The following is a 121,882-nucleotide window of genomic DNA, read 5'->3' as shown; positions in this document are numbered from 1 at the left end:
AATAGAAAGAGACAACAGTGAGCTTCAGGTGTAGCTGTTTCCAGTCTGAGCTAAGCACACCAGCTGCTGGCAGTAGCTTCATATTAAATGCACAGACATGAGAGTGGTACCAATCTTCTCATCTAACTTTGAGCAAGAAGGCAAATACGTGTATATCTCAAAATGTCAAAGCATCACTGGTGGTGGGTTCATGTGACAATAACAGTTAACAACACTTTAAATATCTTAAAAATATCTGCCCAAGCACTCCTCCACTGTCTGTCTGCCTCATCCATCCCTCTCTCTTTTAAAATCCTTTTCTCTCTCTGTTTTCCTCTTTCTGCAGCTGCACCGAGTGTAAGTTAATATGTGCTAACATGAACTAAATGACTCTAAACGTGACACATCTGCTACAAAATCATACAGACCCACCAAAACGCACACACAAACACGTACTTCTGTCCTTGTGACAACACTCACTGACATAATGCATCCCCCAGACCATCACAACTAAAACACAGCCAACCCCAACCCGACGCTAAACCTGAACCTGATTCTAAACTAACCCCTAAAACCAAGTCTTAACCCTCAAACAGCCATTTGAAGTTGTGACGACCAGCGAAAATGTCCTTGCTTTCCAAAAATGTCCTCACTGTTGGTTAGCTCACTGTGTAGCAAGTACAAATACACGTGCATGCACACACACACACACACACACACACACACACACACACACACACGCACACAAACACATGCATGTACTCTGGGAATGTGTGACTACAGTCTCCAGCTGACAGAGGTGTTTATTTAAACTGTGCAGCCTCAGTGACACTCTGGGTGAAGTTCAGCCTTTAGTCCAGGGCATTTTCTACGCTGTGCTAAACTTATGAGCCATGTCGCCTAAATGGCTAAAACAGTATTTACATGACGAATCTCAAAAATGTTTTTGTTTTTTTTTTTGCGTTCAGGTAATGCATCATTTGTTGGATTCTTAATATGTTTTATTCATTGCAGTATTAGTTTTCATTACGATACAATACAATGGTTCATACATCTGAGGCTTCAGTGAGAATAAACGCTCTTCTGCCGTATTATGAATGGAGTCAGGGTTGTGGGAATTCAAAGGCACCATGTTAACCATTATCCCTGTGTCTGTGAAACTCAATTAAACATTAAAACATTAACTCTACGAGGGGCACCAGCGGGGCGGAGGGGCGCTTTAGACACACACATACACTATTTATGTATGCTTGTTTCTAGAACTGTTTTATATCTCTGGCTTCACACAAAGACAAGCATATCTGTCCTCCCACATAAAAATCTAAACACACACACACACACACACACACACACACACACACACACTGCATCTTCCTATGCCTTCAGAGAAACATTTTGCAAGTAGGAAACACACACACTCTTCAAGGCAGCCACCCAGCCTGCCTGCTGCTTCCTTTCAGATGATGAGCAGCTAAGCGTATGTATCTGTGTCATTGTCAGCTCCCTGCACCCGCTTCCCTCTACAACAACGTCATCTCGTCCTCACACCGTTCCTCTGAAAGTCACTCTGGAGCGAGCCCAAGCTCGACCAAAGGACGGCACAAAGCGGAGCACTTGGGAGACCGGTATCTCTCCTGCCAAGCCACTGACGGCCATGGAAATCTGCCCATTGCCAGGATACCACATCAGGAATTCTTATTGGTCAAAGCCAGGCTGCTGGGACCAAAACAACAAAAACAACCATAAATACAAAGCAGAGATTTATCTGTCACGCACAGACAGAATCTCACGCACACGCACGTCTATTATCCTTGTTGTGTGGAGCAACAATCAGAGCTATTTCTGTGCAGGGTTGAGGTACAGTATGTGTGGGTTGGAGGGGCATCAGTTACCAATTAGCCGCAGCATGTTTCCTACATATACTGATTATCTACTCTTAAACATTATGACACGAAAGTTATAACCTCAGTTGCTTGTTTATTAAGTACAGATCATTTTGGAGGCTGCAGTTTGTGCTGCTGCCGCATCATATATTCCCCAACCGATCAGTAAAGGGGGAAAAATATGCATTTAGTCGGAAAAGTAGAAATTCAGAGAGAAAAAAAGAAGATAAAGAAGCAGGGGGAGCGCGGTGGAGAGGATGAAGACACATCAGGAGAGGAGGAGGTGTGAGGGTTGGACACACACACTCAGAGTGAAAGACAGCGAGCAACAGAGGAACAGACAGAGACAGAGCAGCAGAGAGAGAGAAAGCCAGAGGTGGATAATGTTTCAGTGTCCTGAATTCCCTGTGTAACCTGCAGACAGCTCGCATACTGAGCCTCCATTATTCTACCTGAATGCCTCACCAACACACTCTCTCTCACACACATACATACACCTTTGCACATACTGTGTAATATATATATGTATACACATGCCTTCCTCTCTCTCCTCACTGGTTTATTTACTGTATCCCCTTCCTGCTCTCACTATGTCACAGCCCGCCTGACTGACTGAGCGCAATGTGTGTGTGTGTGTGTGTGTGTGTGTGTGTGTGTGTGTGTGTGTGTGTGTGTGTGTGTGCGCGCATGTGTGTAAAAGCAAAGGAAAAAATGGGCCTGAGGAATTTCAGTTCTTAAACAATCAGCTAGTTACTATTAATCACCCAGCTACGGCTCAGCAAGCTCAGGAATGCAGCCTCTTAACACACACACACACACACACACACACACACACACACACACAGTTGCGGTACCTAGTAATCAGCTGTTTTTTTGTGGTGCACACTTTAAATGCTTCACATTTAACTGAGCGGTATATCCCCGAGCTGCACTTTTCACGTCCCTCTTGTTGGCATGTTGTCAGCCACACGTCTGCACAGACTCTGACAGCCTGCATTCTTGCGGTGGAATTCAGCTGAATGTAAAGCTCTGGCAGGCACCCACATGTTGCAGGAGAGCTGCGAGGGGGCCACTGGGTGAGGGGTGACAGGGGGTGCGTGCTGGGGGAGGCCGATGAGAGGGTTAGGGGCTACATGAGGACAATGTGACCGAAGGGCCTCCACCACCGCCACTGCTGTCTTCACTCAGCACTGAGAGGGAGAAAACACTGGCTCTTTTGTATGACCTATAGGACAGACCACCCCTCCCTCCCTCCCCTGTCTCCCTCTCTCTCTCTCTGCTCAGTCGGCCCTATCCTTCTGTGTAAGGTGCACCTGCTTGGCCTGTAAGACATCTCACACACACACACATTCACACACAAATACTTCAGAAAGGAGCTGGGTGAAAGGGAGAGGCAGAAGGGGACAACAGGACAAAAAAAGTCCTGCATTCCACTGTTTCCTCTACATTACTGCCTCATATCTCTGAGTATGAGCTAAGAAACAGAACGAGGAAGAAATTTTTCTCCCATCTAATCCTTCTTTCTGCCCGTCTGTCTGTCTGTCACACTTCACAGAGGTTCCCTAGTTGATTTCTTTCACTCTTTCTTTGTTTATTATGCACATAATTATTATTTGAGAGTGGGGGAGAGTGGGTGGGATGGAGTAGAGGCAGCCTGAACCCTGTTGGAAAGCTGCTTTTCAAAGAAAAAAAAACTGTTTGAAGTTCCTCGTCTAACACCATTAAGATAAAGATAAATATGGCAACTGGCCGTCATTCTGCAGACTGGAACCCTTTGAAAAGACATCCTCTGGACTTTCACTGATTATGTTTGCTCGAACTGAGGCTACAGGCTTTGGTGTTTCGCTCTTTTGTCACTGTGACTATACTTAACTTTGTAATAGTAAATCGGTGCTTGTTTTTGTTCGTTTCTACTATTCAGACAAGAAGCATGTGTTTATAAGCGGCACTAAAATAAACTTTCTTCTTAAGAGTAGTGCAGAATAATGAATCAATGCCGCATAACCACATGCTTGAGAGTGTGTTAGCTCAGCATTTGTGGCATTTGGCTCTGGGGTGTCAGGAAAGCTGGTGGGTATCCTGAGAAATGAGGCCTGTTTAGTTCATTAAACTTCATTACGTTTGATCTGTTCTAGGGCTGCAACTGACGATTATTTTCATTATCGAGTAATCTGACAATAATTGTCTATACAACAGATATAACCCGATTCCCGATTCTGTTTTTATTTACGTTTTAAACAGTGTCCAAACATTTTTGGAACAGCCAATATCCAAAATGGGGTCGTATAAAAGCAGTGATAACCAGGAAATGTTAACACCGGAGACGCTCGAACCAGAGAATATTTGTTATTTTGGCTTGAAAAATGACTTAAACGATTACTTGATTGTCAAAAGTGTTGCAGGTTATCGTTCTGTCGATCGACTACTCTAACTCTTTCAGTTCTAATCAGCCAGAATACACCACACTGTAATATCTCATGTTTTGGTCATGCAATATCATGCTGAGCAGAAACCCATCGTCCATATTAATGGTGTGATTAAAGGCTGGTTACATTGGTAGTTATTCCCTATAACTGGGCCAATCAGTTATATAACTCATGCCATGAATTTCATGAATAAGTAAGACGAATAAGTCACAAAGAAGAGACTCCCTGAAGACCTCTTTGGAAATAGGTTCACGCTGCGGCAGAGAACTCAGTTAAGTCTTCTTGAAAGATAGACCCCCGAGGTTTAGCTTAGGAACATACTGTAGGAGTGCACTGTATTATATGTGTGTGTGTGTATGTGGGAGAAAGTTCTCCATTATTTATACCCTGCAGTTATGCAGCTGTGGAGCAACGATTGGGAATTACAGTATGACAGGAGCCGGAGAAAACAGCTACTGTAAAACACACTGAAGACGCCAAGAGATAAAAACAGACAGAATGGGAAATATGGAGAGGCGGAGAGTGACTGAGCATGAGGGGGAAGCCTATACCTCGCTCTCTCTCTGGAGAGCGGTCACTGTGGACCTGATAAGAGAAACCAGAAGCAGGCCACAGGAACATTTAATGTGGCACTTATGGATGTCACACTGCCTAATGCAGACAGAGCAGATGTGTTATGAATAGCAAAGAGATAAGACTGTTAAGACACACACGGACTGATGTCTGTTGTGCACGCCTGGCCTTTAATCCTCTTTGATGGACTGATGGATTCATTGTTTTGGCTCTATTGCTATAAGCAGCGCTATTACTGACAGGCTGCAGGCATAATGTATATTGGATAAAAGTTACCTGCCTCACTGTGTAACACCAAAAGTTGTTTCTTTAAAAACTCTCAGCTTTAACCCAGATTGGTCACACAGAAATATCTTTTGGGACTCACCGCGCTGGATTCAAAGGTGAAACTAATTTGAATCCGAGACAGAAAAAAAAAAAGACGGTCTCTATAGGCTGATTCTGAACTGACTCCACTGTGCGTTTGTGTTCATAGGTGTGGATGTAAGTGTGTGTGTGTGTGTGTGTGTGTGTGAGTCTCTGCAGGCGTAACTGTGTCAAATGCCAGCGAATCCAACATAAAGCGTGGAAGGAGGGGTTCCGCTTTGCTCTCAAGTTTGGCTCTGCTGTGCTGTGAGACTCGGAGCTGCTGAGAGGATTTCCACAGCAGAGAGAGGAGAAGCGCCGGCTGGTGTAGTGCATTACCGCCACACTCCGCCAGCTAACATTCACACACATTTTCTCAACCATTCATTATTCATTACTCCCCTCTGCCTTCCGCAGCCCAAACTCAAGAGTCTCGCCCTGAGTGCTGAACGGAAGCATGTTCTGGTTTCAGCGTACGGGTCTGACTCAGGAGTGCAGCCTTGAAGGCAGAAATTCAGCGCACTAAATGTTAAGACCTGATTCTTAATAGTGAGCTGCTTTCAAACATCCTCAATACATGTTTAATATGTTTCTAAGTTTAGAAATCTTTTCATATCTCGCATCCACCACATTATCTGGGTTTCCTGCTCCCTGAGTGAGTGAGTGGGCTGGAAAGGTGATTCAGCCGATGATGAATTACTGCTTTCAAGGTGCACCTCATGGAAAAATGGTGTCCTAATGCATCCTGTTGTTTCTTAATGATATACCCAACTTCCTTTTCTTAATAGCTGAAAATCATATCATCAGAGCAAGGAATGCAAAGACGGCAAAAGACAACTCCACATAAGCTCAGTTTAGCCGTCCTTTTCTAGAAACACACACATTTTGTAAAATCAAATCACATGATAAACCACATTAAAGACAAGCGATCCAGTGTCAATGCATAAACGGTTTGCAGGCTGCCATTTGAAGGAGGTTAACACTAGTTTAACATCAAATTCGTTACATACAACGAGCATTTAATAGCCATTTTATAGAAATAAAGCGTAAAAATTAAGTTCGGGTTCGGGACAATCCTTCTTATGCCCCTCCTTCCTGGGACATCCACATCTGTCGATCTCAGAAGTCTGTGACCTTGAGGAGTCCCCCCCCCCCCCCCATGTATCCACACACTCACAGGTGGAGCAACAGTAGATTTAAGATTTAAGAGAAGAGATGCACAGAATGCACGCGAGTAATGCCACTGAACTTGCCTTTCAAGCTCTCAGAGCGCATTCCACTGTATTTATACCGAAACACGGAGGGAGAGACGGGGAGGGGAGGACAGACATGGAAGTAAAGCAGGTGTAAAATAAGTAGTCTGGCAGCCAAACCTAAAATTATTTCCTGGAATGTGTCATGTGTGCATGTGCCGCACTTTCAACCTTACCGCTCGTTTATTTTCATAAGGGTATTATGTGTTGCCCGCAATTAGCCTACATTGTCAGCATATGCAATGACTAACAAGAATTTAACCCTATATTACATCCAGTGCTTGTGGTAACAACCCACAAAACAGCTCTCAGTCCACCTGCGCGCTCCCCTGTGTATTCCTATTTACATTTCCGAACTAAACGGCATCTGATGAGCGGTTAGGACAGACTGAGACACATCGGTGCGTTGGCCGCCGATTTCACCTCATCCAGTCAACTTTCCAGACATCAAGGAATGCGGGTGGCATTCATGCATTTGAGCCGTGCAACGCGTGACAAACTGCCATGCAACAAGAAAAACACAAACCCGATTCAATCCCAAACACCTACAGCGTCGGACAGCTTACCTGCGCCGTGCAGGACGAGGACGCACGGACGGACACTGGATGTGGAGCTCCGTTCAGCGCCTCCAGCCCTCGGTCAAAAAGCGGCACATAGCAACACCAATTGCCCCTGCACAGCTTCAAGTTCCCTGGCAGAGGAAGCCTTACATTCATCGTCGGCCACCATTGGAAAGCGCGCCATCGTGCGGCGGGTCGATGAGAGCGCGCGGCGCAACAGGTGGAAGGAGGGAGGGACAGGTAAGGATGCTACCTTCAAGTAAAATCGGGAAATGTGGGCAGTAACATGCCATTTGTAACCAATCGAGTACCAATTCGTCAGGTGTCACTGCAAATTAGATCATGTAGCTCACGTCAAGGTTAAGACGTAGACTTAATGTAATGGTTTAGGTTAAGTGGAAGCCATACAACTCATCATACATCAGTGTTTTTATATGTTTTGATCTGGTAGTAATGTTGTTTCTTTGTGAAATAATTAGCTGACACCAAATCTGATCTGTGCCAAATGAATCCAAGCATCATTCACAGTTTGTGTAACTCTGCTGTGGCTGCAATTCTAGGCCTGTGTTGACTGACCTTTTGTTACAGGGTAAATTTTGGTCTTGTTTCTGCTCACTAATATTTGAAATTGCAATCTAATCATTGTGTGTTTACAAGGAGCTCGTAAAGGCAACACAGAGGGAACACTGAGAGAGAGGAGCTGGCCCAATGACTTCATGGCCGCATGCCAAACCACAGCTATCCGTAATCCCTTTTGCCAGCTCGGACAGACCGTTCAATGTTTGCTTGAGTGCCATAATGAGACTACTGGAAGCAGCTATTTATAGGGGGTAAGGAGGAAAAGGCGAAGGCTACAGTACTTTCATCATCTATTGGTCCAGAGTCCAGACAACAATTTACTGTAAGCTTTAAACATATTATTATCATAAGTAGTACCAGGCTAGTAGTAGTAGTGGTTGTTGTTGTTGTAGTAGCAGTGATCGTAGTAAAAGTAGCACCTGCGGCAGACCATTTGCTCAAATAGATAATTATGATAATACAAAAAATAATGAAGGAAAAAATATGAGGGCCATATCAGAAAAGAGCTATGTAGTCAAAGCGCTTATTGGCCTTATTTTATGTTGTTTATCTATGTATTTATTTATTTTTGCTCCATTAAGATTGCATAGATAAGGCGTCCATGTGATCAGTAGGTAGCGGTATTTCCCCAGCCATCATCCAACGGAAGTGAAGCTGGAAAACATGTGCGCGGTTTCCGGCGCGTCAAATTCATAGAGATTGTGAGGTAATTTGCCTTCAAAATAAAAGCACATGATTTGACACTTGTAAGTGGCTGCTGGTGTGTGTTTGGGCCAAACTAAATTGCATTTGTATAATAATAATAATAATAATTATACATTTTATTTGGAGGCACCTTTCAAGTCACCAAAGGTCACCTTACAGAAAATAAAAGCATAAAAGATCACAAACATCATTAAAACATACATAACATAAAACAAGTGAAGTGCACAGTGTCCAGAGGGAATATGCCAGTTTGAACAGGTGAGTTTTGAGTTGGGATTTGGATGATGTGATGGAGTCTGACTGTCTTATGTGAAATGGGTTCCATAAAGCATATTCTATACTGGCTCCACGCGGTTTTTAATGAAAAATGAAATGCTCTGTATTCTCGTGGGCTACCACCCATTGCAATACCTAAACACTATACAGTCTACTTTAAATGATATCATCTGCTTTCCAAATCTCTGTTTTGCATTATATATGAAGCAAAACTGTTCGTGGTGCTACTGCATGGATTTACGTCATCTTGGCACAGTCTATATGCTAAGTGTATCTAGGCCAGTGTGTCTTTTGGCGAAATCATAAGATATGTTCCTTATCACTGTAATGGGAATTTGTATTATTCATCTTCTCTGTTAATCTTCGTCAGCATTCACGGTTTTAAAGCCAAATGGATATCTATGTCATATGATTAGGTGTGTGTGTGTGTGTGTGTGTGTGTGTGTGTGTGTGTGTGTCATAATCTGCTGACCATGACACCATGTATGTTATGTACTGATTAAGTGAACCTTTTGTCCTGATTGTACAACACAGTATGACGTGCCCATTGTGCTGACATTGTTCTGATGGTAGAACAAAGTCATCCTGTTTACAAGATAATGTATTGTATATAATCTAACAACATTCCCTGCTCTGAGTTTTGAAACATTATGCTTTAAATATTTTTCAAGCGTATTTGTCTGTAAGGGCATTATTTTGAAAATTCTCACAGGATGTTCTGATGGCACTCAGGACATCTTGACACTGGGAAAATCTGCGAGGAATGATAAACGTGAGGAGCTAATCTGAAATGTTTATTAAAGGCCATACACTCTGTTTAGTGAAACGTGCGAGGATGTGGGGAAATGTTACGGAGAGCCACCAACACCCAGCGTGCACCGCGTCTGTTTTGTCAGGTGAGCGGTTACTGGAAGCTATTTTAGCCATCTTTGTTAGCATCATCCATCTATGCAAATATGCTTAAACAATGACAAATCACAAGCAAACACAGATTAAGACAAATCAGCTGGTATTCATTTCTGAGTCCCCCAGTTAAGGAAACATCACAACTCTGGAAAGCTACCCCAAATATCCTCGTGATTACTCTTCTGGGATTCAATCTAAAGCAGTTGTAACCCTTCTTACAGATTTGGTTGATGATTTCCACATGACAGCAGCAGTAACTGCTACAATTTTCCTCTTGCAGACTCAGCAAATGACAGAACCAGTCTCCATACGTCTATGTGATGAGGTAGGTGGGTGTGTCAGACTGGCTTATATGAGGTTTGGGTGTTGGTGCCAAAATAAACACGCCTGCACTTACAATTTGGAAGCAACGCTAGCGGCAGGAGGTCGGACCCTGCAGCCGGTGAACAGAGCCCGTGTCTCGCCATGACCACCGTGCGCTTCCCCGGGAAGAGTGCGGACGTGGCCGCCGCCAACTGGACGGCTCCGGCGCTGGGCCGGCCAGTGTGCGTCAACGGGACGCCGTGGATCCTTTACCTGCTGGAGGAGTGTGTGGATAATGTGTGGGAGTACTGCAGCGTGGTGATAGGACTCATATCCATGTTTTGTTTTCTGCTGTCCACTTTGCCGTAAGTTGTACAACAAGTGGTACACCCTGATGAAACTATTCCGAGTCATCAGACTAGAAGTGTTTGTGATTTGTGGTTCTGCAGTTCTGTCCATGCATCCCTCTGTTCATCTGTCTGTCTGTCTTTCTGTCCAGGCAGCTCTATGAAGCCTATCGGAATGGTAAAGTGGAGGAGGCCATGTCTTTTGGCTTTCTTTTCTTCCTCCTCAGTGGAGACCTGACCAGCTTTGTCGGCTGCTACCTCACCAGCCAGCTGCCCATTCAGGTGGACACACACACACACACACACACACGCACACGCACACACAGACACAGACACACACACACACTCACACACACACACACACACACACACACACAGACACACTCTTTCACTCAGATACATTACCAGTAATAGACAGGTGGACACACACATAGTCACTCAGATACATTACTGCTTTTTTTTTTTTTTAGCTGTTGAGACCTCAGTGTGTGTGTGTGTGTGTGTGTGTGTGTGTGTGTGTGTGTGTGTGTGTGGACTGTGAACTCAGAACTCATTCATTTCCTTTCTTGTCCCTGAAATTGGTGAGTTATTACATTTCAGACAGGCTGCGCTCAGGCCTTCTCTTTGCAGCAGGCTTTTCCACATAATGTGTGTTTGTATTTTGCCAGCATCTTTAGAGAGAAGAACATTTCAGCTGCCCAGATCTCCTGTCTGTGGTTTTGAATTTCAAAAGTTATTTACCTGAATTGGTTGGATTGAAAAAAATGAGTCCAATCTCAGCAGTATTACCAGCCCCAATCATCTGAGTCTTGATCTCACTGTGAACCTTTTCCCTGGCCGTTCTGCTTATTTTCATAAGCAGTATGAACTCATCATAACCACCAAATGTCTTTTTTAACTAAATTGTGAATTTCTTTTTTCCATGTCCCCCTCTCAGGTAGTCACAGTGGTGTTCTACATCTTCACAGACCTGATTCTCATCTCCCAGTTTCTCTACTATAAGATCAAGAACAGCTCCGGCAGAAGTAAGCACTAACACTGTCTCCGCTTCTGAGTCCGGGAGGGATGCCCTTGCTGTTGTAGTCGACCATATCATGACCGTCCAGATGAATGAAAAACATAATGATGAAGGAGGAACTGTACCAGAACTATACGACATAACAAAGTGAAAATTAGGCCTTCTTGGCACTGAGACGCGCTTTAAAGACAACACCTGATTGCAATCCCATCTGCATGTACAAATGCAGATATATAGACTAGACACAAGATATCTATAAATGAAAACCTGCACGCCAGGGATCACCACTAATACATCACGAATACTCAGGAGGACATAAGGCGTGAGTATGAGTGTATTGTGTTTCATTTTCTCAGCTGGATCAAGTTATGAAACATACTGTGTAAGCATTCCCACTGGACAAGGCTATATCATAGAAATACTCAACTTCATGGACCATACCTCCAAAAAGCTGATTTTTATACATTATGATATAGAAATTAGTTCCATGGTTGAGATAAATCCAACAGGATTGGGAAAATGGGTGCTGTTGTGAAGTGAAAAGCCACCTGACTGACTTCAGAGGTGACAGGGACAGTTCGAGCTGTTACGTATCAATGAGTGGTGTTCCCACCAAAGCCAAAAGGGTTTAACTGCCTAATGACACATAATCATACTGAGACCTATCTTTGCTACTTGCCAGTCGTAATGTCAACCATGCCGCGAAATAGAATCATGACTGTTGGATTTTCTAGTGTAAAACAGTAAGTACAGAAGCGATTCAGAGGAGTTTCAGCTGAATATGAGATAATGCAAAAAGAAATGGATTTTGGCTGGTGGATTATTTGCTTGTTCGTGTTTTCACTATCACTCCTCTGTTTTGTGTTTTTCTTTTGTGTGAGTGCTCTAGAAAGCCCTGTGTTGAAGTGGCTGTGCTTCATGTGGTGTGGTGCTGTTTCATTAGTTCTCCTGGCTTTACCCAAACTCATCATAGACAATAGTACAACTTTGGACACCCAGGTAGGTGCACACACTGCACTGCATCTGTAATGTACTGCATGTATTTGCATATATGGTAGCACTATGTGCATGTGTGCAGGTGTTAGATTTGATATTTCTTGATTTATTAGCTGCACATTACTTCACTTTTGAGTGGAGATTGTTGTTGTACTGTTTCTTGCATAGCTGCAGTGTTTTGTCCCTTTCACCTCTCTCTCTGTGTGTCCTTTGTCAGAGTCCAGCTGCCTCCAAATCAGTGGAAATCACTGGCTATGTATGCGGATACTTGGCATCTATCCTCTACCTCTGCTCTCGTTTCCCCCAGCTCTATAAAAATGTAAGTGGCGATCTGTTGGCGGGATTCATTTGAGATGTGGAGTTTGTTTCCCTTTTTCACCGTAACGTGGTTTGGATGTGAGCGGTGCAACGATCCTGATGGGAGATCTTGGACCGCGTCCTCAGAGTCTGATCCCAGGGGGGTCAGTGGAAAGCTAACATATTATATGTCCGTTCATAAACAGGGACTGTGTGTTTGAAGAGGGATGCAGGATTTGTGTGTTTGTATATGTAGTGTGTCAGAATGAGAAGCAGACGTTGAAGACAATGGTGCTGTTGTGCTGGAGAAACATCCTGGCTCTACTGAGGCTATTAATCACCAGAAGGGGCATCGCCTCAGCGTACTGCCAGTGCCAGAGAAAAGTCTGGGCACACAAACACACAAATACATGCTCCCCGACCATTGTAAATCATTTAAGACGGATTTGCCTCATAGAAATTCCTGCATGTTCGAATGTGCTTGTTTTTTTTTATTCACCCATCAGTCCCAGTGGCAGGTCAGTCGTCCAGTTTAACAAAACAATAAAAATAGCTAAAAACTATTGCTATTATTGATGATTACCTTCAGTATTATTACTGTGGCCAGTGCTCGATGCTTCCCTCGTGTTGTTTGGGTTCAGCCCATGTAGTGTTGCAGACACAACAGATTATAAAACAGCATTATTCAGTCAAGGTTAAAATGTGTCACATGGTTTCTGGATGCTTTCATTCCTGGTCATGTTGTGGAAGTGAGGAACTCAGTAAGCCTGTGTCTTTCAGCTGCATTGACAGAACACACATCCTTCCTGCTGTTTGTCCTGAATTGCACTCTTGTCAGTTTCTGAGTTGAGAATAAACTAACTGTGGGGTATTTTTTCACCGTCCAGTGCCATGCCTCAGACAATACAGTACTTGTTAGCAGAATGAATTCATTGTTGGTGATCATCCCTTCAGGGGGTTTGTTAATAGAGCACAAGTGCACAGAAAGCAAATCAATTGTTGTGAGTGAAATAGAAACCTGGCTTGTGTTTAATGTAGTGTACCTAATATTTGACTTTTTGCTGACTGTGAGTTTTCACGTACATAATATATGGTGAGACAGTCCTTTATGAGTCCCATAGTGGGGAAATTTGCATCATTACCGCAGCAAATATTAGGATTAGACATGGGCTGAATGGTATTGAAGGTGCCGGAGAAATCAAGGCACACTAAGAGGAAGAAGTGATAACATTTACAAGATGAACAATAGTTAGAAGTCCAGTGTTGTCCTGCCTTGCTGTTTGATCCATTAATTACTGTAAACTCTATCCATTCTAGTTCCAGCGGCAGTCTACACAGGGCACCTCCTACCTGTTGTTTGCTCTGGCCATGATGGGCAATGGCACATATGGGTTGAGCGTCATCGTGGTCCTGCCTTCACTGAAGGGCTCCAAACAGACCTTCATCATCAAACATCTGGCCTGGCTCATTGGCAGCCTGGGAGTCCTCGTACTGGATTTACTTGTATCCTTCAACAGTGTAGCTGTGTTGAATACTCACATCCCAGCTTTCACTTGAATCCATATCGAGGCAGACAGTAAATGTTGCTTATAATATCCTTGCCCACAGGTGTATTTAGATTTCACTTTGTTAATGGCGGTGCCTGTTGTCTGTTCTTGCGATAGATGTTAAGTTACTGTACATATCACATGACCCATCATGAATCGTATTGGCACAGCCTAATGAAGAGGCAGGCAGACACTTGAGGCAAACTACTCTATGTTGTGTTTACAGTAGGGTGTGTCTTTCTTTGGAAAGCTTTGTAAGAGCTTTCATTTAAATATTGACTGATGTGTTTGAATGACATGCCTCCAACATGCACTGAAAGTAATAGTTTGATACATACAGTTGTAATTTTTACACTTTTGTTTATGTACAAATTGAACAAACTAGCTAATTAGCAGCCTTTAAAGGTGCTGGTAGGTGGACGTTTGTACCTTTGGACAGAGCTAGGCTAGCTGTTTGGCCCTGCTTCCTGTCTTTATGCTAAGCTAAGGTAACCGGCTGCTCATTGTAGCCCAACATATGTTTCCCAAAATGTCACAAGCTATTGCTTTAACAGAAGACGAAATCTGTGATCTGTCTGAGATACATTAGTGCTATTGTTGATAAAAAGTATCAGTCAAACCTTTATGTCAAGGAGCATTTCTGAAAAGAAATCAGTAGTTGTCTTAAGAAGAGATCATGTAATCTCTGTATGTTTCTGTATGAGCCTTAACCAAGTCAGGTGACTTCCCAGTTCATCATGTACAGGAATAACTACCCTGCCAAAAGCAGCGCGCTGCTCGACGTCCCAGAGGTGGAACCTCTTCTGTGTGACGAAGTGGAACTGTCGGTGTTATAGGACCCAGAGTGGACGCCAACCTCGACCACTTAGCCAAGAACGGACTGGTCAGTTCCCAGTTTGTTTTTGATCACTCTGTGGGTTGTCGGCGGTCTTTGATTTACTCATAACTTAAGAGAACAGAGACATTGCAGAAGCACCGTAGAAGGTAGCAGCCATTTTGTGCTCAAACACCATGACAAGCTTTTTCTGTGGTTCAGTGTGGTAATAAGGCAGGAAGACTACAGAAAAGATCTCATTTATTTCGATTAAACAACCACTTTCGAAACATTTCTGCCTGTTCCTCTCTGTGGGCAGGCGACTTAGCATGACTGAAATCTATTTACTTGTTATGAGTGCTGTCATTTTTAATAAATTCCTCCCTTGAGATTTCTTTATTTTGTTTTGGATATAATAACTGTATTTTTATTTGCCATTGGGAGCCACACACTCCCAGAGGAGGAGGCTTAATCCAAGATGTGTTTCCACAAATGTGAGCATTATGGAAGAATGAAGTGCCTGTTATATTTACACATTTCCAGCAGGGTAAATACTGCCATAGAGGATTGCAGTATTATAGTAGGATGCATGGTATGGGACTGAAGTTGTTTTTCTTACCTGGTTTGGTATTTGAGTGCCATAAAAACACAGAGTTTGTTTGAGCGCAGTAATAGAGGAACCGACGGTGATGTCTGCCTGTGAAGGTGGCTCAACAGGAAATTGTCAAACGTTAGTACACTAAACTCATAGTTTTTATGACATTAAATAGACCGGATGCGGATGTCTGCAGGCATATAATGGCCCAATCTCTATTTCCAAAGGATGTTGCATTTTCAGTCCAAGCTCACTGCTCTGCTGGAGAAACAAGTTGTTTGTGCCTTTTTAAACTAAACAGTCGTAATATAAATGCACTATATGTAAACTTCATGATTTTTTAATTAACTTCAGTTACCTTGTTAAATTATTGACAGTGATTTATTTAGGTCACTGTTTCTTAGAAAATGTGGTGGGACATTTTCTCTTTTTTAGCCTTTGATATCTGCCTCTTTAAGGGTTGTGCACAGCATTAACAGCAGTCTTGGAACCCGCTGGCTACTGACTGAGACGTTTCAGCTGCTGGGGATGACGGCCAATGTTTTGTGGCTTCCAATGTAGACGGCTAACTCGGCTAATCTCTGCAAACATGTGGCTGCATATGAATGCAGATGAATTAAAAAAGGGTAAGAAAAATCTAAGTTCCATCAGATGGTAACCATTTGGTCCCCAGGTTGCATTTCGGTGAAGGCTTTCTGCCCCTTTTGTTCTCCACGCAGACTGTTCACCTGCATGCAACCAAAGCCAACTCAAATGTGATTGGTCAATATAGCCAGAATGCTTCCGATGCCAAAATCTTGCCCTTTGCCTTTCTGTGCTCACGTGCATAAATCCGTTTATAGACACTGCATTAACAATAATTGCATCTTCTTTCGTGACAACTCCATGACGTCAGAGACGTTCATCAGAGAAAACAGGATGTGTTGATCATTTATTTCCAGATGGATCTGAGAATAGGAACAATAATGGGATGTTATTGAAGACTTTGGTAAAGCAATGAGCTAAAATTAGTTTGCACACTTAAAATGTGTTTCTGTTCTCTCGTCAGGTTTAAAGCAGAGAAGATACTCTTGTCAGGTCAAGTTTATTTCTGAAACACTTAGAACTTACTGGCTTCGTTATGGTTATTCACATGAGTGAAAACAAAACCTTACAAATATTTGTCTGACTGAAGGGATAGAAGAGCACTTCAGGCTCACTTAGATCATTAGCAAAACTAACCGCACATCACTGTCGTTCCACATACTGTTGAACAGTGTATGTGTGGTACTGTCAGTGTGTAACCTGCTCATCTACATAACTGGAGTACAGTACCTGGAGAGATCTGCAGATTCCTCTACCTCATTATAGTGTGGACGCGATTAATTTCTCCCAGCGCGCGTGAAGAGATCGCTCGTAGTTGGAGCGCGAGGCGTCAGGTGTGGAAGCATCTGTCTCAAAATGTGAAATTTCATGTTGTAACTGTTTCAGAACATCACAGTTATTAAGTACACGTTGGTCAGTATTAGAAGAATAACATGAACACGACTGGCTGTTTCTTCTCATCTTTGGCTGTCAGGTGATGCAGGAATGTGGGAATTTGTTCGGACTTTAGCTACTGAGAAGGAAATTTATTTGCAAATAAATTCAATTCGAGTAAAACATCTTCACCGATGAATGAAGTTTTTGCTAATTATTTTTTTATTGCACAAATCATACTTTGATCACTTCTCAATTATTTCCTAATAGTGTTTTTTCAATCTAGACAAAAAAAAGAACATATTAATTGTATATATATTGATACTGTATACTGTAGAACATGTAGTATTTATAAAACTGTAGTGTAGTTTTTTACTTTAATGGTGCCACTGTATTGCTAAGATGTATTTATTTTCCTTAAACAACATTCATGTTTTTCAGGTGCATTTCACTGTACATTATTGTAATTCTAAGCTCAGCCAGTCTATGATGTCTGAGAAAGTCTTCAGATATTACACGTATGGAAAACCATCGTATGTATGATAATAGCTGTATGTATATTGTAAAAACTTGAATAAAGTGCGCTGTACAGGATATCATCGGTGGAGATATGTGTGTTGTCTTGATGAGAAAGAAAAGAAGCTGACACATTTCTTTAAATCTGACATTAACGAGCAAAAGACAACATGCATACAAACCACTGCTGCAGCATCTCCTGCATTTTTGACATGAAGTCATTTCTAATACTGTTTCTACACTTTCCACAAGCACGAAATTGTACTGAACACATTAGTACATTTAATTAACTGTGATAGCAGAGATTTTGCATTTGTTTTGCACTTTTATGGATCCAAAGTTAGTATGAAAACAACATTGTTTTGGGAATCATGACTTGCATATTAACTAAATGCCTTGTGCTGTGCTATTTTTCTATACATTATCAATTAAATTTACACAGTAATAATTCCAACGATTTACAGTTAGTTTTATTTTTACATTTGTAAGCAGGGTCTTGACTGCAATCACTGCAGTAAGTGACTGTGCGGTGACACAGCGTATGTCAGGAAACCTGCAGGTATTCGCAGTGTTTGCACAGTGTCTTCAGATGCTATCACAGGATTACAACAGGTCTTTGTACAGGGGAAACTACAAGTCTCCAAACCCTCCACCCTCACGCGCCTCGCTCCGTTTTGATCGAGCTCTCTGGCGACCAATTGATAAAATGTACCCCCGTGAGGGCGGGAATAGGGAAATTTATGATTTTTCGGAGGAGGGACTTCCTTCGGAGTAGCAGTCGGACTGCAGGCAGCTGCTGGGCTGACACGTAACTAAAGTTAAAGGTGCTATGGAGGCCTCGTCGGGGACTTGAGGTCTTTCACTTTTCCCAGAAGCGTCTTTGCGTTGCGTCGGAGAAGTTTAAAAGTCTGCAAGAGGAAGCGAAGCCGCGCGCGGGAGCCGTCAGCCTCGGTTTGACCTGGTTTCAGCAGCGGAGACGGACTTTAACGTGAAGTCAAGCGAAAATCTGAGCGGCTGCTTTGAAGTCACAGGCGAGATGTGGCTATGCTAAAATAATGTACACATCGGCCGATATTAGCGCTTAACTTGTGTTTTCTGCTCGGGTATGCTCGGGGAGTGAGGGGAGGGGGGGCTCCTTCAGTCTTCACCGGGAGGTAAAAAGTTGAGCAGTAAGTTTCCAGCGGCAGAGACGGGGTTTTGTCGCGCAGACAGCGGGGAGGGGCGCGGGTCCGACATGGGAAACGGGGTGTGCTCCCGGAGGCAGCGGAGGATCTTCCAGTGTCTCCTGCTGGTCACCGTGGTCTGCGGGATGATGTACGGGGGGATGATATCGTATGAGATGCACAGACAGCTCAAGAGGACTGAGGCGATGGCGCTGAAGTACCAGCAACACCAAGAGTCCCTGTCGGCTCAGCTCCAAGGTAAACACAGTGACGGCGATGTGATTGAAGGCAGATCTGTCTCCACACCCCTGACAGAAGTGAGAGCTCGTCCTGCTCTGCATGTAAAGCTGCAGACTGCACTAATGAAACAGCACAAAAAACAGCGCACTACTCAGTGGGTGGTGTTGAAAACGCATAAATATAAGCGCTTGTTTGTGTGTGTGTGTGTGTGTGTCCAGTGCAAGAATGACTCCACGGTGCGCACTGAAACTCTGACTTAACTGGACTGTAACTACACTTAATAACTAAACAGTGATTTACAGCCTGTCTTTGACCTTTGACCTTAGCTGGCCTTATAATCTTGTGATAAACCAGGTTGTGGTCTGAGCAGATTGGGCTTTAAAGCTCAGCAGAGAGGTCATTCTGCTTCTTCCTTCAGCGTCGGCCCACTGTACGCCTGAAACTAGACTCCACACTACCTGCTTTACTGCTGACTGGAGGCTGTGACACGCACGCAGACACGCACAAACACACAGCTGGTTGGAGTCTCCGCGTCCCCAGGCTCACCTCAACAGTTTACAGATGAGTGTAACGTGAAGTCACGGGGTCAGCGGGAACATCTGCTTGTGTCAGCCACGGCTGGAGGAGCAGACGAGGGAAAGAGGGCACAGTCACCTTGGTGTGAAACACGGGTTTGTGAGGCGCCCTGTTACATACAGTATTAAGTTGTTTTTAAAACCATTATAAGGGTTAACCAGCTGAGCGCTGCACCACCCTGATGTTGTGTGTCGTGCCGCATACCACCATGACCATATTGTAGTCTTTTCTAGTCTTCCTGTTCACAGTGAAGGCCTTACCATGTAAATGCCAGGTAGTATATTCGTGAAGATAAATGTATTTACAAAGCACATTTAAAGACAACCCACCCAGAGCAGGTAGTTCAAATCAGCATCGTTGAATGGCTTGAGATTTAAGAAAGATAAGCATGTTGTGTGTTTTGCCAAATTTTCCAGTTTTACTGGTATGAACAAACTATAATAACAGCATAAATCACTGATAACTGATAGCAGGTCCGAGTTATTGTCGTTATCATTTAACGTACTGATCAGTGGCCGCGTCGTCCGCCCGTCGTGGCTGATATGATCAATGGTAAAACTCAGTGAGGATGAATTTTCTGTTGACCTACTTATCAATGAATTGACTAATAGTTTCTGCTCTAGTTTCAGTCCAGTGTTTATATTATGATGCAGGGGCGACCGGTTTGTTCAGATCTGATCGGAGATTTATCTTTTAGTGACAAGATAACCTGCTTTGCATGGGCCTGATTGCGATGAGTCACAAGGCATTTATTCACAGTCAGGAAACAAGATGACCACCAGCCAAAAACTGCACCACTGACAATGAGCTGATATGTGCTAAACTGTTTGATTTATTGTTTGGAAAATAGTGACACGCACTCAGATTAGCAGACCTACATCATGTCTCCTCGCAAAGTGTTATTATATTAAGAATCTGACTTCAGGAAGTGCCCCACCTCTGCCAAAGATTAAACAGTTTTGCCCCACAGTGACCTCACTGATGTGCTCCCTCTGTTTAAACACACACTGCTGTGCTGACAGGATGTGAGGTTTTGTGCCATGCCATCATGAGTTTAAAATTAACAGCTGGGTGGAGAACCCGCTCCTTCATCTGCTCACAACAAGGTTTGTCTCCACATCAGGGAGTCGAGCAGTGTGTCAGGGTTTTGACTCTGGAGCTGTTCATTTAATGCAGCCTTTGATCCGGCTAACCGGCAGTCATCTCGCCCTGTCGCCACAGCTCGGCCCAGCGGACCCACCATGGAGTCGTCCTTAAGCTTTTGTTGTCATGTGACACACTCTGTGACAAATTACAACGTTGAATAGAACATGTGACTCGATGGGGGCAGCCTTAGAAGAGAAATGTGTCATTTTTTATCTCCATTGCATGGAGTTTGCTTTTTTTGTGTGTGTGCATTTCTAAGACAAAGGGAGTTGGATCAGGGTGGACAGCTGTCCCACATTCAGCAAGATAAAAGAACAAAGTGCTTCAAATCCCACCTCGATTGAATGTGTTTTCCTCGAGCTAAGCTGCTTCTTTGAGTCAGTTTCAGGTTGCCGTTACACAAATGGCTCCTATTTCACTTTTCTCAGAGTTGACGTATCCAGAAACACAGTCTGACAGTATAATGTGACAGTTTGAATGAAGTGGGGATTGCTTAACTCCATGAGCATCCCTCGACTTGGGCACCACACCCTCCGTTTTTTTGTGAAGCAGTGCATCAGTCAGCCAATCACAAGGCCCGGGCCACTTGATATCCATTACTGTTGATTTGTGTTTTTTTGTTTTTTTTTGTGTCCTATATTTAGAGGTGGGCCATAGCTTTGGGGCTGTCAGCCAATCGTATTGATTCACTGTTGCCCGCTTTACCCACAGGCTGGCAGCTTGTCAGTCATTTAAAGGGACGAACTGGCACTTCGTGGTTATGCATGCTCTCCGACAAACGTGTCCCTGTGAATTAACGCCCATTCACTCCCTCTCACACTCGCAGACACGTCATTGTTTGTCATTTTCCGAACATTAATCAAATGGAATAATTGCAGCCGTCTCTGAATGAGTGTTGTAATATCTTTTACATCGCTGACGCTGTTGTCGCCTGCTGTTTATTAGAATGACTGCTGTCGTCTCAGCAGATGGGTTGGTTTGTTTTTATCCCTCAGACAAAAAGAAATAAAGACTTGTGTGCTTTTGAGTTAGAGATTTACTTTTTCCCCTGGATTTAACAGACCCAATGTGGGTTTGTTTTTTCATTTATTGTATTTATTCATGTATTTTCACCGTAATGAATGAAAAGTTCAAATTTTACTTTCCAAACAGCATTTTGGGATGAAATGATTGAAACATAAATAAACCAATAAACGCAGCAGAACAGTGCTGTCAGCAGGCCGTGTGAATATTAAAATATGCCTAAAAGCAAAATCACTCCTTTGATTTTAGAATTTTTTCTGTCCAAATCTCTCTCTGCTCTTCAACCTTCATCTTGAAGTCCATTATTTGGTCACTGAGGAAGTGATTTTCTTGCTGCCTTCCCACCTTTTACTGTTTATTCTTCCCTTGAATCCCCATTACCTTCCTTAAAGTGGCTGCTGCTCTCACTGGGCTCCATGCAAAAACAACACCAACAACAATCAATAAGAGCAGAAAATGCAATATTCAGCACATGTAACAACAAGTAGCTTTCCATATTCGAGGCAGAAAGACCTCTTCAAAGAACAGTGCTCTCCAGCCAATTTGCTCATAAACTTTGTCCTTCCAGATGAACAGGATCCACCTGATGTGTCACATACCAACGACTAAAACCAGTGCTCACAAGTCTGCCGCAAAAGAAGTGTGGTGTTTCTTTCCATAAAACAGTTCGCATGAATCATGGCAGATTACATTTTACACAGTTGTTTAATGTACATCTCACTCACATTAGTCTGGAAAGAGCAATGTAGAACCAATCTAGCCGCTCTTTTTCTGTCCAGCTTGCAGTTTTTTCTGATGTTTTTCAGCAGCATGTGGAGCGTATGACTGGGCAGTACTCAAGTGTGACACAACAAATATCTTAACCGCATCAATCATAACAGAGGGTGGAACATATGCAGAACAGTTCCTTGAAATAGCATCACCATTCCCGATTTAATCAGTCTGATTAGACCAAGGCACTTCAGTTATTTGAATTAAGACCCAGTAACTTGGTTTTAGTGACCTCCGGGCTAAAGCTAAGGGTGAAAAATCCTGACCTTTTTCCTTGGCAGTGAGGATACTGTAGTCAATGACATCAGAGGCTGCAGCAGACCAAGAGTGCTCACACCACCCCGCCTGCGTCAGTTAAATAAAAGAAAAATCTAATTTTTGTCTAGTTTGATCGGCAGTTTGTGTATGCTGGGTGCAAAGGCTGCTGTGTGGGTTATGTTTACCAGTGGGAGGTAAAAAGAAAGCCACAGGAATTACAATGAGAGGCACAAGTTTGACAGCCACAATAGAGCTTCGGTGGCAGCTTTGTCACAAGTTTGCCTGGCCTGCTCCCATCGAGAGGAGGCTGAAAAGAAGCGTAGCTAGACTGAACTCGTGCAGAACTGAGACTGTGATATACTCTAAATACTGTGTGTTGCAGTTAATGTTTGAGATGAAATCTGTGGGGTAAACTTAAAGTAACTGCAAGGAAGTTTAACTCTGTGTTGATGTTGGCTGCTCCTGTGGACAAAAGCGGTCGTGTTTGCACAGCTCATGTCGTACGGGTATTGATCTGCCTCGCATGTGCATTTGTTTTGTTTTTGAATCCTTTAAAATTCAGCAATTCTCTCCTTTTGTTGAATGAATAACTAAAGTTGACTCGTGCTTTCAGCCTCAGGGACAAAAGCACACTGGTGGTCTTGAGCCCCGTCTTCGAGACATCAGTATTAACTTGAGGCCATAACCAGTTAAAAACTCTATAAATATCTATCTGAGGACTCAGCTTTGCTTATGTGACCTGATGACTGGTTCTGGATCGGCTCGTGTGTGAGTTCTGGCCCTTTACTGGACTTGACTTCAGTGTAGAGATGATGGACTTGTGTGAGTGGGATTACCAAGCTCAGGTGTCCTGTGAGCCCCCCGACAAGATACACAGATACAGCAAACACAAACCATTTATACAACACCGTGTGCATTATAAGAATAAGTTAAAATCTGTGTTGAATTTCACTCACTTCTTAATTGAACTGGTCTCGTGTGTGTGTGTGTGTCCAACTCTAACCAATCCAGTTTTCTCCACATCTAAACCAGTAGGCCAGTAAAGGTCACCACCATAGAGAGCTCCCTTGTTCTCGCTCTGCTGATGCACTTTAACCACACAGTGAGGGAAATGTTTCAGGGGTCTTTGGGGAAACCCTCAAACAATAAATGTTCGTTCCCATGCTCGCTGAGGTTCGAACGAGATAAGGGTCGGCGTGGAATGAATGGTGTGTGTTTGCAAGCACTCTGGAACATTTTTGCCTGTTTTTAGGAGTAGTCTGTACTGCAGTGCACAGCGGGGACATTGATTAATAACCGGCGGACTCTAAAACACCTGCAGGTGGTGGTGCAGATGTTTGCAGCTGAGGATTTGTAGAGATATTTGTAGCAATGAAGAAGAGTTTGATTCGACTCCAAGGTCATTTTTAAAGTTATTGTTTGTGATGTCGTATTAAAATGATTTGAAATGACATTTTTTTTTAAAATTTTGACTGGTTTTGTGTTCATCCTCCTCTCTTTACCCTTTCCTGTTCGAAACAGGTGTTTATGTGAAGCACATTGAGTTTCTGTCTAAGTAATGACTTTGCCTTGTGGTGCTGTGAGTGGATTTTAATAATTCAAATGCAAATTCAAACGACTTTCTCAGACTGTAGCGTCTTTGTAGCCGTTTCCCTGCTTGTTCATGGTGTCCCCTAGAGAGAGGGTGTGTGTGTGTGTGTGTGTGTGTGTGTGTGTGTGTGTGTGTGTGTGTGTGTGTGTGTGTGGAGTGGTGTGGCATGAACTGAGCTGAGCGGAGAGCAACATGGCCTCATCTTTGGCACTCACACTGCAGTCACTGCTCAGAGGATAGAGAGCCTCCCGCAAGCAGAATAAAACCTCCCTAATCTCATGGAGCTCGATATCCATCTGATCAGATCAAGAAAGAATTTTCAAAGACGCTTATTTGAGGTTTGTTGATCAGGTGTTTGTAGGTATTTAATCTGAAGGTCACATGTTACGATCTTACACACTGAAACTAGTCAGGGCAGCATCCATTAATGTTTCACTATCGACTGTCAAATAGGTGACAGGCCCCTTTATTTGGAGCACAAAGCCAGAGTTCATAGTGCTTCACGCAAAACAACAATACAAACAAACATCCAGGAGTAAAATCAGTGAGATGGAAACTAGGGATCTAGACATGATAAAAATCTAAAAAATGATTAAATACAGGATAAGCTTACTGATATGATGTTCAAAAGTGAGGCTGGAATAGAAAGGGGTTGGATGTTGTTCACCGAGATATTGTTTAATCCGCACGTTTTCTGCTCCAAGAATCTCACTTTTCACTGAATTTGATTGTAAAATCCGGTCCTTCACGACTGTGAGACATTTGTGTCCATTTCACACATTCAGAACATGAGTAGTCTGCCATGATTATAGGCTGGCTTTAAAAACACGTATTAAGAACAACTATTTAACCTCCCCCATGCGTAAAATCATGTGAAGGAGGGCAAAGCTGACGTGAAGCAGCCATCTGAAACCGTGTCCCTGTGATGAACATTACACATGATGACTACACAGCACAATCCACATTCACAGTCAGCAGTAATCCTGTGGGGGGGGCGACACAGACTTCAAACACAGCAGTCCTTACGGAGCAGCCAGGTTTCATGGGAAAACTGGTACAACTGTAATTACGCCAATTTCGTTTTGTTAAGTAAAGGTGTGGCTATGGAAACACACCTGACATTGAACTCATTATACACTTCTGTCCAAATTGAAATTCTGATAGTTTTGGAAGTATACCCAGACATGTTTAACGGTCGTGTCTGCAGATTAGCATATCATGGAGGCGTGGACTGTTGGCCTCAACAAAGGTCTGCACAGAATGTGTCTTTTTATTTTTGCCCTCCCTGTTTGTGCCTGTTTCATCTGTGCAAGCTGTCCTCTGTTTCACTGACCGCCCAGCCCCCAACCTGAGGCCAGAGAGTCAGAGAGAGCATGGAAGAAACTGGACGAAGAGGTGACTTACTGCTCACAGACCAGTTTTTTTTTTATTTGTTGTTTTTTTTTTTTTTTTTTTTGGGGGGGGGGCGGAGTCAGAGGCCAGCCCAAGACCACGACATGGGATTAGTGTCAGAGTGCATTGTATGTGAACTGTGACTTTAGATTTGGTCCATATCTTCATGTTTAAGTGCTGAGGTCATGCATGTCTTGAACATGAAGTGAGGTGAGGGCCACAGAGTGATTAAATAGTTCTGATGGGAGTTACTGTTAGATACCAGAAACAGGAAACAGGAAACAATAAAAGAACAGAAGAGTTGAATGACACAAAGCATGTACATGAGTCAGTCTAAACAGTCTAACACGTTTCTGTTTGATTGTGTGATTTTCCAGTTTTGAATGTGTAAAGTCTAACTAGCAGCTGTACATTTCCAACAACACATGATATCCTGTTACCACTGGAAGGCATTTGTACATCCAAAATGTTGATACCTCACCTGTAAAACCGTAAATCAAATGGAGAAAGCTCTTGAGATAGTGTACCAGTATCTATTAAACACATTTATTCTCGTATCTGAGTGTGCATATGTCCCTGAACTGAAGTCTTTTGCAGTCTGTGACACCTTTGCGTGTAAAGTACATGCATATGTGCAACAAAAGTGGGCTTATAACAACACAGTCACAGCACAGGTGCTTGTGCAGGACAGAGCTGCGACCATAAGCCTTTGCAGATGAGAGTGAGTGTGGAGTATAGATGTGTGCTGAAATGTTTGGAGAGACTAAATCAGAGTCACAATCACGGAAAATGCATTTGAATGAAAGTTCGTATTTGAATTGAGTAAAACGAACTTTCACGAGATGCTGCGTTCAGGTTCATCCTTATGAATCTGTTCATCCAATACTCTTTTTGACTGTGTTCCTCTGGTATGAGCAGTCTTTGCATAGACTGTTGAGGCTCACAGGAGTCTCACTTCGCTCAGATTGCTCATTAGTGACAAAAGCATGGATGGGCTGAGCAGGTGAATGGAGCAGCACGCAAACCTGCCATCGCTTCTTCATCTGTTGTGTTGTTTACGTGTGGAACTATCTGTAGTTTCAGCTTCAGAGCTCTGTATTCGGCTCTATTGTCTCTGCTGCCACAATGACCCCAATTCCCCACAGGGATTATTTCCACTTTGGATTTCAACTTGAATCTGATGAAGGTTAAAAAAAAACAAAAGAAAAAAGAAGTATGTGTGTGTGAGAGCGTGGGGAGTGAAGAAGAGGACAGCTGGAGAGATTAGAAGTGAATGCAAGCTAAAGCAGGAGCTCACTTCAAATAAAGAGATGCACGAGCTTTCATGTCATGAAGGAGCTTTGGGGACTTTTTTTTGGAGTAATGTACAAATTATTTACCGTTCAATCAGCTTGTGGAAAACGTGCTCGGACTGCTTTCAAACCACCTGTCTTTCCTCATGGTTTTACTGTTGTTCGTGGCAGGCAGACACCACCCACCAGGCACAGAAGCAGCCTGAACCAAACTGCAGTCGTAGTATTTGTAAACAGCTTTGGGATGACGGTCCTGTGAGGAATACCACATCCTCCTGCTGATGGAGGAGCTGTCATGTACTGAGAATCCCAGTCTGGATGAATAAATATCACACCTCTCTCTCGTATCAAGCATGAAACACACATCCGCTTTCTGTCTGCCCCTCCGCAATGACTGTTTAAGCGTTTGTGGGTGCATATGTTTTGTGCAGTGTACATATTTGTGTTACAGCTCTCTCTTTGTTTAGTTTACCATCCACCTGGCCCAAACAAAGTTCTCTAAACCTCAGTGTTTTCTCCCCCTCTCTCTCTCCTCCCTCCATGTCTGCTTTTATATGTGCAGTGGTGTACGAGCATCGCTCCAGGTTAGAGAAGTCTCTTCAGAAGGAGAGGTTGGAGCACAAAAAGGCCAAAGAAGGTGAGAGAAATAGCATCTACGCTCAATTCATGACTCTTGAGGTATGTGCCCGTTCAAAGGAGCTGCAGGAAATTCATATCTCATTCTGAGATGACATGTGGTAACACTACCATTAAAGTACACTTTAGTTCTTACAAGCTTTGATTGTAAGTGACTTTGAACAAAGGCACCTGTGAAATAAATGTATAAATATTTTTACAACTGGAAGTACAACAGTGTGGGTAAGGTCGTGATGCGTGTGAAGACTCTGAGCTTGGGCACCGTACGTTGTTTCTGCGAATGCACCGAGGTGTCGATGAAAAGATTGACCTTCGCTGTTTCTCTTTTCTAGATTATCTGTCTTATAAGCTGGAAGCACAGCAGTCACTCAATAAAGAGAAGGTATGTTTGCACACAGTTACCCCTCATCTATGACTAAGTATCATCATTTCAAAGTTTCTTGTATAAACCTTTTAACCCGTCTCTTATCAGCTGTCCTCTGCTGTCTGTTTGCATTGCTTTGTTAAATTTAAAGTGCTTTCATTGTGTTTTGAAACCGCTGCTTCAGCCCCTGCCACCGCCAGATGTAATTAATGTCCTCACAGTTATCTGTTGTAACAGTGTCATTAAGCCTGGACTTTTTTTTTTTTTCTTCTGCTCAAACAGCAAGACTCCAGCAGCAGATTAAATTCTCTACAAGTGCAACATCAGATGCTAAAGGTACAGATCGTTAGAATCTCCTCACACACAAACAAACAAACTGTGCAGGTTCTCATCATGAACACAGATGCAGATGTTCTCATAGCTGTCACGAGTATCTGCTTTTATGTCATGAAATAACAAAACACAGACTGTGTGATGACAGCAGGTTTTTTTTTCTCGGTCAGAACCAGCATGAAGAACTGAAGAAGCAGTATTACGAGCTGCAGGACCAGCACCAAGTCCAGGGCGAGGACCACAGCCGGCTGCTGGATGAACACAGGGAGCGCTATGACAAACTGCAGCAGGTCAAAGAGGTGGAAATCTCCCAGCTCAAAGGTACTGATGGTCTCTCACACACACACACACACACACTCGTGTACATGTACTGCAGTTACACACTCAGACTTAGTCCAAGTGCTTTCTGTCGTGGTGTCATCATTAAACATTCTTTGACTCCATCTTCTGACTTAATGCCACACTGCATGTCTGAAGTGTAAGTGCTTTATGTGCAGACCATTCAGCAAGCAGTGAGAACTGTCCTCAGCTCCGGGTCTTATTACTTGAAATGACTCATTTATAGACATAAGTGTGTGGCCAGTGCTCGGAGCAGGGACACAAACTCACAAGCAGAACCAGAGTTTGTAACATGAGTCATAAGGATCAAAAAATGGTTCTGAGTATTAGATTATTAGTGGAATATTGTTCCCCTTTTTTATGCCTTTTCTGCTCAGATGCATGCCCTCTGTTAATGTGTTCCCTGTTTGTGATGGCAGATAGTGTATATAATCTGAGGGAGGAAAATAAACAGCTGAGGAAAGCTCACCATGACATTCACACACAGCTGCAGGATGCACAGGTGAGACTTAATCTGCATGCATGAGTTGTGCCAGTGAAGATTTCGGCCTGCAAAATTGAAAACACGGATAAAAATAAACGCTTTCTCCTCCTGTGTGTTCAGGTTCGCCATCAGGACCTGAAGGCAGCCCATGACCAGCTTGCAATGACACTGGAAGACCACAAGAGTGCGCTGGTTGCAGCTCAGGTAGCACAGCAGCACGGAGATGCAGTCTCATTGTTTACTCCAGTCAGCTGATTGATGCTGAACTGCTGCATCACAACTATTTTGGTCACATATTTTTTTTCCCCCCCGTCAAGTGTTCAAATTTTATTTCTGGGATTTATTAAAAGCTCAAGGGAAGATTTTGATGTGTTGTGAATAGAAATCCTGGAGACTTACATTTTAATTTGTCATGAGAATAGGTTTGTCTTTTTAGCGTGTTAGCAGCGAAGCTAAGGAGACTGGGACAGTTTTAATGGAGCCTTAATGGAGCCTTAGCATTACTGTAACTTTCACCTCCTTAATAAAGCATAAAATACAAGTGCTGCAGTGGCCTGTATAATCCCTTGTAGAGAAAAACATCCGAGGTGTTGCTTGGTTTTGGGGTAATTCAATCAGATGTTGCTCTTCTCCCTGAGACTGACCTTAGAAATGCCTGAATGGTTTATTGAACACACAGCACTCTGCTGATTTGCTTGAAATGCTTTTCCCTCCTGTCTGTCTGCATTGATGGATATTCACTCAATCTCCTCTCTCTTCCTCTCTCTCTCTTTCTGTCTGTCTGCATTTGCTAATTTATTTTAAAGCCTGTCCTGGTTTCCATAAGTGCTTCTGGTTGGACGGACACACACACGCACACACAGGCACAGAACTCTTTCCTTCACTCCAGGGGGTTTGGTTTAGTCGAGGCTGTCAGAGCAGTGCATCTAAAACACGTTCCAGCCAATCGGCCAGAAAGATATAATGGAGGAACAAGGGGGGGGGGGGGGGATTTAGCAAGAATTTTCAGAATTGAACCCCCCCCAGGCCTGCTTAGACAGAATTTGAGTATGTACAACAAAAAGTTTGGACGCTGTGTGACACGGAAATAAAAACAGAAAGCAGTCATCGATCTGTGTTCACAGCCAGCGGTTTTACCATTGTGTTCCTGAGCCCATGCAGTAACATCCTTCATGCCATCATGTGTTCACAAAGTGGTGAACCTCACTCCATCCTTCCTTGTGAACGAATGTACAAAGAAAGAATGTCAGTAAGCAAGTAACCAGGTTGACACTTGGAATAATAAAATAAAATTTCGAAGGGAATAATAAAATATTATTCCCTTCGACAGCTTGAAGGAGCAGCTCAGTGACAAGGTTTAGTCTCATCAGCCAGCTTGTGTTAAGAGAACATTGACCATTTTACAACTTAGGCTTCTTTTTGAAATGGGAAACTTTAGGAAAGTATGTTTAAGGTTTGCAAAGTGCTTCCCCCAGGATTTTCTCTCTAAGCCCTCCTGACACCATGTATGTTGCTCCCTTTAGGCACAGGTGGAAAATTACAATCAGCTGAAGGAGTCTCTGAACAGAGCGTCCAGTCAGAGACAGCTCGAACAAAACCCCGCTCCTCAGCAGCCACACGCAGCTGCCACAGAACCAGAGTCCCATGTTCATGAAGCCCAGGAGGAACGAGTAGTGGAACAGAGACAGGAGGAGGCTCACCAGCACACTGAGTCCAGGGTACCGTGGGATTCTTTTGGATCACGTTATTATCGAGACAAAAGGCATGCTGTAAATGTGAAAACGCACAAATCAAATTATTCCTCGTGTTGCTTTGTTCTCAGTTGGACCATCAGGAGGCGGAGGAGGAGGAGCAGGTGCATGCCAGGTCTCAGCACACCTTGTCAGACAAGGAGGAGGATGGAGAGGGAGAGGCCGAGAGGAGGAGGGAGCTGGCGGAGGAGGAGATGGCTCAAGCAGGACAGCCTCAGAAGCTGGAGGAGGACCCTGACCAACCACAGGATGACCAGCAGGAGGAAGAGGAGGAGCCAGAGCCGGAACAGCCGGACGAGAACGCCTTGGACCGACAGAAACGCCAGCCGCAGCCGGTCAGAACAGGCTTTGAACTGGCTTCAGTTTCTTGTATCTATTTGCTCAAAATTGTCTCTACAAATTGTCCCTTTTTGCATCCGTTTGTGTTCTCAAAAGGGTCCCCATCCAGAGCCGCATCCGGAGGCCCAGCTGCAGCACGAGGCGCACGCCCAGGTGGAGCACGTGAAGTCGGCCTACGAGCAGCAGCAGGAGCAGCAGCGCCTGGAGGCTCGACGGGCCGAGGAGCGCAGGCAGATCCAGATGCATCAGGATGCCCTGCAGGCCCAGAGAGACAGGGTGATGAAGGAGAGGGAGCAGAGGCTGAAGGAGGAGCAGGAGAGAGAGCAGCAGCAGCACAGGGAGGCCGACAGACGGGAGCAGCTGCTGCGAGAGGAGCACCAAAGGTCAGATTTCAATTCAGAGCCGGATTCACTTAAAATCAGGTGCACACGGAGTAGTTCCGCTTTGGCGTGGCCTGCGCTCTTCTGACTGCCCTCTACTGTCATTGCTTTTATCAGGAAGAGAACCGAGTACGAGAACATGGACAATGATATTGTTCAAGGAGACGAGGACCGACACACTAACAATGAAGATGGTGAGATGACCAGTACAACAGCCTGGATCCATCATTACATCCTGTTAGCACTGTAGCCTCAAACATGCTTTGTGTGTTTCCAGAGAGAGATGTTCACATGTTACACGAGGAGGAGGAGAAGCAAGAAGTGGATCACAGAGTGCCGCCACATCAGCAGGTGACAGTCCGACCATCTGTTAGCACGTGTGTCATCATCTGCGTGTCCTCTCAGCTCGTTCAGTCACTTAACATTCACAGCAGAGTGTCACCCGTCCAGAAATCGCTTCTTTCATCCTCCCTGCCCACTGTCCTACGCTGCCACACTCATCTTCCACTTGTCAGTCAAGCCCAGTCATCTGTTAAGTCTCCTGAATACCAACAAGGCGATTAATACGAGATTATAGGACACTAACTACTACAATCACTTTTATTCTGCCAGAAACGTTCAGTTATTCATCCCCCTCACTACACTTTTATTGTGTCCATTCTATCACGTCTTGCTCTCGTTCTGATGCTAATGCACCATTTATGTTCATCTTATGCAAACACTCTTCCTCATTCTCATTTGACTGTGATCTCTTCTTCTGCAGGGTGGAGTGGATGGCGAGCTGGACCCAGAGGACGACCCCAACAACCAGGGGGAGGACGAGTTTGAGGAGGCGGCGGAGGATGAGCGGCCGCAGCACAGGCTCACGGAGGAGGAAGAGGAGGTGGTAGAGGAGGAAGAGGAGCCGGCAGCGCCGGCCCAGCACGTGGACGCACACCCGCACCCTGGACAGCCCGCTGTGGAGGAGGAACTGGTGGTGAGTAAGGAGTAAAAAAAAAAATGCCCAGAATGTAAGAAAATAAATGGTGTGTGTGTGTTTTTGAATTGTGTTTTTGTGACTTGTGTGCGTTCAGATGGCTGGAAACCCAGATCAACAGGAAGACACGCTGGATGACCAATACCAGGAGGAAGTAGAGGACGAGGTGTGTGACACACTGACGAATGCTTTAGAAACAAATACATACCGTGTGTCTCACACTGAGCCAAACCACCAGGACAAAGTTCACATTTTTAATGTATTTTTATGCTAATTTGTCTCATGTTGTTGATGTCCTGAAGGCCCAGGAGGACATCGCTGGTGGGCAGAACAGAGAAGAGGAGGTGGAGGAGGAAGGAGAGGATCCATATAACGAGGAGAACATAGAACAAGTGGGTTCTTGTGTGAGGGGAACTGAAATTTTTCAGTACCCCATTTTATTCCCACAGCCCAAACTGGGAGTGTTTTGGGCTTTTGTTTGTGTTTGTTGTGTTGATGTGGTGATGTGTGCACATCATGCCGTTCCAGTGAAACTCCTCGTTTGTGAGTTGGCTTGGATGTGCATCACAGCAAATACAGACATCAGTAGAAGTCAAATACCTATTTAAACATTACAGTGCATAACGCTAAAATCATAATTACTTCATATTTCTACAGGGATCATCCCAGTCACTTCACTGCAGTCAGTTTTGTTGGATCCAGCATCCACTGGTCATTAGGAGGCTGCATTTACAGGCATTTTCACAGTTTCAAAATTCAGCCGTTGTGGTTGTAACAGCGGAGAGAATAATTAACACAGCACGACAGGGAAATCCATTTTTATTCCTTGCAGCCTTTAATCTGTTCCTGTCCCAGCTCCTGAGTCACAGCACACTCTGAAACCGTTACAGCACAAAGCACCTGGCCTACACCGCACAACATGTGTGCAGATCACATCCGAAAAGCAATAATCACAGCACTGACACATTGGCTGTATTGGCTACTGGGATGCAGTTGTGTTAGCATCTGTCCGTCCGTCCGTCCGTCCGTCTGTCTGTGTGTGCACGCGTACACATGTGTGTTGGCCCTGTAACTTGAACCTTGCCTGTGTGTGTTCTGGTATAAGAGGGAGATCAGGTGTGGAGTCTGCCGGGTGTCAGGTTACCACATGGGCTCCGTTTATTTAATTTGTCCTCAGAGGAAATCTGGTTGAAAATAGAAGCTCACACACATTTTAGAATTTGAAGATCTATTAAAGTTCATATATTTACCACTCCTGTGTATTCAGTGCTGTGATGTGGGTACGTCTCACAGTGTGCTGGGTCGGCCTTGATAAGAGGTCATCAGTTACTCTCTGTTCTGTAACTGACCCTGACCTCCTGGGAGAGTGACATTCATTTATTCAGAATCCCTTGTTGTTGTTGTTGTTGTTGTGCTTTTGTAGTTCATTATTAGTTACTTCATCTCGTTGTCCCAGTTTGTGGTTATTATCAAAGATATGAGAGAGAAATTACAACAAAGAACTCACGTGCACCAAGTGCTTTACATTCAAAAAAACACGGAATGAACAGAAGAACAGGGAGAAAAAATGAATACGATGGAGAATAAAACCCACTTGATGAGAATAAAAATAAAACTGAGGATGGAAATAGAAGCGTAACCAAACTCTCTTATTCCTTCAATACAATTACAGTCAGCTCCTTGAGATTTAATAAACGAGAACCCAGAAAGTATTGGGCGTTGTGTGCACACTCTACCAGAGGGCGCCTCAGATGCAAACAAGCATAACTGAGTCTCCCGAATTCCCGATGGACACAGATTCACCACCAGTCTTGATTAAGTGAAATAAGCCTATTTCAGCCCATCGTAGAACGTCTTCCCACGGGTTTAACCTCACTGTGGGTATTATCTGCGGTGCTGTGGGGGTTAAAAAACACACACTACAGTCTGTTATAAGGTGAATGGATAACATAAGATAGTAGTTAAAAGGCTAAAGTGAGGAGGTTTCTTTAAAGAATATGTATTTAGCTGCTTCCCTGATGTCTCTTGGTAGTGTGCTCCAGAGCTTTGGGGCATAACTGACAAAGGCAGCATATAACTTGATATGATGGTGTATCTGTAAGGTCCTTTGTCCCCCCACTTCTTTTACTGACTTGTGTTTCATAGTCAGGCTCAGACCCAGTCACCTAATGAGTGGACACACTTATGTTTCTCTGTAATTTGAGCTCAGCGGAGCTTTCACTCCATTCAGCTTCATTCATCCACTGCTGTGCAGTTATTCTGGCAGAGGTGTCTCAGCTGAACCTTTCACACAAGTGTCTCTGCTTTCATTTATGAACAGTGGACTTAGAGTCCTGTGTGTTACAGTCCCACACACAGGTAAGCAGGATGTGAACACCCTCTCCCCCGTCACAGTCGCAAAGCACAAATACCCAAAATTTGCACGTAAAGGCCATGAAACATTCTTGTTGTGTGCTTGTGATTTGCTCCAGGATGAAGTAAAAACCCAGGAGGGACCAAGAAAGGAGGGGGATCACAGAAGAGAGGCCGAGAACAACGAGGAGGAGAATTACGAAGAGGAAGAAGAGGAGGCGGAGGAGGATACGGCTGGTCGAGACAAAGGAACCAATCGGAGGGCAGAGATGTAAGACGGACTTGACAGACTTTGACCGGCTGCAGTGCCTTTTTTTCCGCTGGTCTCTCTTTCCCTTGTGCCCCAAAGGAATTAAACCAGCCATCCATTCAGAATTCCAAGTAGGAAAATTGGGATTTGATGCCTGGAAGATGGAATGTTATTCCAAATACTGTGGGACGGAACTGAGCAGCTCACACTGTGGAAGTGGACAGAATTTGTTGGACGGAAATGGGACGTATGCTGTTTTTTTTTTGTTTGTTTGTTTTTAAGTCATTCGCCTCTCTGTCTACTCGCACGTCTGCCTGGTTGCCTGATCTGACGGGCAGAGAATGTATTTTCCTCATGTGCTGTCTATGTGTAAAGAAAGCAAAGATAAATTATGTTATTCTGACGTGTTCAGGCCTTTAAACGTACGTTTTATGCAAACCGTTGTATTCTTTGTAGAGCTCAGATTTTTACATTTTCCATCTTGTCATTCCAATCAATCAAGTCATTTTCTGTTATTTATTGTTGATTGTAACAACTCTGACAATCGTAAAGAAAGGTGCAGCAGATCTTTTTATTTCCCAGCTAGTTTGTGTCACGATGGCTTTTACCAGCGTCTTGAAGCTGACGCACAGGAGCGTTTTCGCCGAATATTCCTGCAAACGCCCGTCAAAAGAGACATTTCTGGTGAAGCCGGCTCTGTGCTGACATGTGCCTTTCCTTTCCATTCTTGGAAACCTCTTCTCGGTTTTAGTCATTCAGTAGGACGTGAGAGATAAGAGCGTGCCAGTTAGCGCTGTGCCTCTTGCATATTGCTTCAGCATAGCCTTAAATTAAGGGCTGTTTCATGTCAACTGCTGGTGTGAATTCAGTTCACAAAAATAACGCAGTTTACTGCAAAACCTTTAGTCTACTGTACAATGTATAGTAAAAATAAATGCTGACAATTTGTACATTTTTCCACCAGTTATATTTGATACAAAAAAAAGTGGGAGTTTTATTGTATTGAACCAAGTTTGTCGCCTGAATGGTGTGTGTGGAATAAAGCGGTGGAAGGATTTCAGGTCATTGACATTGTGTTGGCTGAGTCTGTGCTTTCACCTTTTTGAAGACAATTCAACTAAAGTGGAAAAGTCCAAACTGTCTACAAGCTGTTCCGAGTCTTTCCTTTAATAGACTTTATCAAAAATCAAGGAAAAGTAGTTAAAAGAGGGAAAGGATGGAAGTCATGTTAGATAAGGAGCAGGCAGGCAGGGGGAGTGGGTCAGCAGGTTCTTTGGGTGGTGGACTGCAGCTGGGCAGAGGTAGCTGATTCAACACAGGAGGAGATGATCCAGAGACACAAGAAAAACTCCGAACGAAGCTGCGGTAAAGCACAAAGGCGAGCAAAGTGGCTGAGACGTGTTACCAGACCAGTGAGAACAACAATCCGCCAAAGACTGTGTGGCACCTGTGGCTGGTGAGTGTGGATTGGCTGCAGCTGTGATGGCTGATTGGCACGGGGATGCAGGTGTAGGTGAGCCAGGTAGGAAGCTGCAGGGAACAGTCCAGACAGACACATGCACAAGGAGAGACATGACACAGAGAGACAGGGACACACAAGGAAAGACAAGGAAGGAGAGAAGGAAGGAGGGACTAATCAATCCTGCTGCTGCAGAGGAGTGAAAGTATCCTGTGGGTGTTTTTTGAAATTAAGTCAATTCATTGATTTGTGGATCAACAGAAAATTGTTAACTTTTTTTTTTTTTTTTTTAAATAATCTGTTCATTGTTTCAGTCCTTTTCAAAGGATTTTTTTAAACTCTTAGTGAACTGAATATCTTCAGGTTTTGGACCGCTGGGTTCAAGAACAACACTTCATCTTTCAGTCTAAATTGGAGCTTTTCATCTGCATGTTTGTCTTTGAAAGTGACAAAACCTTAAGTCTCCATGTACCAACACAGTCTGCAACAAAGGAGACACGTGAGGCCCATCAGGCCACAGTGCTACAACATTCGTCCATATAGATGTATTGGACCAAGCTGTTGATAGGAACACTGAATCTGCATTTTGCTGGAGAGCAGCTGGAGGTGCCGTGAAGCGTCCAGAGGAAGTTATTGGGATGCTTCGCTGCCGGTGTTGTCCTGTTGCCTGACACGACTGATAAAACGGAGAGACGCGCGCATTGTTCACTTGCAGCGCGCTCACATTCCTCTGTCAAAATCTATTTCCAAACACAGACAGAACGGTCATAAATATGTATCAAGCAGGAGGGAAGAAAACCATAAATATTCATGTCTGAGTTTACAAATCATGGGCGCTCAGCTGATCACGCCTGCACTGCAAGCCACAAATGCTCCTCAGTATACCCCCCCCCCCCCCCTTTCTTTTTTTTTCTGGCTGGGAACCGAGAGGTGAGAAGATTGTGTGTGAAGTCGCTCACTCGGGAAATGAACCAACAAATCAGGATGAAATGAAAATCAAACGAGAGGAGGCTGACTGAGAAAGGCAATTACCTCTAATGAACATTTGTCCCCAGCACCGTCTCAATCAAATCATCCCTCCTCCTCTGTCTCCGTCTCTCCCTCTCACTTCCTGACACTGTCCCCGCGCTATTTCTCTCCATTTCCTCTCTCCTCCACCCCTCTTTTTTTCCCTGCCATCATCCCTCTGCTGTTGTGGGATTGTTGATCTCCCCAGAGGGACTGTGGGATGCTGCAGGAGTACGAGAGTAACAGGTGTCTCATTACTGTGCTAATACCAGGCCACAGGGAGACACACACACACACACACTGACACACACAGACTTTTACAGTGACAAGCAATGGCAGAGATGATAACTCCTCCACATTCCTCGCATTCTTGCGCCCTCTCACTCATCATTTCATGGGTGAATTACCAGGCATGAATAATTCTAACGTGTCGACGCCTAGAGCCGGAGTCTATCTTGAGATGCATGCCCACACGACTGCCACCAATTCTCAAATCTTCCATTTAACGCCAGTGCAAGATTTACTTGAAAGCTGAAGCTCCAAGCTATGAAAAGATGGGAAGAGGGGGGGGGGGGTGTCCGCCCACGATTTTTTTTTTTTTTTTTTTAAATCAACTCAAACTCCTCTCCTTTTTGGCTTGCCATATTGGAGGAGATCACAGTGTGGGAATGGGCTGCAGAGATAATTGATAGCATCTTGAAACCATCACTCGAAGAGCTTCTCTTCTCGACCTGGATCCTGTCTGCAGCGCACGAGCATCCAGCGGGCTCATTACAGCGTCTCTGCAGCAGTAACGATCTGCGCGCTTCTGTCTGCGTCTCCGCACGCGCGCGCGCGCGCGCGCGCGCGCGCACACACACACACACACACACACGCACACAAAACACGCAAGTGCACAAACAATCTTCCACACTTAAACGAATCTCAATGAGGCATGTAACTGGTAGTTTGTGCCCGGCTGCATGCTTGTTAGAGAGATATCGGCTGCTTCAACTGTGTTTCTCCGCATTACTGTGAGGGAAGAGAAGGGAGCGCTGTTTGTGTGTCCCCTGTATGTGGGGCAGTGTTCATGCTTGTGTTCTGCAGTATCACCTAACAAAGTGTGTTTATGTTTCAGGTGAATGCTGAAAATGAAACCGCTATTAAAGAATACACCGCCGCAGTGATGAATAAATGAACTCCTGTGTGTTTCCCCTGCAACTCCACTTTATGCATGACAATATTTGCTTTATTCTTTCATCCAAAGTGCTTTGCTGTACAAAGGGTACACACACATTTAGTGGGAATTAAATCCTCCCAATGTGAGTGCCTTGCAAGCTACCAAGGATTACTCTTTGTGTACAGGTTTGGTGTGTGTGTGTCTGTGTGTGTGTGTGTGTGTGACCTGCAGCATGAGGCTCACGGGTCATTACCCAGTCAGTCAGAGGACACAAGAGGCCATTATCCTGGGGAGTCTGGACTCTAAATGTTTGATAAGCCTTGAAAGCGGATGTCCTGTTTCTCTTCTCACATATTACAGATGTGCACTACAGAGACAAACACCCATTAAAAACCCACGAATCCATACGCTGACTGTGACTGTGTTTCTGTAGCTGCGTCTCGAGAAGCCTTCTCCTCTCTGTTTGTTTGGTGCAGCCTGTAGCAGAGGAGAGCGAGTGTGTTGGCTCAGCCTCGGTCCTGAGAGACGTCGAGCTGCGAGAGATGAGTCATGTAGCAATCTGATTAGCCCTCTCCCTCCATCAAAGCCAAAGTTCATCTTAACAACTCGATACATATCTGCACCACATGCAGTGAAAACCTGAAGACCAATGGATGCAAAAGACAGCTAAGAAATTTTTGGTATTTTCTATTTATTATCAAAATAAGTCTATATGATACATAAAAAAATCCCACAAGATGTCAGTCTATATAATACCAATGTAAATATATTATACATACTGTATAAAAAGTGTTTGCATGGCCTTGGAGCACATTACAACATCTAAAAAGTGTTTTCCGGCAACAGCTGTGACACGATTTGTTTAAGTGACTCGACAGCAGAGGTCTTCCTCGACGCGGCTCCGTCAGACAGGTTGCTGCTGAGTACTTAGCTGTCACCGCTTCAAGTGCTGCAGGATTGGGCGAACTGGCTCTGTACACATCCATCCATGGAAGAATGTTATAGAATGTTGCACATCCTGGTGGTTTCTGGGAACTGTAGTCTGGTGGGCAGAGAATCTTCTGGCAGCTTGGGGATTCCATCCAGGATCTCCAGCTTTGGCAAAGAGAGGAAAACACTGCACAGAGATGAAAGCACAGAGAGAGAGAACGAGAAAAGATGAGAGAAAAGGCTAAATCAACCTGACATCACCTCTTATCACTGATGCACTTGTGATGCATTCTTTGTCTCCTCACCGTGAGCGGTAGTCCTGAGTGAAGGTCACTGGGTTGCGGGTCAGGTCGAGGGAGCGGAGCGGGCTGTTCCCCAGAGCTCCCAGTCCTCCCAGGGAGCCGATGGCGTTCTCGGACAAACAAAGGTGCTCCACCGCTGGGAGCTTTGGCAGCTGACGGAGACACACCAGGTGGTTACGCTGCAGGTTTAGCATTCTGCACCTGCCCAACGGAAGCACAAATAAGTCTTAGCTTTCTTTTTGTGGTTTTTGTCACCCAAAATAACTGTCTTGGATGAAAGGGGCATAAATGGAAGAAAAAAGCCAGCTGTATGCTGGGAAAAAAAACTTATTTATGGTAGCATATAAGGAGGAACACAAGTTAGCACACAAATGAGTGATAAGCTGAATATCAGCCAGTGTATCAGCTTGAATTGATCACCAGAGACTCTACTTCTTCAAAGATTTATTTATACTCAGAATGGGAGTTCTGCCCTCGTGCCGTTAAGACTGTTGCACAGGGGAGGGAGCTGTGGTGCAGTCTGGGTAATGTGGTTCACACCTTGGCAGACGTACAGAACTCAGGTTGGTGAGAGAGTTGTCAACAAGTTGTAGTTTTTCCACGCGGATCAATCGACGGAGGATCCGGAGGAAATTCTCTTGCTGGAAGGGGTCACCCAAGTCCTGGTAGGACAGATTTAACTCCTGACAAGAGACAGGTGGTAGAATGGTCAGGGTCCTCCTCTTCCTCTTTATATTACTCCTTCACTCCCTCCCTCATTATATCTCCATCTTTATTCTACTTCTGTGCAGTAAATGTTTAACATTACACACACACACACACACACACACACACACACACACACAATGTCGGCTGACTTACCACACAGTTTTCCCAATTCTCTTGCAGTCTCTCCCCCCATCTCTGGCCTTCCTCCTCTCTCCTCCTTCTCCTCCCTCTCTCCAAACAGATGCCATCGCCCTCCCTTTCAAACAGCTCCTCTTCTGACGGCCCTTTTTGACGACATTGTCAAAACAAAACAGAGCCTGAAACAATGTTCACATCATAACCATCCATCAAGTGAAAGAAACGACTCCTAATCTGGATTCTTTGTCACAGTACGCGTGTCTTCATCTGCTAAATTAAATGAGACGTAAAATGCAACTTTCCGATGACTGGCTGCTAGATTCTCTGTTTGTTTTCACTCCTTCAAGAGCTAAACTGGATTTCCTTAAGGAGTTCTCTCAAACAGAGGCAAGAAAACCGTCCAGAAGAATCTCTCCTGCTTTACTACCAAAGGTTCTTATATCACATTTCCCATCCTGTACTTCTACTGTGGCTGCATATATGTTATATATGTCACACTGGTGGTCCACACCTTCTCTGACCCTGGGGCAGGTCAGCTGGTCCCCTGTGACATCACACAGCTCCAGGCGATGCCACGACACAAACCGGAAGCGGCTCGATGGAAGCTGTCCGAAAAAGAGGAAGAGAACAGGATGAAGGACGCTGGGCTACGATCTGTCCATCTAAGGCTTATGGAGTGAAGGGGTGAGATTCATCAATCGGCCCAGTTTCATTCAAATCTAGTCATCAGAGGACACAATGAGACATGAACACATATGTTTATACAGAGCATTGAGCATACTGCTGCAGACGCCAGTGATGAGTCACACCCTCCCCTGAACTTTAATCAAAATTCACTCCTTGATGGATTCATTTCAGCTGAATTTCCCCACAGTCAGAACACCTTCCATAATGGTGGACCAAAACGCGAGTAGACACACGGGAGAACACGAGGCATACTAAAGCTTAATCTACCGCAGCTTCCCATTAGCGCAATATAAACTCCATTCCCTCAGTGTGCAGTGAGTATGTAGCCAAAATCAATGGGTCATTTTTAAGACCATTAACCAATACTGCCATATGTGCTAACAAGGTGAAAGCGTTCAACCAGAGCCGCTCGTGTTTTATCACCTGTATTTCCTCCTTTATCTCTCTCTCCTTTATTGCCTTCGTAAATACTTTTGCTGATACAGATCTGTCCACAAACTGCAGTATTTCAGGCGTCGCAGTGCACTGCAGACGATCAAACGGCGGATCCACCTGCTGCTGCTATTAAATAAATTGAGCAAGAGTATTCTGCGCTTGTTATGTTGAAGATTCACATTTTCTTTTCCCATTGCTGTTTCTGATGTTGCAGCAGTTCTCTCTGTTAGTGACTTCAAAGCTTATTAAAAAAGCTGCTGATGGAATATGCAGTGCAAAATGACCATTTTCTGTTCACTGTCTCTGTTCCTCCAGTGAGATGCAGTACAGGACTAAACTCTTCTCCCTGCATGACCTTTTCAACCCCCTTACACTCATCTTGTTCACCCTTACTTTGTCTGTGCAACCTAACACCTTCCTCTGTCACTCTAGAGCCCACTCTGCTTGACCCCCTCCTCAATGACTGGACACTCACTGTGAAGAATAAAATACAACTTGACAGAGCGATGCACCTGCTCCGCTCCACATGTTGGGAGGAAGGTGATTCAACAAGTCAAATGTGCAGATGAAGGCACGAGTTCAGTTCTAAAGCTGAAGCATTCATGGTAAAAAGAACCCGAAATCAGTCGTTCTTCAGAAATGCTGCAGGAGTACACAGAGTACCCTGCACGGAACACTGGGAGGATCAGGTGAGAAGCCATTTTTCACCTTTCCTCATTCAAATAGTCGAGAGGGTGAAAAATCATTCTGCACAGCAATCTGGGAGAGAGGCCAAGAGGCCCGAGGGGAAAACAGAGAGCAGAGAACAGACTGAGAATATCAGGTTCAGTTCAGAGAGGGTGGACGGCTGGAATGGAGGGACTGGAAGACGAAGGACAGCGACAATGAGCGATTACAGGCTTATTGTGTGTGTGTGTGTGCGAGTGGATGTGCTGTTGATCTGTTCTGGGGAAGTAATTCTGTTTACACAGTCACTGAGGGGACTCACCGCAGGTCTAAATCATTTCAGGGTGAAGACGTTAGGGCTAGGTTAGGGTAAGTGTCCAGGAAATGAATCTAAGTCATCGTAATGTCCACTCAAGTGATGGAAACCCGACTGTGTGTGTGTGTGTGTGTGTGTGTGTGTGTGTGTGTGTGTGTGTGCCACTTACAGGTGTAGATACAAGTCCAGAATCAGGACTCTGGTCCACACAGAGAGGCGTGCGTGCGACCCCGAGGTCAGAGTACTGGGACGAGTGGGATTTGGGAAAGCTGCCACTGAGAGTGTTCACACCTGAAGAACTGCGAGAGACGGAGACGGAGGTGGGACAGACAGAAGACACACAGGCTCATCCAGCACATTATCACATCTTTGGTCCCTGACCCTGAAGGGGAGCTGTCTTCTTCGTAATGTAAGCCCTGGTGTGCGCTGAAACCCTGACCACCGGCCGAGTGGGTAGAGTTACGGTGAACTGGGCCTGACAATGCAGATTAGGACCCGTTGCCTTAGCAACAGCGGACACCTGAGCAGGTGCTTCTGGCTTATAATAGTCACTGTATGCAGGGGACTGCTGGACACTGGCGCCTCTATTATTGATACTGCATGTCCACTATTGATTTGCTATGCTGCCATACAGGAAAGGCCTAACGGTTAAATGAATAATTAAGTCATTTTAAAAAGCATTTTAAAGGTTATTAGCAGGTTCTGAAGCTAAGTTCAGCCACAGCCAACATTTTTACCTGGATTTAGGTGGCAGGTGCCAACCTCACTCCCTGGTCATGTTTAGCTTAATTTAAGTTAGCTAGCTTACAGTTTGGACAGGGTGAAAATGGCGCCTGGCGTCTCCTGAGCCTGATCGTTAAACATCACAGAACAGCATATCGGCGCTGGAGTTCCGCTCACCTTTCTGACATGTCCCAATCGTCTCGTGAGAAAGTCTCCTGGCCTTTAACACCTTGTGTACGGCTCGGTTTGGCCCTGTCCAGCGGCGGCTGTTACCCATGGAGCCCGGTGGGTTTGTTCGCGTTTGCTGGTGGAGGGGGTTCACCGTCCTGTCTGTCCGCTGGCTCGCGCACACTGACGCCGGTGTGGGCCGCTGCTGCTGCTGGTGACACACCGACCCGCTCTGAGCTGCCGGTTGCCTGGATACAGTTCTCAGGTGTGACACGCAAATGTATAGACGCAGCCACCTGTCGGCTTCCGTAGACTGAGTGAAATGACTAAACATAAACAGAGCAGGGACTTGTGCTTCGTGTTAGTACAACTGGAGTGCTTCATCTGTGCTTTTGTCTTCATGTGTGGGCGTCGCTTTACAGCAAATCTGGCCAAATGAAATGAAAATAATGAAATACAATGTTATGTCACTGTCTCACACAATCTCCTTCTCCATCATCTCCTGCATCCAGGTGTAGTCCCACCTCCCATCACCTGTCATCACAACTACCCTTATACTGGAAAACACCACATCTGGTCTGGAAATACTGAAAATAGAGTTGTTAAATGTAGCATTTGTGGAGTAAAAGTGTTTTTTGTGGGCATTATAAAGAGAAAAACGGACAAAATGATAATATTGCCGAAGTAAACATTGACTGTAAATGACAATAACTGAGCGGAGTGGCCATCACTGAAACTCAGTAAATAAATGCATTTAAGTACCCAAAGGGAGAAATGGTTAATTTCACAGTAAATGTCTGATACATTGATGCATAAGTATTTAATGCCTCTGCTGGTCCGAGTAGTACTAATTACTACTTTATTATGACGTGTTTATACCATGCATCGTCTTTTATGAGCTATGACACGCTTTGCATGTGAATATTAATTTTCTGAGTAACCAGAAACATGTCAGACTAATGAGATGCAGTAAAACCGTACCATCTTACAAACCTGGAATCCTTCAAGTTCTCAGTTGTAGCTGATCAGTGAGATGGAGGAGGACCAGGTGGAGGGATAAGGTTGATTTTTCAGTGGCTCACCATGAAGACACGAAGCACAGCCATCATAGCAGCTGGTGAAAGTCATTTAGATGATAACTTCTTCCACCCTCGGGCTCAACAGTGCAGCTTGTTGTATTTAAGACATTGCAGCGCTGAAACACACTGTGCACACCGAAGAGATGAAAAAGCTATTAGATATTTCAGAGGGGTAAATGAAAACTGCTGCTACTGCAGGGGACTGACTTCGCACTGACTTGTGTTCAGCACATCTATTGCCTTTGCTGATTATTTGGACACAGCTGTGTTTGCAGCAGTGAAAGTATATCTGCTTCTGTTATTCACCATTTCAGTGATTTCACCTGCGACCTGTTTCACCTTGAGTCACACTCATGTAATATACATACATATACAAACATAATGCCATGCAGACAAGGACAGGCACGTTATTTGTGGTAGAAATGTTCATTTTGGGGTGACAATTATTTCCTTCATGAGATCACTCATGTTGAATATTGAGTAACTGCTTCAAACAGTTATTAATTGATTGCTTAGTATGTTGTGTAAGTCAGGTTTAACCATGCAAATTGTAAAATTGACATGAATAAATCTTACCACTATATGTGTACCAATCATATTTGGGCCCCTAAATAATATTTTTGGATCCTAAAGTTTAGTCTAATTTACTGCTTGCTAATAGGCACATTAAACCCACCAACTGGAGCAATCTGCTCTCAAATGAGTCTTTTAATTACCTACAGATGCACCACAGCACAATATTTCCTCAGTAGAGAGAGTTGAAATAAATGTTCATACATCATGACCTGCTCTTATTTTCTTAAAAACAGCATCATCAGAATCATCATGCAGATCTCATTTGTCCTTGGTCACAGTATATCCTTCCCTTTCCTAGCAATATGATCTGTGTGTGTGTGTGTGTGTGTGTGTGTGTGTGTGTGTGTGTGTGTGTGTGTGGTAGCTAGGTGATGCCACAGGCCTGAATCCACTCCAAGATGCCTTGGCAGGACATTGTCTGCCCTGGGAAGCTGAGTTACGGTTGAACGGCCAACTTCTGCCCTAAGATTGGCTGTTGAACCATAACAGCCAACCTTCGGCCATTATATAAAGTCCATTATATATTCAGGCACTGAACAGGTAATTGTTCTCCTAACAGGTTTCATAAACTCCTGAAGCATCGCATGTTTTCCAGCCTCACTAAATGCTTCATTTGAAGAAAATGAAAGCTGTACGACATCCTAAATGCCATAGATGGCCAATACACTCAACCAGATTAAAAACAGCCTCTACACATAAAGAAGTACACTTTTTCAATGGGAACACATTCATGTTTTTATTGAGTAAAAGACTGAATACAGCTGGTGTTACTGTTTCTCCCTGTATGTACATCCAAAATGGTGCAGCAGATCTTTTTCAGTGCGCCTGCATGCTCCAGTCCGTCTCTATAGCAACCCGCCTTAGTTACACAGTCTCCTCTGCTCACCTGTGAGATGCCCAACTGGGGCTTAATCAACCACTCAGATGTGATAAGGCATATTAGTTCATCAGCATATTAGCCATGTGCCTACAGTGTAAAAAATGACTAGAATACTGTCTGGAGCAGATATATTACTAAGATTCATTGTGTTTAAGGACGAAATGTTTGTACGTTTATTCTGCAATAAATACTGAGCATATAGAGAGAGAGAGAGAGGGAGAGAGAGAGAATGTCAAATGTACAGGGATATAATTAAAATTTACAGTGTGCAGATTCTGTATTTGGAGTAAGAAAGTGAGAGTAAATGATTTTTGAAGGATTAGAGAGAAAACTGTTTTTGTGCATCGTGTGTGTGGCCGCAAGGGAGTGAGAAGCTGCTCAACTTAAAGGGGTTGTGCGTGGATTACATGTCGTGTTCTTCCCTCTCATATACAAACCATCCTTTACTAGAGAATATTTACAACTTCCTCTTTCTGCATGTCTGTGCCCAAGAGTTTAAAGCTTCCAGTATCAAAACACAGTCACATTATATGTCATGTCATATTTCAATATAGAATATATTGTATAATATTCAGTTTATCTCTTTTTTTTCCTGCAAGAGTATAAAACACAGCTGAAGATGACGATAGAAGACAAGGAGCGTTTATGACGTCAGGATCTGATTTGCTGAGACTGAGCGACCTCGCGACCCCGTGGTTACATGGAGTCAAAGTCGTGGTCGTTGGGCTCGATGACTTCAGGGGTCATGACCCTGCCCATGAAGAGGATGGACCCTAGAGAAGGAACGGACAGATAGAAAGTCAGGTCAGAACACACATACTGCATGTTATATCAGAGGCACATTTACATGCACAGAGACACACTCACCTGTCCTCCGGTTTCTAATGACAAAGAAGAACGGATGATCGGCCATGACCTGCGGGTACAGCACCAGAGTCCTGGTCAGGGCAATCATCCCTAAGAGAGAGAGGAGAGGGCAGAGAGCAGTTATTTTCTGACAGAGGGGGGCAGTGTTTAGCAAACCCGAAGTAGAGTTTGCTGCAGAGAATGACGAGAATGATCAGGAAGATTAGAATGAAGAATAAAAAGATGTCTACCTGACCCAACGGCTCCCTCTGCCCCCTCCTCAGTCACCTCTAGGTAAGCCTTCTGCACCGCCTTCCCAATGTACAGGTCCTTACCATCTGTTACACACACACACACACACACACACACACACACACACACACACACACACACACCAGCTTGTCTGTAGAATACTTATCAGTCCTCTGACATGTGAGGATGGTGTGATGTTGAGTCTAATTTGAGGATGACCGTGTGTGCATCAGCAAACTATTCAAGCTTCGGGCACAGTGTGTGCTGCTATATTGACATAACAGTGAAATCAACATTACAAACCACAGCATGTGGACACATCCCGGAAACGTGATGACGGATAATCCTGATGATTTGACTAAAACATTTGAAACACCCTCTCTTATCCATCTACTTGCTAGAACAGACCATAAAGCACAGGCAGAACTGAGGGTGTTTGAGCTAGTACAGGATGTGCTGAGCAGCCAGAAGTCCAATACAGCCTGCAGACTGTGTTTCACAACAGAACACCCGCTCCACCTGACCAGTAAGAACAAGCTGTTTTGGACCGTGTCATCAATGAGCACGGTGGGTCTTTTTAAGGACCTTCTGTTTTTGTCTCTTAATGTGTACTTTGGTTTGCTTCAGTTCTCTTTAAGGTTGCAGCATTTGACGTCACTTATACAGAGACGTTTATATGTCTCTCTACTTCTCTGTCTCTATGTACAGTATACATGTGTCTCTCTCCCTGGATCTATTTTTACCAGATGATGTGACAGCTCTGACCTGCCCACTCGGTGCCAGTTACCTTGGTTACCTTAGAAAGTACCGGAGGCTACTTCACTGCAGCCAAGAAACAGAAATATTGAATCAACTTCTCATGCTGAAGCCTTCTCCGAGTTGAATTCTCTTACAATTTCTGTCTATATATATGTGTGTTTTACATAATCACATAGGGGCATGTGTCACATATTTCAGTGTTTTGCACCGTCTGTGTGTGTCTCTGGTTTTCCATGCAGCTGAGTGCTACCTGTCATGGCAGAGAGATCAGCATCGTTGGTGAAGATGTTCTTTATTCCTAGTTCCTGCAGAGTGCTCCTCAGGTCGATCTTTTGCTCCACTTTGAACCTGAAAGGTGCAGTCAGAATTGAAGTAAGTCACATGTTAATGGTCAGAAATTTGTGGGACGCAGGAATTTAATGATAGGAAGAATTCATTGCTGTCGTTATGGCTCTTTCCACCTGCTAAACTGGAAACAGTAATTACTCCAGGGACATTCTCCATGGGCTCTGAATTCTGGGAAATGTAAGTATTAACCATAACCCTAAAACATCTAGGTATTGGAGGTAATCATTCATTGATGTATTGTACAAGTAGCCAAGGCATGTGGAAGTAAATCAACTCCTGAAGCGCAATGGTGTCACAAACTGAAATTATTGTATGTGGAATAGAGCATCATCAGACCACTCCTCCCATGAGTGGGAGTGCATGGATGTATATGTGTTTCCTCTCTCACCTCGGTAGGTAGACTTCCACCTTCTGCCGTTTGACGTTGTTAGCCCACTCCTCCAGCAGCGGTGCCTTGATGATGGGCTCCAGGGAGGCCAGTGGCACCTCCTGTCGAGGCAGAACGATCATCATGGACATGTCCTCCCCCTCGTAGGGCATCTCCAACACTTGGTACACGCCGCCAGCTTCCTGTGAGCCATCGCTGAACTCACCTGGTTAGGAGGGAACGTATGGAGACTTAGACACTGAAAGATATGCGCACCATGTGCAAGCAGGGAGACACACATGCACCAATCGACTGTGTTGATTACAGCATGTGTGGTCATTTCCCTGATGCGCTAATTCAAAATCAGTGAGGCTCCACTTAAAGGCTTTGGTTACTCGTGGTGTTAAAATTTCCATGCATACATACTGTATACAGTCATGGAGTACTGAGAGTGCTTTGCTGAAATCCAAAAGTAATTCAGTTAGGCAGGAAACAATGCTGTTTGTGTATGTTTGTCAATGCAGTGCCATTTTCACGCCAACATGTACTTCACTGTCTTCAGGCAGGACATAAAACCCAGTAAACCAATGTAGGATCAAAGAAAAAAAACACATCCCTGCATGTGTACGTACACACAGGCAAATACAGCCGCCCACACACATTCAGAGACAAACGCACATGCGATTACACACACAAATGTCTGTACGAGCTTTTTAGAGATCGACTAAAGAGACTAAGAAGAGATATCTTCATAGCCTTGAGGTGGATCTTTAACAGTCTTGTCCCTTTTATCTAATTAAACAAAATCCACAGATAAAAACTCTTATCAAGACAAGCCATTTACTTGAATTAAGAGAGACAGTATTTCTTGCCCAAGATGAGATAATCCTTTTATACTCGAAACAAGTCCAACTAGATTTTAAATCTAAACATAAGATTACTTCACTCAGGGTTTCTGCAGTGTTAGATGAAGATTATAGAGAATTTAACACTGCCAGACTTTATCCCAATCTTTGCACATGATTTTTCTTTTGAAGCTGCTTAAAAGGGGAAATTACAACAAAAGAGACTCATCATCCTTCATTAACTTACATGTGGCATTCTGCGTAGCGGCTGCTGATGCAGAGTGAGGCAACACTGCAGCAGAGAGCGGGGTGTGGCTTCCCAAAACATTTTACTTAACCAATATGATTGTGTTTCAAAATGAGCAGGCAAACGCAGCCTTCTCCCCAAGGACCTGTCCCTGTTCTGTAGTTCTTAAGAACACACATCCACACTCACCGCGCGCACACACACACACACACGCACACACATTTCCTTGATCTTGAGTCTGCGTGGATGACTGTGTGCGCCCTGTGAACGTAGGTGTGTGCAAGCGTGCAATCTCCTTACACACATGCAGATGGCACCAAAATAACTCAAATGCGTCAATTTTAGTAGCAGCGTGGTGAGAATCTGTTGTAACTGTGTTTGGCAGTACGTCAGGCAAAAAAAATGACTAGATGCACAAATTACAGACTGGAATCATTCAGATGGAACAGCATTACAGCCAACCTGCAGGACTCCGGACAGACAGTCTTGCACCTCACAGTGCTGGCAAAACACAGAATAACACCAAAACCTGACAAGTATATTATTCCCATGTCAGAACTGCCAGATTATGACTTTGATAAAATAGCCTTGAAAACATATAAGGTATACAAACTTCATCAAGAACCTCAGACGGTGAACCCAGACAAGTGTTTTTTAATGCATGTGCTGGACAGTAGATAAAGCTACATGGTGTCAAAACACAACAATGAGCAGTACCGGACATAAAAAAGCAGAAAATCTTTAAACTGAGAACATTCACAATTAGTGCCAGCAACAATTTAGATAGTTCATTAATCACTGAAATAATTCAAAACTGTCCAGCTTCTCAAGTATCAGGGTTTCTTGCTTTACATTGATGTAAACTGAAAATCCTTCATAAGGATGTAGGGATGTCACCTTGAGCTGTACGATGTACTTTCCTCTATTTTGTGACATCATATAGACTGAACAATTCATTAGTTAGCTGCAGCCCTCAAAGTATTAGAGAGAGGTGAAAGGCCTTTTCAGTGAGATCTGGGAATTCATGGTGGCTTAACTTCTCTAAAATTGCTCCAAATTATTAAAAATAAAAACATGACATCCTGTAATATAATTAGAAGCAGACATTAATAAAACATCCCCCAGAGCCCAACAGACAGGTGTGTGAAGGGGCAAAAATGAAAAGAAGCGCAACATCAGTGGAAAGAAAAGTGTTGTTTGTTCTACCGACTGTCAGCAAAAATTTAGCAAAACCTAATATAGTCCTACGTGACTTAACACAGGCTGTCATAGTGCCGCTAATATTTAATGACATTAACAGAATTGCTTTCAAAATATAATACTTAATCAAACAGACGTACAGAGGAGTTTGTGCAAGTAAGGGAAATATTAGCAGCAGAGCTCACTGAGCAGAGAAGAGGAACCTTTCCTGGGAATAACACTCCAAATATGAATATTTTACACCCAAAATTAACATTTTAAATAACCTCAGGCAATATGAGCAGAAATTCAAGGGCTCCAGAAAAAGAGCCACAAATATCCACACACAGACACACACGTAGCTCAACCCTACCATAGTAGAAATCCCCCTGTTGGTACATCATGAGTGTCTGGACTTCGGAGCCATCGTCTTTGCTAAAGGAGAAGGTTCTGGTGTTCTCTGGCCGGAACTGGTTTTTCCAGGAGCCTCTGAAGTAGATGGCGTTCACCAGAGTGAGGCGGGTCACGCTGCTGAAGTCCTCGGCTGACAGCAGCTCCCGGATCTTACCTGGAGGGACAGATTAGTCCCATGTATTAGGATCTACATTAGCTTTCATTAGCCTGAGGACAGCGCCTGCTGTGACGCAGCTTTTGAAGTCGCACACAAGGATGAGGATTTTGTGCAACGGAGGGTTGGAATTGTATTTAGTAAATTTTGTTTTTGTACAAGGTGATGAGATCAAATATGATGTAACTGCTTTGACAATTTTGCTTTACAGTATGCTGGGACTGCAGGTGTGATTATGTATTCGTACTATCGCTCTCCCCTCATCTGTCTCCTTCTCACTCTCACTCACTCTCAGTATGATTTTCCACCCAGCTGTTGATCTGCTCGGCCACGGCTGCTGATTCACTGAAGTCTACCGTTTCCACGTCAGCCCTGAAGTACTTCCTCATCAGATGCAGAAACTCTGGGTTAAAGGTGACGCCCTCCTGCAGGAAGAGGCTGTTGGCCAATCGGACCACGTAGTGGGTGTCATCGTCTGACAGAGCCGCTGTCAGGTTCTGCAGCAGAGAGAACTCCACGCCTGGAGAACAGAGGGAGACACGCACATTCGTACTGTAGGTGTCCAGAGGACGACAAGGTGGTTTTAAAATGGAATTACTTTCAGATCCACAGAGGGGATTCTGTTGTTAAACAACGGTACAGCAAGAAATTCCAAATTTCCTGAATATAAAATACAAATAAAAGAGAAACAGTCACAGTGGAAGTGAAATCTCATGCACTTTTTTAATTCACATTTCATAAAGTGAATTTCTCGTAATGTTCATCTTTCTGTTTTCAGGGTCAAGGAAGCTCATGGTCAGTAAAACCAGTGTATTAAGTTTTGAATATCCAACAAATGCATTTACCTTGGAAAATGATAATTGGCAGCATCAAACAAAAAAAATACATGACTACACCTTTAAGATGGAAATGATAACTAGCTTTTGACTGCTTGCTTATGTGCGGGGACATAAACATGTACAGTAAGTGCACGTTTGTGCGTGTGTCATATTCTATTCCATCAGAGGGATATTTTAGCAATTTAATGCTGCACGTCCTTAAATTTGGGAGACTAACAAGAGAAATATTAAAAACAGAATGGTTGAAACTGAAGCAGCAGAGGCTGAGATAATGGGGCAAGCTTCAAAAAGCACTGGATCCTACATTTCCCGAAAAATCAACTGGATAGCATCTTTCATTGGACCCCCCTTCCTATCCTAAATGCCAATGTCTTTCGAACTCCACGTCTCGAGTTTGTGATGTAGGCTTTCTTCTCAAAAACTAAATGTGTAAGTAGGCGGCGTGCCCCTTTGGATCCGACTCCTCTTCCTTCACCCACCGCTGACCCTGATGCTGGTGAATCTTTGTCAGTGAATCAGCCCGTCCTCACTAGAAAAACGGCCACATGGGTCGACTGTGCAAGTTTATGTTGTCCATGCTTATGTTTATCAATAGGCAGCAACCTCTAGCGGCTTTAGTAATTATGATGCGAGCAAAAGAGGATTTATTTAAAGCCATGATCTTTTGCTACACCTGATCAGGTAGTTTTGTTGCCCAAACTTAAGCAAAGTGCAACTGTTTCACAATGTTGACGACGTGAGTCAGTCGTTCAGGTATAAGGATGTGTTGGTATGAATGTGTGTCTCACCTGGCAGCAAGTGGCTGAATCCTACTGCCTGTCGAATCTCCTCCAGTGAAGCCCCCCTGGCTCCCAGCTCCACCATGCCCAGGGCCACAGCCACACTCAGTGGGGAGAAAATGATGTTGTCCTGATCCCCCGCCGCCTGCAGCCTGTGGTACAGTCTGACCGAGAACTCTGATGTCGTGTCCTCCGGAATGTCCGCCGCCCGGCAACCGTAGCTCGGCAACAGGATGGAGAGGAGGAGGAGCTGGGACAAAACATCCAGGATCGACATCGCAGCTCAGACCCCGGATAGCTGAGTGAGGAGGAGGGGTTGGATGGAAAGAAATAGAGAAATTGAATGTGATGATGGAGAGAGGGGAAAAAGAGATGGGAAGTGAATGAGGCATAGAGGGAGGAAAAATATGTTTGGAGGAAAGATGGATGGATGGGGGGTTAAGGAACAGGAAATGAGTGATTGGAGAGATGGGAGGGGGATGGGCAGTGAAGGAGGTGGAAGGAAGGAAAACAGATGAGGATGGAGGGAAGACAAGATGAAACAGAGGAAATGATTTGGGGGGGAACAGAGCCAAAAGTAGAGAGAAGAGGATTGCAGAAAGGATAGAGAGGTGAAGGCAGAGAGAAGAGGATTGCCGAGGGGAGGGAGTGAGGGAGAGAGATAAAGGTAGTGAAAGATTATTGCATAAGGGAGAAAAAGAGATGAAGGACAAGAGGATTTTGGAAGGGAGGGAGAGGGGGATGAAAGTAGAGAGAGGAGGGATGCGTGATGACGAAAGGAGAGCAGAGGAGAGAGACAGAAAACAACCATCAGTCAGTCATTCTGCCAATTTCAATTATGAAGGCAAAAAAAGGAACGCGTTGATAAAAAACAGCCGGTAACCATTTCTACTTGGTAGCAGAAGTGAAAAGAGGACTCTGTTTGTCATAGAGATGCTGGAGAAGTGCTCAAACAGTGCTGTAAAACTAAAGACTGGAATAGAAGGAGATGGTTAGATGAGACTCAAATGAATTCAGATGAAAGGGCAGTGGGTCAGGGAAGACACACACGACCTAAGAGTTAAAGCCAGTTGTGCACAGTTCCAGCAATAACAGACAGAAAGAGACGGAGAGAGAGAGAATGAGAGGCAGTGAGGTAGTATATAAATAACACGAGTGTGTGGTAACTACAGCTGTACTGCTGACTGCAGTCAGTATTGATGTTCAGAGCACATCTGCTAAATGAGCTCATACATATTTTATGGCTGTTCTTATCATATTGAGTTAAATCAGCGTCTTTTCTTAAAATTCTGCTCTTTGCGAGCGTGTATTTTAGTCCTTGCACGTGAGTGGACGAGTGTGTACCGTCTGTGCAGAATGACTGATTAGGAAGAGGCCTTTACCTCCCCCTCCATCCCCTCCCTCACGCTTCCATGCCATGACACTCCTCGCCCTCTTCTTCATCTCCCCCTCGTCCACGTTATCCATCTTCACCAAACTGCTCCTCCCTTGCTACCTTTTCTTTCTCTTTAACCCTCCCCCCTTTATACCTTTTAAAATGACAAGCAACGTGCACACGCTGTGCCACCTCCCTGCTGCTGCTGTTGCTGCCCAAACAAAGACAATGACAGATAGCATAAAGAGAGAGAGAGAGAGAGAGAGAGAGAGAGAGAGAGAGAGAGAGAGAGAGAGAGAAAGATATCAAGAGATGGTGATAAAGTGTGAAATAACACACGGACATTTGTTTTGCTGTTTGTCTCTCTGCTGTGCTGTTGCCATTATACACTTTGTATAGAGGACTCTATTAGCAGTCCCATGCAGGGCTGGAATCTGCTGGCTGCTACTGTATGTGTGGCCCGACAGGTGACCATGCAAACAATGTACCTGAGTGTCAACAACAATGGGCAGCAGCCAGAAAATTAGTGCTGTTGTGTGCTGTGCTTTCCTCTGCTGTGCTCTGGCATGTGACAAACAATTTTCCCTCCAAAATAAATGAGTCCAACCTGGGGGATGCGTTCACGTCACATCCATTAAAGGATTAGCCTGGCGGAGCTATATTTTCTCTTATTGTCGACAAATCCTAGTCTTTTGTGTTTGTAGTCTCTAGATCACTGTTTTTGTCCATGAAATATTAAAAACACATGAAAGAGCCTCACTGTGGCATTGGGGTGTTTCTTCATTCCCATCAACATTGAACAATGTCATCTATTTTTACTCAGTTCCACATGCACTGTCCTGCTCTTGTAAACACTCACCACAGCACCCAGTTTGCAGCTGAAAATAGTTCCCAAGAAATGCGCAATTTTTTTCCTGTTTGAGTAACAAGTTCAACAAGTGCTTTTGTGGGAAATTATGTAGCTTTTGTTAAAAATGAAGCTATTTATTTCTGAGTCATTTTTAAAGATCTTCAAAAGGAACAAAGGGGCTTTGAATCAATTGTCGTCATCATTGGCTCTGGTCTTTTTAGAGTTTGCCAGTGATAAGAAAAACACAGACTGTCACCAGGTTTTCAATGACCTGCATCTCGGTTAGAGGACTTGCAGCATCATTCCTCATTCTCCTGTATAACACACATTGCCACACGTCACCTCCACTTTATGTAAACTGACAGTCAAGATCTCATCTTGTTTGTTCTCCATCTAGAAGTATTCTGACAAACTGCTTTTGACAGGCATGGCACCGGCCACACTGCCAGCAGGACCTGAATCCACTTGAGTCTGCTAATGGAAATTCATTGGAGTTTACGGAGTTTGGACTGGAGTCACATGGCACTTTCACTTTGTTGTGAACAGTTTGTGGAGTTTTGCACAGCACTGTATAAATGAAAAATGGTGACCTGGGTGACGAGGCTGGTTATCTTGAGAAAAATAATTAAAATGAAAAACAAAAAACAATGAATTGATCTTTCTAGCGCATAGTGTCTGTGTAGCTTAAGCCTTTAAACTACATATTCATAAGCTGTTCCTGATTTTACAGCTTCAGTTGGAACAAATGGACTTGGGGCTGTCAGAAAGTACTGAGAGACAGACTGATGCATTGTTGTTTGGGTTCTTTTCATGGAGCTTGTTGACAGTAACAGAAATATCGAATAACACCAGCCTTATTCTTCAGTGCTTTCACTCAGATTTGACTCATTAGCAGGACAGTCGATCAGGTTGGCAGGCACAGAAGTTGTGGTTAAAACCCTTCAAACGGCCTTGTTGCGTTAACGATGCACGACTTGAAACAGAAAAATCAAATGACGCCCGAAGGCACAAAACTGATGTATTGCAGTGACTATACGGTTTAGTCACGTGTGTTCATTTGCTCTCACATGTCGCACTGGGCCTCAGACACTGCAGAGAGAGCGAGGGAGATCCAGGGAGAGGAAGAAAAGCCGAGGGAAGGAGGAGGAGGGGGGGAGGCTGGCAGAGATGTAAATGGAGGTAATGTTCCTGACCTTCTGAGCTGTGGGAGCTGAACTTTTCTAAGACAGACAGCCCTGCTCTCTGTAAGGAAAGACCCAGCCATGCAGTTAAGCCAGAGAAAGTAGTGTGGAGCGTCGCAGTGTGTGCACCTGTGTGTGTCTGTGTGCAAGTGTGCGTGTGTGAGTGGATAATAACACCATGGGTGGCTGGCTATTACTTGTAATGGTGACACCATTCTGACCTTTTGAGTTGTGGCACGATGTCTGCAAGGGGATCCCACACTTTGCCAGTTTGGCCATTGATGACGAGCCCGACTTTGGCTCCAATCTACTCAGGTGGGGTTCCCAGCATGCCTCCCAGGTAAGCGGGGGAAACCCAACACTCGGCTATGAAATGTTCTCTCGTGACTAAAAGAACTGAATATGTCAGAAGATCTCTCGTGGTTTAAGTTGTAAGAGTTTAATCCTGACAACTTGATTAATTCCGTGCAATTAAACTCAGTGGCCTTTAAAAGCAGCCTCTAATCTCTCCGTGTAATCCTAATTCTCACAGAGAATAGATCGGCGGTTGACATTTCCACAATTAAAATGTGACGTCACCCAAATCCACAGCACGTACGTTAATCCTCCCTGCCATTTAAACCCAACACCTTGAGACGGCATGCTTGGGAGGCCAGGGGAATTTATTAAAACATGGACATCCGCATTCGTGGTTCAGATCCACAGGTACACACGTGCTTTCAAGTACACATTTCCACATACGCTTCCAAGCCAAGGTTACCAAGGCAACTGCGAGTGACAGACATTTTTCGTTTTTTCCAGGCTGACAGAGAGAATTTTTGCCCTTAAAAGATATCTTCCTCCTTCCATGTAGAGAGATAAACTCTTTCCTTTTTTCACACACGACTCAGCGTTTTCTGTCTCACGTAACCCATCTCTTTTTGCGAGAACTCTTCACACCAGCTCCAGTTCTGTCACTCAGTGCACTCTCTGACATTGTCTAGTACGAAAACGCACACACACACACACACACACACACACACACACACACACACACACACACTCCCCAGACACACATGCAGTAACAGTGACTGCACTCAGTAATTTTGCAGAAACAGGCAGGCTCCAGCTCTTCTTCTTCCCTCTGGAAGTGATCACCACGGAGTCCCCCAACAGCATCTCCCTCTTAAGTTCACTGCTCTGCTTCAGCTCAAATCACAGCACGCCGGTTCACTTAGGCTCCAAGTACACTTACAAACTGCTTTGACAAATTCTGTGAAAATGCTAACATCCCATTTTATCAAGGCCTATCCCTTAAGGAATTAAGAGCGGAGAATGATGTCTATGATTATCTCTGGCCCCGAACAACCTTGAGTTTCTGCGATGGACCCTCTGTTGAAAACAGCACAGTAATCTGGCACCATTTCACCATGAATATGTCAAACTTATAAAAGGCTTTGAAGCACAGAGATAATGCAGCCTGATTATCATTCATGAGTTTCTAGTTTTCCTTGGAGGCGCCATAGCGGCTGCTTTCTACTTATTGTTCTGGTCTTGAACTGAGTAAAATGCAGGAAGACACAAGCATCCTCGCACTAAAAATGATTAAACTTACACTCACTCATGTCTCTGTGAGTGTCACACTTTCCCAGTTTGATTAGACACCCATCTCTCACCTATTACTCACCCGCTGATGTGGAGACTCCCAAGGCAGAGCATAAAATTTACACAGGGAGTCCGTAATAAAGCCCTCCACCGGGTAGAGCCTTAAACTCCGTTGCAGTCGAGGAGAAAGGAAGTACTAAACTCCGATGGCGGGTGTGGACTTCCATTACCGGGCCCATAAAGTGGGTACAATTCATCAATCAAGTTCTGCACCTACTCATTTGCACCATCTGCTGCAACCTGGCAACAGCAGCTAAATGGCTAAGTGGCATCTAGAAGCAAATTTTGCTAAAAATATACGTTTTTTTATACTTTAACAGTATTACAGTGTGCAGTTGTAAACTGTGGCGGATAAGACTGTAATCCATTACGGCATACATTTCTGTGATGGAGGAATCTCAAAATCCAGAGGGATTATGGGAAATTTGGTCAGAATGATAAGTAAATGATAATTATTAATTTGTCTGATAGAAAATCCACCCCTGCGCCCTTCAAAGGGAAGCTAACTGCCACTTCAACGTGATTTCATTTTGTCGAGGCCACAATATTTCACACAGCGCGTGTTAATCGTTTGAAAAAGTCCTCTCAGGTTGAAAATCTTCAAAAGCAGGATGCAGCTGCTCCCCAAAACAATGGTTTCTGCTATCATGCAGGTATTTCTAATTCAAATGTAAAAGTGTCAGCAATCATTGAATTACTTTTTAATTAAACTGCAAATCTTCAAAAAAAAAAAAAAAATCAAGACCAGTTTCTTCACCAAATAAGATCAAAACAACAGTAAACTAGACCAACTACATACCTGCAGACCCAGAGCGTAATTTTAATACTGGTGACTAATGTTTCGGTGTTCCTGTGAAGGGTGAAGCTTTATTTTGGGGCTAGTGTTACTTCAACAAGGCCCTCTTTCACTGTCCGATTTTCCCAGCAGACGTTTTGACTCGTCATACTCGTAAAAACAGTACAGCTAATATCACAAGCGAGGGCTCTGTTCTATTCAAGAGTCCCACTAAGTCATGACGGTGTGACAGCGGGGGCGCGGGCACAGTAAATGTCCTGAAACTGAATCAGCTAAATGGAATTCAGCCACGATTAATTCATTGTTTCATAAATCTGAGGGGAAATACTGACGCTCAAAGTAGAAATTGTCTCTCCAATAACGACTGGTTCATTTACAGCATTTAACTCATAAAGGGACCAATTAATTCAGTCTGTATGTGCACAGGAAATTATAATCAAGTGTGAAATGTGTTGCAAATTATTTTATTTCTGTAACTGAGAAGGAAACACAAGATATGTGCTGTAATACACAGACGCCTAGACCTGAATAACTACAATATACTGTGTATGTGTTAATCTATATGAAGCTATATCGTTAGGAGAATTCTGACAGGCAACACGCGACATGACGCACCAAAACAGAAGCCAAGCAGAGGTTTGTGTGTTTGTGCAGAGTCAAAGCTGCAGGTGGAGTGGGTGGAGAGAGAGGTGGGGGAATATTTAGATCTGCACACACTAAACAAAGGCAAAGGTGTAGAGTTACATCTAAGTCATTTAAAGGCATGAAGGGATTTTATTTTAATGGGAAAACCTTCTAAATATATGATATTGATGAACAGAGATGGGGTTTAATCAGTGCCAGAAGAAGAACTCTTAAAATCACTGTATAAACACAGTAAGTCCTATCATTAGTGTGTAATTTCCCATGCATGTTCACACTACATTGAAGACTTATATCCAGTATTGCAATATGGCTGATTACCTCTATTCTACTTTTAAATTCTACTACCCCTGCAATTTCTATCCATTCAACTGTCTGACAAAATTACTTATCTAGAGCCCATCCTCAGCTCAGTGCCTTAGCTCATTCAGCCCCTTGTTAGAAAGTGACATAAAGTGCTATGGAACCTGCCTGAAGTCCCAGGATGCTCACTGTACACTCCACAGAGGGCAAACAGAGGTTAACAACCCTTTATTAATCCCTGCTAACAGAGACACCCAGAGGGAGATATACACACACACACACACACACACACACACACACACACACACACACACACAGATAACGAGGTATAAAGACAGTTAAACAGACTGAGAGAGAAGAAAAAGACGAGCTGGGACAGAAAAACCAACAAAGACAAGGAAGACTTCTGGGTAGAAAAATAGCAAAAGAGAGGAAGACACAAAGACGGATAGACAGAGACAGGAAGTGCCCTGGAAAGCTGAATAGAGGCAGCTTCCATGCAGATACCAGCTTTGATTCAGAGCCAATGATATATAACGACCCCCGTCATAGCATGGCAAGATGGTTGACTTCTCCCCGCACTTTGCCAACACACACTCAGTGTCTTTTCTTTCTCTATCAGAAACACACACACACACACACACACACACACACACAGACACACATACACTAACAGCTACGGCGCTGTGGGAGCGCAGTTAGGAGGTTTGAGCTGTAATTGGATCGGCCTCTATTTGGGGTCAGTGGTAAAAGTGAAAAGACTGGAGGCTTTTTCAAATGGACTAAAGACCAGGGAGACACCGGAGAACAAGAAAGGTCACTATCAACTAGTCCTGTGAGGGAAACGTGCGTGGGGGGGGGGGGGGGGCGAGGCGGCTGATGCTGAATAAGAAGTGATAGCCAGGTGAAGAAGCTGAGATAGAGAGAGCAGAGAGTCGGTATGGTGATCGCAAGGGTGTTTGAATCGCTGGGAAACTGAACTGTGGCTTCGGGAGGTGGAGGGTTCGCTTGTGAACAGGTAGAAAAACTGAGAAGACGTCGACAGAGACGATGACGGTGACAAGTTAGACAATGAGGAGGATAATTTAGATTGATTCGGTATTTGAGCTGTTCACTGCAGCTGTAGAGTTTGAGTGAGGGGAAAATATGAGTATCACCTAATCCGACCATTTTACTGTCCTCACAGATTCCTCTCTCTCTCTCGCCTTGTCCCTCTTCTTCACTCAGCCCATCCCTCAGTGCCACCAATCAATCAGCACATTGATTCCAGGGTACATGCATGTGTGTATGTGTGTGTGTGAGAGAGAGAACCAGATAATCGATGTGAGCTGCACAGACTGTAAAAGGTGTAAAAATTGCTGTGAAATGGAAGTGCATTTTCCCTGAATCTGTACAAACTTGTGTAAAGTTTTGTAGAGAATTTTAATACCCACAATTTGTGGAAAAAACAAAAACAAATACGTATCATTTCAAAATGAATACTTTCCAATATTAAAAGGTTATTCAGTGTCTTGGCTGAATTCATCTATATTTTAGGGCTTTTATGTATGCATCCTTTTTTTTCCCCAACGAGGATGTCTTTAATCTCAGATAACCACAGCTCCATGTATTCATTCATCATTTCCATTCTTTTGATTTCCTCTCTCCATCTCTGTAACTCCCTGATATAACTCATGACCTCTTTCTGAATCTCTCTCTCCGCTCTCATCCTCCAATCTGGCCAGGTATAAACTAATCCCCTGAGTCCCTGCTGCAGCAGACTGTACAGGGGACACTCATCTTTATTTATGTTTTTAACATATCTCCACCACGTAAGCCTGGAGGGGATCAAGTGTTTGCTTATTTGTGTGTGTGTGTGTGTGTGTGTGTGTGTGTGTGTGTGTGTGTGTGTGTGTGTGTGTGATCGTGTCCGTGTGTGTATCAGTTCACAGCTAATCTTGCATACTACTACGCCCCTCAGGTTAATATTATTTGCGCATTTTTATGACTGTAAGCTCAAGGACCTCTCGTGGTTTCAGTGATTCACAATTTTTGTGAAAAAAAACCCCCCAAAAAACAAAAAAACAAACAGTCTTATTGACTGCTCTGTTTCACGCTGTCATAGACTGCTAACTCATCACTCCTCTTAACCAGCCGGAGGGGGCCTCAAGTGAGCAACAGCTTCGGTTTGGAATCTGGTTTCTGCTCAGGATGACGTTCGTGGCCGTTGCATTAGAGCTGGCGGATCCTTCTGTTGGCATTTTCACTTTGAAGTTGACATTTTACATCGCTGGTGTTTTGGAAGCTGCATTTTGTCTCTCCTTCATTTCACTACTGTCGAGCATACACACTGGACACTCAGCCTGCCCTGCATTCCTGCTTCCCACCCACTTCCCCCCCGACACACCTGGTGGAAATCTACACTCAACTGAGTGCAGTCTTCTAGTTACATACTGTAAATTCATAATAATAAGCAGCTTTTTCATGTTGATCACTGCCAGCCTTTTGCTCCAGTGCATTTTCAGTGAATTCAAATTCAGTGACCATGGGCATAAATGTTTTTCAGGACAAAGAAAGATTAAATGAGATTTTTTTTCCACTTCACACTGCAGCACATAACAGGTTTGATTCTAGCCTGAGAGGATGTATCTATAGTCAATGCAGCACTTATAGCAGATTTCCTCTTATTCTCACAGCAGAACAAGTAACCGGCTGAAAAACGTCAACACTCAAGCAAACAAACACACATACATACATACAAGGTTATGGTTGGCAGTCACACGTAAGCGCATGCTGTGCAGAGCGTTCAGACCCAGTCAGTTGCTTCTCCCTTCCCTGCTCATTTTGTTTCGCTAGGCTGATTTGAAAGACATTTAATTATTGAAATGCAATTAATGCAGTGCTCAGTGGGAATAGGAAGGACACACACACACACACACACACACACACACACACACACACACACACACACACCATAGGAGGACAACGGGAGGAAACAGCAGGCAATGTATCAACAGAGATTAACCAGTGATTCAGATGCATATGGGATTAATACAGTGAGATTATGACTGAAAGGATACTGTTTTACTGAATATGGAGCTGCTGGCACAATGGGCCTAAATGCGGATTAAGGAGGTCATTATCTTAGTTGCAGAGATAAAGAGATATCATAGGTGGATTGAGAGAATGTGACATGAGAAGGAGGAACACTGAACTGTTCATTTCTGACCTTGTTTTTTTTATTCGTTTTCCTCACATGGCATCCCTATAAATCCTTGGATTTAACCTTTTTTCATTTAAAATAGATATATTTTGTTTCTGTCTCTAAGACATCTTAACCATCTGAATTTATGGGTTCTGCTACTACATGAATTTTCACCAGAACCACCATGAACACACACACACCTGCATGAAGGAATAACAAGTGATATGTGTGTGCGTTTGTGTGTGTGGGGTGGGGATAGGGTAAGACCAGGCTACTACAATCTGCCTCGTTAATTCACACACATGCACACACTGCGCCTTTGCCTATATTTCAAGGACAACAACCACACTGCAATGCCTGAGCTCAAAGAAAAACAAGCAAACAAACAAAAACAAGCACTGCAATCGTAGACCACCGGCAAAAATGTAATAGCATTGGGTGGTGGACAATCGGGTAACGGCTTTAATCAATAGGCTTGAGGAAATATGTTTGGCTCCAATGTGCGTCTCCACCCGCCCCCTTATTTAAAGCCTACACATGTTGATTATAGCATCTAAAACCTCTTATACCAGTCCAAAAAAATCCCATATTACAACTAACGTTACACATTCCTACACCTTCATAAAAAAATTATTCTATGGAAAAACTCAGAAAAAGGCTATTCCTTTTTTATCTCTCAACACCTGAGCAGTTAAGGTTTGTTATCCTGTCATGCTGTTCAGATATATCTGTACAGGTTCTGTGACTGAACCAGCTGTAGGTCATTGCATAAAACAGCTCTTACCGATAAACGGTGTTAGGTACGGTGGATGGATGGATGGATGGATGTGTACGGTCTCTCTCTGCTGCTTTCCTCCAGCGCCGCAGCTCGCTGCTTGTTCATTTGCCGCAGACTCCGCCCCTCCACAGCGACTGGTCCAATGAACGTCGACCAAAGAGTATCGATGTGAAACGAAATAAATCTCTGTTGCCAGTTTCCGTCGTTGCTTACGCAAACATTCAATTTACTTTTATCAGAAAATTCTTGTCCCTCCTTTCCACTGCGTGTTTTTTTCACGAGTCACTGAACGCACGTCACCTTCGTACAGCCTAACCTTTTTATTCAACCTTTTTTTTTTCTTCTGTTTCATTTTGTGTGGCCTCTAGCAAACAAAGGGCCAGAAATAAGCATGCTACAGCGGTTAGAGGTTCCTTTTTAGCACGACTGCATTTCTGTAACGTACACTGGGATCGTAACGAATGCTCTTAAACGCCACACCAACTTGAAACTGCCTGTTCGAGTCTGCTGTTAATGTGTAGCGCCAACTGAAACTACTTGGGAGTGGAAGATAACTATCTTGACCTACAGTGCAACAGTTCATTTCGTGCTGTACTGATAACTAGCTTAGTTTGCGGTTATTTTAAATCCAAATGTGTCTTCTGCGTACCACTGAATTTTATACTCTGTGCTTTCAAGTGGAAAGTGGAAAACAGCTAAAATGCTCCTAAAAAGAGTTAAAACAAATACACCACCTGTGCCTTTCTGGGATTTGAAGTCTGCTTTGGTGTCCATTACAATGACGAGACATGACAGAGACTTTCCGAAAGAACTACAACTTAGCGTCTCGTGCGATACCGAGGAACCGCTCTCAACACCGCCCTCCCCGGTTCTCAGCTTCAGCTTTGTCAGACAGAAAACTTCCTGAATGAGACGCAAACCACAACAAGGGGGTGAGTAGTCCATCGGAGCAAATAACTGAAGCACTTGTCTGTTATTGTAATTTTACTTTGATATTTCCGCTGCTTTATCGCCAGACGGTTAGCTAGCGATTTAGCGCTAGCTAGTTAGCTAAGGACGGAGTTGATCACCTGCTCTTAACAGCTAATCTCATGTTAACGCGTGAACGCTACCTGTAGTTTGTCATATAGTTCACCTCCTTGTCGGCTCGCTGCTTCTCCTCTTTTCAGTAGCAGCAGTATCACCGCAGGTAAATATTGTGCAGGAACTTTAACTGTCAACCCTCTTCTCCACCTGCTATATGTGTTTTTTAGTGTAGCGTTAGGTAACTGGTTGGGGTTTAGTGATTATTGTGGCGCTATGACATCACCTGTCAGTTGCCCGCTCCCACAATGGGGTGAGTGGTGCATTTAAAGAAGATGTGAAAAGAAACCACCTTACCTCAGTGACCTTTCCTCACACGTGACTGCCTCAGTGCGTGCCTTAGATAATTTGGTTCAAAATAGCCACTACAGCAAAATTAAGGTGTTCGACCTGTAAATGTCACAATGAGTTATGGCCATAATCTTCTCAGTGTAATTTAGTTTGTGTTCATGCAAGGGTGATATTAGAGAGCTGTAAGTGCCGTGGTGGTTTTAAACTCAGCGCGATGGTAATGAGCCAGACAAGCTGAATTGTGGTTGCGAACTTTCTGCCATCTGCTGTTGTTGGGACTCTGGTGTTTGAATGTTTATAACCTTAGTGGTTCAGGACGAATTGTAATGATTCACACAAATGACCCAAAAAATTGACCATTTAGATGTGCCATTAAGCTTACCTAGTGAGCCAGCAATATAAGCACCCTGTTGCAGACACACCTTCGTATAATGCGTTCGTGACGGTTACTTGTTACACTTGTGTTTGATGAGTTGAAATGTCCCCCTGGGGAATGTTCATTTGAGTGTTTTGGGAGTTAACAAAGATTGCACTAATTGACCTTCCGCACTATTGTCCCATATTCAAAATCTGTTCAAGGGGGACAACTTTGTTTTTGTCTGCACAGGAAATATCCTTCCAAAATGTTAATATATATATATAGTTTTTGATAAATAAAAAATGCCTATTTTTCTAAGTGCCTTACACTCCACCTGGATGAATGAGAATCTTCACAGAAGATATACTTATGCCTTTATTTTAAATTATTTTGTTGATGTAAATTTACATATGTGCATGTATGCATGTTTTTTGTAAGCATCCTATGATTATAAAAGGACACTCAGTGCTCAGGAATGGCCCACACCATTGACTATGTTAAAACTGCATTTCTTCTGATCACACCCATCAGGGATACTAGGTGTGGTCGGAGCTGAAACAGGTTCGAAACTTTGAACAAGAGAGGACATCAAGACACTGCTTTTCAGCCTGGTGTTAAGTTACTCTTTAAAGCCTCCAGAGGGGCTGTCTGTAACCACGTCTGTCATCGTCTCCTAGAGGCAGCTCGGTACACTGTGGCTAATCTCCCTCTAATCAGCGATTGATAGAAGGAAACACTTTCACAGTGGATCCACTTGTAACCTTAATGTCTGCGTAATAGTGGGTATCAAAGGGCAAAGTAAAACATCTCTCGAACTTAGGACCCCTCTGCATGTAATTAAAATAAAGTCACGGTCAGGTCACCAGGCGGAGACTCACAGGACTCATGGAAAATTGAGGCACATGCATGAAAGATGGATTTTGTATACAAGTGAGTGTCCCAGTCTGACAATTAATGATCTGTTGTATGATGAGTATGAAGAACAGTGTCATATTACATCATGTAAAAGTGTCCCAGAACAAGCAATAGCTAAAGAAGAACTGGTCCTGTCAGTGTGTCAGATACAGGTGTGTGTGTGTTTGGTGTGCGGGCATGTGCGCGTGTGAACAGAACACAGGCCAATCGAAGAAGTTGTCCTTCTCTTTCTTCAACCGCCAGGATTCTTTCTTATGACAAGATTGAGAGAGAAAGATCACTGTGTGTATGCCAAGGTTCTGTATTTATCACAGTGATATTATTATTGCAGCAATAAGACTGGAGAGGGTGGCCCTTATTCAGGTATGACTCATGCCAGTTTTGTCACCATTGCACCCAGCGCGCTTCTTTTGCCAATGTGGCTGTTATGTGATGATCATGTCTGTGACTGAAATGCCTCATGGGAAGTAGTTCACATGGGATTTTATGACACGTAATGTGAAGGAATGCTGCTACATTGTTGGTATCATTATTAAATGGAAGTTATGAATTTATACCATCTTTGACAAACCACATTTTTCATTTCATTTTGTCTCCTCTTTTCAATACAAGGACATTTAAATGCTCCAATTCTGAGTGGTTAAATTAGTCCCTGCTTGTAGCCATGGTGCATTTTTCTTTGAATTCCCTACTCTGTCGTTTCCAATCTGCCACCATCTATCTCACCTTGCTTGTTCACCTGTCCTGCCCTCTTCTTCTTCTTCAGGTCCTTGTCTGCCCTCTTTCTGTCAGTCTCCCTGAGTGATTGAATGCGGTGGAACTGGCATCAGTGGACAGGCACACGCACACAAAGGGCCATTGATTGGTGAAAGATGACCATGGAAGACATGAAGAATGAAGCTGACACTGCCTCCACAGTTTGTATGGCTCTCTACAGTGTGATGTACCCTGTCTTCACTGAGGTAAAGACTGCAGGCTTTCAATTGAAGGAAAAAAAATGAATGGATGGAGCAAAAGTGTTGCATGACAAAGAAATGTGGATAAGACCTATGGTGAATGTTCAGGTCAAGAAGAGGAGATTGTAATGTGTGTTTAATGAAAATGTTGCTGGAGGTTAGCTGTGAATGGGGTTTTGTGTCAAAGGTTTATGGAGGAGCAGAATAGACTTAAGGAAACAGATGTTGAATATTCCTTGTTGATATTGAGTTAACACCAAGGAAGAAGCGACAACAGGGACACAGTCAGTCCATATGTGGTGGGTGTTTGTATGTATATACATGTGCACTCATTTTTTTGCACTCATACAAGTTGAGTTTATTTTTTGTATATAAGGTCTATGCTCTGCATATTCACCTGGAAAGAAAATGTTTTTCGCTATGCAAGCGGCTCTAGTGATGGAAATGTTGGTGTCATTCGTGGTTCTTAGAGGATGACTTTAGCGTCCTTTAGAAAATGAAACTGTGAGGTTGGCATTTATGGTTTGGACTATAATCTCAACAACTACATGGACTGCCAGGAGCACGAACACATGCCGTGTGAACACATTTATTGTTCCTTGAAGATAAATCCTAGTCCTAGTGACCATATTTTCACTTAATCAGTGAAATACCACATCTACCTGATGTATTGGCACCACATTTTGTACATTTGTGGTTCCTACATGATGAATTCTGATGACTTTGTGATCCATTGATTTCTCCTGTAGTGGCACCGTGACACTTTTGGTTTTAATTGAAATGTCTCAACAGTTATTTGATGGATTGCTGTGCAGTTTTGTACAGATGTTCATGATTAACAGGGGATGAATTTAAAATAATTGACCTCCTGACCTTTCATCTAGTGCCATACTTAGGTGAAAACACATTTATTTGTCCAATACTAAATACCTGCAAAGCTAATGACATTCCCATCAGCCTCAGCTATATTTTGTGGTTAGTGCTAATTAGCAAATATTCTCAGTATCTTAGCATTGTCATTGTGAGCACATTAGCATGCTGATGTGAGCATGAAGCTCAGAGCACCAGGGTGCATTAGTACAGCCTCACAGAGCTGCTAACATGGCCGAACACTAAAAATGTGGCAATGGTGAAAACAGTTTATATGCTCGCCATGGCCTGTGTCTCTCTCCTGTTTCTTCTCAGTCCACTCTCCAATAAAGACACGAAACGCCAAAACAAGTTTAAATTGCAAATTTCCACAAACTAATGTATAGCCTAAGGCGTCGTGTCAGCTCATCTCCCGTCTGACTGCCGTGACAGTTTTCCGTTTGTGTTTTTTCAGTATTTCATATTCTTTCGGCGAAGCTGGGTGGCAAATTGATTTTTAAAAGACACTTTATTTTAAAACCACATATGTGTGAGTACACGCTGTGCAAACTGACAGACAGAACTTGGAGTTTGAAGTAGTGTATAATACCAGAATATTGGTCCAGAGGAATTCTTCTGAAGTTCAATAACACAGTGTCCTCCTTTGATATTGCAGGATTCCTGGCTTGTATGTACTTTCTGCAGAATAACATTTCAGGACAGAAGCGAGGCCATGATAAGAGCTAAGCTGTGTGTGTGTGTGTGTGTGTGTGTGTGTGTGTGTGTGTGTGTGTGTGTGTGTGTGTGTGTGTGTGTGTGTGTGTGTTGTGGTTTGTGCGTCTGGCTTATGTTTGTGTATAATAACTTACAGTTGGAGAAAGTCAACTTATCAGCTGCACAGACCTTGAGAGCAGCTTTCATAAAGGTGAGGGAAAAAAAAGTTTCCTTTTGTTTGTTGAAGTTTCAGCGGATGAACCTCAACCTTAGCTGTAATAACTGTCCCCATCCCTTTTTACTTTTTAAAATCATTCGCAGACTTTATGTTGATTTGTAGATTTGAATGTTAGTGCCACAGAAGACCAAGGCTGAGTGCGGTTACCATCAGTGCAGCTGTATGTTTGTGTTTCAAGGCAGAGAAGGAGAACCCCGGTCTGACCCAGGACATCGTCATGAAGATTCTGGAGAAGAAGAACTTAAAAGTCAACTATAATGAGTCTCTACTTCGCATGGCTTCAGACGACGTGGATGGTATGATGCTTGGTGGAGGAGAGGAGGAGGGTGGAATATGATGTTGCATAGGACAATCACACAACAGTACCTGCAGTAATAAGAAAGACGTATTAAACTGGCCGACATCAACTTTGTGTCACCACAATTTCCATATCATTTTGGGCTATTATATTGCTTCTGAAAGAGGATTCAATTGGATTTCTGTGATGCCCAGCCCACGTTACATTAGCCCAATTATCCACTGGGGGGAGCTGTTTCTCCACAAATCGACTGCTCCCTTTGTTCTCAAATGTTCCTCTCTGTCTGTAATTGAATTCCTTGTGCCGTGTGCAGTGATTGATGGTGGTAATGAATTCACACATGCATACACACACACACACTTTGAGTGAATTTTAAATGTACCTCCTGCATGGCACAGCCCAGATTCTATGTTAATTTAGCCCTCGCTTAACAAACCAAACACTATCCCTTTAAAGTGTATGCACACACGGCACACTTGATCTCGTATTCATTTTACACGTATGCACTGTAGGTGTGTTTTTCACAGGTGCCACCGTTATTAATTGCTTCATTTCAGTGTCCCCTGCAGTTATTTGCACTCGTGTTGACGTGCCCGTTGCCGGGGAGATTGAAGATCTGTATTTTTCTCTTCCTCTTGGTGTTTTCAGAGTTCCTGATTGACAGGCGAGAGCCAGAGTTCCAGGAGCTGAACGAGAGGGCCCGAGCGCTGAAACACATCCTCAGCACCATACCAGATGAGATCAATGACCGAGTAGGCTTCCTACAGACCATCAAGTAAGACAGCTCAGTGTGCTATTGTGTGTGTGTGTGTGTCCAATATACACCAGGTTTAATTCGGGACAAAAGTTTCAGTCTGATTTCTTGTATTATCGAATATTTTGCAAGAAAATGTCTCAACCACTTGAAAGGTTGACAAATGTCTCAACATTTGTCAACCTTTCAAGGGGGTGGTACCTAAGCTTTGATACAGTGTGTGTCTTTATGATGAATACATTCATTGCAAAAAAAAAAAAGATCTTTCAGTAGTTCCTCAGGAGTTTCAAGGTCAAAGGTCAAAGGTCCTCATACTTGGGGTCAGTGCATATGCTGCTGGGTAGAGCTGTAGTCTTTATTGTTGTCACTTTGGTCCTATTCATGTGAATAATGCAGTGGAAATTTTCACTCTGTCTGAACATGAGAGCCCCAAGATATGATCTTGTATTACTACAGCATCATCATTTAGCAAGATAGTATGTGTTCATGTGCAGTATAAATGAGCAAAACGGTCAAAGAAGACTCACTGCAGTTAATAATGGTGCTCACATTAAACTTAATTGGATACATCCAGAGGGTGTTCGACATTCAGTGGGATTTTTTGCCAACTGGTCAGTCGAGCAATGTCGAGGAACGGTTAAATAATTAATAAGTAAAGATCAGTGTTTATGTGAAATGGAAAAAGTTCCAAGGTCTATTTTTAATTAGCAGTCCAAGATGAAGTGAAATCCAGCCAAGTTTGAGAGTTCCTCTGTGACCTTGGGAACGATACAACACACTCTCAACTCAAAGGTCCATTGACTAGCTTTCAGTCACATCTCACAGTCTTCAGCAGACTGTGGAGGCAGTGAAGGCGTCACAACCTCAGTTTAGAAATCAAATCATTAAAACATGCAACATAAACAAACATAATGCTGCTCTTAGTGTCAGACATGTCTTTGTATGCTATGGAATAGTGAGGAGGAAACTCTGCATGCCGTTTTTTATCCCTGTCCACTGCACCACACACACACACACACACACACACACACACACACACACACACACACACGCACTCTAGAGAGAGAAAGTGAAAGACGTTTCATTTTCTTGGCCCACTTTGCCATTATTTTGATCGAATCCAATACTCTTAGTGAGTCACTGCTTAAGTTACTTACCCAGCGGAGGGCTTAGAAATAAAATCAATTCAAAAGGAATGCTAAAAAATTAAAGTTATGCAACAGCAGATTCAAGTGCGTACGAGGAGGGGAGAAAAAAAAGTTGAAGGTGAAAGCATGTTTGCAAGAAAAGGGGAAGAAAGGGAGACGACGAGCCGGATCAAAGAACCGTGGTTTCAGAGTATTACCGCCTGATTAAGAACAGACAGATTTTGAGATATTGCTTTGTTTTTTTTCAAACCAACTTATTCGTGTGTGCCTTCCACAGAGACATCGCCAGTGCCATCAAGGAGCTCTTAGACACAGTTAATACTGTCTTCAGGAAATACCAGCATCAGAACAGACGGGTAAGCAGATGCATGAAGAAGGAAAACGCGCACGCACAAATGCAGTTTCCGTGAAACGAGCGGAGCTGAAAGACTGTCTGTATTTGTTGGGCAGGTTCTGGAGAAGCAGAAGAAAGAGTTTGTGAAATACTCCAAGAGCTTCAGTGACACTCTCAAAACCTACTTCAAAGATGGAAAGTATGACACCGTTTCTAGTTTATTCTCTGTTTTTGGATTTTTTTCTGTCTGTTTTTCTTCCTTTTCTGTCGTCTCAGTCACTTGTTCAGTCTTTTCTTTTTCACATGCACACACAGCTACCAGCACATTCAGTAGTTGCACGCACACATGCCAGTATGCATACACACACACACACACGCGCGCGCACACACACACTGTCACCACCATGTAAATGGTTGTCGTTTGATCACAGGCCCGCTTCTATCAAATCCACCATTGCTGAATAATTCCCTTGACCCATTTCCTGTGGATTCATGCTGGCTTGTATTCTCTGAAGCCTGACATTCTCCATTCCAGCCAGATCAAAGTGTTTCCTGGATCAATCCTAATATTGTTGCCATGGTTTCTTTGCTTTATGATTGACACATGTGTCCTTGTGTCTCTGTCACGGTTGTTTCCAGAGTGATAAACGTGTTTGTCAGCGCCAATCGGCTCACCCACCAAACCAACATGATCCTGCAGGCCTTCAAGACAGTGGAGTAGCAGCCTGAGAAGACGCACACACACACAAGCAGACATTTCTGTTAGAGAGTAGGTGATATGAGGCTTTGTAATTTGTAATTTTATTATTTTTGGCTGTATAATTTATAATTCTGTGGCTTTGAGGGGAGATCAGGTAGTTTGAGGTTCAAAGCGAATCAGGTTGACAGTAATTGCCAGGGATTTTTAACTCTCTTTTATGTTGTTCTTTTATCTGATTCTTAAGTCGATATTTCTTCATTCTTTTATATATTCCCCTCTCTGTTCAGGACTGTGTTGTTCTGAAAAAGTTTAGGAAAAATGTGATTATTTCCCATGTCGTCAAAAGTTTTTTGATTGCACAAGTCATAAAACGTATGAAGAAGTGGTCTTCAGTTTTCACATACGTTCCCACAGTTTGGACTTGGATAAGACATTATCTTCGCCCATATGGTGGTGTCACATACTCGACACTAATATCCTCCTGCTGTCAGCATGCATTATATTCAACTTACATCATATAGGTTCAAATCCTGTCAAGATATCAAGGTCTGGACAAACCTTGAGAGATTGACATGGAGACTGTTGGCTGTTGGCTGTCTTTGTCCTGTCCTGCTGTAGCACGTACTGCTTCTCCCAGTGCATCATAAACCATCACCATCCAGGTGAACAGCAACTCAGCGGCTAAGATGTCTTTATTTTTACTTTAGCTACAGAAATATATGCAAAGTCGTCACAGTTACTGTCTTCTATCAATCGACGGTCCACTGTGTAAAAGAACACATGGCTTTTCGAACTGTAAGGTGAGCAGTGATGCTAAACGTTAAGCTAACGATCTGATCTGAAAGGATCGGGGTATGTACTGGGAGTGTGGTCAGTGTCAGTGATTTTAACCTTTTTTTGTGACCCCTTAAAATAGAATCTGCTTGTGACTCCCTATCACAGGTTTGACTCGTGTGGACATGAGGTGTGATTGATTTCAAAGGTTTTACAGACCCGATGAGGTTAAAGTATCGAGGATTTCACAATTTTTGCACACATTTGTTAGATTGGGAACCACTGCTGTGTGTATTCATAGAAAAGGAAAATCTGCTGTGAAACGCCTTTAACATTTAATTTATTTTTTTGCTGGTGAAAATGTTCTTTTTTCCACTTGAATTTGAATGAATTTGATTTTTTTTTTTGTTTGCCAGGAAAACATCAGCTTCAATGGTAAACATCTGTTCAATGTCAAATACTGAACATCAACAAATGTGTCCTTTGTTTTGGACCTGGCTTGTAAAATCCACATCCAAATGTAGTAGTTCTTGAAGGTCTTTACACAAACAGCAGAAGTAGACTTTACAGAATGACTTTGTGCAACACAATCACAACTGCAAATAAACAGATCAGCTCACACCTAAATTAACCTGAATTTTCATCCAAATTTCAAAGACAAATATATTTGACCATGAACGTTTCATTTCCTTGTCTTTCTTTCATTCTGATACTTCACCTGCGAAGTCCTTTCCAACATTCCTTGAAGCGAATTTAAATAAAATAAAGGGACTTAAAATGAATTCCTCAAGAACTCAAGAGTCATGAGGAGTGTGTTGAAAAAAGAAAAAAAAAAAAAAACACTTTTCATTGCAAAAGAGTTCTGTCACTTGAGAAAGATTTTCAAAAGTGGGTCTCTCCTCAGATTTGCATTGTTGTATGGAAGTGCTTCATTTCCGCTCAGTTGCCCTTGCTTTCTCTCTGTTCGCCCGCACCTCTTTCCTCCCAGTATTTAGATCCGTACCAATTTTTCCCCATTCCAGCAACTTCATTCTTCTCCCTGTATAATAGTGGATTTTCCATGGTGGATTTATGGTGGGCTATTTTGGGCTCTGTACTGGCTCCTACATGCACCACTGTAATCCAATTGTGATAGTGTTAATTTTTAAAGCTTTATTATTGAAATTGCTGAGACCTAATTTTCTGATCCTGTCACCGTTGACGACCGCTGTAATCAGCTAATTCGAGTTATTCCAGGCCATTAAGTCACACACAAGGATTGGTCGTGGTCAGTGAAGCGGCCGGGAGGGAGGGGATGATTATATCTGTGTTGGATGTACGGCTTTTGTGTGTATTCATGCTTGCAGTTATACAGGCAATCTATTTGTCTCAGCTTAACAAATCCCTAAGAGACTTTTTTTTTTTTTTTTAAACTCTTGTTGGGAGTGTGTGAACAGCTACGAGTGACCCACAGGAAGTCCTCTCAGAGGCATTTGAATGGCACTATAAAGCCCTGCTGGTGTGTGCTTTTATTTTTGTTCAGGTCCAGGTTCACGTCAGTACTTTTTACACTCGTTTCAACGCGGAACACTTTTATGAGTGGCAGTAGAATACTAATGTTCTCGTGAATCGTGTTGCCATGGTGTGTGTAGGGGGTAATTGTACCTCAGATTATTTTCTCTCCAGCACCTAATCTGTGAATAGAAGTAACACACACACACACACACACACACACACACACACACACACACACACACACACATTGTGCTACATGCAGACGATAGGGCCTGGACTCACAAACACAGCTCTTTTTGACTACTTGGTTGCCAGGAAACTTAGCCTGAGTCTTTGAGAGTGAGGGATAATAAAGAAAAGAATTGTGTGTGTGTGTGTGTGTGTGTGCGTGCGTGTGTGTGGCCTCTGCCACTGTCTGAGCTACTGGGGGCAGTTAGTTAACTCTCTCAGGGTGTGTGTTGCAGTCAGGGCGTTTATTGCTGATTGCCTCTCAGACATCGCTGTCGTGGACAAACCTCTGGACACAAAGCTCGGGGCTCCTGGAATCGGCTGAATCTCCCACAGACAAGACCCAGCCGAGGCCAAGACGGAGGCAGCCAGAGCCTGAGGATTTGTTTGAAATGTCATACATTTAAAAATGGTCCTCCAACACCACGGGAGAGATTCTGGGCCAGTTTACTCTGGACACCCATTGAGGACTGAGAGGATGAAATTGGTCATCTTGGTAAGTTTGAATTTGTTATTAACTGAGAAGCTGTGTGTTCAGCTCGACTCTATGGATGTCATGATTAAAAAGCTCCTTGACTGAAGTGTGTGAACGGTACAGCTAACCTGACAGTGACGTTGCCAGGCCAAGAGCCTGTCATTATGCAGTTAGAGCCGAGATGGCTTTCTGGACAGTTTGACTGCAATGGATGATACTCTGCACAACTTCAGTAAACACCAGATAGAAATCCAGCTTTGACAGTTTCGACAGACCTAAAGTGACCCGCTAGGAAGAAGAGAGGCAACACCGGTAAGTGGGTTTTGTTTGCCAACAGATAGGACAGCACTAGACTAGGGTTTTTTTTTTTTAGTTATCTGTAAAATTCATATGACTGAAAGCAGTTCCTTCCAGTAAATCAGTAGCAATGCTCTATGTTAGATATGTTATTTGTTCAAACAGCTGTATAGCGCATCAGCTCAAAATATGGACCTCTTTGTGTTGATTTTATGGAACTGTGTCTGTGTAATCTCATAAAGACTGATGCCAGCTGCCTGCCACAGAACAAGTCAGGATGTGGTTGATTAAAAGTTATCGCACTCATAAACAAAGCATCGCAGCGTCGAACCGTCCCCGAGGTTTCGCTGTTCTTTTCATTTATGACTGTAGCATAAACGCATCTGTTGCAGACTGCTGCTTGTTGTCAGCGATGTGAATAAAGAGGTGGATAAACTATCATCAACTATCAGGATCATGCTGCAGTTAATCACCATTAAAAAAAAAAAAAGATAATAGCTACAGCAAAGCATTGATTCTTCTGCTTTCATTACACAACCTGTCATCTAAATCTCTGCTCTTTTTGGTGCCACCTCCAATGAATTTGTCCCATAAACGTTTATGTCGGGCTGGAAATGAAACAGCGCTTGCTGTCCTCCACAGGCCTTTGTAGTGTTTCGTAGAATGTCAACAAGAAACTTTTTCATCATCTCACAAAGTACCTGAAAAGTACTTTTTAATCACTACACTGGCTAATTTAACAAACCCTTTTATGTTTTCAAAGCCTTTCATTCGTCCTATGATACATGCTGCTCGTCTGCCTGACTGCAGTGTTTTATTTCACATCACCTGACATACCTGACATCGGCATGCTTTGTCAAACCTGCAGCATCCTCGATCCATTCGGGGACCCATTCGCTCACCTCTGAAAGCCACTGAGCTGGGGGACAAATTCTCTTGAAATTGAGACACCGTTCAACACAGACATGTTTGGAAAGAGTAAAAAAAAAAAAAAAAAACCAAGCAAAGGAATCTGCTGCTGCTGTGACTCTGCCGTGTGATTATGGTGACATGACAACCCGCTGTGAAACGGATATAGAAGGTTGGGAAGGGATTACTGGAGCTGGGGACATCTTGTTTCGTCATGTAATACTTAGAGATGCGGGGATCTATTATTTGACTGTGAGTCTTCAATGCAGATCCACGCACACACATGCACTACCTTCCTGACCTTGTCTGGTATCCCGGTGATTGATTGACAGGTCTGAGCCGTCACCATGGGAACAAGGATGGAGGTGGCACAGCTTGAGAGCAGGATGAACACGGAGGACTATAGAAAGCTACAGGGCCTCTTTCTGGTGAGTGTGTGCTTGTTTTTTTTTTGTCAGTTAATAGTCTCATATTATAACACCTTTAATTCTCGTGGGAAACACATGCACAGTATGTAATTTCTGCTGCAAGAGGTCTCAGTCAAAAAAAAAAAAAGACAAAGGATGGAGCTTAATGGCATCACCGTTGGATCATGGGAGTTGTTGTTTTCATTGTTAAACAACCCACACTGCAGGAAATGAATAATTGTGCACCATCTGGAATGAGCAGTACAAACAATAGATAGCTAATTAGCTCGCCGACTTCTTCCTCACACTCTGATGAATCATCTAGTGTTTCTCCAGAAGTTATAGCAACTGGAGAGGGTGAACGGGATGTGACGCCTTTGACAGGCAACCAAATGAAATGCACTCTTACCTTGTAATGATGTGAAGTTGACATTGTGGCCAAACTATGTCGTTCAACAGGACCTGACGCACATGGGCCCAAAAACACTTTCCCATAGACTTACATTGTGGAAGAAGCAGGTGGAGCACAGTGGATATGTCTTTTTTTTTTTTTTTTTATGAGCGCTACAACCCTCAAGAAATGACTCAGAACTTGATTGACATTCAATTTAGCTGAGGGCTAAAGGAAAGTTAGCCGGCTAAGCTGGCTGAAGTCTCTGAACCTGAATTCATGCACCGCTGAGCAGTGTTTATAGGAATGAATGGGGCCCCACCTCCAACACTGTATCCACGTCTGATAATGCATCCATACTACCTTAAATAAAATTACAAATTTCTTAATACACAACTCAATGAAATATGTACCGGCATGCCACAGTATCACTTCTTGTCTTGACACAGGACCCTTTGGGTGCACCTCGCTCCTTGTCCAGAACTGAATTCATCCACTTGGCTTGGTCATCAGTTGGCCGCGGCTCCAAGGAGGAATATGGCCTCCTGTTCGACAGCGTGGTTGTCACTCAGGAGCATCGCGGCCTCCTTCTCGACATTGATGCCATCAAGGAAGAAGGGCGTGTCGACTGGGGAGGCCTGTGCTCTTTTCTGCTGCTGGAGCTTTCTGATAAAGTGAAGAACACCAGAAACAGTAGTGTGCCTTGCTGGAAGCTACCGCGCACGTTGACCTGCCCACATCGAGACCCAGTTCAAAAGGTAGAAGAGTCGCTGACATGAGGAGACTTAGAGGGAGAGGTTGTTATGAGGTTTAGAACATGTTGCCCATTTTAAACATATGATCTATTGCAGGATGTTATCCGAAATCCATTTTGACATTGACTGACTGGAGAATCCAAAACTCTGCTGACTGGGTGGAATTCCACATTATTAAACATTGTGCGAGGAAAAGTTTGAAAGTATTAGGGTCTTGCTCATCAAAATGGCACACCTCTTTTGAGATAAATGGCTCTAGACTCCTTTAAGTTTAACATCTATCAATTAATATGTAAATGAAGCGGCCGGGAATAAAGTGCCGACTGCTGTGGTTAAAGTGATGGCTCACCACTTTAATCTTTCAATCCTGAGAATGTCAAAATGTCAGAGTGTTGTGTAAGTTGTTTTCCAAATGGCTGGATGGTCTTGACTCCTATACTTTAGATCAGACTTGAGAGGCAGTCGGATTTGCTCCTTAGAAGTCTCTTATTTCTGTCCATTTAGTATAGTGTGGTGCCATTTAAGCAGGGAAGGCAAAACAGAAAATGTGAAAAACACACTCACCTCAGCTCTGCAGAAATCTTTGGTGTCTTTCAGCTGATTGTTTTGGTTTTACAGCCTCCAACTTTAGTGCTTTGGTTCAGTCTCTTCAACAAAAAGCCAGATAAACTCCCTGTGTGACCCCCCCAGCACCAAACATCAGACAAAGTTAGCAACTAGTGGGGGAACATAATAGTGTTTTGCAGCTAAAAGACCAGATAATCCCCCCAGGAGTTGGTAGAGACCAAAACAGAATGAAAAGGACAGTGAATATTGGATTTAGTGAAGTGGCCAGAAGCACAAATTAATGCTAATGATTCAGGCAGTTCCATGTTGACATGTTCCATCTTCCAGTTTAGCTTCTGTTCTACGAGCTTTTGGCACTCCACATATTTTTCCATCAAGTTTCTTTCGTTGGTCATCCTGAATAGGAATATAATGGGGTTTCCATACTGTAAGCTGTAAGTCGCTAGAAACTCATCCAGTACCACTGACTCGTCAGCTGTAGATAAATAGGTAATTAGAATAATTAGCGATAAATAGATGACACGCCAATCTGAGAGATCCTGCAAAGCCTCCAGCTGGCTGTGGGAAAGTGACCCAGTCTGCAGTAATTACACCAGTAGTACATCGAAGCCCTGACCTCTATTCTATAAGTATTAATAAACCTTTCTTTCTTTAAAGATATTCAGCATGTCTTTCTCATCAGACACAGTCAGCTCAAGCCTTTTTTTCTGCAGCTCTCATCTTTTTTTTTTTTTTTTTTTGTGGCTTAGCCAATAAAATGGCATCATTCGGTAAACCTTTTTGTTTGATTGATTTTGCCACAGAGGAATGTGCCCTACTCACTTGTACTCACTTTCATCCAATAAAAGGAAGATTTAGTTTGATGGAGTCATTCTAGTGTAGTGTCATGGCTAAGGATTAGCAAGAAAGGGGAGGAAATGTTTTTAAATGTTTTTCTTCCCTTGAAGATGCTACAAACTGCATCACAAAAGAGCATTAAAGCTCTTCTGAGGGGGAGTCTTTCTGTCACTTTGCCCAATCCCCTATATTTGTCTCAGTTAAACATTGTTGTTTTGTAATGTCCTCTGGTCTCCCCAGGTGTTGCACCTGCAGAGTTCAGGTCAGTATCTGACCGTGAGTAAAGGAGGAACTGTGGGGCTGAGGGATGGAGAGGACATGTCCCTCCTGCTCACGCATCGACTGCAAAACAGCACAGTCGCACCCAAAGACCTCTGGGTCACTGACATGGTGCTGCTGCACAATGTGCACAAGGTGACATTCACTTGTAGAGAGTCACATGACAAACAATAGCTCAACCTTATTGATTGGTGTCCCGGTTATGTTGCCACATTCTTAGTCTTGTAGCAGAATTTATACAACTGAACAAATGTTATTACAGAAATTAATTTAGAAATTAGATTTGCAGTCTCAATTTTGGGGGGGCAGATATTGTGGCGCACAGAGGTAAACAAGCTTTGCACTCAGTCGATTAATTATTGATCAGTGCTTTTGCTTAATGGCACTGCAGACATGACGCTGTTGAATAATGTTCAGAAAATAAACATTCACTTTTCAATAAAAAGGCTATCAATTATTGACGAATGCTGCTACATCGTATTGATGAGATAAATTGCTGTTTGTCTGCACGTCTCTGTTGTTCTAATAAATTCATTAGCACTTGTTTTTCCTTCTTCTCAGATAGCTGTGTCTTTCACAAGTAAAGAGGTGTGTTTTTATGACATACTGTCGAAACAAGACATCAGCTGCAAGTATAAACTCCAGGTAACAGCAGAGGGAGCGCCTCTGATGTTTGGTTTGAGCATTTCCTGTCATCATAGTAGTCTCTTCTGTTGCACTCTGAGTACTTAGTATCCAGACTAACTGTACACAATATAACCTGAGAAAAGTGTTAATGGACATGAACCATAGCACTGTACTTACCTCTTCTTGTCTTCTCTAGGGTTTGAGGTTTACTCCCTGGTGTCTGGACTACTGGGTGGATCCCTCTCACCCAGACCAGGCCATCCTCACCATAGGAGACATTGGAGGACAGGTAATACACAGAAAGAGGAAAGCAAACATAAAGGGAGGAAAAGGATGTAGAACATTGTCAGGGGTTCATTTTTCTACATCATCGGTCCATTGCTCCATAACATGGCTCTGTGTGTGTGTGTGTGTGTGTGTGTGTGTGTGTGTGTGTGTGTGTGTGCGTGTGTGCGTGTGTGTGTGTGCGTGCTGCACGTTATCCCAGGTCACTGCCTTGTATTTCACCTCAGCTCATATCTCTCTGTTTGAGAGACTCAGTCTGAGGACAGACTCGGATTCAGCAGACATCATCCTATGGGATGAGCTGATCAAAGGAAAGCATCGCTGCTGTTACACTGTGACACACCGAGCACACGCACCTGCCTGGGTTAGAAAAGGTAGGAAATACAAGCACACACACACACATAAAAGTTCTGTTTTCATGTGCGTTCAGTCTCTCTTTGATGATAGTCCAACGAACTTGTTCAAATCTAGACAAGCAGGTCTTTGTTGCAGACTTGTCACTCACTCTTTGTTGTCCTGTCTCAACCCAAACGTCTCTGGTTACACTTCTACCATTTCACATTGTATGTAGATGAAGGGGCCAGCAGAAAGAGTGTCTCTACGTGCCAAATTTTCTGAAAACTGGTGTCACTAAGTAACCAGTTTGCTCTGATTTCTGTCATTTGAAATCACTTTATTTAATGAGACCTCAAAATCCTGCTGTTTTTCATTCCTGTGGTTAACTGCATTCACCTGGGGCCTCAGGCCAAAAATAGTTGTTCTGAGTTGGACAGAAAGAAAGCAAGCGGCTCAAATGACACAGAGAAAGAAGTACCAAACTCTGGGTGTTGGACGTACCTGACGCTCACACACTTTCACTTTGACGGCTGGGATGAGAGCCCCTCTCTGCGTTTGCTTGCTTGCTCACTTTTTCGGTATCACTATAAAAACAGCTTATGCAACGCCATGGAAATGCTTGGGCGTGTCTCTGTCATTGATGCACACACACAAACTGACACACATGCACCGAGTCCTGAGTCACCCACTTTATAGTCTTGCACAGCCAGACTTTTGACTATTGGCATAAAGTCACGGGCTTGAGGTCTGGCCCCTTGAGACTCCCCACTTCAGCTCAGCCTGGGTAACAAAGAGGTCGCTTAGTTGTATCTCGATTGCATCATTCCTGTGGAGCCCCTCTGAAGAGTCATTGGGCTGTTTGATAGTGATTCAGCAGAGGCAGTGCTCTGAGGCTAGCTTTGCTGAAAGGGGAGATCCTGACAAAGGGGGAAAACAAGAATAAAGTACATATAAATAAGCACAACAAATGGGAAAACAACGGGAAAACAAAAGAAGGGGGAAGCAGAGGAGACGATGCCAAAACATTAAAAGCACTGGTTAATTGAAATTTTACAGGCTGCGTGTGCATGTGCGTGTGAAACAACAAGAGAGTGTATACTAAGGTTGCTGCATGGGTAAATGTGTGTGTGTGGTGTTTTGAGAGTGTGAGAAAGGAAAGGAGGTTTGTGTGACTGTATATGTGTGTTTGCATACCTCTGGGGTGCTGGTGCTGTTCTTTTGAAGTTGGCCACCCTGCAGTATGAGTGGGCTGTGTACCATTAGACATGGCTGGTTATCCAGACCTCCAAACCTTCGGGCTCACGGGCCACCAGAGAGAGGAGGAAGGAGGGTGGGAGAGAAGGGGGAAGGGTGGTGGAACAGAGAGGAAAATTGAGAGGAAATTAGGAGGAAATTGGGATGGACACAGACCCGTAAGGACAAGGAAGGAGAGCTGTAGGAAGTGTGTGTGTGTCTGTGAGAGAGAAAAGCATTAACATATCCACATAATGTTGTGATCAAAGAAATGAAAAAGAACATTAAGGATGAACGTTGGCATGTACACTAAAATCTCCCTAAATTGTGCAGCGATTTGTTGCAGAACAAAAGAGGTTAGCTTTGATGTAGATAAAATGTGACTCCTGCTGTTCCTCTTTCAATTCGAAACTCACAGCAGCAAGTGTGGCATAACACACATCAGCGGCTAGAGCGAGCAGATGTTCTGTATGTGGGTCTGCATCGCAAATAGTTTGATTTATGATTTGTGTGTGTCAGTGAAAGAGAGAGGGCCTCATTAATCAATGATGAGTCATGCGACGCTGTCTGGAAATCCACTGATCTTTTAATTCACAGGACGGAGAAAAGATGCGGTGTATGGAATGTAATCAGACGTAATTATTTGCCCCAGCTAGGCGGCCGATCTTTGACCTGCGACTGTCACATGCCATCTCCCAACCTGCGCTTATTTGTGCAGTATTTGAAAGCCAGGCAGCCTCTAATAGAGACGCGTGGCATCCGATTTAGCTGTTCTCAATCAAAGTGTTAATTGAGATAGATGGTGATGCAAGATCCATTACATTTTCTGTAATACCAGTGAGCAAATCAAACTAATTCTATGCTGCGCTGAGCGCCTGTGGATTGGTTGGTTTGCCATCGCGGTCAATGCACATTTAGCACAGCCATTTCAGAAAGTGGATGTCCTTCAGAGGTCTGCTAGCAGGAGCATTTTGGCATGAGCTGGATGAAGTATCTAATTTGAAGAAATGAAATGAAATCAACAGTGTGTCATCATCAAAATATGTTGCAATGTTGTTTTAGATCGAATTTGTTGGAGTTAAAACTAATTTATTCCCTCTGCTGGTAACTTCTGCTGCATTATTGCTCCACACAGACGAGCTGCTTGAACACTAATGGCCTTCGTTTATGATTGTTTTCTTAATTCTAATCTTAAAATAAACTTGTACAGAAAAAGTTAAGTTCAGATCTGTCTGGATTAACATTTTCATGAATGAGGTCTATTGTTCTGTCGTACCAAGACTCGGCTCGGTCGCACATTCCTAAAAACTTCAGATTGGTCATATCACTGGTGATCGTTTTGTACACTGCGACCCCTCTGCCTCGCTCAGTCATTTGAGGTCCTTTCATTCTGCCAAATTAAAGTCTTCATCAAGTCCTTTAGATGTTATGTGTGGCAGATTGAAGGTGGTTTTTGACAGTGTTGGTCACACTAACTCTCCGTCCACTGTTTTCAACATTTCTTCTCAAGAAACCTTTTGGTCCATTTCTAGATTACAGTTTTTATTGAAATTTTTTGAAAATTTGCTCATTTAAAGTTGTTTCTTTTATGAATAGTCATCATATCTTTGGTGAATTTCAGTCAGGTTTCTGTTCATGTCATAGCAGAATTTGCCCTCATTAAATTTATAAAAAGATCTTTTTCTTACAGCTGATGATGAAGATTGTTTAATTAATTTTTTCTCCATCTCAGCTCTGCTTGTGTCATAGTTGTCCACTGTACACTATCCATTCACCTTGACTTGTGGGTCGACAATAGGGGTACTGCCCTAGACTGGGTCACATCTTAATTATCAAACAGTTTTTTCAGAAGTGGTCAGTGCTGCCTCTTCCTCTGTGGCACTTCTGTTCCCCAAGGCTCCATCCTTGGTCCTCTGTTATTCTGTGTATACATGCTGCCACTGGGACATATCCTGCATAAATATAAAATTCACTACCATTGTTGTTGAGAGGAAATGCAAATTTATGTCCTCTGAATAACAAAACCAGTGACAGTGAGAAACCTGTGTAAAGCGTAACATTAGACAGTGACCTCTCATTTGAAAAAGAAGTTACAAAAGTTGTTCAGTTTTTCTGATCTTGAGAAGGTCATACACATTTTTATATCATCTCTGTGTTTGCGTGGGCTTCCTCCAGCTGTCCTGATTTCTCCCACCATCAAAAATGTACGTTAGGTTAAGGTATGATTGTTAAGGTGTGATTGTACGTATGTGATAATAAACTTGATTAGATTAGATCTGATCTTGGTTACATTATTGTAATTCCTTGTATTAAAGTTTATAAAAAAAAAACCCCTCATGCCTTCAGCTGGTACAAAACACAGCTGCTTGGCTTTTAACAAATACTAAAAGACAAGATCCTATCCCTCCTGTTTTAGCCTCTCTTCACCGGTTAACAGTACACTTTAGAGTAGATTTTACTGATTACCGTTAAAGCACTTCATGGTTTAGCTCCGAGTTATACTGCTGAGTTGCTGCTCCTCTATGAACCAGAGCGTAGCCTCAGATCTTCAGGCAGGGCTCTACTGGCTGCTCCTAAATCCTGACTCAAGACTAAAGGGGTTTTACGGTCAGAGCCCCTCAGCTCCGAAACTCCCCGCCTGAAGATCTTATGCAGCAGAATCACTGACTGTGTCTTTTGAATCGTGTCTCGAAACGTATTTTAAAAAAACAGGTTTGATTAATCCTATTATTTCATTCCCAACAGTCATCTGTGTTATTGTTGTCAAACCACAGTGTAACCAGGTGATCTGTGCTTAAGTTACAGATAAAAATCAGCTGCAGTTCTACATTTGACAGCAGTTGTCACACCAACGCCTGATGCATTTAACGGATTTACGATTAGAATGACTCTCAGAGTAAACAGGAACCGCACACACACACAAAAATAGCAGCTGTTAATTCAGTTGCCTAATTGTCTGTTTGTATGCTGTATTCTTAACATCCGCTTTCAAATGGACTTTAGCCATCAGCAGGCTTGTTCTGTCTCAGTGTTACTCGCTCCTCTAAATGTAGTAAAGCTAATTACAGTATCTGTCACAATTAATTTACTTTCACTTACGACTCTTTCCTGTTTCAGTACATTACCTGGGCTCACTGGAGGCCTTTGTGTCGTGCAGCACCGGACCGCAGAGCAGCATGGTGATCGGCTGGAGGGAAAAAGAAAGCAGAAGTCTACGAGTCACTTCTTTCCTTACAAAGAGGGGCGTGTGGGACATGGACTACCACTGTGGACTCAATCTGATAGGTAGGGGCCAGTGTGTACTCAGACTGAAATTACTTGTGATGTGAGAGTGAATAGGAAGTGTTCAGTGCTCTCAAGTTTTATTTATTTAGCCTAAAATCCCAAATTTGTCCAATCTGTTCAACATATGACACCATCAGGCTGGGGAATATCACCTAAAATCAATATCAGTATTAATGTTCTCCATTCTCACTGTGGAACTCTAATTCTTTGTACTTGAAATAAGCAGAAAATCATGGATTATGATCAGTATATCAGTAAAATAACGTTTTTAAGTATTTTTGTGCTAAAACAGGGAAATCAAAGTATATTTCACAGCATTACCAAAGTAATTAATATAGATAGATCCAACTAACACCAACAGTATTTTCATTTAGCTTCTTCCTGTCCTGTATCACGACGAGTGAAAACAAAGCGTTCCCACATGACTGACATGTTTTGTGTGTATTAGCTCTCTCACCTACAGCCGACACACAACGTTAATTTCATTGTTTGCAACTGCTCGTGGAGCAACCCACTTACTTAGAAGGTAGACGGCAGCCTGAATTTATCAAACGTATTGATATATTATATAACATGATAGAGTCATAATGAGTCATAATGATAGAGACATAATGTCAGGTTCGATTACTTTACAATTATTTGCCTATCCCTACGACACCCTCACCCACTTTTTACTCTCAATTTGAAACTTAAAAAAAAAACCAAAACACTATCCTACACAAATTAATTAAATTTTAAAGTTAGATTAACACACATGCTTTGACATTGATCTGGAAAAACACAATTTGTGTGCTCCCAATTAATTTTAATTTAATCCCAAGTAAATATTTTGAAGTTGGTCCACACACACAAAAAAAAAACTTCTGTAATTCTATGCATAGAACCAAGAGACACAGAAGCATCCAAAGCATCAAATGCAACACTGAATTTGTTGTCGGCGACAGGACAAAAAACAGTGTGGTTTCCTGTAATTAATCACAGTCAGCGCCTTGACTAATTTGGAACATTCTGATTGGTTGCAGCCACAGCAGGTGTGGATCATCAGGTCTTGCTGTGGAACCCTTATGTGACCTCAGAGCCAGTTTGTGTGCTCAGTGGGCACACAAGCCCCGTCACTGCAGTTCGCTTCATGCAGACCAAGCAACAACTGCTCAGCTACTCCAAGGATAAGGTGCGTGTGTGTGTGTGTGTGTGTGTGTGTGTGTGTGTGTGTGTGTGTGTGTGTGTGTGTGTGTGTGTGTGTGTGATGCAGGTGTGCAGCACTCTGCTAGAAAAGATAATGTAATGATAAAGAGCCCTATCATTGTATTATTAATTCTTATACTTTGCTATAATTACTGCAGAGGAAGGAGGCTGTGGTGCAGATGATTGGTAGCCTGTTTCACAACATTACCATTATAAGAGCTGGCGTTTCTCAAAATTAAGACTAGGTTTCCTTTAAACCCTTCTTCTTTCTGAAGCAAAGAGGATGTTGCTGCTTGAGCTGCTTTTCCTCTCCCCTTTGCAGCACTGTGCATGTTTGCCTTCTCTTTGGCTTTTCTGATGATAATGAATATTTTAGAAGTGATTTATGTTCCATCTGCCTTCTGCTCAAACACCATCTGCCATTGCAGGAAACTCTGAAAGCTTTACCTCAGATTCCTCTGGAAGACTTCCTGGAACAGCCACAGTCATCTTGTTTCTTGCCGTAAAGCAATATGGCAGAGTTGCTGTGAAATCTGGCTAGGTGGCACCAGCATCATGTGGAGGCTGCTGCAGTAATCTTAGCTCGTGAGGCAGCTGGATTCACAAGATCACGCGAGCTGGAAATATAGTTTGTCAGGCTTTTTGGCCAAACCACAGTCATTTCGGACCAATTAGTGTCGTACGAGGAACGTCTGGGCATTTTTTTTTTTGTTCTAAAACAACAATTTCGGCTCCTATAGAAGTCAGTGTAGATGCTGCTGAAGCATCAGTTATATCAGAACTTTATCGAAGGAGGTCACTGTGAAGGCCTTTCCCAACTGGAAAAGACGTTTTCGCTCTGTTCTTAGGTTGCTCCTATGTCATATGGTTCACTGTTCATTGACCTGTGTGTTAGCCGGTTCATCCAGTCACAGTGCCAAGCGTTTTTTGAAAGTGCCAAAAATGCTGCCCAGACAGTTTTGTTTAATGAACTGTCTGGCACGTCAGGTCAAGAGTAACCATTCTTCTTGGCAAGGATTGTATTTTTCTGTAGTTATGATCATGATGATAATTGGTTTAAATAGGAGTAGCGATTCATACATCTTCTAACCTTACACTCTCCAGGTCCTGTGTCTGTGGGATGTATCGAGTCAGCTGTGTGTTCACCGTCTGGCTGATGTGTTTCCAAAGACACAGGAGGACACACACACCCTCCTTTTCCTCCATGAGGAGCGTCAACTCCTCCTGCTTTCCTTCAACAGTCAGCTCCTCGTGCTGGACACCGTGAAGGAGGAGAAGAGGACCAGCAGCCATGAACACCCTGTTACCTGTGTGCTGTATAATAGTCTGTTCAGACAGGTATGCAGGTGAACACTTTGGTTTGATAGAGGTTGATATAACTCAGACATTAGAAAGTCAGATTTAGTAGAGGTCTCACAGAGGATTAATGCTTTCTACCTTTTTAAAAAATGTATGTGTCATTATTGTTTCATGCTTTGTTTTCCTTCACCCAAATCAACAGCCCTCACTTTAAAAAGTGCATCCACTCTTGTTTCCCCCTCCCCACTTTTATTCTCTCTTGACAGCATCATTAGTTGCATATTTTCTTCAGTTGTGGCTTAGCACTAAAATAAAGTGTAACGAAGCAAGGAGTATGGTTTGGCTATGTGAGCGTCATTAAAGAATACATCAGCAGAGGCTGCCTCCCTCGCAGCATTAAAAGGATCAAACTCTTTTTAATGATTGACATCCTCTCTCTCACTCGCTGCAGGTAGTCAGCAGTGACTCTGCCTCCTCTGTGATCTGCTGGCTTGCTGACACGGGCCAAAAGGTCAAGCAGTTCCACCGTTGTCATGGCAACGCCGAGATCTCCACCATGGCCCTGGACGGTACGCAGACCCGGCTGTTTACTGCAGGCACTGACGGAGAGGTTAAAGTAGGTGGACAGACACACACGACACACACACACACACGTGTACACTCATTCTGCCGCAGGTCAGTCCTCACAGAGATGCAAACCCTCGAATGCACTGACTGAAATGCATAAATGGGACGAAATAGAGTTTGACGATGTGAAGAGGAAGGGGAGGGAGCAGACGGAAACTCTGAGAAAATGTTTTCGAAGAATTTGTAGCTTGTAGTAGAAAATGAACACCTCACTCTCTGATATAATTTATCCATGAAGCTGACCAAATTAAACAGGCGTGCAGCCAGAAACAAGCAGGGTTAAACCTCTGCCACTTCACCTCAAGATATTACTCTTTGCACACAGTTACTGAACACAATAAAGGCACACTCCTGTGTGAGAGTGACTGTACTGGGACTCTGTAAATGGACTGCACTTTTTTAAAGTATGTTTTTGGGGGCATTTTTTGCCGTCAATGGATAGCGATGAGGCACACAGGAACAACAAAGGTGTTGGCTGTGATCTAACCAGCAGCAGTTGCAACCATGCTGCCATGTGGCATGCTTGATATCCATTTGCCTACCAAGGCACTCCAATAGACTGCATTTTTACTTGTTCACATGAACACTGGTGGTAGCAGGCCACCATGCAAAGGGGTGGCCAAGCATTGGGAACAATTCAGGGTTCAGTGTCTTACCCAAGGACAGGTGGACAACAGGTGGACAGTAGGAGTGAGGCATCAAACTGCCAACCCTGTGATCAGTGGACAAGGTGAGTCCCATTGTGCAATCACTGCTTAGTTATGCATGTAGACACCTTGTCTAATGAGTGTTTGTCAAATTTTTGTGTTTTAGAAAACAGTTATAGTCTCTCTGTATGTAGCTTCTCTAAATATGTGTGTGTGCACATGCAAGCATGTGTGTCTTCTCGGGGCAGAATGGTGTCTTGCACAGCCTTTGGTTCGTGGTGCTCTGTGGCTGTATTCGCCCTCCACATTCAAGCCCTGCATAATGAGTCCAAGCTTAGAGCAATTGTTCTCAACAGATTAGAAAAAGAAATGAAATGATAATTATAATTATGCGTATTATAATCAATATAATCAACCACATCCGCTCTCTGACCCCATGAGCCCTTGTCAGAATGCAGCCATGTGCATCCAGTGCATGTGCAAGCTGTGTCAGGTATACACTCACCATGCCGTTTGAAACAACTACACAAGTCATCCTCAGCAGAAGAAGCAGGCACCCCTTAGGCCAATTAGTAACAAGATGCATCATCTCTCCAATTTTCATCAACACTGAACCCGTGGTGTAGCAGTTAGGGCCATTCAGAATTTGAAATTTTGACCTTTTAATTACAGCGTTCCCATTGGGCCAATCAGTGTTTCTCTGCTAAATGCCAGAGCGCGGATCCAAACTGCGTCATCATGCAAAACGGGGCAGACAGTGTGAAATATTACCTGAGCTGTCACGTTTGATGGATGTGCAGGGGGATCGTAGCTTGATAGTTTGCATCCTCATGAGGGCAGACAAAAAAAAATTAACATTTTCAAGACAAAATGAGTGTGAAGGCTGACAAAAGGGACTGGCATGTACAGTGTGTATAGAAACTGTAGAGTGACGTGAAGCATGAGTGACGTGCTGTTCTGATGACCCTTTGAGTGTCACCTGTGTCGTCTTTTGCAGGTGTGGGACTTCAATGGCCGCTGCCTCCACAGGATGAACGCTGGCCTGGGTCGGGCTGTGGAGATCTCCCAGGTCCTGCTGCTGAGGAGGAGTATCCTGGTCATGGGCTGGGAAAGGTACTGAACCTGTGTATTTCAGTGTGATTATTAGTTTTTGTTTACTTGCAGTATTCATCGTCTGTTTATCTCATTTAGGTACAAAATGTGCAATACTGAAAAACTGAAAATGTTCAAATTTAAGACCCAGCTGAATATCAGGTATTTTGATGCAGTAACACTCTAACAGACTGTGTATGCACACTGGATATGAATGACTCTGTACCCGTCAAAGAGTCAGAATGAGTATGTGTGCATGTGAGAAATACTGTGTGTGTGTGTGTGTGTGTGTGTGTGTGTGTGTGTGTGTCCTCTCTGCCTGCCCTGTGCCTGCCAACCACTCAGAGCCAACCAGACATCTGGACTCTAACGAGTATGACTACCTTGTGCGTGTGTGTGTCTGTCTGTGTGTCTGTCTGTGTGTGTGTGTTTGTGTACCCACATCACATCCGCTCTTCATCTTCATCATCATCATTTCACACCCAGTGAGCTGAACTCAGCAGTGTGCTATCATCTAGTTATATGACTCCGTCTCTCTCTGTCATTCTCTGTCTCTCTCACTCTCTCTCTCTCTCTCTCACACACACACACACACACACACACACACACACACACACACACTGTCTTGCTCTCTGGGGCGTCACAGCGGTAAGGAGAACATAGGCGACAGATCAGCAGCAGTAAACGAAAATACTGCTGTTATGACTTTCATCACTCATATCATTTCCTGTTTCCTCACCCCCACCCAGACCACAGTTTAATCCATACAGTGCTGTGTTGCATGGCATCTAATACTAAAGTCCTATTGCTGTCTGCTGCTCATACGATTCATATGATCTCATGCAGGCTGAAATATCCACATCCCACTAGACATATTCCACGGTCTGAAACCACAGGGCATGATTTTTTCATTTCATGTCCTCTACCTGCACAACAATAAAGAGCAATAAATGTGCTGTAGTGACATAGAGCCAAAGATTAAAGAAGAAGAACTCATTGCAGGTGTGCACCATATATTTGTGTGCATGATGTCTATCATTGCACTTGTCATGTAAAGGGGTAGTTTCCATATTCATCACAAACGGCATCTTGATACATAACGTGTGTAGAATAAAGTTTGAATCTGTTTCAGGGAAAAAATAATTTATATTGGAATAATCTTGCACATGATCCCAATGAAGCATGACAAAATAGATTGTATTAAAGTGAAATACTACTTTGACTTGTAATCGGTCTCATTTAGAAATGGTCCAAAATGCGTGGAAATTCACAGTTTTCCTTTATGGTGGAAAATCACAGTAATTTTTTCCAGATTCAAACTGCATGTCAAAGGACTATGAAAATAATGAACCAAAATGCAGACAAACCAGGGAGTCAAGGAAGCAGTGAGACGTGTTTATTGCAAGTATGTAGATGATTAAGGAAGGAGAAGGGGAGCCATGCTAGAGAGTCAGGGACTGAAGCTTGACTGGGCAGAATGAGGCAGAGGAGATTCAGGTCCTGAGAGGTCTTCAGGGGAACTGGATGAGTGTGGATCTGAGACAGGGATTACAGAGACGGAGAGCAGCAGACTTTCACAGGCACGGGAGCGGAGGCAGGCCGTGAGTCAGGAGTGGCAGGACTTTGCAGACATGGAGAGCAAAGATAGTCACAGGAATGGAGAACCAGAGAGAAGCAAATCTCAAAGAGCTGAATACAAGGCTGGAGCGTAGCAGCACTAACTGGTAGATGAGACTATGATCTGGCAGGGTGGATTCAGCAGGACCAAGAATATGTTGACGTCTTGACTGTGGTGATGAGATGCAGCTGGAGGACAATCTCAAACACACACACACACACACACACACACACACACACACACACACACACACACACACACACACACACACACACACACACTCCAAGGGAGATGAGAGGTGACTGCAGTTCAGATAATGTTCCAGGGGCAGATGTAACACTGCAGTCTCCTTTTTAACCTTGCTATATACACTTTCTGCTGTTACTGCTACTGCTGGCAATCGTACTTCTACTACTACTACTACTACTACTATTGTACTATTTTTACATTTTACTGTTGTAAAATGTAAAAATATGCAAAATGTTCTTTCAGGATGGGAAATCTGAAATAATTAGTCCAGATTCAAGTTGAAATGTCGATGTTCACTCTCACAACGTGCACATTGCAATACTAGATACTACTATGACGTCTACTACTGCTGATACTAATTAGTATTGCTTCTGTTACAGCCACTGTTATTACTACTATCACTGCTACTGGTACTACAACCACTGCAGCTATTACTATTACTTCTACTAGTATGACTACTATTACTATTGCTGCTCCTGCCATTACTGCTACTTTTACTATTACTTCTCCTGCTATTGCAGTTGCTGCTCATACTGCTGTCGCTGCTCACGCTCTCACTGCGAGCGAGCGTGTGTGTTGATGAACCAGCCTGCATCGTAAAGACAGTCTGTGAGCTTTGTAACACACCTCGACACCCTCCTCTCTTCTCAGCACCACCTTCTCTCTCTGTGTCCCTGCAGGATGTTAACGGTGTTCCGTCTGCATTCCTTCTCGCAGTCTTTTGTTGAACCGTCGGAGTGGAAGGGAGGTGTTCAACATCGCAGTGATGTGCTCTGTGCCGCATTCCAGCCTCCACAGACTCTGGTCACAGGTGTGTGTGTGTGTGTGTGTTTTCTGTGTGTGTTTGTGTGTGCATGTGATGAGCACTTAGGATATTAACAAGAAAACTTGGAGGAGATGCAGTGAATGTAAAGATGGCAGTCGTTTCACCATCGCACACTGTTCACCAGCACGCTTTATTCAGTACTTCACTTGTTGTGAGCGCTATGTCGACTGTGACTTGGACAGATGTGTACCCAGTGTCACGAGGGTGAATGTGCTCCTGTACTTCCTAGTGTTCTCTTTCTTTTATAAATTTCAGTCTCATGACTTAAATTAAGAATGAAGGCTCATGCAGAGGACAGAGAGATTGAGAGAGTGGGAAAAAAAACAGCAAGGAAGTGAAAATGAACGCGGGAGCAGTTATCTGTTGATTAAAGTAAGTGGTGTTGTTATCAAAGGACTCTCTCGGCTGGAAATAGCTGTGTTTTTATGCACGGGTGGAGGCAGAGAGAGACTTAACATATTCAGACCTGTCAAATCTCCTGTTTTTCCCGGATCCTCCAGTATTTTATACTTCTCTCTCACTGTCCTCCCATTTAGATATTGAATCTCCCTTATCTTTTCTTAACCCTTCTTAGCAAAAGGCCGGCTGTAACGTGCAGGTGACAGTATGTAGGACATTAGCTGTAACGTCTATTGACGAGAAGTCATTCAGACGACAGCTGCCACTAAAATGAGGAGAAGAACGAGAAGAAGAAGGATGAAGATGAGAGGAAGGGAATGCCTGCCCAAGAGGCTGAAAGTTTGTGTTGACAGAATTCAGTCACACCTGTGCTCGTGTGTGCGCCCATACAGCCTCGCACTACAACTCAAAGGCTTGTGAACACCGTGCATTTTTGATTAAATGTCACACAATAAGCCACACTCCTGAAACGTACAGTATTTTCAATGCTTTACGCAGTTTTTTTTTCATAAATCAGTAATTTATTCCTCAAAGCAATAACAGCTTCTTTTGTCTCTTTTCTGAGCAGACACTCGCCTCCACCACAGGCTGAAACCTTCACACGTTAGAGCCTATTAATTGGCAAACGTGGCTCTAATTAAAGTCTTAATTAGAGCTGTATTAAAGGCAGGTCAGCCAGAAAGTTCAAGCAGTATGTATGATTCAAAAAAACGCTCACGCTGCTCTCTGCTCAGCGGCAGCATTCGTCTAATAAGAAAGAGATTAAGATCTATTTCCAATAAAAAAAGTTCCGCACACTTCTCATTTTATGTATTCGTAGTCTTTAGTTGTACTTTCTCTCTGTCAGCGTGTGCGTGTATGTGTGTTTGTGGTAATATAACCATAACTCAGCACCACCCACAGAGAGCTTGGAGGGACAATTACTCAGGCCGACAAATTTCCTCTTCTGTTTTTGTCTTGTTATTTATTTTTATTTTCATTTTTTTCTTGCTGTTGTTTGTGTGTGTGTGTGTGTGTGTGTGTGTGTGTGTGTGTGTGCTTGCAGGAGTAGTAGGTTGGATCAGCAGGGGTGGGTGTTTCTGGGTCTGCATTTATTACCTCACTACTATTGCTTTTGCAGAAGTGTTGCACCAAATATTTGACCATGATTCGGTGACATGACGAGAAAATGACTCACACATGAGGAATCAGTTCAGAGTCCTAAAATCACAGCAGCACTTATTGAAATGCAGAAACACTGGGCGCCTCTGGCTAATGGAAGAGCAGGCAAGCAGTTCTCTTCTTCCAGTGGCTTTTTTTTTTTTTCTCTCTTCCGCCTCTTTGAGTTTCACACGATCTTTGGACCTTGCCTCCAAAGTTTTGCGAGCTTGATTTTACAGTCGTGCTGTTTTTATGATTTTTGCGAGCCGGAGAATTCAACCCCCGTGGCACTTGATCCCATTTGCCAAGCCGTCACGTCGAGCAAGTCAAGACTGACAGCCACCATCACTGAACTTGCCTGTTACATGAATAAATCAACATCCAAACAAAAGATAATCAGAATGGTCTGTTAAGGTCTTTAGATGTGAAGACAGCTTACTTTGAAACACCAGCAAGCCGCCGTTATCACATTCTTAGATTTTTCTGCCTGGGGGATTGAACTGGCAATCCTCCAGTCACTGGTCCACTTCTATAACCATCAAACTGCAAACACCCTAAACCCAATTTTCTCCAGTATGCTCTTCAGTTTGTGAAGTTGTATCACTTCGGTTCACGTATTGAAAGTTCAGTTTCAGTTTACCCGTCTGTGCGAGCGGAGCGCAGGCACAAACCGCAGACCTTTCTCTGGCCTTCTGAGATGCATCAACCCCAGAGATAAGTATAGAGAGCGATAAAGTGAGGGATGGAGGTGGAAAGGTAGATAAGAGTGGGTGCTCTTCAAGCTGAAGGGAGAAATGGTTTGGAAGGAAATGAGTAGTTGGAGCTGGAACAAAAGCACAATTCAGGTGCTTCTCTGTGAACTTGGAAACTTCTTCATAGTTTGCTCCCCAATTTCTTTGTCGACGTGTTCAGCTCCTCTCTCCGCCTGCTCTCTCGCTTTTTTCCTGTCTCTTACTGACACTCCCCATTCACTTCTGTTTATTTTTCACCTCATCTGCCTAGTTAGCCTGCTGCATTTCTTACCTCGCCCACACACACACACACACACACACACACACACACACACACAGCCCCACGCTGCACCCTCCACCTCCAATTTAATCCAAATGCCCAATTTAAATTATGTTTATTAGAGCTCACTCAGTGGGAGTGAGGGGAAATGAGACATAGTACTTTCTGTCTTTCAAGCGTGTGTGTGTGTGTGTGTGTGTGTGTGTGTGTGTGTGTGTGTGTGTGTGTGTGTGTGTGTGTGTGTGTGCGCGTGCGTGTGTGTGTGTGTGTGTGTGTACATGCCTCTGGTTGTGTGTGTTTGTGTATGACTGCAGGGGTGGAGGTTTATATATAGAGAGAGGGAATACAGTGATGTATGTTGGCTTGTTTGAAGGTGTGTTTATTTGCGTAGGTCTCTGAAATGTGACAGTTTGGTTGTCTCAAACTAAATCATGAATGCTTTTGTTAGTAGTTGATGCAAGAAATTGCCAAAACAAAAGCCCCGACTGAATATTCGTGAGAAAATCCCCCTTTATCATTTCTGTTCTGTCACTCAGCCATTCCATTCACCGTATTGATGCCTCTTGAGGTCTTGGCGGCTCGTCTGATGAATGCAAATGGTTTGCATGATAAATAGCATTTTATATCTGAACCTAAAAAGCAGCACTCTTCCTGATAACATATTTGGCATGGAGTTGATGGTTTCCCACAGAAAGACTACGCCTGTGTCTGGTTCATGAACACTGTGGGTATCAAACTTGTGACCTTTTAGGTTTTGAAGTGATCAGAACTGGTCCTAAAAAAAATAAAATATAATAAAATAAAAATCCTAAAATGATGTAATTCATTCATAAATTCCTCCAACACTTAATATCCCGTGCATTGCTCTCTCTCTCTCTGTGGCCTTTGGGTGATTGTGCAAAAAAGCATGAATCACATTCACGTCCCAATTTCCCACATTTCCACACTTCTCTTGGCAAAAGGTGGATGTGAACCTTCACTGTGTTAATTTCTACATTAGCTATTTTTGCTAATTCTTTCTTCCCCAAATCTGTCGAGCACAAAGACGGCTTCTAAAAGCAATGACACATTCGTCTCAGTTGCCAGCATATTTCTTCAGGGTTGCAGTGAGTAATGCTGTTTCACATCAAAGCATGCGTGGTGCCAAATTATGTGCTAGTGCTGCCAAGTGAAAGCAGTGGTGGCATCATGGCCACCAGTGACAAAAGTCAATTTAAAGTTCTGTTGGACACACACATGCTCGGGCTTGTTCGTTTTTTCGTTTGTGTGTGTGTGTGTGTGTGTGTGTGTGTGTGTTTGTTTGTGCATGCCTCTGTTTGTTTGTGTCTCAAGTTGAATCAAGTTGCAGCAGGAACATTTGGCTGATGTGGGACTGAAGCCTCCTCATTCATATTCAGAGTCTTCACTAGGTTCCGCTTGGCTTCTTGCACGCACACATTGTCAAACACACACACACACACACACACACACACACACACACACACACACACACATACACCAAGGGTACACAGGGGTCCTATGTACCTTCTTCAGTCACAACCTCCCCCTTTTCATTCTTCCTTCTTTCCTCAGATCCCTTAATCCTCCATGGCTGAACACCTTCCAAGCGACCAAGGACCAACTCATCTGAACTTTGATGGATGGCCAAAATGTTTTAAAAATGGAAATGCAGGCATAGAAATCAGAATACTGAGTGATAGCAGTGACATCTTTTTCAAAGAGAGCATGCTCTGATTTATACATAATATATATTTCATTTTCTTTGTTGACAGGTGAGAGAGTTACAGGGGCGAACGTGAAAAAAGTTGTATAATGTCTTTTGTGGCTGGAGACAGACCTGTGAAGTCTGATAAATGTCCTTAAGTGATGTCAGCTGAGTCAGTGTTGCTTGGGTACTTTCATGTATTTCTCATGTATTTCTGGGGTGCGTATAGTATATTAGAGCACTTTAAAAAGTTAATGAAGGTGAGGTAAATCTAGCTCCATTACAAAGCTCCACATTGTGTAGATGATGCAGATAATCAACACTCCCTCGCCTTATACCCCCTCCTTATCCCTCTCTGTCTCACACACACACACACACACACACACACACACACACACACACACACACACACACACACACAGCATGATAAAAGTCACTTGAAATACAGAAGCTGGCCCTGGGCTGCATGAATAATGCAGGCGACCCACACTCTCATAAAGTTTATACCTCCTATGGCTCACACACTCTTCACATATCTCATTAATTCCTGCTGTTCGACTGTCGAGCCACCTGATTCCTGCCTTACATGATAAACACACACACACACACACACACACACACACACACACACACACATAGACCGACACACACTTTCTTATATAAAATGTAGATTATTTGAAAAGCACTTTCTCTCGAGGTTAATGTTAAGGTTTGAGTGGTTGGAACAGATGGTAGCTTGGGACAGATGTTGAGCTTTATTAACTTTAAAGTTGTTTTAGTGGCTGGCTTGCACGATTCAGCAGCATGACGCAAGTAAAAGTGTGTTGAGAGAATGTTTGTGGTGTTTAATATATTTTTGAAAATGTGACATTTTTCTTTCTGTTTCAATGAAGTGGTGTTTGTTGATACAAACATGCCAAAAAGCAACATGCAGTTTTATCATAAGCCCGTTTCGTCTTGATTCTGATGTTTGCAGGAAGCTACGATGGAGAGGTTATAGTGTGGAATAACAGCACAGAAAAAGCTCTGAGGAAACTGCAGCCAAATGCTGAACCCCGAGAAGGCAGAAAGCAGCAAGGTCTCACTTTCACACACTTCATTTTCCATTTGTAATGTGAATGTATCTTGCTCATCTCCCTTTTCTTAATTTTTCTTCATCTTTCACTTCTTTGCTTAACGCTGATTTTCTAGGCCATTTCCCAGATTCTCACGTTGGTGTGAATTGCAAAGCAGTCTCTGATAACTCCAATGCCGTCACTAGATTGTTCTTCATACCAGGACGCACACCTGCAGCTGCAACTACAGGTGAAATAATGAAATTTGATGAAACTTTCAAGTGTGGGTTATTTGTTAGCATAAGCTCTGTAAGATATGGGACATTGCATAATGTTGGAGGAACACTGTTAGGCAGCATTGCCTCAGAAGCTGCCCCTCAAAAATAAGAGCAGTGAATTAAAAAAAAAAAAAAAAATCTTTTTCAACAAATAATTTCTGTATTTTGATCACACCGTTGCACTAACATGTCATCTTGCCCAAAAAAATGTGACTAGTTTCATCACAGCCATTAAACCTTCCCAACTCCGAAACCAGGTGATGATTTTGAGTTTTTGTTCTGAAGCCAAAACCTTTTTAAACATATAGTCAGCCTGTATGTATGAGTAGTTGTTTATGTTGTTTATGTGAGAGCCTCTGATTTGAAGAATTATAGTTGCAAACACGGTGAAGTTACTTCGATCAATCGTTCTACGATCAAAAGCCTTTTCAGAATGTCAGATACACGCGTATATAGCCTTGCTTTTGTTGTTGAAAGACCCCGTTGCAAATGCACAGATTCACACTTGTGCATTAATTTGTGTGTTCTTGGTTTTTTGGTGTTGTCCCAGATCCAACTCATTTTACAGCCAAAACTTTGCATAACACCAGGCCAGGAGTGACGAGGAAACAAATGTTTATGGTCATTTATTCATAAAACTGCATTTATATATGTAAACATTCGCTTTATTTCATTTCAGTGAACCTGTAACCATGTGACGACTGTATACCAAATCAGTCATAAGGAGGCTGAGTTGGCCCCACCTTCAGGTTAAAAAGCCCTGTAGAAGAGGAGACAACCACGTCTTAGAAAACCACAGAACACAATCAAGTTCAAGCATTTTATTGTCAGCAACTGAAATGTATGTGAAGAAAATCATTCTCTCCAGGGTCATGACAAAACACAATCCAAAACATCCTGAAGCATGAGCCCATGCTGCACAAATGCAATGTAAACACGAGAGGGCTCAGACAGAGAAACGAATGAAAAAGAAAATTCAAGCATCCACTGTGACCACAAAGATCGGATGAGGGGACAGAGACTGAAGCCAGGTTTAACTCATAACATCTGATGAAGGTTGATGAGAAAGTTCAACCAGGCACATGGCACAAATCCTCTTAAGATACACCCCACAACAGCACCCATGAAGTGGTCATTCCCACTGAAGGGGGATCTGCTCCCACATTTACATAAGCAAGTGCAATCAGATCCACTATCAAACGAGCCAGACTTGCTTTGAAGCAGACCTGCCCGATGTGGTAATGCCACGCGTGGCCCTCCAACATCTCATGGATCTCCACCATCCATGGTCTCTGTGGCCAATTCAGTGCCACCAAGGGCACCCAATGACATGCAGGGATAGAGACTTCAGCCAGGTGCCAATTTCATCCTTCAAATCATAAACACCCACCTGCTCAGAGGAGCCACAGCCAGAGCTGCCTGTCTTATCCAGATTGTCTGAGGCAGCAAGGGACACAGCATGTATGGAGGAGCCTGGCATGGCCGACCCAAAAGGTGGTGCTGATTTGCAGCCAATCACTCGGCCGTCTTATGCACGTGTCAAACGTATAGTGTGCAGGGGGTGACGTCGGGCCCACAGACCTGATTAATTTGGTATAATGTTACTTACCTGAGGGCGATAGTAGTCACATGACTACAGGTTCACTGAAATGAAATAAAACCAATCTGGCGTCATCTGAACATCTACTTGAAGAAAAGGCTTTGCTGTGTGAGAGTTCGACAAAATATTGGCTAAGGTGTCCGTTTTTGTGAACGCACTATCTCTGCCTGTGGCTGAGGGATTGGACCCTTGATGGTCTGTGGGCAGTTAGACCTGCTTCTTCCATTGATAGTGTGTCTGCTTTTAACCTCAAGTTGCCTGCAGTGGTGTCTCAAATGAGAACATCTGTACATCATCGGTGTTTGCACAGTTCAAGTTTTAAAGGATTTTCTGTTGTTCAACACAAGGCTCAGGTGGTGTAAAACAGACAAGGCATGTGGAAAAGTTCCCACAATCCTCAGATTTACATTCACAGGGAAAAAAAACATAAACTCTATGTTTGACCTACCATACCTATTGGCATTCTGTTTATTCATGCTTGTGTTTTTGATGCTACATATTTGTTTTTCAAAGCTGCAAAAGTAATTCAGTCATTATTCCCAACATGTATATTCCTTCATTTCCATCAGGCGGTGCAGACTTGGTGTCCTGCGGAGGTTCGGGTGTGGTCAGACTCTGGAACACTGTCCACAGCCACCTGGTGGGACAGTTCACAGCTCACAACGGAGACCTGGGGTCTATTGTTATGACTGTCAGCCCATGTGGAAAATATTTAGTCACCGCTGACAGGCAGGGAACAGTCAAGACTTGGGACATACAGGTTGGTTTTTGTCTCGCATGCATATTGTATATCAGCTGCAGTGGACCACACGAATGCACCCTGAAACTACATGCCTCCATGACATTTGTCTATACTTTAAGACGGACAAGCGACAGTAATGAAGACAGAGGGAGTGATAGAGACTGGTGAACACAGAGCCAGAGGGAGGGGCAGAGATCAAGAGACAGACTGTGGTAGACAGAGTGAACCTCGATATTTCCATTAGATCAGCCATGTTGTTCACTCTGAAAATGACAGCACTGTCTGTCATTTTGAAGCCCCAGCAGCTTGCTGGAGTACAACCAGACCAGTCAATCATTTAGAAAAAATCCAGTGTTATATTAGCAGAAGGAGGTTGTGTCCTCATCCTGTTTGGTATTTTATTTAAAATTTTAAATTATCAGTAATTTCAGTTAGGTGATTAGAGATTCACTTCAGCACATGAACACTTCACATACATAACCACATGTTTGGTAGCTGTAGAGTTTCTGATACCTCAGAGAGGCCTTTTGACTTTTTGACTCTGATTATGAAGACTTAGATCGCGCCATCGGTATAAGGCATAGCTGCATCACTGTCATGCTCATAATCGCAGTAAAAGAACACCCTCTCGGGTATTATTGCCACAATATTCACAGCTCAACTCTCTGTCACAGTTTATAAGAGGGGATGAATTCAAATGGGTGCGTCTCATTTGGCTTCCAGTTTAATTTATGGAGATTTATGTATATATGTAGCAGAGTTGAAGAAGTTGGACAGGCTCAATGCTCTGGTAGAAATCCTGTCCTTCGGCAAGTTTTGAGCACGCTTTGGAATCAGCTGGATGACTAACATGATTGCACAGTATACAGTGTTCTCAGATACAGCACTTCACAGTTCAGTACCAGGTCTCACCCTTACATGATGATAATACTGATACTGATTGATGTTACTAATACATGCAGCAAAACATACATAGCCAAAGCCAAAGACCATTCAGTTATTCCCTCCGCTGAACAGTGATAGCCTGTAGCCATTTGCAGGGGGCTACACTAAGAGCCAACTCGGTATCTGAAGGGTCTGGAGAGTGGTGCCTTTTTTTTTAATCAGACAAAACAGCAAAAACATAAGAAATGGATGAAACAGTGTGTTAATCTGCTCTAACCTAAGCTGCAAACATTAGCATGTAAAGCTAGCTGACTAACTGTTGTGGGAGTAACGTGCTACAAATCCATTACTGTAATTCTACTCCTTTTGGTGGTAATTAGAGTTTAGGGTACCATTAGCGGCTCTGTGCAGCTCCTTATTGGAATAAGGGATATTTACCCTCCAGCAACCCTGACTAAACGTGTCTCTCAGTTCTGATCCTCAAAACCTTTTCTCTTTGAAAAATAAACATAATAAAACATTAATCTAACCTCTCGTCCTTGCCCATGAATGCTGTTCTGTAGAATGCTATCCAGTCTGATCTTATGTTCCTTATCACACTGCACCATAACACCAGGACAACAGTAACTATCTGTCATCCACGGTGGAAGAACAATGTGCTGTGCCTTTAAATCAGTCTTCTACATCCCAACGGCTTAGTCTTTAAGCATGTTAAAGCTCGGTGAGAGAATGGAAAGCTCTTACAATGACGTGATTTAATTGCATGTTTTTGAACGTCCACAATAAATGGTTTTTTTTTTCAGCCAAATCATACATGTTTTAATCCACTGCTTTACTCCTCCGTCCCTCAGCATTATTGTCTTCAGCCAGATGATGGGATAACCAAAGAACCTCCAAAACTGCTACGTAGTTTCCGTCCACACCTTGATCGTGTGACTCACCTGGAGATGTGTTTCCAAGGCAGTAGTCTCCTCCTTCTCTCAGCATCATCAGACTGCAGTGTGGCTCTTAGCCGCCTGCCCGGAGATACTGTTGGTCTGTTCGGACAGGTCTGCAAACACACCCTTACACAAGCCATTTAAGTTCACTGCTGTGGATTTAATTACATAACGTAACCTGCGTGTCTGAAATTAATTGTTTTGGATGGCAGAGATATTTTTCTGCACGCCTCAAGGTAATGGCCTCAGATTCTCGTGGTTCAAATGTAAGGCGGTGCAGGCTGCCTTTGATAAAGCCTCACCCCCCACTCTGGACGGTGCTGGTGGGTGGTAGTATCCAGTTGACGAAATGGATATGAAACCTAGCATCAAGCCAAAGTTAGAAGTGTGTGTGTGGGTGTGTGTGTGCCTGGGTCAAAGGAGGCCCATATTAAGTTAGCCTGGGGCAGTTTCTGCTTGGTGTTGCTTCATTTAGTTTTGCCTCGGGCACACACACACACAACCACACAAATACACCACATCCCAAAGAAGAACACGCATGAATAAAAGCAAGCATGCATGTACGGCTACATACATGAACTGTGTACCGTATGCGGTACAAGGAAATGCTTTGAAACTACAGTGTAAATGTCACATGTGTAGCAACCCAAACACACAGAGCAAGACAAGCTGTGTGTTTGAATAGTTTGTGTTACTTTTTGTTTTTTTAAGCTGTGTTATGCCACATTTCTATTTCATTCAGCTGCCGTTGGATTCATACATTGTCTGCTTAATGCTCAGCAGATGTGAATTCTGGAAAAGAAAGACTACAACATATTCAGCATATCAGGTTATCAAAGGATACACTGTTAATTATAAATATGCTTTCCAGCAAGGAGAAAATACAGAGACAGGGACTCACATTAAAAGCTTCCTTCTACGGTTTGATGAGAGTTCCTCAGACAGACTGGATTTGGTTTTTTAAGACCCTGCATGACCCGAGCTAAGCTGCTTTTCAATGTCGCAATCTTGTGGTCACTGGGACACCTTGCAAACCAGCAAAACTGATCCCACATATTCTTGCTGTTTTGTCTTTGCTGCTGTAGGAGGAGCAGTGGTATTTGGAGAGACATGGACCTCTGCACAAACAGCGGGAACCAGAGCAGGACCAGAGAGACGATGGAGGCCAAGAAAACACCAGAGAGGGAGGGAAGAGGTCACCTCCAGCTCCCTGACCAAGGACCCTGACACCTCTGCAGAGGGTGGAGAGGTGGGGATAAAGGATGCAAGAGTAAGCAGGACCAAACCTTTATCCAGGTGAAGAGCTGATTCTGTCTAAAGTGCATTGCACCATAGTTGTACAGGCTCATTTTCACTGCCTGGTAAAGCAGCAGTGTTTCTGAATTGCCCTGTGGGCATTTAAAATAACATGCTCTTTGGGCGCCCCTATAGCTCAGTTGGTAGCGTGTGCACCGCATGTATTGAGGATGTCAGTCCTCTGCAGTGGCCACAGGTTTGACTCCCACCTGCGGCTCATTTGCTGCGTGTTGTCCCCTCTCTCTCTGCCCCCTTTCCTGTCGTACCTTCAACTGTTGCTATCATAAAGGCTAAAAAGCCCCCAAAAAATAGATTAATTAAAAAAAAAAATGACGTGCTCTTAATTAAATGGCATGATTTATAGTGAGAGTTTCAGATGAAAAGCTGAGACATTTTGTCTTTCATTGTAAGTAAAAAAAAAGGCTTTTACAAGTTTTCCTTGATATTATTTAGTCTAAATTATGTTTAAAGGAAAAAAGTCAGAACACTTGCACAAAGAGAACAAAGCCATTGTCTGCCACAGAGTCATGAGAGCTTGAATCAGAAAAATGCCACTAAATTGGAGCTTTTTCACATTTTATTTTAAGCCTGGGGACAGTGTGGTGTGTAACAGCGAAAAGTCATGACTCCCTTTCACAACCGCAAAGAATGAAATAGCATTTGTGATGCTCCCAGTTCTAAGATTTTTCTTTTTTGCCCCGATGCTTAGAGAACAGAAAGAGATCACATTCAACATTATTTTTCTGGGAATAAGAGTGTGCCTTACAGTTTGAAAGTGATTGTACTGTTGTAACATGAAAGTCAGTAAAAGTTGAGTCTTCACTGGAGTTCTCAAAGTCATTCCCCCCATTCGTTGCAAATGGGGCAGCTTCAGGCTGGTGCATAGAGTTGACGGCACACATTAGAGGTCGTGATTCTCTGGTTTTCCCGGCTTGTGTGATAGATTTTTCATGTCACAAACACTGATGGGGCCGTCCTGGTGGGAATGCATGATATATGAACTCAGAAATGTTTTAATCAATAAACTGAGACTTAAACATGTCTTTGAGTGGACTGCATTCACTTGGCTGTATTTATTGATCTTGTGGTTGTGTTTACAGTCAAAAGTGGGCACTTAACCAGACAGGAGCTACCAGGAGAGACGGGGTTAATGAATGACACCCAGCCTCAGCCTGGCTGACAGTTTTTGTTGTCCATTTGTCTTTGTACAGTCCTTTAGTTTCTGTTTCTTGCTTCATTGACTTTTAATTGTGTAACCTCATTTTTAACACATTTTTCACAAACACTTAACAGTTGTTTGATGTGTTTATTGTCCACACAAGATGTGAAGGGATCGAGGGTTGTTGTACTTCATTTCTCAGCATTGTCAAAGGAATTTAAGTGTTCAGATTAAGATTCAATTCATTGTCTTTTTAGAGTTCAAGAAGTAAAACAAAGAAACGCTTATTGCAGCTGCCTGAGGTGTGGAGTGTCTTTGTGAGAAAATATCAAATTTGGATATGTTATGGTGCATGTCAGTAAACAAGTGTGGAGCACAACATGGAAAAGACAAGATCAAAAAAGGGGACTTTTTTTTTTAGTAAACAACTCTTATTTGTCTCTGGGAAAAATACGGGGTATCACAGTTTCTGGGACCTTGCTCAAATGAAGATAGACAGCAAAGTAATCTCAGCTCTATCTGCCATTTCTGCTAGTGGTTCTTTGTGGCTCTGACTTCACACACATACACACACATGCACATGCACACGTGCAGCACATCAGACTTGCCATTGCCTGAGTCCAGCTCTGCTCAGATGACTTGCTTCATAAAGACTTATTTAACTACTGAGTTGAGCTTGAATGTTTAACAGTGTGCATAAGAGAATCTGATGTTTAAGCTTGGATTTTGAGTATCTACAGCTTGTGGAAAATCAAGAGTCTACATACAGCCATGCCTGCCGCTAGGAGGCAGTGGTTTGAGCTGTCAAGAAAACGTGAAACCATGACCTGCAGGTGGTGATAGATTGAAAGTCATCGGATCACCAAAATCCAAAATACCTGTTGAGATATTTCAGTCTGGATCAAAGCAGGCAGACCAACGTTGTCATGCATATAGTCACACTGCTCGTGTAGCTAAAAATCTGTCCAAGACAGTCATCAACACTGCAGCTGCTGGAATTAATGCAATTTTGATATCATGTAACATAATGGAAAGACATTAATGGCACTTTGTAATAAGACATCAACATAATTGACTCTGATGTGTCACAGTGATGCCATCATTACACCAACATTACTGTACACCTTCTGAACCAGACATTTAAGCATTCAGGCTTATGGCAAGACATTTTTACACACACACATTATAGATACTGGGAGACATAGCTGTAAAAATCCCTTAGAAACTCTTATGAAACTCAAAAATCAGGTCAAAATTAAAAGTGCCACCGCAGTCTAGTAAGGTACGCTTAGACACATGTTCTGCAGTAATAGTGAAAGATGTCCTCTTTGAATAAAGAAGAAAGAGGTCTTCATCTTAAGTCAGCAGTAATGCCCGGCAGCAGAAAGCTCAGTAGGGGTCATGGTTACAGTTATTACATTTGTTAGGCCTTAATGATGGTGCCTGTGAGAGACAATGACTGATGTTAAGCACTTAATAAAGGTCAATCAAACATGTTTGCCCTCAGTGCTGTTGTTTCTTTTTATTGGCTGAGGCAGTTCAATACAGTATATGCAATCTTGAGCTGTAATGAGATGTAAAATCAAAGCTATGGCATGGAGTTAGGCTGTGGGGTATGACAGATAACTTTTATTTAATCCTCATAATTGTAAGCTAAGCCCATAAGTAATCATTACATGACCGTAAAACTATAAGCAATCAAAAGAATAATGTAATATTAATCTACAGTGTAATAGTTTCAGAGGGATAATGGAAACGGTAGATGTGGAGAAGAGTGGATTTAATTGTCTCGGTAAGCCCAAAGGCAAGTCAAATGACAAAGGACTCCGCCTTTTAAAAGAATGGCTAAGTTTTGAAACACCTGAAAAGTGTGAACTGGAGAGAAAGCGCTCACCAGGACTCTACAGGGGGAATCAATACTGACTCAGTGAATCTCTGTATGTTTGTGTGTGTGTGTGTGTGTGTGTGTGAGTGAGAGAGAGTGTGTGTACTGTACTGAGCTCATCAGAAAAGTTTGTGTGGTTGATTTGGTGGAAGGGCCAATTGGCAAGTCCACACTGGGCTGCCAGCCAGCTACTGGGCATGAGGTGAGGATAGGGAATGGCCTCACTCCATCACCAGCTGAGTGTGTGTGTGTGTGTGTGTGTGTGTGTGTGTGTGTGTGTGTGTGTGTGTGTCTAAATAGCCTCAGTCCATCAGAGCAGCCATTTACCGGTGAGTGAGAGCGTCAGGTCTGTTCCGCTCACTCCATCACTGTGTGTGTGTGTGTGTGTGTGTGTGTGTGTGTGTGTGTGTGTGTGTGTGTGTGTGTGTGTATGCGTGTATGTGTGTGTTTGTGAGCAATACAGGAGTCATGGATATTGATGGGTCTGGGCGCTCAGTCTAATCTCTGCAGCAACACAAAGTGCGCGGGTATCCACAGGAGAAATAAGACACTCTGCCCTGTGACACACACACTCACAGAAGAAAAATGCAGGATTTAATCATTGTGGTTTTACACGGCCATAAAGATCTCTCAAAATTACAACAAACTAGATTAAAAGAGTGAATATTGGAAACACGTCTAATAGGCAAACAAGTCTGTGAAACTCAGATGTCGTTAAATTTAGCACCGGCTTCACACACACACACATGCACACAATGTGGAGGTGGAAAAGCAATTACAAGCAGGCAGGTTGATTTTGATTTTAATTGGAGCCCTTGCTGCGAGCTCCACCTGTTATCCTCGACAGCCAACAAACATAAATGTGGAGTTGTCAGTCCTGCAAAACTCTTTCACTCTGTTTAATCGAAATTCCTGCGGCCTAATCACCGGCTCCTCCTCCAAGTTCATGTGATTAATTGGTTGAACAGTTTCAGTACGAGCTGGTGATTGGTAGTATTTAGTAAAAGGTCTTTTATTGTGAATATGATTTTTGCAAAAGTTATGACCGCGCCAACTCTTTGAAGAATCAGATTTCCACTCAGCACTGCACAGGGTCTCGCTTTCCTCTGTATCTGCTTCTACATCCTTTTCACAGCGCCTGTGCCAGCCTCTGGGCTTATCCTATCCTTTTTTTTTTTATATATAGAAATCATCTTCTGCACTTGAGCTTCATGTACACTTACAAATGAAAGCGTTTTTCAGCATAGTTCCATCTCTGAAAAGATTCACATTCGCTCTTCTTTTTCTGAGTGAGGTTTCAAGTTTGAAAGTTTGAAAATCCTTTCGCATGGCTTTAGAGACATTTTGAGAGTTTTCAGCTGCGAGCGTGGAGCATTAGCCGTTATTTTCGTGTTTATTAACCATGATAGTGATTTGCTTCTGTGGGTGGTCAATGTTGGTCAATTGGTTGATCACATACCAGCCTAAAGTATCGATCTATTGAAGTAACTGTTGGATCGATTGCTAAGAATTTTTTTTGCAGACATGGATGATCACCAGAGGATGAATCCCCCTGACGTTGGTGAGCTCCCGATTTTTCCTCGATTCCAAGCATTATACCTGCTACAAATCTGCATGTTAGCATGCTGACATTAACCTGTAACTTAAAGAACCACTGTACTTAATGACAGTTTTACAGAGCCACTAGCATGACTGTAGACTCTTGGTCATCCCTACTAATCACTCAGGAATAATTCAGCGTTCTTACAAACAACTAGACTTATAGCAGCTTATTGCAGATATGTATTGATGTGTTTATTAGCTGATAGGAAACAAGAAGTTGCAGGATAGAAAAGTCAAACTAGGTAATTAGCCACATATTCAGCTTAGTTATGTTTTAAAAAAAACATTACTGGCTACAGATTTTCATTACTCCCAAACATTGATATCAGTCTTGGTCTCATAAATCAAGCATCGGTCAGGCTTAACTTTGACATTTGCTGACATGCAGAATCAGTGAAAAGTCACAAAAAATACTTTTTTGTTTCTAACTTTAAATCCTATAAAAGTATGGAGCAGGAGTTATGAGTCAATGACATTTTTATTAACCATAGCACTGTAGATTTTAATGCTAAAGTCGTGACATTACACTTTGATTTACATCCTAACTAATTAAGGAGCAACATTTCTGCTTTTTCCTACAATTCTTTAGAAACTTTATACTCAAACTTGTAATGTACGAGTGTACTACACACCATGTTTTCCTGCCTGCCTGCCAGTCTTTTACATGTAACTGTTTTTTTTCCATAATCAAAACAAGGCCTGAAAGCTTCATTTTATACTGAGTGTGTATATTTACATATATGATCAATTTAATCATTTGTTTCTTCTCCCTCATGCATCTCTAACTGTGATGGCTTCTAATGGCAGAGCTCAAGGTCATTATCATTAAACTCTCCAGCACATGCACACAAACACATTTCAGATAGTTACAAACACAAACAACACGCACACAAACGCGGTCACACACATAAATACGCTGCGGTACATTAGAACCCCTACCGGGGGCTTCTTCATCTCCAATTCAAAGTAGGTCCAGCATGCAAATGACGTGTGCCCAACAACGGCCAGTTAATTTTATTCATTGTGTGTAGAATATGGGGCCACTGCTCAACTGTTGTGTGTTGAAAGAGTGGAGTTAAATTGCTGGGAAGTGGGCTGATGATGCTGGCCTGCCGCTGCATGCCCCTGAGCCTATGGCAGTGTTAGCATTTCAAATTGAGTTACACGCTAAACAAGCAAAGCAGCGCGCGAGTGCTAACTCATCTGTTTATAGCAGGGCCTGCCGTGTTTGTTCTCTTGATGTGTGTGTTTGGGTATAGATTTTTGTGCGTGTGTGTGTGTGTGTTTGCCTCTAATTCTTTGTCTTAGTAATATGAAAACAAATTACATTCTATTGTGTGCAAGTGTGTGTGTATATTGGAGAGAGTGTGTGAACGTATGTGTGTGTACTTGTATTTTCTGCTGTCCTCTTTCCCAGGAGTTTGTCTATGGGGCTAAACACTCATCATGTAAATCAGTGAGCTATTAGGCGTTGGCTCCTCTTCCTCTGCTTTCTTATGAAGATGAATAAGAACCAAGCCAGTGATAAAGGAGAGAGGAGAGGAAATGAAATGAACTCTGTGATTAAAGTGCACTGCTATATGGGCCTCTTGGTGCAGTATACTTATCTTGTCTGTGTATATGTGTATGTATGTGTGTGTGTGTGTGCGTGTTCACATAATTTGCATGCCTTTCAGCTTCAGTTTATTTTAATTTAGTAGTCTCTGTCATTGCATTTCGTTTTTTAGGTGACACTCCGGTTGTGGAAATCTCACACTCACGGTACACATTCCTTTAGTGTGTGCATGAACCTTCATGATCATATGTGTGTGTGTGCGCGACTATAAGTCATACACATGCTCATATAATTTGCGATACCATTAAACTGCAATTCCACAGTACGAACTCATGCGTATAGTGCCTTTGGAGAATGAGGTTCAATTACTGGCGATTTTAACTCATAATTGAGGTTATGGTAATTGCTGATATACAATATACTGTGTGTGCATACAGTATTTATACATGTGCATGCATGTGCCACGCATTAATTGGCCTGAAGCACTCAAGCTTGTAATATTGTCTTATCTGTTTGAATGGTGCATAAATCTCTGTTCATATACAGCGAAGTGCTGTACTCTCTTTTCAAGATAGCTTCATTTATATGTATGAGTTTGGTGGCAGGTGAAGTAGTCTGAGTCTGTGTGCACATCGCAGCTCCGGCTGCCTTATTGCAGCATAATTACAATAAATCAAATTTACATTTGTCATGTAATTTAGTTCTCATCTTGGTATTGCCTGGTTAATTTTAGCGTCCACCGCAAATAAGATTTATTTTCATACAGATTAATAACTGGAATGCACGCGCACACATGCGTTCCTCCCACACATGTCTCAAGGGAGCTATCATAATACCACGACTGTGTGTGTGAACATCTGACACTTCAGATACAGTATTTCTCCTCTCAGCTTTCACTCTTGCAACCCCACAACTCTTTTACTCATTCTCTCTGGTGTGATTAGCAGCCAATTTACTGAGAGGAGTTGTCATGACTCAGACATGTAGATGGTTGGGATGCACTGCGGGAACTCATCCATGGGACAGATGTCACAACACAACTTCCAAACTGAAAGTGTTTCCTTTTTTGTATTTGGTTGTGAAATGTTTGAGGCATGCTGAAGGTCCAGAATGATAAAACGTTGAATTTTACTGCAGAATCTAGACATGATTAAGATCTAGAACATTCAGCATGGACTTGGACTTCTTTGTATCTAAATCCTCCTGTGCACGTCAGCGAGATGGGCACTTGGAGCCAAACCATCACTAGAACTGGATCCAAAAATAAAGCTAGTGGGAGGCAGGTGGGCAAATCCATAAATAAACATTGTCTTTAAATAACTGCAGCCTTTGTCAAATAAATATGACAACAAACTAAAGGAAGAGTCTTTGTGATTGTTTCTTTCCCAATGTTATTCCAGCAATCTGAAGAGCACAGACAGCAGGTTTTTTGGGCAGTGTGGTCTGTCAGTGTTAGAAAACAAACACTTCATGTGGTTTTTGTAGTGCAGAGAGCAGAGAGAAGAGCTGGTGGATCAAAGTGTTGGAAGTAAACTTTTTATTTCTCTTACCGAAACTTATTTGATTTATATATCAACAAAATAGTAGCAAACGTCCTTCTCATTGAATTTTGACAACTTATTTTTGGTTCCTGATGATAATCATAAGAAGAGTCCATGTTGTGATGAATGAAAAACTAAGACAGTGATACTAAGAGTGTATAATTTCACTTGTTACTTTACAACTGGGAAGGAAGAGCACCCATTCAGGGATATTACACAAAATAAATACCTCTTGACACTGAAACAGTAGTGTGACATGCTAAACGATCTGTCATGCAGTGTCTGGGACACCCCAGGACATCTGTAGTCCTACCAATGTTTATCATTACTAATTTCAGATCTAACCTTAAAGTAGCCTGTTTGATGCAGCCAACATAAAGCACATGTAACTGACTTTTACAACTAGGACTGCATATACTGTACAGTGCAGTACTGCAGACTGTGTGAAACATGGACATAGTCTCTATGTGCCTGCCACAGGTATCTGAAGAGCCATTTTGAAGCTCAGGGACAGTGGCTCCAGCCTTCACCATCTTGGCCGTGCCTGACTCGGCCAAATCTGAAAATGGCCAAAGAGGTGGAGCATTGGTGCAGCTGAGGACGGGCTGAGTGAAGCCTGGTTGCTGAAACCTATCCGCTAGCTGTCACTCCAAGCAGACATAACATGCATAACTTTAAGCCTTAATACAAAAACCTATTTTAAACAAGTGAGTTATGTAAAACTTTGCCTCCCTTAGCGGTATCTTCAACTGGCTCCTGGTCAGTTTGACTTCATCATCTGTCTTCAATATATTAGTTAAACTAATGATTACACAAACTCAGCTGTCTAACATCTGTGGATTTCCTTGTTTTTATTGTGTTATTGTAATTCCCCTCAGAACTCAAGGAAACAATTATCTGACCCAATCACATGAACAAAGTGCCTATTAGTCAAGTTGGCAATAAGGTGATTAAATCAGACGTATCGATGGGAAAACAAGAAGAAATCCAGTCAGATGCAAACTGACAGCCTCCCAGCTGTGAAGATATATAATAAGACGGAGCAGAACTGTAATTTGAATATGCCTGTTGGGGAGAGGCCAATAACACAGAAGAGCTGAATCCTCAATCTGCCAAATGGAAATGTTGACTGTAGTGCAGAAGTCGAGCCAGCTGAGTATGACATGCTGGGTTCAGTTTTTAAAACTCCTCATCTCTCCACATATAAGACAATATTTCTGAATGCAGAATCAGTTTAGCTATGCTTGTTTAACAGTCATATTTTCTTTCATTATCATTATTACAGTCATTATTCCTTTTTTAAACCTTTCCAGGGTGCCTGCACTTTGGTAATGCTGTCTATGGACAGTGGCCATGAGTGAACTTTGGACGAAGCACTGTAACAAAACAGAACATTTAACAAATGCTGTTGTGATTTGTACCTCAGGGCCACTGTAGATGACACCATGGGTCTCCATTAACAACCCACGGCTTGTAATGATTGGTGTATCTTTCAAGTATCTTTAATTACAGGAAAATAAGGATATTTTTTCCAAGTTTGCGGCTTGTTCATCCATCAGTAAATCTATATTTCCGTCTGCCAGCTTACTTCTCTTTCTATTAAATGATTCAACGTGGATGTTGAATGAGATTTTAATTGCATTATGATCATAGCTGCGCTTGTAAAGATGGAAATGACCGAATATTGTATTTTTTATGAGAGCGAGGGAGCCTAGGAAATGGTGAGAGGGTACATTTTTAGCGCATTAAAGGCTATTCAACCCACTCCAGCACGCTGTGTACGGGAGAAATGACCATCACTCAATTCAGGCTCATGTGCCGTGTTATTGTACCCCTGAGACAAGTAATGTATGTGTGTGGATGAGTGGGTCCATTCGCACACCATGTTGAGTACAGTAATTTAAAGCTGGACAGCTTTTAAAAGACAAGAACCCAAAACACAACATTTAGATGAAAACCATCCATCACTGTGCCATAAAACTGTTCTTACCGTGTCCTACCCAAATGTGTGTGTGCACAAGAGAGCATGACTACATTTATATATGCACTTGAGTTTTCTGTGCGTGTGCTTGTGTGTATATCTGGATTGAATCAGCACAGAAGGGATATTTTGACGAGGAGCATGAAGATGCATGTTATCAGAATGCAAGGCAGCCCTTTTAAACAGTCTTAATATTGTGCAGGGCAATAAATTCCTGTTGACGCGGTGTGCTCTGTTCCCTGTGGTAAGGCTTCTACTGCAGGTACACACACACACACACACACACACACACACACACACACACACACACACACACACACACAGTGGTTGTAAATACTGATACCCTCACTGGTCAAAATAAGTTTCTTTCCCATTTTATCTACCCTGGTCTGTCCAACTGAGGAGGAGGAAGGGGAGAATAGAGGAGAGGACAGAGGAAAGGGATGTATGTAAGATGAAGGGAAGTGTGGAGAGTACTGGTGCAGACTGAGAGTAAGGACGGGGGTGGGGGGGTGGAAACTAGGAACAGAGAGAAACAAGTGAAGGAATAGCCGATGAGAGAGGAAACAAGAGGGCAAAGATGAGAGGAGCAGGAGAAGATGAAAAGAAGAGAGGGCAGAATCGGAAGATGGAGAGAGGAAAGGGGTGACTAGCGGATAGAAATCGGAGGAAATGGAGAGGCAAAAGAGACGTGAGGGTTTAGAGGTGAGACAGAAAGGGGCAAAAGAGAAATGTAGATAAACAGCAAAAAAAAAGATAAAGGGAGCGAGGTGAGGAAAGAATGAAAAGAGAGGCCGGGAGATGAAGAGACAACAGAGGATATGAATAGAGGAGTAAAGGCGATGAGGAGAGATGCTTCGTGTCCAGCTGAGGTTCATCAGCAAGCAGCCGGACAACTGACACACACTTTAACTTCGTGTGTGTTTGCAGAACACACACCAGATGTTGAGTGATTGATTTCTCTGACTTAATGAGGAAGATGTGAATGTGTGTAACTCCACATGTTGTCATATCTTATTTCATGTTTCAGGCTTAATGTTTACATAAGCTAGTGACTTCCACACCAATCTCTGTTTTTTTCACCCCATTCCACTTGTCATGTGTCATGTTGTCATGTGTTATTTCTGCCTGATTTTCCCTCTCTGTGTCTGCTTCCACTCCACAGGAGACATGGCTCAAGTTCTCATCTAGCACACAGAAACATTTTCAAACATCATTTCATTTGGTGCGATCGCCAAATTGGCCCCAACAGTTGTCGAAGATCAAAAATATAAAAGATTCAAAGTTACAAAAACTCAACAGTTAGATAGCCTGGAAGCTATAGCGTTTGATGTTGCTGTCTATCCTCAGATCACTGAAACGTCTATGTAACATTAATTCTGTCAACTCTGAGAATGTCAAGGTAAGGCGTAGCGTGCATGTACGGAAGCTCGATGGCATCCACATTCTGTGCACTATCCCACCGCATGCACGTAAGTCGCCTGCACTCAAACATGCAGCAGTAAAGGTCCCGTGCCATCTATAGGCTGTTCAGAATGGAGAATGTGGCATAAATATTCATATATTATTACTATTCTGGTGCCATAGCTAGCGAGTGCACGGTTCTCCTTAAGGCCACAGTGAGCTCTTCAAAGGAAATAGATTTCTGAGTACTTTAACATATATTATAAAGCCCTGCATTTTAAAAAGGCCCTTATGTAGGTATACTAAGTGTGTGTGTGTGTGTGCGTGCACTTGCATAGTCCACATTGTCTTTTCTGAACACTAAAAACCCTTTGACTGAAACCACTTTAGTGTGCAAATCTATAGAATAGCGCATCTGAAATTGGAGAAATGCTCCACATCCACATTGGCTTAAACTGCTTCAGGCTGGTGGCTTAACTCCTTTCATTTGCTATAGGCTCTCCCCACACAGCCGCTCACTTGTGTGTCGGCTCAGAACGTGGTGTGACAGTTTGGCCCTGTGGTCACATCCCCGTGGCTGATATCCCCTAATAATCTCCCCACTCTCCATTCAACCGCTAACTGGGAGCATGTGTGTTTCATGAAAGTATTATAGGATGCATGTGTGCGTGCAGAGATGGAGATAAGGGGAGAAAGCGTGTTGTGTGACGGAACATAAGACAAATCACAAATACGCAGTATTCACAGATTTTAGCAGGGATTTAAATATTTTATGTGACTGAAATATTGAAGCCCTCTACCTGCCTGCAGCGTATATCTTTTCCAACCTCTCCTCACCTCCTGTTCAAGGTTTTTTAAATTCTGGACAAGCCTTCAGATCTCTCTCTTTATATATCTCTCACTTTCTTTCTTTCTTATCTCTTTCCTCCTGTGCCTTTACACCCCTCCATGTCCCCCTTCTCTCCCCCATATCCTGTCTATCATTGCCGCCTTCCTTGGCTCAAGTAATCTCCCTCTTTACTGTGTCTCACTCGTTCTCTCTCATTTTCCATCCATCCTTTCAATCTACTGTCTGGCTGCTGCTTCTTTCCTTCTCTCTGTTCCTATCAGTCCCCCATCCTCCCTCTTTTTCTACCACCCCCTGCCCGTGCATCTGTAGCCCCCCTCCTCTCTCTCTCTCTCTCTCTCACACACACACACACACCTTCTCTCTCTCTCTCTGTCTCTCTCCCTCTCTTGCTGTCTGTTCTTCCATGAAATTAAAGCGCTCTAAGCTGCTGTTTAATCAGAGCCTGTTTGGGAAAGTGCTGCGATGACAGAAATCGTCCATCCCAAGTGCTGTGTGCATGTATGTAGTGTTTATGTGTGTCTGTGTGTTCAGATTATAATTAAATACATTATACAGAGAAAAAGCAGGAAGATGCATGCTCCTGAATTTCTGCATGTGTTTTTTTTTTTTTTTTTTTGCACATGTGTGTGTTTGGTGAAAGACTTGTTTAGATGGCTATTAATCCATAGATAATCAGCATTGGCAGGTGGTGAGGCCTGATATAGTGATGATTAACTGAAAATCTGGATTGTTTACTGTTGGGGGCTGGATAAATGAACACAGATCAACAAAGCTAATTAAATACCATTTGCCGCCACGACATAGTAGTTAATGCCTGTGTTTGACATGGCGGAGGTGGGAAAGGGAAGGCGTGATTGGAGCCTGTGAGCCTTTACTGACTGTAGTCCTTTATTTCTCCACACATCTTTCCCTAAAAACACTGATTTTTGTTGCTGCTTAAAGGAATAATTTGACATTTCTGAGAACACACCACACTTTCTTGCTGAGGGTTATATAAGAGGATTGATACCGCTTTCATATTTGTGTGATTAGTGTGGAGCTGGAGCCGGGAGGTGATTAGCTTAGCTGAGCATGGAGTTTAGAAAGAGGGGTAAACGGCTAGCCTGGGTCACCAAAGTTAAACAAATCTACTAAGAAGCAGCTCTAAAGTTAACATGTAGCCTATCTTGTTCATGTTATCTGTAAAAAACATACATCTGAAAAGAAGTTTGCAGTTTTACCAGTTTTACCAACAAAATATACAACCCTGATTCCAAATAAGTTGGGTCGTTGTGTAAAACATAAAAAAACCATAAAAAATAATTTGCTAATCTTTTTTGACATATACGCAATGACAAACAGTATAAAGACAATACATTTAATGTTTGACCTCAACAACTTCATTGATTTTTGTAAATGTGCTTACGCTTATCTGAATTTGATGCCAGCACGTTGGGACAGGAGCAACAGGTGACCACAAACACCTGTTTGGAACATTCCACAGGTAAACAGGTCGATTGGTAACAGGTGATAGTATCATGATTGGGTGTGAAAGGAGCATCCTGGAAAGACTCAGTCGATCACAGGCAAGGATGGGGCGAGGTTCACCACTTTGTGAACACATGAAATTACATTGCGTGAAGGATATTACTACATGGGCTCAGAAACACTTTGTAAAACTGTTGTCAGTAAACAGTTTGTTTGCAAATGATTGTATTTTGTCTTTATCTGTTTTTGTTTTTTTAATTGGGCTTGTCTTTGCTTGCAGAGAAACTCAGATGGACTTGACTGAGATAAAAGACTGAACTGATGTTGATCTAAAGGAGCTCTTTTGAAATGGAAAATGCTGTGGTTAGTCGTGATGCTGCTGGCTCAGGTTTGAGTAATGAACTGCGTCCTTGGCACCAGTTTTTGTTGCTTTTTGTGCGTGTCTACAGTCTTAATATCTCTCTCTGTATACAGTATATAGTGGAGTATATTTACAAGATCCCCTATTTACAAAACCCTCACCCATCCCAGCTCTTATCAGAGTTACAGAAGCACACAGCTGTGAACTGTGCAAACTGCTATATCCACACAGAGCACAAACTAACGAGTACAAACAGTCATATCAGATACAATTACACAAACACAGGCATTAGTCAGATGCTGTTCCACATAGTACAGTTCATACTGCATGCACACACAGTCATGGATGCAAAAGACACTCACATGATTGATTTGAACTGGTTTCTTGCTCCTCATGCATACATTTGGTGATTTTCTAAAATTTCACACGTGCTCACAACACTGCTGCACTTCAGATCTGTAAATATGCAATTTGTAATGTGTTTGCACGGGCGGCCATGAGCAGGAAACAAATGACATGTCATTTCTGATATACTGTGCAGATCACATTCCCAGAACTGTATGAGCATTTCCTGAGCATGTGACCACTCCCCTCCCCATCCCGTCTCTAGAAAATCACAATGATAGCTTTAGAGGCAACAATCATTCTTGTGGCCATTGCTCTCATCAACGTGGTGCAATCGACCCAGGGCCTGTTCCACATACGACCTCCAGATGGCAGTAGAGGTGCAGCTCACTCTCAGACTACTGCGATTGTGTGCTTGTGTGCAGGTGTGTGTATGCGCACCTGCAAAAATCTGTTTGTGTTTGTGTGAGCAGGAGAGAAAGGGAGAGAGGGTGCGCAAGAGTGATCAAGCAGAAAAAAAAAAAATCCAGCAGTGAAAGGTATTGGAGTTTTATTTTACCTGTGCTCCCACGCACATTGTTTTACAGGCATTGGAGGGAAAATTGTCTATTCTAAATCTTGTTCATGCCACCATTTGTCTCTATAATCCATGGCAGAACAATAGGCTGATGTGATCAAACAGTATCAGCTTGTTCCCTGGTTATTAAACGTCATGTCTGACCCAGATTCCTATGCAGCAGTTACTGTCACACTCACTACCTTTCCTAGAGTTGGATTTAATAGAATGGGGTAAACTATAGAAAAAAAAAAGGAAAAGGAATGACACATAATTTTGTTTTGGTGCAGCTTTAACAAGGCAGTCAGTGCTGCTGTCAAACCTTCCACCCTGAGCCAATATTAGCAATTCATCATCGTCCAGCCAAAGATTGTGGTTTACTGTATCCTCCAACTGTACATCTGTTTTCTTGTCCTCTTTTCCCGTTGTCACTTTCTGCCTCATCCAAATGCTTTCGATCGTCTTTAACAGTCATTAACTGTCTGTCTGGGTTTTTCTTTCTTTCTGTCTACCCTGTTGCTTTAACTTCACCATCTCCCTGTCTGTATTTTATCAGCTGACCATCACAGTCATCAGTAGAATCAGTGCCTGCCATCCACCAGCCTTAAGCCTCGCTAACTGTCAGATACTCATCGGAGCTTTGACTGATGCACAGCTGTGTGTGTGTGTCTGTGGGTGTGACACAGAGCCATCAGCTTAAGCTACTCCCTCATGATGAAGGGCCTCTCACGTGCTTTCCCTCTTCCTCCTTCATCTCTCACACTCATCCATCTCTGCCGCCCTCCCTCCCATACTCAACCTCTCAATTTCTCACTTGGCCTTTGCGTCCAGCCCTCTGGCCTCTCTCCCCTCCACCAGAGCTCTCATTACCTCTCTTTCTCGGTGACATCCAATGACGGGCTGGCCATCACTTCCTGACAACTCGATATTCTCCTCTCTCTGTGTCTCTCTCCTTTTTATTTTGCTCATGCTGCAGTTCTCTTTTTCTCTCAGTCCATCTCACTCCACTTGGACTCTTTCTCTCTAATTTCCTATCTACCTTTCAATCCATACAGACACCTCCTGACTGTCTGTTGGTCAGGCTCTGTGTCACATAGTCTTATTCTCATTCCTTCCATTTCTGTCTGCATAATCTTTTGATTGTGCTTTGTCTGTGTTTTTTTCCCCTCTCTGTCACTCATATCTCCGATGTCAATGTCAATCCTATTTATGGCTTTTAGATATATAAAGCACGTCAGTATCGGCAGCAAATGTCATATATTTTACCATATTCCTTTTTCTGAAAGGTAGCATTCATTTTTTATTGCTCTTTTTATTCAGTTTATTTGTTTCTCTCCTTTCATGTTTTATTCTAACCAAAGGCAGGAAACACACACACACACACACACACACACACACACACACACACACACACACACGCACAATAACTCCCATATGCACGCACACACACGCACAGGCACACATATAGTGTATTAGCCTACAGTATACACACCAGCTAATCACACACCCTGTGGGACCCTCAGTGGGAAGTCAGAGGAGAATGAAGACATCATTAGGAGAATGTTGGATTCTCTTCACGATGTCAAGGACGTCCTGTCCATGTTCTCATCCCACTGTGTGATGGCACTGATCCTCATTCTCTGCTCTTGCCTCTCTGCCTCCTCATCATGTAGCTCACATCTTTTAGACTGGCATGTCCACTGAGCACATCTCTTGACAGTCATGGCCTGAAAGAGCTTTTTCAGTGATGAGAACCTCTGCGAGAAGGAATCTCATTATTTTCAATGGATGGGATCTGCTGTTGGATGTTCCACACAGCAATGAGGGTAATTTATGGACCATAGACCATATTGACAGAAGTTCACATTATCTTGGATTTTAATGAAGCAGGGCTGCATTGGTTGTGGGATTTTAGTGCACAGCAACAACACCAGCCATGAGCAGAATTTTATCATAAACAAGATGCTCCGGCCTCTAGTTTTGATTGGTTAGGTCATGTTGCAAATTGTTGTGCAATATAAAAATGAACACTTACATTTGACCAGAGAGGTGTCACTGTAATTACGACTAATTTAATACTGTTGCTATCAAAAAGTTAGTTGAGTTCACATGATTGCACATAGGGAATATTGATCATGCGCAGTTTAGTATACACTGATACTGCAAACCAGTGAGTTTGTCAGTTTCGGTGAGTGTGGTTGATTGGGAGCAGTGTTAATTTTAAAGTCTGACAGCAGCAGGAGGGAAGGACCTGCAGTATCTGCTTTACACACTGCAGGTGAAGCAGCCTGTCACTGAGGGAGCTGCACAGTGTCTTGCATAGGGTAGGACATGTTCTCCAAAAGGGGTGATAGCTTAGCCATTGTTGTCCTTTCTCCCACCACTTCCACTGAGTCGAGGGGACATCCCAGGACATGGATGGCCCTCTTAACCAGTCTGTTAAGTCTCTTCCTGTCAGCAGTTGCTGGCAGAGCAGAGATGCTGCTACCCCAGCAGACCACTCTATAAAAGATGACTGGTGCCACTCAAGTCTATCTTATATAGTGCATTTGTACTGTCAGTCCAGTCCAGTTTATTATCCAGGTGTACACCCAGGTACTTCCACCATCTCCACCATCTCAATGTCTGTTCCCTGGGTGTTCACTGGTATAGGAGGAGACTGTTTGCTCCTGTGAAAGTCCATTATCAGCTGTTTGGTTTTCCCTGTACTGATCCGGAG

At 43.1% G+C, this 121,882-nt stretch overlaps 6 protein-coding genes across 12 annotated transcripts; 4 read left to right on the top strand and 2 right to left on the bottom strand.

The window, feature by feature from the left end:
* The first annotated feature begins 9,322 nt into the window (after positions 1-9,322).
* On the top strand, positions 9,323-17,456 carry LOC143323786 (lysosomal amino acid transporter 1 homolog). Its single transcript, XM_076735867.1, has 8 exons — positions 9,323-9,475; positions 9,766-10,153; positions 10,288-10,417; positions 11,073-11,160; positions 12,043-12,152; positions 12,367-12,468; positions 13,764-13,949; positions 14,713-17,456. The coding sequence occupies exons 2-8, from the start codon at positions 9,951-9,953 to the stop codon at positions 14,827-14,829; spliced, it is 936 nt and encodes a 311-aa protein (XP_076591982.1). The 5' UTR covers positions 9,323-9,475; positions 9,766-9,950; the 3' UTR covers positions 14,830-17,456.
* A 696-nt stretch (positions 17,457-18,152) lies between these two features.
* golim4a (golgi integral membrane protein 4a) lies at positions 18,153-36,097 on the top strand. Its single transcript, XM_076734201.1, has 16 exons — positions 18,153-18,797; positions 27,391-27,465; positions 27,797-27,846; positions 28,111-28,164; positions 28,332-28,482; positions 28,920-29,002; positions 29,105-29,188; positions 30,508-30,702; positions 30,807-31,070; positions 31,171-31,457; positions 31,572-31,648; positions 31,732-31,805; positions 32,218-32,430; positions 32,528-32,596; positions 32,733-32,822; positions 34,902-36,097. Exons 1-16 carry the CDS (start codon positions 18,611-18,613, stop codon positions 35,055-35,057), a joined length of 2,109 nt encoding a protein of 702 aa, XP_076590316.1. The 5' UTR covers positions 18,153-18,610; the 3' UTR covers positions 35,058-36,097.
* Positions 36,098-39,337: 3,240 nt separating this feature from the next.
* On the bottom strand, positions 39,338-43,987 carry LOC143323621 (uncharacterized). The gene is made up of 7 exons (XM_076735560.1): positions 43,741-43,987; positions 43,010-43,139; positions 41,248-41,341; positions 40,752-40,882; positions 40,431-40,573; positions 39,894-40,091; positions 39,338-39,775 (listed from the first exon to the last, which is right to left on the bottom strand). The coding sequence occupies exons 1-7, from the start codon at positions 43,749-43,751 to the stop codon at positions 39,658-39,660; spliced, it is 825 nt and encodes a 274-aa protein (XP_076591675.1). The 5' UTR covers positions 43,752-43,987; the 3' UTR covers positions 39,338-39,657.
* Positions 43,988-46,445: 2,458 nt separating this feature from the next.
* On the bottom strand, positions 46,446-64,192 carry serpini1 (serpin peptidase inhibitor, clade I (neuroserpin), member 1). Its single transcript, XM_076735558.1, has 9 exons — positions 64,055-64,192; positions 53,305-53,593; positions 51,967-52,197; positions 51,483-51,677; positions 48,860-49,064; positions 48,374-48,471; positions 47,364-47,450; positions 47,134-47,223; positions 46,446-47,039 (listed from the first exon to the last, which is right to left on the bottom strand). Exons 2-9 carry the CDS (start codon positions 53,570-53,572, stop codon positions 46,963-46,965), a joined length of 1,251 nt encoding a protein of 416 aa, XP_076591673.1. The 5' UTR covers positions 53,573-53,593; positions 64,055-64,192; the 3' UTR covers positions 46,446-46,962.
* Positions 64,193-64,863: 671 nt separating this feature from the next.
* On the top strand, positions 64,864-73,363 carry pdcd10a (programmed cell death 10a). Of its 3 annotated transcripts, XM_076735841.1 has the most exons (9): positions 64,907-64,980; positions 67,027-67,058; positions 67,462-67,657; positions 69,372-69,425; positions 69,631-69,748; positions 70,399-70,525; positions 71,930-72,008; positions 72,103-72,185; positions 72,626-73,363. In XM_076735841.1, exons 3-9 carry the CDS (start codon positions 67,568-67,570, stop codon positions 72,705-72,707), a joined length of 633 nt encoding a protein of 210 aa, XP_076591956.1. In that variant the 5' UTR covers positions 64,907-64,980; positions 67,027-67,058; positions 67,462-67,567; the 3' UTR covers positions 72,708-73,363. The 3 variants fall into 3 exon arrangements, with proteins under 3 accessions (XP_076591955.1, XP_076591956.1, XP_076591957.1); XM_076735840.1 differs by lacking the exon at positions 67,027-67,058 and having other exon boundaries at positions 64,864-64,980; XM_076735842.1 differs by lacking the exons at positions 64,907-64,980; positions 67,027-67,058 and adding an exon at positions 65,007-65,237.
* Positions 73,364-75,419: 2,056 nt separating this feature from the next.
* On the top strand, positions 75,420-105,575 carry LOC143322932 (cilia- and flagella-associated protein 337-like). 5 transcript variants are annotated; one of them, XR_013077364.1, is made up of 19 exons: positions 75,420-75,678; positions 77,196-77,291; positions 78,111-78,419; positions 80,061-80,234; positions 80,661-80,744; positions 80,923-81,015; positions 81,214-81,385; positions 85,698-85,865; positions 86,888-87,036; positions 88,155-88,388; positions 88,801-88,965; positions 90,621-90,736; positions 93,263-93,393; positions 98,640-98,741; positions 98,855-98,968; positions 101,166-101,356; positions 103,075-103,272; positions 104,247-104,431; positions 105,558-105,575. XR_013077364.1 is itself a non-coding variant. In XM_076734374.1 (18 exons), the coding sequence occupies exons 2-18, from the start codon at positions 77,211-77,213 to the stop codon at positions 104,373-104,375; spliced, it is 2,610 nt and encodes an 869-aa protein (XP_076590489.1). In that variant the 5' UTR covers positions 75,420-75,678; positions 77,196-77,210; the 3' UTR covers positions 104,376-105,517. The 5 variants fall into 5 exon arrangements, 4 of the variants coding, with proteins under 4 accessions (XP_076590489.1, XP_076590492.1, XP_076590491.1 ...); XM_076734374.1 differs by lacking the exon at positions 105,558-105,575 and having other exon boundaries at positions 104,247-105,517; XM_076734375.1 differs by lacking the exons at positions 75,420-75,678; positions 105,558-105,575 and adding an exon at positions 75,856-75,969 and having other exon boundaries at positions 104,247-105,517.
* The last annotated feature ends 16,307 nt before the right edge of the window (positions 105,576-121,882 follow it).

This window comes from Chaetodon auriga, chromosome 7 (genome assembly GCF_051107435.1).
Source record: "Chaetodon auriga isolate fChaAug3 chromosome 7, fChaAug3.hap1, whole genome shotgun sequence".
NCBI lineage: Eukaryota > Metazoa > Chordata > Actinopteri > Chaetodontiformes > Chaetodontidae > Chaetodon > Chaetodon auriga.
Note: the sequence above shows the minus strand (reverse complement) of the source record. Positions and strands in the feature narration are given on the sequence as shown.

What these genes read in the sequence shown, in the direction of transcription:
- LOC143323786 (XM_076735867.1), top strand. Translation starts at nt 9,951, where the DNA reads ATGACCACCGTGCGCTTCCCCGGGAAGAGTGCGGACGTGGCCGCCGCC. An exon ending in CCAGCCAGCTGCCCATTCAG is followed by an intron (nt 10,418 to 11,072) that starts GTGGACACACAC and finishes TCCCCCTCTCAG; the next exon opens with GTAGTCACAGTGGTGTTCTA. An exon ending in CAAGAACAGCTCCGGCAGAA is followed by an intron (nt 11,161 to 12,042) that starts GTAAGCACTAAC and finishes TGAGTGCTCTAG; the next exon opens with AAAGCCCTGTGTTGAAGTGG.
- golim4a (XM_076734201.1), top strand. Translation starts at nt 18,611, where the DNA reads ATGGGAAACGGGGTGTGCTCCCGGAGGCAGCGGAGGATCTTCCAGTGT. An exon ending in GCACAAAAAGGCCAAAGAAG is followed by an intron (nt 27,466 to 27,796) that starts GTGAGAGAAATA and finishes TCTCTTTTCTAG; the next exon opens with ATTATCTGTCTTATAAGCTG. An exon ending in TGCAACATCAGATGCTAAAG is followed by an intron (nt 28,165 to 28,331) that starts GTACAGATCGTT and finishes TTTCTCGGTCAG; the next exon opens with AACCAGCATGAAGAACTGAA.
- LOC143323621 (XM_076735560.1), bottom strand. An exon ending in CTGCCCCAGGGTCAGAGAAG is followed by an intron (nt 40,883 to 41,247) that starts GTGTGGACCACC and finishes GTCGTCAAAAAG; the next exon opens with GGCCGTCAGAAGAGGAGCTG. An exon ending in ACTCAGGACTACCGCTCACG is followed by an intron (nt 39,776 to 39,893) that starts GTGAGGAGACAA and finishes ATCTCTGTGCAG; the next exon opens with TGTTTTCCTCTCTTTGCCAA.
- serpini1 (XM_076735558.1), bottom strand. Translation starts at nt 53,572, where the DNA reads ATGTCGATCCTGGATGTTTTGTCCCAGCTCCTCCTCCTCTCCATCCTG. An exon ending in ATTCAGCCACTTGCTGCCAG is followed by an intron (nt 52,198 to 53,304) that starts GTGAGACACACA and finishes TCTGTTCTCCAG; the next exon opens with GCGTGGAGTTCTCTCTGCTG. An exon ending in ACAGGGGGATTTCTACTATG is followed by an intron (nt 49,065 to 51,482) that starts GTAGGGTTGAGC and finishes CCTCCTAACCAG; the next exon opens with GTGAGTTCAGCGATGGCTCA.
- pdcd10a (XM_076735840.1), top strand. Translation starts at nt 67,568, where the DNA reads ATGACCATGGAAGACATGAAGAATGAAGCTGACACTGCCTCCACAGTT. An exon ending in TGTACCCTGTCTTCACTGAG is followed by an intron (nt 67,658 to 69,371) that starts GTAAAGACTGCA and finishes AATAACTTACAG; the next exon opens with TTGGAGAAAGTCAACTTATC. An exon ending in ACCTACTTCAAAGATGGAAA is followed by an intron (nt 72,186 to 72,625) that starts GTATGACACCGT and finishes GGTTGTTTCCAG; the next exon opens with AGTGATAAACGTGTTTGTCA.
- LOC143322932 (XM_076734374.1), top strand. Translation starts at nt 77,211, where the DNA reads ATGGGAACAAGGATGGAGGTGGCACAGCTTGAGAGCAGGATGAACACG. An exon ending in ACCTGCCTGGGTTAGAAAAG is followed by an intron (nt 81,386 to 85,697) that starts GTAGGAAATACA and finishes TTCCTGTTTCAG; the next exon opens with TACATTACCTGGGCTCACTG. An exon ending in ACCTGCAGCTGCAACTACAG is followed by an intron (nt 98,969 to 101,165) that starts GTGAAATAATGA and finishes CATTTCCATCAG; the next exon opens with GCGGTGCAGACTTGGTGTCC.